Source organism: Bombina bombina, chromosome 2, assembly GCF_027579735.1.
Source record: "Bombina bombina isolate aBomBom1 chromosome 2, aBomBom1.pri, whole genome shotgun sequence".
Taxonomy (NCBI): Eukaryota; Metazoa; Chordata; class Amphibia; order Anura; family Bombinatoridae; genus Bombina; species Bombina bombina.
In genome coordinates this window covers 1002296869-1002441047 of record NC_069500.1, presented here as the reverse complement: position 1 = coordinate 1002441047, position 144179 = coordinate 1002296869, and the positions used below count along the sequence as shown (strand labels likewise).

Here is a 144179-nt window from a genome sequence, read left to right as displayed (position 1 = left end):
TGCACTACTGGTGTGGAGCTGAACACAGCTGCTGAGCCAATAAAGGGAGGCATATATGTGTAGCTTACAATCATTGGCCGTATACAGATCAGTGTGTTGCTAGTCCAGAACTGACTTTATATCTGTCTCCACAAAGTACAAGCAAACCCTGCCCCTAAAACCCCACAGATCCCACGCACAGGTTTTTCAAATCAGGCTTGGGTTGCAAGTATATCTCTCTTAAAACCCACGTCACTTTTTATTTTTATTTTTAAAATGCCGGCGGTCATGAATAAATAATGTAGTTTTCTATAAAATATATCAGAGATTCAGAAAATAAGCAATAACTTATATTTAATATTTTCATGCAGGTCAGACCACAACGCCCTAAGAAAGGCAAAAAAAGATCTTATTCTGTCACCAAGGAGCACAGCTATGCTATGAGTCTCATAAAAAAGAGGTGTCCGCCTAACAAATAAGCGTAAGTAGTACATACATGTATAGAAAATATTTGTACGGTTGAGAATTGTTTGAATTTTGCTATATACTGTATATAATATTATTCAAAGGTAACTGGAAAATTAGAGATTTGTCTTTTCGCAAGTGTGTTGAGATAGACAGACCGACAGATATATAGATAGACAGACCGACAGATATATAGATAGACAGACCGACAGATATATAGATAAGACAGACCGACAGATATATAGATAGACAGGCAGGAAAATAGGTAGAAACAAAAGCAGTGCAATAAAGTACTAAAAATGCAAGTTTGGGGTTTTATCCATCTTGTATTTTGAATAATTTGCTATATTCACATTTTATTAGATTTATATCAGTATTCATGGGTAAAAAAATTCACTGTATCAATATAAATGTAGATAAAAAAATATATATTTATTATCTATCTATCTATCTATCTATCTATCTATCTATCTATCTATCTATCTATTATTCTATTAATTTATCTATCTATCTATCTATCTATCTATCTATCTATCTATCTATCTATCTATCTATCTCTCTATCTATCTATCTATCTATCTATCTATCTATCTATCTATCTATTATTCTATTAATTTATCTATCTCTCTATCTATCTATCTATCTATCTCTCTATCTATCTATCTATCTATCTATCTATCTAATTAATTACGCTTTGCTGTAGCTCCACCACTATAGTAGTCTGTATCGGTTCTATTCTTTAGTTTCCTTTTCAGATTCTCCTTTATATTTACTTAAAGGGATATGAAACTCAAATGTTTCCTTATATGGCAGCAGTTTTGAAAGAATGTGTTCCATTTGCAAGCACACTAGATGCAGCACTATTTCCTGTCATGTAGTGCTCCAGATGCCTACCTAGGTATCTCTTCAATGCAGAATATCATGGGAACTGAGCAAATTTGATAATAGAAGTAAATTGGAAACTTGTTTAAATAGTATGCTCTGTATGAATCACAAAAGAAAATGTTTGGGTTTCATATCCCTTCCCTTTAACTATTTTGCTTCTCACACCCCTTGTCTCTTTTTTTGCTGGTCCCAGTGGCTTCCAAATGTGCCTAAAAAGCCAGTTACTTCCCTAGTTTACTACTTTAGATAAGTTTATGTGTTATGAGTTTAGTAAAACGTGTCCCATTTAACATATTCAACAAAGGACACTCTAAAGCAAGATTAAATGTCCTTATTCCTTAGAGCATTTTTTTGCATTATCCCGCCTGAGAGCCACACACATTAAAATTTCCAAGCACAACACAACTGGTGAGCCAATCAGGATAGTCGCTCATAGCTGTCAGTCACAGGCCATGTCTTACTCATGAGCTCTAATGCTTGTGACTTGCAAGTGAGACATAGGGGCCGATTTATTAAGTGCCGAACGGCCCCTGATGCCCCTGTTTCCGCGCGAGCCTTCAGGCTTGCCAGAAACAACAGTTATGAAGCAGTGGTATTAAGACCGCTGCTCCTCAATGGTCCGCCTGCTCTGAGGCTGCGAACATCAATCCACCCGATCCTATACGATCGGGTTGATTGACACCCCCTGCTAGCGACTGATTGGCCACAAATCTGGCATTGCACAAGCAGTTCACTAGAATTGCTTGTGCAATGTTAAATGCCGTCAGCTTTGGCTGTCGGCATTCAGCAATGTCTGGCAGTAATGATACGCTACAGCGTATCATGTCCGCCAGACAATAATAATATTGTAGGAGTTAAACAATTATCACTTGCTAGTTTTTATAACTAGACACATGAAAATGTGTGAAAATAAAATATTTAAGTTTTATTTAGACTTAATAAACAAAGGTTTAATAGTGAAAAAAAGGTTTTGTGGCAAAATTAAAGGGATATGGTATATTAAAGTACAGGACTGAGAAGGGGTCAAAAGTGTATGTGTGTATGTGTTTATGTTTATGTTTATGCGTGTGTATGTGTGTATGTGTTTATGTTTATGCGTGTGTATGTGTTTATGTTTATGCGTGTGTATGTGTGTATGTATTTATGTTTATGCGTGTGTATGTGTGTATGTGTTTATGTTTATGCGTGTGTATGTGTGTATGTGTTTATGTTTATGCGTGTGTATGTGTGTATGTATTTATGTTTATGCGTGTGTATGTGTGTATGTGTTTATGTTTATGCGTGTGTATGTGTGTATGTATTTATGTTTATGCGTGTGTATGTGTGTATGTGTTTATGTTTATGCGTGTGTATGTGTGTATGTATTTATGTTTATGCGTGTGTATGTGTGTATGTATTTATGTTTATGCATGTGTATGTGTGTATGTGTTTATGTTTATGCGTGTGTATGTGTGTATGTATTTATGTTTATGCGTGTGTATGTGTGTATGTGTGTATGTGTTTATGTTTATGCGTGTGTATGTGTGTATGTATTTATGTTTATGCGTGTGTATGTGTGTATGTGTTTATGTTTATGCGTGTGTATGTGTGTATGTGTTTATGTTTATGCGTGTGTATGTGTGTATGTATTTATGTTTATGCGTGTGAATGTGTGTATGTGTTTATGTTTATGCGTGTGTATGTGTGTATGTATTTATGTTTATGCGTGTGTATGTGTGTATGTGTTTATGTTTATGCGTGTGTATGTGTGTATGTATTTATGTTTATGCGTGTGTATGTGTGTATGTGTTTATGTTTATGTTTGTGTATATGTGTGTGTGTTTATGTGAGAAAGAGAGATTTTTTTTTGCTTAGATTTCTTTGAAATTGTATAGAAAACAACTAAATGAATAACTCTGTCAGTTAGCACTAGAGAATTATCCAACATTAATTTTACTGTGTGGCCCCATAAAAGTATTTTATACCAGGGAATAAATACACACAAGTTATCCGATATGAAGATATTAACGCACAGTAGACTAAAACTTAAATAATAATAAAAAATATGAGCAGAAGTGGTATGGATTGTGCTACAGTTATGTTATTGCGCAATAGCATTAACATTGAACTTCACTTGTAATGTAGGCTATAGTAAGCTTAAATCAGTAATGTAAAAATGTGTATGATCTAAAGATTTGGGGCGAGATTAAAAGTGCCACAGTAAGTGTAGTGCGAGTCGTGATCTCAAAATACTAAGTATAGTGCAGTGTTACAAGTTGAAAGTAAATGCGACCATGTGAGCGCAATCGCATTTTATGCCTGTCAGGTTAGCACAACTAATGACCTTGAGTAAAGGGTAGGGAGTTTCAAAAACGTTGCATTAAATACAACATTAATACATTAAAATATACAGTTACAGTCATTTATACACTATTGGATAAAAATGATTCATGTAAATATTTTTAAAAAAGTTATAAGGGTTAAAAGGTATATGAAAAGGTGTTTGAATGGAAAGGGCTATATGGTTATATATTAAAAAAGTGTGGGGTGTTAGCACACAGATTCAGGTATCTATAAATTATTTCAAAATGTATCCATTAAATATTTCAAAGTAAAACAGTGTCCCTGGTAATCAGTGTAGATCCTATTTATTGTATAATTTTCTACTTAACATGAGAGAGGATTTCTCTATCACACACGCGGCACTTACCTCATAACGATTGAGGTAACCTTGCGTAAGTAGAAAATTCTACATTAAATAGGATCTACACTGATTAACAGGGGCACTATTTTTCTTTAAAATACCTGATTAAAACTCTATAGCAAATAGCAGTTGTGTAATGTTAATATATTATATATTATTCAAAGTTACTTCTTTTATTTATTTAATTATTATTCATTTTTTCTTTTGCAGAACCAGCTAATGGAGGGCAATCATCTTTTGCGTATGCGCAACTTCTCTTTTTTATAAAAAAATATTTATAAATACAGCATCTCTTTCTTAATAAACAATTGTTTAAAATTTCTGTTTCAGCATTTTTATTTCTTTATTTTTTTTTTCTGGTATAATTTCTGTTTTCTTTCAATAATTCCAAAAGTAACAAAGGTAGAAAATAGCTTTTATTAATCCTACTTATTATCCTTTATTCATTTCCCACACATTAAAGAAACATACAAGCTCAAAAAAATGGTCTAATACATGAGAGTATTTATTATTATTATTTATTTGTATAGCACCACAAAATTCTGTAGCATTTTATTATTACACTATTGTTGTAAATAACAATGCATTTAACCACTACAAAGTGGGTTAACCACATAGTTAAAGTAAATTCTAGAGCAGCCATGCACTACTGGGACTAGCTGAACACATCTGGTGAGTCAACGACAAGAGGCAGGTGTGCGTAGCTACCAATCAGCAACTAGCTCTCAGAAGTTCATTGCTGCTCCTCAGCTTACCTACTATGTATGAATTTTAACAAACTATACTGAATACATTTCATAATCGAAGAGAATTGAAAAGTCTTTTCAGGTGTCATGTTCTATCTGATTCATAAAAGTATAATATTGACACTCATGTCCTTTATGCACAGCTATGGAATGAAAGACAATGTTCCTCAGTTAAGTGAACGTCTTCCACTGCACTTGGCACTCAAAAAGTTTAACAAGAACAACATATCTGTGCATGTTCAAAACTTATTTCCTTTGGCATAAAAAATGAAAGGGTCTATTCACAAAGCTCTAGCATTGCCTGATTTGATGTAGGCTAAGATTTATTGATAGGCCAAGGTGCACTATCTATATCACAACCCTGCACAATGGTGCACAATCGGATATTATAAGTCAATGATTAAAGATATTAACTAGAGATTTTTTTTTTTAGCCCTGTACTTTCAATGGATAGTGCGGGCTACACTAACGTCACTCACAGAGCGCCTATAGAAGTCTATAAGGTGAGCGATTTAGCGCGGCAATGCTATCCAACCTGCAGGTGCAAGAGTGCCTGAGGCTTTTACTTTCCACTTGTAATATGAAAGTAAAAACAGGAGAGCTATTGATTGTAATCTAGTGATGTTAGCACACCATAGGGCTAATATTTTTTATGCTCCACTTGTAAACTAGGCCAAAGTCGGTTAAAATCACAGATTTGAAGTCAAATTCACTAAAAGAAAGTTGATTTTAGCCTGTTCTTGTTGACTTTGCTAGAACAGTTGACTAGTTAGTTGACATGTGCGTTTTGTTTTGGACAAATTAGGCCGAATTTTAGCCGATTCAGAGATTCGGATGCATCCAAATTTGCAAATCGGCACATCCTGAAAAATTCCGAAAATTAATAAATTAGTTTCCAAATTTTCGGATCCATCATTCATATTTGGAATTTTTCATTGTTCCTAAACCGCAGTTCCCCGACACTAACTCTAAGTCTATAATAAAGCTATTAACCCCTAAACCACCGTTCCCTGACGTTGCCGACACTAACTAAACATATTAACCCCTAAACCGCCCTCCCGAAACATCGCCAACTTGAACTAAACATATTAACCCCTAAACCACCATTCCTAAACATCGCCGCCACTAAATAAAGCTATTAGCCCCTAAACTGCACCCCCCCACATCGCCAACACTACTTAAACCTATTAACCCCTAAACCACAGTTCCCTGACATCGCCGACAATAATTAAATCACTAAATAAACCTATTAACCTCTAAATCGCCATCGAGAAACATCGCCGACACAAAGTAAACCTAGTAACCCCTAAACTGCCGTTCCCAAACATCACCAACACAAACTAAACCTATTAACCCCTAAACCGCACCCCCCAAATTGCCAACACTAACTAAACCTATTAACCCCTAAACCGCCGGCCCCCACATCGCAACAACCTAAATTAAACTATATTAACCCCTAAACCTAAAAACCCCTAGCTTTAAACCTAACCCTAACTTTAAACCTAACCCTAATCCTAACACCCCCTAACTTTAACATAATTAAAAATAGACCTAAATAAAAGTTACAATTATTAACTAAATAAATAGTATACCTATTTAAAACTAAATACAAACGGCTAGATTTAGAGTTTTGTTGGTAAAGACCCGCGTAGCTAACGCAGCTTTTTTTCCCAACGCACCCTTAAGACAACGCTGGTATTTAGAGTTGTCTGAAGGGCTGCGTTAGGCTCCAAAAAGGGTGCGTTGAGCCGAATTTACCGCCACTTCAACCCTCAATACCAGCGTTGCTAATGGTAATGGTAAGCTGGGAAAACGTGCTCGTGCATGATTCCCCCGTAGGAAACAATGGGGCAGTTTTGGCTGGAAAAAAAACTAACACATGCAAAAAAGCAGCGTTCAGCTCCTAATGCAGCCCCATTGTTTCCTATGGGGAAACACTCTCTAAGTCTGCACCTAACACCCTAACATGTACCCCGAGTCTAAACACCCCTAACCTTATACTTATTAACCCCTAATCGGCCGCCCCCGCTATCGCTGACACCTGCATTATATTATTAACCCCTAATCTGCCGCTCCGTACACCGCCACAACCTACATTATCCCTATGAACCCCTAATCTGCTGCCCCTAACACCGCCGACACCTACATATTATTTATTAACCCCTAATCTGCCCCCCCCAACGTCGCCGTTACCTAACTACACTTATTAACCCCTAATCTGCTGACCGGACCTCGCCGCCACTATAATAAATGTATTAACCCCTAAACCGCCGCACTCCCGTCTCACAAACACTATAATAAATAGTATTAACCCCTAATCTGCCCTCCCTAACATCGCTGCCACCTAACTTCAAGTATTAACCCCTAATCTGCCGACCGGACCTCGCCGCTACTATAATAAATGTATTAACCCCTAAAGCTAAGTCTAACCCTAACCCTAACACCCCCTAAATTAAATATAATTTTAATCTAACGAAATAAATTAAATCTTATTAACTAAAGTATTCCTATTTAAAACTAAATACTTACCTGTAAAATAAACCCTAAACTAGCTACAATATAACAAATAATTATATTGTAGCTATTTTAGGATTTATATTTATTTTACAGGCAACTTTGTATTAATTTTAACTAGGTACAATAGCTATTAAATAGTTATTTACTATTTAATAGCTACCTAGTTAAAATAATTACAAAATTACCTGTAAAATAAATCCTAACCTAAGTTACAATTAAACCTAACACTACACTATCAATAAATTAATTAAATAAATTACCTACAATTACATACAATTAAATAAACTAAACTAAATTACAAAAAAAAAAAAACACTAAATTACAAAAAATAAAAAAAGAATATTAGGCTAATTACACCTACTCTAAGCCCCCTAATAAAATAAAAAAGCCCCCCAAAATAATAAAGGTCCCTACCCTATTCTAAATTAAAAAAGTAATCAGCTCTTTTGCCTGCAAAAAAAAATGCAACCCCCCCAACATTAAAACCCACCACCCACATACCCCTACTCTAACCCAAACCCCCCTTAAATAAACCTAACACTACCCCCCTGAAGATCTCCCTACCTTGAGTCATCTTCACCCAGCCGGGCCGAAGTCTTCATCCGATGGGGCAGAAGAGGACATCCAGACAGGCAGAAGTCTTCATCCTATCCGGGCAGAAGAGGACATCCGGACCGGCAGACATCTTCATCCAAGCAGCATCTTCTATCTTCATCCATCCGACAAGGAGCGGCTCCATCTTCAAGACCTCCGGCGCGGAACATCCTTCTTTCCCGCCGACTACCCGACGAATGAAGGTTCCTTTAAGTGACGTCATCCAAGATGGCGTCCCTCGAATTCCGATTGGCTGATAGGATTCTATCAGCCAATCGGAATTAAGGTAGGAAAAATCTGATTGGCTGATTGAATCAGCCAATCAGATTCAAGTTCAATCCGATTGGCTGATCCAATCATCAAAACTTTATGGGCTTTATAAATAGATCATCTACAAAACATTTATGCAAAGAAAAAATGAGTGTATAATGGCCCTTTAATTAATAGGTTGAATCACATATATGGCACCGGCAGATCATATACTGCTGTAAATTTGGATAAACTGGCGACGTTCAGAAATGTGCGGAAATTGACATTTCTGGAGTCGTTAGTGACTTATGGCAGTTTATGAACTGCCGGTGCCTAAGAAAAAAAAAGTTTAATCGCCCTTAAAAGTCTTACCCGCCTCCAAAAAATTTACCCGACATGTCAAAACCCCTATACCCACCATCCCCACATTGCAACTAATAATAAAATGTATTAAACCCTAATTCGCCATCCCCCCACAACGCAAAGTACCTATCAACACTATTACCCTCTAATCAACCAACCCCCCCACAATGCTATCCACCTATTAACACTATTAACCCCTAATCTCCTAACCCCCCACAATGCAAACTACTTAATTAACCTATTAACCCCTAAACCACCAACCCCCCCCACAACGCAAAGTATTAATCTAATCACTAAGCCCCCTAACCTAACACCCCCTAAAATAACCCCAATTAACTACAATTACATAAAATAAAAAAAGACTACCTTTAAAAATGTATAAAAATATGCAAAAATAAAAAATCCTATCTTTACATGAAAAAAAAAAAATTAACACCTAAATTAAAAGTTTTGCGGTATGGTGTGGTACGGCTATACCATTGAAAAATTTACCTTTACGCGCGGAATATGCAGGTCTCCCGTATTACAAGTCGCTGCGCTACAGCTATACCGCAAGCATTTTAGCCTTTATGCAACTCTCTATTCCACACTCAAAAAATGATTTTTGAGTGCAGGATTTACATTGCGCCTGTATTACAGGTTGTGTGGTTCGGCTATTACACTAGCGTTATTGTCTATACCGCCGCAATCCATTCCGCTGTCTGAGACCAGCAGTTATGGATTTAGCAAAACAAAAATGTTTCACAAAACTCATAACTAAAATGTTACAAAGTACACTAACTCCCATAAACTACCTATTAACCCCTAAACCGCCATCCCCCCACATCGCTTCTACTATAATAAACCTATTAACCCCTAAACCACCATCCCCCCACATCGCTACTACTAAAATAAATCTATTAACCCCTAAACCACTGGCCCCCCACATTGCAAAGACAAAACTAAACCTATTAACCCCTAAACCGCCGGCCCCCACATTGCCAACACTAAAATAAAGTATTAACCCCTAAACCGCTGGCCTCCCACATCGAAAAGACTAAACTAAACCTATTGACCCCTAAACCGCCGCCCCCACATCACAGACACTAAATAAAATTATTAACCCCTAAACCTAACTATCCCCTATACTTTAAATTAAAATTACAATATAACTATCTTTTTTTTTTTTTAAACTCTTTTTAATAAAAAAAAACAGCCTGCTTTCACATTTTAGTTTCATCTCGCAGGGTGTTTTAGGTAAATAGGAGCAAATATATTAAAACACATACATAGTAGTACAACTTCAGACCAACCCTACTTAAACAATCCTTGTAACTAGGATATATAACACTACAAAAAGTTTAAAAAATCTTACATTACTAAAAAGAAAAAAAAAAAAAAACACTAACATTACGAAAAATTAAAAAAAATGTAAGATTACAAAATAAACAAAATTATCCAAAATAATAAAAATTAAACCTAATCTAATAGCCCTATAAAAGCAAAAAACTACCAATAGCCCTTAAAAGGGCCTTTTGTATGGCATTGCCCTAAGTTAAACAGCTCTTTTACCTAAAATAATTACAAAGTACCCTCTAAAAGTAAACCCCCTGACCCAATCAACCCCCCAAAATAAAAAACTTAAGTCTAAAAAAAAAAAACTAAGCTACCGATTGTTACCCTAACTACCCCCTATACTTAATTTAAAGTATAGGGGATAGTTAGGTTTAGGGGTTAATAGTTTAATGTTATGATTTGCGATGTGGGGGGCTGCGGTTTAGGGGTTAATAGGTTTATTTAGTAAAAAAGAGAGAAAAGTCCAACGAAGCCAGATGAAAGTAAAAAATAGATCACTTTATTCCATTAAAAGTAGAGGATAGTAGTACAAAACCATGTGGTTAGGCAGTTAGCAAGGTAAAATCTGACCGGTTTCGGTCATATTGACCGTAATCATAGAATAGCACCTGTAAAAAGGTGCTCCCTTTTATGCTGAACACACAATGATTTGATTGGTTAAAAACAAATGCCAACAGTTAACCCTTTAGAAGCTTACTCTAATTAACATATATATATACTATACATGATATTTACATTTAAATCATACAATATTGATGATAGACTTTAGAAAGTTACCCAGATTTATATTTACAATGAAAAATAGAAAAAAAGTTATACAAAATATATCAAAGCATATAGAAAGAAATGCATGTATATGAATATACAAAAAACAACAAATGCCAAAATAAGTACTCCCATATACAGATGAAATTGTACATCAATATATGTGTGCTGGCCAATACAAATGTACAAAAATGTTGTTAAGTAAAAACATGCACATGTATTTATGAAAATAAAAAAATGAAATGAAAACATAAAAAGATATCAGAATATAATAGACCAGAATCAGTAATGGGGGCAAAGGTACAGGAACAAAGATAGGTCTCTATGCAGGTATAAAACAAGGCACACATATATACACATTCATATATATAAAAGAACATGTAAATGCATATTCATATCCACATTTAAATATTACAGGTTATATGGATGTCACTAAAAATTGATGCAACAAGCATCAACTTTTAGGCACCTGTTTGTGTATAGTAAGAGCACCCGAACAGAGAGAACACAATGGAGAAAATAAATAATAATAATAACTATTATTGATAATTACACATGAAAACGGTATAGTTAGTATTAATCTATATAGGAAGAAGTTTGGTTAGTTAAATCTACTTTTAAAAACACTATCGAAACGTACATTAAGATTAAAGTGTTAAGTAGGCCTATATAGAGAATCTAAAAGGTATACCTTAAATAAATGATGTATATAGTATATATAATGTGTTTACTAGAATATCTCGCTAAAAAGAGGAATATCAAATTTGAGGAGACAGTAAAATAATAATTATATTTGTGATTATTTTAATATTCATGATAATTTTAATAGTTATTATTAAATGAGGTTTAAAGGACATTCATCACTTCTGCCAGAAGTTTATAATGTCATTCTCTGAGTTAAAACCCAGTGGTACCAAACATCTGGTTTTGAAAATCTAGTATATTTCTTGTTTACAGAGTATAGACAACTTGTCTCCACCTCTAGGCGGTATTTTTATTTGTTCAATAGCCTGCCATTTAAAATGGTGCAAGAATGTTGCCCAAGGTAATATTCCTTTTTGGAACGAACATACAGCCTTGTTCAATAGTCTGTCTAAGACCTTTATCTCCCATCAAAATGGGAAGATTCTTCTTTACTATTTTACATACATCATCATATTGATTCGAATAAGATGTTATAAATTTCGGTTTAGACAAATTCTGATTGGATCTATTTTCCTCGGGTCTGCCCCTGCTGTTAAGCAGTTTCGATCTGTCAATGTCTTTGCTAGAAAAATAAGCTTTGTTGATAGTACTTTTTGGATAGCCTCTCTTAAACATACGTGTTCTCAGATCTCTGCTTTCAGACTGAAAGGTATTTTGCTGAGAACAGTTTTGTTTGGCTCGTAAAAACTGGCCTTTTGCAATGCCTTTAAACACATGCTGTGGGTGACAGCTACGTGCATGTAAAAGGCTATTGCCAGAGATGGGCTTGCGGTAAAGAGCAGAGTTCACTTTGCTGTGTTTGGCATCACCTGAAAGGGTGATATCCAAGAAATTAATCTCAGTTTTATGCCATTCATACGTGAATTGCAGTCCCACATTATTAGTGTTTAAGGTAGTAACAAAGTCACTGACCTTCTGAATATCAGATGACCAGACAAACAGTAGGTCATCTATAAATCTGACATATTGGACAATATGTTCAGAGGGGGCATTACTACCTCCATAGATGTGGCACCTCTCCCACCAACCCATAAAAAGGTTGGCGTAGGAGGGGGCAAACTTTGCCCCCATAGCAGTGCCACATCTCTGGAGGTAGTAGCGACCCTGGAACATAAAGAAATTATGCTCCAGTAGAAATTGTACGATTCTCACAATCAATTTCTTGGACGCAGATGACAAATCAGTAAACAAGTCAAGGAAAAATTCAACTGCATGTAGACCATGGATATGTGGAATCGAGGAGTACAGGGACACCACATCAATGGTGAGCCAACTGTACTCCTCCCTCCATGCCAAAGGCTCCATGATCTGTAGAACATGCGATGTGTCTCTAACATAACTAGGTAGTAAGTGAACTAGTGGCTGTAGGTAATCATCGACCCACTTAGATAAAGGCTCCAATAAGGAACCTATACCAGCCACTATAGGTCTTCCCTTAATGTTAATTAGACTTTTGTGTACCTTTGGGAGGTGGTGGAAGATGGGTATCACTGGATCTGAAACTAAGCAAAGCCTAGCAGTATCCTGATCCTTGAGACCCTCCTCCACCACCTCATCCAAAAGGTAAGACAATTCACATGTAAATGCTGTAGTAGGATTAGAGGAAAGGACAGAATAGGTGTTTGTATCACCAAGTTGTCTTAAAGCTTCCTGATTATAGTCCACTGTGTCCATAACCACCACACTCCCACCTTTGTCAGACTGCCTGATCACTATTTTATCATTCTTTTGTAGATTTAAAAGGGCTTCTCTCTGTTTAAACGAGAGATTTGATGGGCAAGAGTCCAATGAGTTTGAAAGATCAGTAAGATCTTCAACTACCCTTTCGTGAAATAATTCGAGTAGTTTGCCCCTGGCTTGTGTCGGATAAAATTTTGACTTGTCTTTTAGCTTAGGTTTAATTCTTGAGATCTTGGATTGTTCAGTGTCCAAGTTCTCACTGTCTAGATCTTCAAGTGTGACTATAGCACATGAGTCAGCAAATGAGACATTTTTAGCGACACTTGAGTCCATAGATGGATTATCCCTATCTTCAGTTGTTAATTGATCAGAATTTTGAAAAAACTTTCTAAGCGTTAGATTTCTGATAAGTTTATTAAGGTCAAGGATAGTTTGAAACAAATTAAACTTCCTAGAGGGTACAAAACCCAAACCCAAATTCAGTAAGCTGGTTTCCTCTTCAGTTAGATTGTACGAGGAAATATTAATTACCATGTTTACTGATATTTCCTTGGTTTGGTCCTTTTCCCCCTCAGGGTATACCTCGTCTTCTGTGTATTTGTCTGTATGTTTGTCTCCTCTGTGGGTCCTCCTCCCCCCTGAAATTGTTTTGGGACCTCCTGAAAAACCTGTGTGTTAGTATTAGCCTTAACTGCTGGTAAATGAATTACTGTAGGGCCATTGGTTTTTGGTCTAGTTGCCTGGCTAGTGTGTCCCTTGAGGATGCCCTTTTGAGTATTAGTACTCACTATTGGTTTAGGCATAGTAACATTTATGTCTGATTCAGAATTGGAGTCATCTCCCCCTGAGGTGCCTTCAAAACTAGATGCGAATCTATCCTCATCGGTCAAATCATTATCAGAATCTGAAAAAGTGACCTTTTTTAAATTACTGGCTGAGTCTAGACCCGCATCTTGGTTTGACTGTTGTCTACGTCTATGATACCTCCTTTTGTTCTTATTTTTGTTACTTTTGTTTGGCTTATTGCTATACTGTAGTTGCTCACTATCATCTTGGTTATACCAAACCTTACTGCGTTGTTTGCGTCTCCAGATATAAACAATATCCAGTGAGTAATCCTTTTGATCTCTTAGAAACTTGGTGTGTTTTGTTTGTATCACCAGTTTCTTGGATTCCTCCATGGTTTGTTTAAAAATCTGGTCAAACTTAGCATAAATTTCGCAACTACTAAATTTAGACATTTCTGTTTCAATATTTACAATCTTTTGTTTAACATCACACAGCAATGTTTCTTTGTATTCAATAAGAAGTGCAATAAGCTTAAGTGAGCAATCAGTCAGGGCTTGGTTCCACCTATCAATAAATGTTTGATCTTTAATATCATAGGTGGGAAATTTATTAAGTCTCAATCCCCTAGGGATCATCTTTAAAGCTAAATACTTCGTCAATATCCATTTGTCCCATTTTAATCTTTAATGCAAACAGACAGCTCGGGCTGTGCAATTCAATACAAGGATCAAAAGCAAAAAATAATGTTAAATGAGCAGCACATTGTATTCGTGTGTGCTAGCTGAGACAATTTATCGCTTTGTCCAATTATGAAACAATTGTAGTAAACCTGTGTTGATTGTTGCAATTGATTACCAAAACCGTTAACCCCTTACATTCGCAAGACTCATCTTTGTAAATGAAACATAAGCTAGACCGTTCTAGCAATAACAAACTCACTTGATTCTGAGAATGATATCCAATGTCAGATGAGATCCAGGAAAACGGAACTGTTATATTCACTACTAGTAGCGCAATTTGTAGCAACAGTCACAGATACTGCCTGTGTTCATAGCAGCATCACGGCTCGTTACACAGGTGTTGAGAAGGGCTCCCCTGCTAAGCCCTCGTTTGTAATGATAAGTAAACAGAAATTAGTTCAACACCTCTGAGTGTAACAAAGATAGAACCCAATAATCGAAAAAACAGAAAGGCTGATGAAATAAGTGTTAAAACTTCACCTTTAATTGAAATTCCGTGAGTAAAAAACAAAGGCACAGCACACAGACCTGACTACCGCTGACGCGTTTCCTGCCCTATTGGGCACTTCATCAGAGCTACCTAACAGGTGTGTAAGGACTCCTTAAAAACAGGATGTAAGCCCTGCACACCTGCTGCATAATTAATTATAACAAAAAATGTGAATTTTTGTGTATATTGTGAAATAAACATCCAATCCAACGTGTAAAACAATAATAAACATTATGCATAATAAATAAACTTGAAAATATCGATCATAAACAAAAAAATATATACATTATTATACACTAAGACTATGCTTTCATATAAAATTGTATCATTCAATAGGCACATTAAAAACGATAGTACAATTCTATGTGTGGGGGATAACAATTCTTACTGTAACTAAATACATGAATATTCGTCAATTAATGAATTCCCAGTATACTGAAGTTGATTTAAACATGTTAAAAACATATAATATGGAAATACAAAGAGGGAACTGATATTCTAATAAACCTTAGTGAATGAACGATGTAAAATGTACATTGTATATACATGTATTAGGTAACACACAGAGAGCATAAGCAGTTAAGTATACCAATGTGTATTACATCATATAAAAGTCAAATGCTATAGAGTATAAACACATTCAAAAGACATATACTGCCTGCTCTCCGGGTGACCAAACTTGGATGGTTTATCACTAAGATTTTATATAATCTGGGCGATATCAGAATTTATATCTATTATAAGATCCAGATCCCAGGTCTATGTATTATCAATGAACAATTTGATGTCACTTATTTTATTAATACCAAAAGGAGCACCGGTTTTTAAAGTGTGAATCCAGTAAACTTCTCGTTTACTCAGTGCTGCATATCTATTACCACCTCTGGGTCCTAGTTTAACTACCTCAATCCCTTGGAATGTAAAACCAGCTGAACTATTTCCATGTAAAGCAAAGTGCTTAGCCACAGGGGTTTTGGGAATTTCTGCTTCCAGGGAAAGTAAATGCTCTCTTATGCGATCTTTGAGCATTCTAGATGTTAACCCTGTATATTGATAATTACAAGACTTGCAGGTCAAAAGATATATGACAAAAGTGGAAGTGCAAGTAATATGCTCTTTAATCTTAAATGTTTGGCCTGTACAAGTCGAGGTAAAAGTATCGCCACATGTGACATAGCTACAACTCTTACAAGGTCTGACATTGCATTTATAAAAGCCTGGTTTAGATGTTAACCAATTAGTTGACTGTGTGGTGTGTAAGCTCTTCTTGCTAAAATCCTTTCTAGCCATATCACCAATGGTTTTAGCTTTACGAGAGATAAAATTACATTTACTAGAGATGTGTTTTAGATCTGAATCCCTATCTAGGATTGGTAATCTATTCCTAATAATTCTACTGATGTCATCAAATTGTCTGCTGTAAGATGTAATAAAATTCACACCATCTTTTAATCCAATATCTTTAACCTTATCTTTCAGTAGACTATTTCTATCAAAATTACTCACTTGTTCCGATATCTTCAACAAACTTTGTTCATCATAGCCTCTCTCTTTCAGTCTAATAGTTAGATCTTCTGCATGTTTCTTATAACTCTCTATGTTGCTACAATTCCTCCGTAATCTGATATATTGACCTTTTGGTATCCCCTTTTTTAAGTGAAATGGGTGGCAAGAATCTGCTCTAAGAATAGTATTACCAGAGATCTCTTTCCTAAAGACCTCAGTAACAATGCCCTCTGCACTGTGACTAAGTTTAACATCTAAATATGGTATGGCATCCTTAGAGTGACTAAATGTAAAACTTAAGTTAGCATCATTCTGATTTAGATATTGCACAAATTCATCTAAGATTTTATCGTCTCCACTCCATAATAAAAGCATATCATCTATAAAGCGTGTGTAATAGGTGATATGCTTCTTAAATGGATTTGCAACATTGAACAATTTTTTGTCCTCAAATTCAGCTAGATAGAGATTAGCATACGAGGGGGCAAATTTAGCCCCCATCGCAGTGCCTCTCTGCTGTAGAAAATACATGCCATCAAAAATAAAATAATTATGATGTAGCAAAAAGCTGGTTACTTGCAACATAAATTCTATTAGGCCTGAATCATAGTTCGAGTATTTAGACAGCATAGCTTTCATAGCCAATAAACCTTGATCGTGTGGTATACAAGAATATAAGGACACAGCATCTATTGTTACAAAGTTACAATCTGTATCACATTTGCATTCTTGCAAAGACCTGATCAGGTGTTTGGTGTCACGTAAGAAACCTGGTAAAGATTGGACAACTGGCTGTAATTGTGCATCCAACCATTCCCCCAACCTCTCCCCCAGAGAGCCAATAGCAGATATAATAGGTCTCCCTGGGGGATTGGTTAAGCTTTTATGTACTTTAGGCAAGAACTTGAAAATTGGGATTCTAGGGTGTTCTACATATAATGTATCACATATACTGTTAGTGAAAATGTTTTTTTCTATACCATCATCTAACAAAGAAGAAAGTTCCCTTTGAAATTTGACTGTGGGATTAAAGGTTAATTTTTTATAAGTATCGGTGTCACTCAGCTGTCTCATAGCTTCCTTAAGATATTGTTCTTTATTTAAAACTACAATTGAACCTCCCTTATCAGAATCCACTATCACCAGATCTTTATTGTTAGTTATTTTTTTTAGAGCATTCCATTCCCTCTTATTTAAGTTTCTATGTTTGTTTGAACTACTTTTTAAATTCTTCTCAGCTAGTTCTGTTAAATCTTGTTCCACTATGGCATGAAAAACCTCTATGAGGTCTGTACGAGAATTTACTGGATAAAAGGTACTTTTTTTTAAATTTTTAACTACCTGTTGTTTAGTTTTATTTGTCTCATTCTCATTATCCATATTAAGATCACATAATGAAGCAATGTCACATAACTCTGAGAAATTACATTTTTCATTCAAAGACATAGTTACAGGAGGATCTAGTGGACTCTCATCATTACCCAATGTTGGGTCCTTGCTGAAGTGTTTCTTTAGTGTTATCTTACGGACAAATTTGTTTAAAAAAATTTCCGGCATTTCATAAAGAGTTTCCTCTATTCATGATGGAATGGAACCAAGCTCTTTCAGATTGTTCTATCATCTTAATGGAAAAACTAGTTACCTTTAAAAGAGAACAAAGGGACACAATACTGGGAGAACTGGATCAGCTGCAATTACAGCTAGATGTATTTAAGGAGGATTCGAAATATACTCCATTTGAAGAACAACTGAAAGAAACTGTGGACAAGACTGCAGAAGAATTATCTACTAATAAATATAAGAAGTATGGCAGAGATTGCAAAGATTATGATTTGGAAGTTGTTTATAATTGGAACACCACAAACAGAAATTCTAACAATAAATCCAGTAATAATGGCAAAAAGAAGAATGGCAAAAAGGATAAAGGAAAGAACAAAAAGGTCACTTTTACAAGTCTGGATACCATGGACTCACATAGTGAAAGCACAAATAGTGTGGCTCCTAGTACACCTAAGCTGACATCTACACCCATTAAAACAAAATCGAGATCTGAAGAAGAGATGGGAGCACGGCCAAAAAACGGGGAGGTGATATCACTATCAACAGAAGACAAGAGCAAAGTGCCTATCCCTTCGCAGGCACCAAGGTATCCAAGCCGTCAGAAATTCAAGAAGAACAAAAATTACAAGAACTAAAGATCATTAACCTTTCGGACCATCCATTAAATGAGTTTGAGAAAGTAGTGTTATCTAAAGGTCTGGGCTTTTCACCTACACAAGACTTTAATCTTTTTGACACCATTATGGATTTGAACAAATTTGTCCGTAAGATAACACTAAAGAAACACTTCAGCAAGGACCCAACATTGGGTAATGATGAGAGTCCACTAGATCCTCCTGTAACTATGTCTTTGAATGAAAAATGTAATTTCTCAGAGTTATGTGACATTGCTTCATTATGTGATCTTAATATGGATAATGAGAATGAGACAAATAAAACTAAACAACAGGTAGTTAAAAATTTAAAAAAAGTACCTTTTATCCAGTAAATTCTCGTACAGACCTCATAGAGGTTTTTCATGCCATAGTGGAACAAGATTTAACAGAACTAGCTGAGAAGAATTTAAAAAGTAGTTCAAACAAACATAGAAACTTAAATAAGAGGGAATGGAATGCTCTAAAAAAATAACTAACAATAAAGATCTGGTGATAGTGGATTCTGATAAGGGAGGTTCAATTGTAGTTTTAAATAAAGAACAATATCTTAAGGAAGCTATGAGACAGCTGAGTGACACCGATACTTATAAAAAATTAACCTTTAATCCCACAGTCAAATTTCAAAGGGAACTTTCTTCTTTGTTAGATGATGGTATAGAAAAAAACATTTTCACTAACAGTATATGTGATACATTATATGTAGAACACCCTAGAATCCCAATTTTCAAGTTCTTGCCTAAAGTACATAAAAGCTTAACCAATCCCCCAGGGAGACCTATTATATCTGCTATTGGCTCTCTGGGGGAGAGGTTGGGGGAATGGTTGGATGCACAATTACAGCCAGTTGTCCAATCTTTACCAGGTTTCTTACGTGACACCAAACACCTGATCAGGTCTTTGCAAGAATGCAAATGTGATACAGATTGTAACTTTGTAACAATAGATGCTGTGTCCTTATATTCTTGTATACCACACGATCAAGGTTTATTGGCTATGAAAGCTATGCTGTCTAAATACTCGAACTATGATTCAGGCCTAATAGAATTTATGTTGCAAGTAACCAGCTTTTTGCTACATCATAATTATTTTATTTTTGATGGCATGTATTTTCTACAGCAGAGAGGCACTGCGATGGGGGCTAAATTTGCCCCCTCGTATGCTAATCTCTATCTAGCTGAATTTGAGGACAAAAAATTGTTCAATGTTGCAAATCCATTTAAGAAGCATATCACCTATTACACACGCTTTATAGATGATATGCTTTTATTATGGAGTGGAGACGATAAAATCTTAGATGAATTTGTGCAATATCTAAATCAGAATGATGCTAACTTAAGTTTTACATTTAGTCACTCTAAGGATGCCATACCATATTTAGATGTTAAACTTAGTCACAGTGCAGAGGGCATTGTTACTGAGGTCTTTAGGAAAGAGATCTCTGGTAATACTATTCTTAGAGCAGATTCTTGCCACCCATTTCACTTAAAAAAGGGGATACCAAAAGGTCAATATATCAGATTACGGAGGAATTGTAGCAACATAGAGAGTTATAAGAAACATGCAGAAGATCTAACTATTAGACTGAAAGAGAGAGGCTATGATGAACAAAGTTTGTTGAAGATATCGGAACAAGTGAGTAATTTTGATAGAAATAGTCTACTGAAAGATAAGGTTAAAGATATTGGATTAAAAGATGGTGTGAATTTTATTACATCTTACAGCAGACAATTTGATGACATCAGTAGAATTATTAGGAATAGATTACCAATCCTAGATAGGGATTCAGATCTAAAACACATCTCTAGTAAATGTAATTTTATCTCTCGTAAAGCTAAAACCATTGGTGATATGGCTAGAAAGGATTTTAGCAAGAAGAGCTTACACACCACACAGTCAACTAATTGGTTAACATCTAAACCAGGCTTTTATAAATGCAATGTCAGACCTTGTAAGAGTTGCAGCTATGTCACATGTGGCGATACTTTTACCTCGACTTGTACAGGCCAAACATTTAAGATTAAAGAGCATATTACTTGCACTTCCACTTTTGTCATATATCTTTTGACCTGCAAGTCTTGTAATTATCAATATACAGGGTTAACATCTAGAATGCTCAAAGATCGCATAAGAGAGCATTTACTTTCCCTGGAAGCAGAAATTCCCAAAACCCCTGTGGCTAAGCACTTTGCTTTACATGGAAATAGTTCAGCTGGTTTTACATTCCAAGGGATTGAGGTAGTTAAACTAGGACCCAGAGGTGGTAATAGATATGCAGCACTGAGTAAACGAGAAGTTTACTGGATTCACACTTTAAAAACCGGTGCTCCTTTTGGTATTAATAAAATAAGTGACATCAAATTGTTCATTGATAATACATAGACCTGGGATCTGGATCTTATAATAGATATAAATTCTGATATCGCCCAGATTATATAAAATCTTAGTGATAAACCATCCAAGTTTGGTCACCCGGAGAGCAGGCAGTATATGTCTTTTGAATGTGTTTATACTCTATAGCATTTGACTTTTATATGATGTAATACACATTGGTATACTTAACTGCTTATGCTCTCTGTGTGTTACCTAATACATGTATATACAATGTACATTTTACATCGTTCATTCACTAAGGTTTATTAGAATATCAGTTCCCTCTTTGTATTTCCATATTATATGTTTTTAACATGTTTAAATCAACTTCAGTATACTGGGAATTCATTAATTGACGAATATTCATGTATTTAGTTACAGTAAGAATTGTTATCCCCCACACATAGAATTGTACTATCGTTTTTAATGTGCCTATTGAATGATACAATTTTATATGAAAGCATAGTCTTAGTGTATAATAATGTATATATTTTTTTGTTTATGATCGATATTTTCAAGTTTATTTATTATGCATAATGTTTATTATTGTTTTACACGTTGGATTGGATGTTTATTTCACAATATACACAAAAATTCACATTTTTTGTTATAATTAATTATGCAGCAGGTGTGCAGGGCTTACATCCTGTTTTTAAGGAGTCCTTACACACCTGTTAGGTAGCTCTGATGAAGTGCCCAATAGGGCAGGAAACGCGTCAGCGGTAGTCAGGTCTGTGTGCTGTGCCTTTGTTTTTTACTCACGGAATTTCAATTAAAGGTGAAGTTTTAACACTTATTTCATCAGCCTTTCTGTTTTTTCGATTATTGGGTTCTATCTTTGTTACACTCAGAGGTGTTGAACTAATTTCTGTTTACTTACCATTTTAATCTTTGTTCTTTCTGTTTTAAGTATTCATAATCCTGATATAAATCTCCAAGCTTTACATTAGGTGCATCATAATTAAATACATCCTCCAAATCAAGGCTATCTAGATTGTCTTCATCTATGTCTTTGAATGAGTAAGTGTTATCATGGTTAGCTAAATCCTCCATGCTTAATGGAATCTAGGTAGCAATAATAAATAATACAAAGATAATACTAATAAGCTACCTAAGCAACAACGTAATAAGCATGCAATTTATGGGCATATAAATATTCAACATATAATCCGATAATTAAACAATTCATTAAATTATTAAGTATACACACTACTAGGTGGGGAAAGTGGGTAAAAAAAGAGAAGTAGGTTAGTAGTGTGAAGAGTCCATCCACAAAATAAATGTCTTTAATAGTCCCAGGTAAGTTAATTTGGGTATATGGGCAGGGAACACACTAAAAGTAAAAAATCTCTCTGAGCTTGTTTAAGATACATTCAAAAAGAACAGGCTGTCAGAGAAAAAAATAGTGTGTATAGAGACCAGTCCTTAGTATAGACACTAGATCATAGTCCATAGGTATAGGATAGATACCATAATCAGGAGGTCTCTAAAGCCCAAAGTTCAATACATAATAAATTACCTAAGTGTCACAGTGGCAAAAAAGTACTTGCAATCCTCGGTGGTTCTCTAAATAATTGATATCCGCACAATGAGAATGATAAAGTGTGCTTAAAGGAGCTTAAAGGGCCATGAAGATAGCAGCAGAGACTCCAACAGACACGGGGTATAGAGCAAAACAAAGAATAAATACAGCTTAAGACACTTCTCTAAATATAGCCGGAGTATTAAACTCACTCAATTCTTGAATAATGACTCCACTCTTTGTCAGCATGGAACTTCTTCACCGGCTGTATTGTGGCTCCGTGATATAGCTCCGTAGTTCCGTGTCACCTGGTCTCTGAAACAGCCAATCGCTAGTGAAATCTTGTTCCTCCTCTGCAATGTGACGTAGCAAACCATGTGACGGTGTGCCGACCAATCCGTAGGGATCCAATGTCGGCTTACACTGCAGGGCTGTGGTATCCGCTGTATGGTCCTCGCAATCGGCAAGGAAGGCAACCAGGTGCCGCCGGATCAACAGCCACTGCTCCTCTGTCAATGGAGAAGAACAGAGATCCTCCAGAGATCCCCGATGGGATTAGATGCAAGTCCTCAAGATAAACTCACAGTGAGTAGGGATGGCAATAAAGTAACTTCAGGATATATATGAGAAGCCCAGTACACAGGCTTATCATCAGCTTCGTAATAAAGGAGTGGATACCCCAAAGTCCACTGTAAATGTAATAAAAAAGAGAGAAAAGTCCAACGAAGCCAGATGAAAGTAAAAAATAGATCACTTTATTCCATTAAAAGTAGAGGATAGTAGTACAAAACCATGTGGTTAGGCAGTTAGCAAGGTAAAATCTGACCGGTTTCGGTCATATTGACCGTAATCATAGAATAGCACCTGTAAAAAGGTGCTCCCTTTTATGCTGAACACACAATGATTTGATTGGTTAAAAACAAATGCCAACAGTTAACCCTTAAGAAGCTTACTCTAATTAACATATATATATACTATACATGATATTTACATTTAAATCATACAATATTGATGATAGACTTTAGAAAGTTACCCAGATTTATATTTACAATGAAAAATAGAAAAAAGTTATACAAAATATATCAAAGCATATAGAAAGAAATGCATGTATATGAATATACAAAAAACAACAAATGCCAAAATAAGTACTCCCATATACAGATGAAATTGTACATCAATATATGTGTGCTGGCCAATACAAATGTACAAAAATGTTGTTAAGTAAAAACATGCACATGTATTTATGAAAATAAAAAAATGAAATGAAAACGTAAAAAGATATCAGAATATAATAGACCAGAATCAGTAATGGGGGCAAAGGTACAGGAACAAAGATAGGCCTCTATGCAGGTATAAAACAAGGCACACATATATACACATTCATATATATAAAAGAACATGTAAATGCATATTCATATCCACATTTATAGGTTTATTTAGTGTTGGCGATGTCAGGGGCGGTGGTTTAGGGGTTAAGAGATTTATTATAGTAGTAGCGATGTGGTAGGCCGGTGGTTTATGGGATAATAACTTAATTTAGTGTCGGCAGCAGCGGTTTAGGGGTATTTAGACTAGGGGTTTAAGTTAGGTTTTAACGTAACTTTCTTTTCTCCATAGACATCAATGGGGATTGCGTTATAGCGTTCTTCATTCCGCGATCGCAGGTGTTAGTTTTTTTCTAACACTTTCTCCCCATTGATGTCTATGGGGGGGGAAACGTGCATGAGCATGTCAAGTCAGGTCTTAGGTTTTGTGCGGTATGGAGCTCATCGCACCATATCGCACAACAAAAGAAGGTTTTTCAGTAACTTGTAATGGCAGCGCTATAGAGAGTGTGATACCGCTCATTTTTTTTGTTATTCATCCACCCAGTTAAGAGCATAACTTGTAATCTGGGTGTTTGTTTACATAAAAAAGATTACAGAAAAAAAATAAAATTATCCAAAATAAAAAACTTAAACCTAATCTAATACCCCTATAAAAACATAAAGCCAACCCAAAATAACACTAAACTATCAATAGCCCTTAAAATTGCCTTTTGTAGGTTATTGGTAAGTTTAACGGCTCTTTTAGATAAAAAAAATTACTATGCTACCCATTGCCCCTAAAGTGGCATTTGTATGGGCATTGCCCTTAAAAGGGCAATCCGCTCTTTAGGGCCCTTTAAAAAAAAAAAAAGCCCTAATCTAAAAAAAAAAAAACACCCCAAAAAAACCCCAAAAAAAACCCTAACACTAACCCCGACATAGGTACTCACCATTCCTGAAGTCCGTCGGTGAAGGTCTTCATCCAGGCGGCTCCATCTTCATCCAGTGCGGGGCCATCTTCTTTCTTGATCCCGGTGGCACGGAGCAAAGATGGAGCGGAGCAGAGTAGGAACAGCAGCGGCGGAGCAGATATCCAATGTGAAGGGTCCTCTTCATGCGATCGTCCGCCGCACACTGAAGATTGAATGCAAGGTACCCCTTTTATATTGGGGTACCTTGCATTCCTATTGGCTGAAAACTTCAAATCAGCCAATAGGATGAGAGCTACTTAAGAAATCCTACTAGCTGTTCCAATCAGAGATTGATACTTTGCATTGCGGGGGGTTGGCAGTATAGGGGTTAATAGGTTAATTAGGTAGTTTGCGTTGTGTGGGGTTGGCGGATTAGGGGTTAATAGTGTTAAAAGGAAGATTGCATTGTTGTTTGGGATATAGGGGTTGAATGTTGGTGTAATAACCTCTGAACTGATAGGCTCATTGAAGCAATATAAGCTGTTAACTAGTTCCTAACAAAATATCAGTGAACAAGTGCCCTAGAGGCATGAAACGCGCCTGCTGCTTTGGGGGCTTTGGTTCCCCTTCTCCCATGTTTGATTTCATACTGCCTGCTGTCCATTGCCTTTGGTTTTAACCTGTTTAAAATAAAGACATTCATCTTTTACTCCAGAGTGCTGGAAATCATTGTTTGGCTATTGATTTTACATGCCTAGACAGGGGCGTGTTCTTTCCATGTGCAGCTGTCTCACTACGTCACGTCTTAGCCTCCTCACAGAGGAGTAGCGCAGAAGGCTGCCACAGCTTTGTTGGTAGGAGCATCCCACCTCCTCTCTGTGCTTCGTGGACATATCTGTTTTGGGTGAGTGGCTCACTGGCGTTCTACCGATATATATATATGTCTAAATGACGATGTCTTTGTTTATATTTGCTGGTAGTTTAGTCGTGTGCACATTACATAGCACTAATATTTGAGACTTCTTAGACTTCTTTGAATAATACGGACAAACACTACGATTGAGGCTTTGACTGACAAATGTTTTGTTGCTCTTGAACATACGTATATACCTTTTGCTCAGTATATCCTTACTTTGAACTTTGCGTTAACTTTGTATGAAATGGAACACTCACATGAATCCGCTGACAGCTTTGCATTTGAAGATCTAACCAACACTTTGAACACATATGTGGATAAAGTGGAAGAATGGTTGAAAGAGGCAGAACACAATTTGGACAGTTTATTTATTCAAATGGACAATTTGATAAAAAAAAGATATTAGACTTGAATTGGACATTAATACATTCCTTATATACCAACAAAAACAGCATATACCCAGAGGTCTGCAAATTAAAAAGTTCCCTTCTATCCATGATGTGACGTGTTGAATTTCTTAACAAATTGAATACTGCTTTAACTAAATGTTTGGAAAAAAGATTAAACTTCTTGCGCTATAAATCCAACAGCAAGGACCAGCACCACAGATGGATACTAGTTCCCTACAAACTAGCAAAAGGAATATTGAAGTGAAAAAACAAGTACTGTGGGCGCCTTAAAGGGCAGGTCAAAAAAATATATGAGTTGATTATGTCCTAATACATATGAAAAAAATCTTTTAACAAATGATAGGTAAATGATCAAGAAAAAAAAAAAAATCTTTTAACAAATGATAGGTAAATGATCAAGAAAAAAACAACAGCCAATTGAGATGAATGTTAAAATATAATTTAATTAGACTTTACTAAATGTATTAAAAGAGTTGTAAGCAAAATAATTCATACAATGAGATAAATATAAAAAGGCAATACTAAATGTACATAAATACATGCATATAAACTTGTTTATATAAAATAAGTGATTCTCTGTAAGTGACCTATCTATGTAGAGAGAAGACCTCTAAAGACACTTCAAAATACTTAGCCTCTGCTGCAGACAGGGTTAAGGAAGCAAAAAAGCAGTACTAATGAGAGAAAACGAATCCTGGTGATTTAAGCAAAATAACAATGAGCTGCAACAATGATGCTCAATTCAATTTCAAAGTTTTAGGATTGGTGTAAAACGGCAATCCTGCGCAGGTTATAGCCGTGAAGAAACAGTACCTTAATTTGTTCAGGAGCTCCAAGTGTTTTTGTAATCCAATGTAGCAGTTATACCGCCAGCATGAAACAGCTCTGGGAACCCTCTGTGTGAGATGGGAAGAAAGCCGCCAAGCTCCTCTCCACAGAAAAACAGTAACAGACAGAGTCCGAGATACTTACAAAAAATGTGATAAATCTTTCTAGTCATATACTCACTGAGGAGGAAATTAGAGTTCTTTCTAGGCGTCTGGGTTTTTCTCCGTCATGCCACTTTAACCTGTTCCAAACCATCTTAGACGTGAACAATTTTGGGAGGTCTTTGACTCTTAAAAACATTTTCACTGTGATGCATTGGAACAGGATGACATAAAATATGATAATATCAGCATCTCTGCTAATGAAACTATAGGCCTTAACTTTCAGGATTACTGTTGTATAAAAGATATGGAGGACTTGATTTCCTCTAATGAAGGCAGTGTAAAACATGGCCCCTCAGAATCTGATATTAAACTGTCTAAATTTAAAAATAAGAGTACTTTTTACCTGGTTAATGCCAGGTGTAATGTCTTGGCGGTTTTCTAGCAAACTGTTGAGACACAGTTGGTTAAATTGGATAACCAAATTAAAAATCAAGACAAAACTATGGGTGAAGGCAACAATTTGGCAATATCAGAGAGAGCAGTGATTAAAAAATTAAAATCAGACGAAACCCTAGTAATACGTCACTTGCACAAGGGCGGTAACATTGTCATTTTAAATAGATGTGACTATATCGCAGAAGCTAAAGGTCAACTTTCACAAACACTTACTTATAGAACTCTTCCTTCTGATCCCACTCATGAGTTTAAACTCCTCCTCGGGGAAATAGTGGAATTTGCGTTTAAACCGGGCATTATTAATTCTGCAACAGCTGAATATTTGATACCTATGTGAACTGCTCCACATCTTTGGAGATACTAACCCATTCCGAGAATGTTGTGTTTTTTATGGCAGAAATATCGATGATCTGTTCCTGGTGTGGGACAGTGAGGTAAAAAATATTGACCAATTTTTTTTCCTATGTTCAGAATAACAATTTACAGCTATAATTCACCATGGAACATAGTCTGGATAGCCTTAGTTTCTTTGATGTAATGGTTATACTCAATAGGGATGAGAAAGTGATTGATGTAGAATTGTATCACAAACCCACAGCAGGAAACACAATTTTGAGTTACCAATCTTGCCATCCCACACATTTGAAAAAATCAATCCCTAAGAGCCTACTGATTAGGGTTAAACATTAGACTAGTGAGCGATCGAAAAATTTGGTTCGCTTTGTTTCGATTCGGGCCGTAAAAAAAAATTTGGCTCAAGACATTCGTAATAATTCGGTATGTGTCAGTAATTCAGTTTCGGGAAATTTATTGGTGTCGTTACGAATTTTGAAATTCGGATGCATTCAAAACCGTTACCGAATTATTATTAATGTCAGACCGAATCTTTAATACGGACCGAATCATTATTTCTAACTAATGTTCCTGCGATTGCCGAAACAAAATTATGTTAAACCGCCGCCGCCACCCACGGCAGCACTAAATAAAGCTATTAACCCCTAAATCACTGCCCCCCCCACATCACTAACACTACCTAAACCTATTAACCCCTAAACCACAACCCCCCCATTGCCAACACTAACTAAACCTATTAACCTATTGACTGTCTTGAAAAAAGGCCTAGCATAGGTCGAAACGCGTCGACATTTGGTAAGCATATTTTTAACAGAGCTTTGACTTTTTGTACATCTACACTATGTCTTTTTTATTTATTTTTTTCCTAGGATTTTTAACTATTGTTTTATCAAGGACACAGAGCACCATAGGACCACGTTGGAGGATTATTCACTTCTTTGTATATATATCTTTTTTTATATATATACTCATTATATATTTTTGGGTACACATTTTATTATCTTTTTCCACCAAGACATTCACCTTCATTTTTATTTTTATTTTTACTTTTTATCTTTGTTGTTGTTCTTTTCATTTTTGTTTCACTTGTGTTGGACAATTATCACATGCATTGGACACTATTCCCCATTATGGATCCATGATTGGTATACCAATTTTAATTTAATTTTGACCATTTGTTGACCCACCATTTAGACCTATTGTTGGTTTAACGTTTATAATTCAGTGTTTTTAAGATTTTATGTATATTGTATAAGATTTTTTAATTGTGTATTTCCTCTCATTATTTTGTATATCCTTATACCCCTATGTAATACACTACATTCACTACATCTATATAACTTCAGGAGTTTTTTCCCACATCAACCACATATTTGTATCTTACTGCATCTGCCTTTATAGGCGCTGTATACACCCCATCATTTAAACCTATTAACCCCTAAACCACTGTACCAAAACCTCGCAGACACAAACTAAACCTATTAACCCCTAAACTGCACCCCTCCACATTGCCAACACTAGCTAAACCTATTAACCCCTAAACCGTCGTTCCAAAACATTGCCGCCACTAAATAAAGCTATTAACCCCTAAATCAGAAATATCAAAGATAAGAGAGGGAGCATATACTATATATACACTATACAAAAAAACAACAACATACACAGCTCATTCAATATATGGCACTTGTACCTATTAACATACAATTATATCAAAGTCCCATGTTGAAAGTCACTGTAATAGTGAAAAAATGCAGAAAATCAGATATGTCCTCAGTGTGAATGATGGCTGCACTCCTCTTCACAGAAGATACTGGATAAACTGTAAAATAGAAGAAAGAGAGGGGCGCCTCATGTGTAGAATCACCAAACCAAAAAAGCCAAAGCTTATGCACTCGAGCCAAATTGGTACTCACATTTAAAATAAGCACCCCAATGTGCTAATGGAAGCAGATTGATATAATATGGTGCGTCAGTACACTCACTCCAGGATATCCCCAGGTGTGTAATGTCCAATAGCACACCTATGTGCTGGTAGATGCAGACTAATAATTTTAGATTCGAGCGTATCAGCTCACCCACTCCAGGTGTTGCCAATGATATGGTCCAAAAACAGGATAAAAATACAAACAGCCCAATATTGGGCAATGAGAGGTAAGGTAAAAACCACTATACTTGTGTTATAGTAAAAAAACATTTTTATTAAAAAAAAAAAACTGAAAAAAAATATTGAAATTTAAAAATTAAAATAATAAAAGAATATAATAACAACAAGTAGTGGTCAAGGGGGTAATACCCTCTAATGCAATGCGTTTCTCGGCACTGAAGGGCCGTTTCCTCAGGCATGTATTCACCTTACCTCTATCCTGCTATTTAAACCTTTATGCTACCAATGCGCAATTGATTAAAGAACAATTTGTGGGTGTTGTTCAAATTTTTTTTTTCAGTTTTTTTAATAAAAATGTTAATAAAAACTTACCTGTTCAAATCAGCCAACAGAATTTAAGCAGCTCTCATTCTATTGGATAATGAATCATCCAATAGAAGGAGAGCTGCTTAAATCATATTGGCTGATTTGAACAGCCAATAGGATTTAAGCAGCTCTCATTCTATTGGATAATGAATCATCCAATAGAATGAGAGCTGCTTAAATCCTATTGGCTGATTTGAACAGCCAATAGGATTTTAGCAGCCCTAATTCCTATTGGCTGATTCAAATATTTCAGCCAATAGGAATGCAATGGTACCCCCAGTATAAAAGGGGTACCTTGCATTTCAATCCTCAGTGTGCGGCAGACGATCGCATGAAGAGGACCTCAACGTCGGATTGATGGACCTCCACCTGGACCTCTGCCTTGGACCTTCGCCTGGACCTCCGCCTTGGACCTTCCCCTGGACCTCCGCCTCCGCGCATTGCCACTCCACCTCCGCAGGGATGAAGATGCTGGTCCCGCAATGGATGAAGATGGAGCCACCTGGATGAAGATGCCACCTGGATGAAGATGGAGCTGCTGGGATGAAGATCGTTCAAGCGGGACTTCAACGACTGTGAGTAACTAAAGAGGGGTTAGTGTTAGGTTTTTTTAAAGTTTTTTGGGGTGGTTTTTTTTTAGATTAGGGTGGGCACTCTTAAAAGAGCTGAATGCCCTTTTAAGGGCAGCAAAAGAGCTGTATGCCCTTTTCAGGGCAATGCCCATACAAATGCCCTTTTCTGGGCAATGGGTAGATTAGGTTTTTTAGATAGTTTTTTTGGGGGGTTTGGGGGTTTGTAATGTTAGTGGGTCTTTGTATTTATTTCTGAGCAAAAGAGCTGTTTAACATAGGGCAGTGCCCTACAAAAGGCCCCTTTAAGGGATATTGGTAGCTTATTCTAGATTAGGTTTTTTTATTTTGGGGTGTTGTTTTTTTTTTAAAATGGGTATTAGAATAGGAATAATTTTTATTATTTTTATTATTTATAATTTTTTATAATTTGTGTAATGTATTTTTTTCATTTTGGGGTGGGTATTTATTCATAAGTTGATGAAATTCAAATGACCGACAACATACTGAATTAACTTCTGTGATGAGGATCTATCTGAATCAGAAGATCCCATCCTTCCTCAGATATTGACACTGACAAATCTACTTATTTATTTAAAATGGAGTATATTCGTTCTTTGTTAAAAGAAGTGTTGATTACATTGGATATTAAGGAAACTAGTCCTCTTGATATTAAAAGTAGTAAACGTTTAAATTATGTTTATAAACCTCCTGTGGTTACTCCAGAGGTTTTTCCAGTTCTGATGCTAATTTTGATATGATTTCTAAGGAATGGAATAGGCCTGGTACTTCTTTTATTCCTTCTTCAAGGTTTAAAAAATTGTATCTTTTGCCAGCAGTAACATTGGAGTTTTGGGAAAAGATCCCCAAAGTTGATGGGGCTATCTCTACTCTTGCTAAACGTACTACTATTCCTATAGAAGATAGTACTTCTTTTAAAGATCATTTAGATAGGAAACTTGAATCTTATCTAAGGAAAGCCTATTTATATTCAGGTCATCTTATCAGGCCTGCAATTTCTTTGGCTGATGTTGCAGCTGCATCAACTTTTTGGTTGGAAAATTTAGCGCAACAAGAATTGGATTCTGATTTGTCTAGCATTGTTCGCTTGCTTCAACATGCTAATCATTTTATTTGTGATGCCATTTTTGATATCATAAAAATTGATGTTAAATCTATGTCTTTAGCTATTTTAGCTAGAAGAGCTTTGTGGCTTAAATCTTGGAATGCTGACATGACTTCTAAGTCCAGATTGCTATCTCTTTCTTTCCAAGGTAATAAGTTATTTGGTTCTCAGTTGGATTCAATTATTTCAACTGTCACTGGGGGGAAGGGAGTTTTTTGCCTCAGGATAAAAGACCTAAGGGTAAATCTAAAGCTTCTAACCATTTTCGTTCCTTTCGACAAAATAAGGAACAGAAACCTAATCCTTCCCCCAAGGAATCTGTTTCCAATTGGAAACCTTATTCAAATTGGAATAAATCCAAGCCATTTAAGAAACCAAAGCCAGCCCCCAAGTCTGCATGAAGGTGCGGCCCTCATTCCAGCTCAGCTGGTAGGGGGCAGATAAAGATTTTTCAAGGATATTTGTACAAATTCTGTCCAAAATCAATGGATTCTGAGTATTTGTCTCTCAGGGGTACCGAATAGGATTCAGAGTAAGACCTCCTGTGAGAAGATATTTTCTCTTATGCATCCCAACAAATCCAGTAAAGGCTCAGGCTTTCCTGAAGTGTGTTTCAGACCTGGAGTTTTAAGAGGTAATCATGCCAGTTCTGTTCAGGAACAGGGCCTGGGGTTTTATTCAAATCTATTCATTGTCCCAAAGAAAGAAAATTCATTCAGACCAGTTCTGGATCTGAAAATTTTGAATCGTTATGTAAGAGTGCCAACTTTCAAAATGGTGACTATAAGGACTATTCTGCCTTTTGTTCAGCAAGGGTATTATATGTCCACAATAGACTTACAGGATGCATATCTTCATATTCCGATTCATCCAGATCATTATCAGTTTCTGAGATTCTCTTTTCTAGACAAGCATTACCAATTTGTCGCTCTTCGTTTTGGCCTAGCAACAGCTCCGAGAATCTTTTCAAAGGTTCTCGGTGCCCTACTCTCTGTAATCAGAGAGCGGTGTATTGCGGTGTTTCCTTATTTGGACGATATCTTGGTACTAGCTCAGTCTTTATGTTCTGCAGAATCTCACATGAATCAACTAGTGTTGTTTCTTTGAAAACATGGTTGGAGGATCAATTTACCAAAAAGTTATTTGATTCCTCAGACAAGGGTCACCTTTTTAGGTTTCCAGATATATTCAGTGTCCATGACTCTGTCTCTAATAGACAAGAGACGTTTAAAATTGGTTTCAGCCTGTCGGAACCTTCAGTCTCAGTCATTCCCTTCAGTAGCTATGTGCATGGAAGTTTTAGGTCTCATGACTGCAGCATTGGACACAATCCCCTTTGTTCGTTTTCATATGAGACCTCTCCAGCTTTGTATGCTGAACCAATGGTGCAGGGATTATACAAGGATATCACAATTAATATCCTTAAATCCCAATGTTCGACTATCTCTGACTTGGTAGTTAGATCACCATCGTATAGTTCTAGGGGCCTCTTTTGTTCATCCAACCTGGACTGTGATCACAACAGATGTGAGTCTTTCAGGATGGGGAGCTGTTTGGGGATCTCTGACAGCACAAGGGGTTTGGAAATCTCAAGAGGCGAGATTACCAATCAATATTTTGGAACTCCGTGTGATTTTCAGGGCTCTTCAGATTTGGCCTCTGTTGAAGAGAGAACCATTCATTTGTTTTCAGACAGACAATATCACAACTATGGCATATGTCAATCATCAGGGTGGGACTCAAAGTCCCCAAGCTATGAAAGAAGTATCCCAGATACTTGCTTGGGTGGATTCCAGCTCCTGTCTAATTTCTGCAGTTCATATCCCAGGTATAGACAATTGGGAAGCGGATTAGCCATCTGACTTTACATCCGGGGGAGTGGTCCCTCCATCCAGATGTGTTTTCTCAGGTTGTTCAGATGTGGGGTCTTCCAGAAATAGATCTGATGGCTTCTCATCTAAACAAGAAACTTCCCAGGTACCTGTCCAGGTTCAGGGATCATCAGACGGAAGCAGTGGATGCGCTGACACTTCCTTGGTGTTATCAACCTGCTTATATTTTCCCGCCTTTAGTTCTTCTTCCAAGAGTGATCTCCAAAATCATCATGGAGCAATCATTTGTGTTGCTGGTGGCTCCAGCATGGCCTCACAGGTTTTGGTATGTGGATCTTGTTCGGATGTCCAGTTGCTAGCCTTGGCCACTTCCATTAAGGCCGAACCTTCTGTCTCAAGGTCCATTTTTCCATCAGGATCTCAAATCATTAAATTTTAAGGTATGGAAATTGAACGCTTAGTGCTTAGTCATAGAGGTTTCTCTGATTCTGTGATTAATACTATGTTGCAGGCTCGTAAATCTGTTTCTAGAAAGATTAATTATCGAGTTTGGAAAACTTACATTTCATGGTGTTCCTCTCATAAATTCTCTTGGCATTCTTTTAGAATTCCTAGAATTTTACAGTTGCTTCAGAATGGTTTGGATAAGGGTTTGTCTGCAAGTTCATTGAAGGGACAAATCTCAGCTTTTTCTGTTTTATTTCACAGAAAGATTGCTAAGCTTCCTGATATTCACTGTTTTGTTCAGGCTTTGGTTCGTATCACGCCTGTCATTAAATCATTCTCTCCTCCTTGGAGTCTTAATTTGGTTTTGAACGCTTTACAGGCTCCTCCATTTGAGCCTATGCATACTTTGGACATTAAACTACTTTCTTGGAAAGTGTTGTTTCTTTTGGCCATTTCTTCTGCTAGAGGAGTTTCTGAATTATCTGATCTCTCTTGTGAATCTCCTTTTCTGATTTTTCATCAGGATAAGGCAGTTTTGCGGACTTCATTTAAATTCTTACCTAAGGTTGTGAATTCTAACAATATTAATAAAGAAATTGTTGTCCCTTCCTTGTGTCCTAATCCTAAGAATTATTTGGAGAGATCTTTACATTCTTTGGATGTGGTGAGAGCTCTGAAATATTATTTTGAATCTACTAAAGATTTCAGGAAGACTTCTAGTCAATTTGTTATCTTTTCTGGTCCTAGGAAAGGTCAGAAGGCTTCTGCCGTTTCCTTGGCATCATTGTTAAAGCTTTTGATTCATCAAGCTTATTTGGAGTCGGGTCAAGCCCCGCCTCAGAGAATTACAGCTCATTCTACTAGATCAGTTTCCACTTCGTGGGCTTTTAGGAATGAAGCTTCGCAACAACTTGGTCTTTGCATACATTTACTAAATTCTACCGTTTTGATGTATTTGCTTCTTCGGAAGCAGTTTTTGGTAGAAAAGTTCTTCAGGCAGCTGTTTCAGTTTGATTCTTCTGCTTATGTTTTAAAGGGACAGTAAAGTCACAAAAAATCTTTTATGATTTAAATAGGGCATGTAATTTTAAACAACTTTCCAATTTACTTTTATTACCAATTTTGCTTTGTTCTTTTGGTATTCTTAGTTGAAAGCTAAATCTAGGAGGTTCATGTGCTAATTTCTTAGACCTTGAAGACTGCCTCTAATCGGAAAGCATTTTGACAGTTTTTCACCACTAGAGGGCATTAGTTCACGTGTTTCATATAGATAACATTGTGCTCCGGCACGTGAAGCTCCTAAGAGCAAGCACTGATTGGCTAAAAATGCATGTCTGTCAAAAGAGCTGAAATAAGGGGGCAGTTTGCAGAGGCTTAGATACAAGGTAATCACAGAGGTAAAAAGTATATTAATATAACTGTGTTGGTTATGCAAAATTGGGGAATGGGTAATAAAGGGATTATCTATCTTTTTAAACAACAAAAATTCTGGTGTTTACTGTCCCTTTAAGTTTTTTCCTTTTATTTATGAGAATAAACTTATATTTTGGGTTGTGGATTAATTTTCTTCAGCGAAAAATGGCTGTTTTTATTTTTATCCCTCCCTCTCTAGTGACTCTTGCATGGAGTTCCACATCTTGGGTATTGCTATCCCATACGTCACTAGCTCATGGACTCTTGCCAATACATGAAAGAAAACCTAATTTATGTAAGAACTTACCTGATAATTTCATTTCTTTCATATTGGCAAGAGTCCATGAGGCCCACCCTTTCTATGGTGGTTATGATTTTTTTTGTATAAAGCACAATTATTTCCAAATTCCTTTGTTGATGCTTTTTACTCCTTTCTTTATCACCCCACTACTTGGCTATTCATTAAACTGAATTGTGGGTGTGGTGAGGGGTGTATTTATAGGCATTTTGAGGTTTGGGAAACTTTGCCCCACCTGGTAGGAATGTATATCCCATACGTCACTAGCTCATGGACTCTTGCCAATATAAAAGAAATTAATTTATAAGGTAAGTTCTTACATAAATTATGTTTTTTTGTAATGGTAGGTTTTTTATTTTTTGTAATTTTAGTGTTTTATTTTTTTTAATGTTAGGTTTTAGTGTAAGGCAGCTTAGGTTTTATTTGACAGGTAAGTGTATTTATGGTAACTAGGTAGTTAGTAAATAGTTAATAACTATTTACTAACTAGTCTACCTAGTTAAAAGAAATACATACTTACCTGTGAAATAAAATAAAACCTAAGCTAGCTAAAATATAACTATTAGTTATATTGTAGCTAGCTTAGGTTTAATTTCACAGGTAAGTATGTGTTTAGTTTTAAATAGGTCTTTTTTAGTTAATAATTGTAACTTTAGTTTAGCTCTATTTTAATTATGTTAAAATTAGGGGGTGTTAGGGTCAGTTTTAGGGTTACGGTTAGGGTTACATTAGGGTTAGGTTTAGGGGTTAATATAGTTTAATTTAGGTTGTGATGTGGGGGGCTGGCGGTTTAGGGGTTAATAGGTTTATTTAGTGGTAGTGATGTGGAAGGCCAGAGGTTTAGGGGTTAATACCTTTATTTAGTGGAAGTGATGTCGGGGAGCGGTGGAATAGGGGGTAATAACTATAATATAGTGGCAGCAATATCGGGAACAGCAGATTAGGGGTTAATAACTTTATTTAGGTGGCAGCGATATCGGGAGCTGCAGATTAGGGGTTAATAACTGTAGGTAGGTGGTGGCAAAGTCGGGGCGACAGATTAGGGGTGTTTAGACTCAGGGTTTATGTTAGGGTGTTAAGTTTAAAAGTAACTTTTATTTTCCCCATAGACATCAATGGGGCTACATTACAGAGCTTTTCATTCCACGATCGCAGGTGTTAGGCTTTTTTCTGAGCCGCTCTCCCCATTGATGTCTATGGGGAAAGCGTGCACGAGCACGAGCACGTCAAAACAGCGCTTGTATTTTGTGCGGTATGGAGCTCAACGCTTCACAAAAAAATAAATGCCAAAACAAGGGGTCACAATCTAAAGTTAGAGGGTAGCAGATTCAGGAGAAATTTGAGGAAGCATTTTTTTACAGAAAGGGTGGTGGATTCATGGAATAAACTTCCACTTGAGGTGGTAAACACAAAGACTGTAAAGGAATATAAAAATGTCTGGGACATGCATAATATGGGTAGACTTGATGGGCCTTATTGGTTCTTATCTACCGTCAAATTCTATGTTTAACGCAACCATATCGCATGCACAAGCCGGCTGTTTGAAAACTTTTAATGGCAGCGATATAGGGGGTTAAATAACGCAACTTTTGTTGCGTTCGTTAATTTCCCTATAGTGCACATAACTCGTAATCTAGCTGTCAGTTAGGTATTCAAATTATACCTATAACATACTTGATATCTTTCCAATACCATGATTCACAAATATTCTTCCAATTAAGTCGCAATAAACAAATCAATAATTTAATTGTTAAAAGTACATTCTTGAATAATTATTTCTCATTGAATATCAAGCTCATCATTTTTATGTCTAACTAAACTAACTGCTAGATTACGAGTTCTGCGCTAGCCTTAAAAAGCAGCGTTAAGGGGTCCAAACGCTGCTTTTTATCTAACGCTGGTTTTACGAGTCAGGCAGGAAAGGGTCTACCGCTCACTTTCTTTCCGCGACTCGAGGCTACCGCAGATCCCCTTACATCAATTGCTTATCCTATGTTTTCAATGGGATTTGCCTAACGCTGGTATTACGAGTCTTGGAAGAAGTGAGCGGTAGAGCCTCTACCTCCAAGACTCCAACCGCAAAAAAAAGTCAGTAGTTAAGAGTTTTATGGGCTAACGCCGGAACATAAAGCTCTTAACTACTGTGCTATAAAGTACACTAACACCCATAAACTACCTATGAACCCCTAAACCGAGGCCCCCCCACATCGCAAACACTATAATACATTTTTTTAACCCATAATCTCCCGCTCCGGACACCGCCGCAACCTACATTATACCTATGAACCCCTAATCTGCTGCCCCTAACATCGCCGACACCTATATTATTTTTATTACCCCCTAATCTGCCCCCCCAATGTTGCCACCACCTACCTACACTTATTAACCCCTAATCTGCCGACCGGACCTCGCCGCCACTATAATAAATGTATTAACCCCTAAACCGCCGCACTCCCGCATCGCAAACACTATAATAAATTTTATTAACCCCTAATCTGCCCTCCCTAACATCACCGCCACCTACCTACAATTATTAACCATTAATCTCCTGCCCCCAAAGTCGCCGCTACTATAATAAAGTTATTAACCCTTAAACCTAAGTCATCAAAATCTTTGTTTCTAAGTGGTTTTCAAATGTATTAATAAAATGAAAATCACATGCTAAATTCCTTAGATCATTCATATTTTTCATTAATGACTCAAGCCTAGTATGTTTTTAACGCCATCAAATTAGTTAAACAGATTAAATCCCAATTGGCAGTTTCTAGCATTATAAGTCACAAGCAGATCATGGTTCCTCTTTGCAGGTGCACAACACATAGTGAGATTGAGTCAGTAACACAAAAGATAAATTCTCTAATAAATTAGAATGATTTTGTATTATAATGTCCCTTTCAAACACAGAATAAACTGTGTTTATAGTCCTATTTTGAGAGGTATTTGATAGTGTGGTTTATACATTATATTAGTTTGCCTATCTAGCCTATATTAAAAGGACATGAATAAGATAAGGCTCTATTGCATTAGAGTATTTTCTCATTGCATTATTGCTTCCCTATACTAATGTTTTTTGAATCTTGTAAAGGGATGAAACACATTTTCTCATTGCATTATTGCTTCCCTATACTAATGTTTTTTGAATCTTGTAAAGGGATGAAACACATAGGGCTAGATTACTAGAAGTGCTAATTTATCGTGCACTCATAAATAGCGAATTTACCACCATTAGAAGTGGCTGGTTAATGCTGCCGCGAGCTTGCGGTAGGAATTAGCGCTCTGAAAATTAACCAGAGGTCAGACCTCTGGTTACTTTTAAAAATATCCCCCAAAATAAACTGTAGTGTTGTTTTTTAAAATAAAAAAGTAGCAATTTTATTCTTTTAAATAATAACTGCATGAAGCAGTATTAAAGGGTTAAAGTGAGGGGATGTGGGGTGATAGAAAAAAAACGGCACTGAAAAGTACCTTTACATTGCGGTCTATGTGGACTGTGTAATTACTCAAAATATATATGTATATGTTTAAATACATGTATGTATATTTATGTGTTAATATGTGTACATACACAAATAAACACATAAATATATATGCATATATTCATATACTGTACATATATATTATATTTGCACTTTGCAGCCCATCGCTGCGTGACTTATTTATTTATTTATTTATTTAAACAACTGTAACATTCCCCTTAAAGGGACTGTAAACACCTTGTAATTACAATATTTACCCACAGTCATGCAATACACTGACTTGCTACTTTAGTAGATAAGACATAATTTTTTTAGCAAAATATCCATTGTGTTGCAGCTCCTTATCAGACCACCCCTACTGAGGTCAATTAGGGATAGATATCTGGCAGGGTTAGCTTATGAGGTCTCCGATTCTCTGAAACAGAAAACACTAATTTATTAAACTGAGATTCAAGAAAACGAGACAAAATAATAATGTATATCGCAAATGTTGTTTTTTACTACACATAAAGGAAGATTTTATATTACAATTTCAAAGTATTTGCTCCCTTTATTGTCCACAACCCTCTTAACTGTTAATTTAATTAAATTTAGTTTAGTTTTTGTCCTAGTTGTACTTGAATGCATCTTCAGATTGAACAAATGTATAACATAATTTCCATTAAGAGGGGACATAGACCCCAAAATGCCCTGGCTTTTTTATATTTGAGAGAGAACTTTGGCTTTAACATTTAATAGATTAGCCACAAGGTAATTACATAGATACAGTGGAGGCTCCTCCATAGGAGCACAGGCGCTCCCCCTGAGAGAAAAAAAAGAAGAAAAAAAAGAAGAAAAAAAACCTTTTTGGCTGAATAAATATGATTTTTCCAATAGGCTCCCTATTGCTGAAATTATATTTATTCAGCCATAAAGGTTCCAGTCCAGTTTTGCAAAAAAAAAAAAAAAAAAAAGGATGCACGTGCGATAGATAGAAGTATAGGCTTCAAGCCGCCCCCAGCCCAGCCCTATACCTTCCTAATCGCAAAGTTTTTGCTGTGCGGGTAAGACATAGACGTCACCACTCACCAGGTCACGTACTGGCTTAGTCTTTGAGCTGAGAGGACCTCATTTATTTAGCTGCAGGCAGTTTGTTTAAAAACTTAAAAAAAGACAGCAGTAAGTTATCCTTTTTGCAGATTATCAGACAGAAAATCATTGGTGGGAAGGATTATCTGCTCAGAGGAGTTTGTTTATTTTGCTGCTGCTTTATAACAAGACAGCAGTTAACTGCAGCCTTTTTGCATATTGTGTTATGAATATAAATATAGACATTCGCTGGTAATTAAATAGTACATAATAAATTCCCTCATAGCTGAGCTCAGTGTACTATTATGTGTGTGTTTTGCTCTCTGGTCATTGCGGTATGTAATTGCCTCACTGACACCTTTCGTAAGCAATGAATATACCTGTGTTATTATTGTTGTTTCTGCCTGTTACTCTCATGACGTTAACCGCCCAGCTGCTTAAAACACAGCCTCCCATTGGTCCTTTCCTCTTCATCGCTCAACCTATAGTATGGCGTGCCGGCCCGGAGTGCGATGTGACGTCATTCTGTTCCCATCTGCTTTATTTTGCTTTGATCTCTGGAGCCGCCATTACAGGAAGAATCAGAGCCGAGTCGAGCTGGAGGACACCAGATTCGGTCAGAGAGGGAAGGACCGGATGTGGCACCCATTGGTCGGGTCCCGGTGTTCTGTCGAAAACTCAAATTCGTCAAAAACTCCAATCTGACGTCATTTCCGGTGACTCTTTTATTTTAATATGTTTTGCCTCTGTCTGGGGGGCCACCGTAGACCCTTTGGCATACAGCCCAAGTAAACCTTGGGGAATGAAGTTTACAAGGGGGGCTTTGCCTTGAATCCCCCAGGTGGAGGCAAAATAGATAGTGAAGATAGGCGATTACAGGGCCTATCTGATTGGTTGTGAATCCTGTCACTCACAGATTTATGGAAATAGCTGAAGTGACGTCATATTGGAGTTTTTGACAGATTGGAGTTATCGACAGAACACCGGCAGCAATGAGCGAGGGAGGGAAGTCAGCCAAGGGATAAAGCCAGGTGAGATTGGATATCGGGATAACAACTCTGATAAGGTAAAGAGGTATATTACAGTGTCACTGTGGCAGATTTTGTGCGCTCAATTGTGCAGTCAGTGGACTGTAGGAGCGCTCTTAGTGAGCACTGTAGTGTGTTCCGTTATGGGTTGATGCCCTGTGATTGGAGCGGCGGATGGATCATGTGACACAGATTGTGCTGTAGCCGTGTGAAAGCTGTGTGGAGAGCAGATTCACTCTGCTGAGTGGGACGCTGCACAAAAGGATCCAGGGTCTAGACTAGCATTGAGCATTGTTATATACCGGCAGGCGGTAAGGGTGAGTGGATGTGGTGTCTTGAACCGCAAAGTTTATAAAGCTTCAAATCAGAGTGCTTGTCCTTCCCCTAATGGTCCGGTTTTGCATACCCCACTTACCCACTACTATTTTCAAATGCATATTTGAGCTACACGCTATATGCATGATGATCATCAGGTCATCTGTTTTGTTTATTGCTCACTGACTTGATCTGGCAGCAAACGGCACTTTGTGACATCGTACCAGTGATCCATACACTGTAGCACGAATTTGATGACCAGGGTAGGAAGATTAAGTACATGAATGGAAATGTCCCCACTTTTTAACTAAAATGGTAACTTGGTGAGCTTTCAAATTAATATCAATGTAAATATAAGACAGGGCAGGTGCAATTTTATTCAAACAAACGTAAAAAAAAATCCAAATTTCTTGTCTGACTGTAAACCCCTGCTAAGAGGGCATATGTCTGTCCATGTCTGTGTTTGCACTGCGGAACACTAAATGCAGTAGTAGAATTGAATAACTGGCAAGCACACAATAAAAGACAATACAATAGCACTTGCTTTGATTTTGAAATTAGCAGTAGAATTTTTTTTAGCACGTTTTTAAAGTTAAAGGTACTTTAACTGATTTAGAAAGAGCATACGACTTTAAACAACTTTCCAATTTATATATATATATATATATATATATATATATATATATATATATATATATATATATATGTATGTATATTTATATTTAGTATTGACGCATACTTATAGGATCATGCATCTCTTATTTAAAGGGACATTCCAGTCAAAACTGGAATGCACATGGGTGCATTTCACGTTTGAATAGAATAATTTTTGCAATATACATGTATATTCAAAAACTATTGTAATAGTTACTGCTGTTTCAAGAGTGTATTTAAGTATGCTCCTTGCACCAGCATTTTAAATACAACACTTGTTAAGAAAGCCTAAATTGCTTGTATCATCTGGTAATTACTCAATTTGTTAGTTGCTGACAACAGGGGCGTAACTAGAAACCACAGAGCCCAGGTGCAAGAATCTAAGAAGGACATCCCCCACCCCAAAAAAAATGTGAATTTGATAAATATATATATATATATATATAAAAAAAAAATTAACATTTAACACAGAAAAAAAAATGAGAATCAGATTACATGCCTGCAAAAGGAGGTACCATGTGCCCACAGTCTGTGAGATGATCTGACCCCCTATAACTGTATATAGTGACACTGTTTAATCCACCAGTACTGTATATAGTAAGTTAGTGACAGTCTGTAATCTGCCAGTGAAATGGCTGGCCTGACACTACCAGTCCCATTACTTTATAAAGTGACCACAGTAGTCTGTGACATTGTCCAGCCCCCCGTACTGTATATAGTGGTACTGTATAGTGACACTGTTTAACCCTGCCACCCCCCCATGCTGTAGTAACAAGGTCTGTAATTTGCTGGTTCCACAAACATACACACACACACAGACATACATGCATAAATACACACACAGTCACATACATACATACACACACACACACACACACATAAACACCAGTGGGTAAAACAGAAACACTAACCCCTGTAGTCAGAGACACTAGTGAAGCATCATGTCACACTCACATGATATCAGTGCAGGCAGTGGCAGGTCAACGTTTGTTATTGAAAAAAAATTAAAAACATTTTTTTAAGATGGGCCCCACCCTCGGGGGCCTGGTCGCAATTTCGACCTCTGCACTCCCTGTAGTTCCGTCCCTAGGTTGACAAGATAAAAGCCCTATTGGAGATTGGAGCAGCTGTTGTATTTAAAATGCATGTGCACTAAGAATATCTAGCTATGCTTCACATGTAGAGAAAAATGTTAACACTAAAATAGAGATGATTTTTACTAGAACCATTTTTGCTAATATATGTATATTGTAAATATGTTTCTGTCCAAAGATGTAGTTCATCTATATGCAATTCAGTTTTGACTGGAAAATCCATTTAAAGGAAATGTATTATCTTTAAAATGAAATTGTCAAATTTATATGAGACACGTGATACATAAAGGGACCATAAAACCAAAATTAAACTTAGACGCAATGGTATACAAATTCCCAATTTACTTCTCATATTAAAATTAGCTTTTCCCCATTTATATCTTTAAAATCATACCTAGGTAGGCTTAGGAGCATCAATACACTACTGAGAGCTAGCTGGCAATTGGTGGATACATATGCCTCTTGTCATTGGCCCACCCAATATGTTCAGCTAGCTCACAGTAGTGCATTACTGCCAGTGAGCCTACCAAGGGTTACTATTCAACAAAAGGATACCATTAAGCAAATTTGATAAAAGTAAATTGGCATATTGTATAAAATGACATGCAGTAGCTGTAGTTTAATTGTCACTTTCTGTCCGTTTAAAAGACCATATAACTCCCTTATTTAAAATTTTCTTTTCAAACAAGCATCACATGCCCTATGCTAAGTTAAAGGTGCTTTTTATTTTTAGCCTCAAACCAGACTCCAGCTGCCCTGCACCAATATGCTGGACAATCTGTGATGGGCACAGTTATAGTTGGGTAACACAATGTCCCACCTAACCGCAATACCTTAGCCCTAATGTTAATCCCATCATGTATTTTTTTGATAACTAATCAGTAATTTTACCCCTTGGTTGCCAGTAAAATACAAATTAATGATTGTACCTCTTTAGCTGCCAGTAACAAGTAAACAGAAGTTATTTTAACCCATTATCTACCCTCACTACTTTCTGCTCAATACTGTAGTGCATATAGGCATGGGGAATTCTTTTTTATTTTTATTTTTATTTTTTTGCACAAGCACTTGTTAATATTTAGTTCTTTTAAATACTTTATTTTTCAGTACCAGTTACAGCTTCATCATTGTGAGTTACATAACAAAACTTCTTGCATACAGTTTTTGTCATACATTATCACTGCAAAGGCACCTTAATTTTCATATTTCCCCCTCCCCATCTCCTCCCCCCCCTTTACATCTCTCATCCCCCGGGTGCCACTCCAGGGTCCACTGTGTTCCTATTTAACCCATGTTAAGGAGCGTTGTTACGTCTAGCTTTTAAGTGAATATGTTCCACTTCCCACGTAATTGGGCATTCAGTATGAATTCTGTGTCCTTGAACGGGTAGATAATCTGCTTTTGGTGTTCTAAGTCTAGAGTGTTTATAAGGGGTTCCCATTTATTCATAAATTTCCTGGTTCTGCATTTTATGTCTCCCTGCGTGTTAAGTTGTTCACATATCATTTGTTTTCTCACTGCCTCTTTAAGCTGTGTTAGGCTTGGTGGTCTCTGCAATATCCATTGTCTCAGAATGAGTTTTCGTGCTTGTAGTATCACATTGGATAGGAACTCTATGTGTTTTTGTGATTTTATTTATGGGTGTAGGAAAATCACAAGTTCGTCTGACCACTGGACCTCTTCCCCTATACTTTTATCTGCCCATCTCTGTGTCATCCCCCAGAATTTTATTAGTTTTGAGCAGTTCCACATCATGTGCAGTATGTTTGGGTTTGGGTGCGAGCATCTCGGGCAAATTCCCGATACGTCTGGCACCCATTTATGGTACATTTTGGGCGTGATGTATGCGTTGTGTACTAGCATGGTGTGAGATTCCCTTATGTCACTCGATAGAGATGCTCTCCTCACTGCCACAAAGCTCTGTTCTATACATTGATCAGAAAGGTTGTGTCCCATCAAAGCTCCCCAGACCGTTTTCAGATGTTCAGTATTGGACTTATTTGACTTGGATTGGAGTATATTGTATGTATGTGAAATGGATGTCATTCCTCCCTTTGTCAGTCTTAAGAGTTTGTAAATGTCACAGTCAGGCTCTAACATATTCCCAGATCTCAGTAGGTCTTGTACATAATGTTTTGCCTGTAGGTAAGCGAAATGATGTGAGTTGGGCAGTCCATAATCTCTCCTCAAATCTATGAAAGATCGGACAGTAGTCCCGTCATCTGACAATAGTTGCTTTAGAGTCTTGACCCCTCATTCCTCCCATTGCTTGAACGGTTTTGTAGTGAAGCCTGCCGGAAAGTCTGGATTCCCCCCCAGTGGCAAGTACACCGTGTGATTATGAGAAACCTTAAGAGCTCTACACAGTTGCCACCACGCCTTAATGGGGTGGAGGAGAAGACCTGCCCCCCCCCAGAATGGGCTCTAGCTGTGTACGATTCATGTGTTGTAGCATTTTTAGTGACCATGGTTTTATGATCTCTGATTCTAGTGAGTAGTTAGTGAAGCGCCCACCGTCTGTCAGCCAGTCCATGACGTATTTTGTCAAAGCTGCCCAGTTATAGTGTTCGATGTTTGGGAGACCCATTCCCCCCTGCTCTGGCTGACATGTCAATTTTTGGTAACTGATTCTGTGTTTTTTCCCTCTCCAAAGAAAGTGTAGAATGTCTCTATTTAGGGCCCCTAGGTCCTTCTTATGTAATAATTCGGGGAGCATCTGTAGGGTATAAAGGAGCTTAGGGAATAGGATCATTTTAATGAGCCCCACTCTCCCCGACAGTGTCAGTGGTAGGGGGGTCCAGCTCAGTAGCTTTTGTTTTAGATTTTGCAGTAGTGGTTTAAAGTTAACTGAGTACCATTGGGATGGATCTCTAGTTAGTGTAATACCTAGGTATTTAAATGTGTGTGAGACTACTTTAAAGTTGTCCTCCAATGGTGTGGTAGGGTCATTATTACGGAGCCAGAGCAGCTCAGACTTATCTTTATTTATTCGATATCCTGAAATGTCACTGAACTCAGCTATCACTTTTAATATTTTAGGAATGTTCTCTCTGGGGTCTCCTGTGTAGAGTACCATATCATCAGCGAAGAGTGACAAGTGAATTCTCTCTCTACCTATATGTAAACCTGCCGTTTCCTTTCTGATCTTAATCGCCAGGGGCTCCAATGCGAGATCAAACAGGAGGGGTGAGAGGGGGCAGCCCTGTCTAGTACCCCTTTTGAGAATGAATGTTTTCGATGGTGTTCCATTTATAAGGATCGCTGCCTGAGGGGTGCTATAGATGGTCTCAATTGCTTTCATATAAGGGCCTTTTATGCCAAATTGACCCAGGGTTGTAAACAGGTGGTCCCACAGTATCTTGTCAAAAGCCTTTTCGGCGTCCACTAGGACCAAGCCGGCTTCTCTCGCATTGATGTCCGCCCCCTTACCCCCATTCTCCCAAAAGTGTGTCAATATTAGTTGTAATTGTCTCATGTTTTTGACTGCTGATCTACCTTTAACGAACCCAGTTTGGTCCTCCCGAACCAAAAGGGGAAGCACCCCGCTAACCTGTTGGCCAGAATTTTGGTGAACAATTTATAGTCAGAATTTAGAAGGGAGATAGGTCTGTAGGATGTTGTGAGCAGGGGTTCTCTATCTGGCTTGGGGAGTACTGTGATATTTGCTTCAGTGAACCTGTTAGATAGTTTTGCTTTACCTTCTAGAATTTCATTATATAATAGGGCAAGGGTGTCTGCAGTCTCTACGTCTAGCAATTTATAGAATTCCCCTGGCAATCCGTCCGGTCCCGGAGTTTTTTCTAAAGGAAGTGATTTAATGGCCTTAATAATTTCCATAGGCTGGATTGGGGCATTGAGTGTTTGCACCTGGTCTTCATCTAGTTGTGGTAGTGTTAGGTCCCTCCAAAACTGTTCTTTTATCCATGGGTCAATGTCTTGAGAGACGTATAGGTTTGAATAATAGGAAGTAAATGCCTGTTGTATATCAGTATCACGAGTGAGAGTGGTGTCCCCATCCTTGATTGCTATGATGGTATTTGGTTTTCTATCTAACCTTGTGAGTCTTGCTAGTAATTTCCCAGTGCGGTTTCCATATCGATAGTATCTGGCTTGTGAGCGATTCTGAGCAGCAGTCGTTGTCTGAATGAGGTATGTGTCCCTAAGGCTTTTAACTTCTCGATATTTGAGTCTGTGCTGTTCAGTGGGGTTGCGCAAGCATTTATTCCTGGCATTAAGTAGCTGGTGCAGGAGTAGTTCTCCCCTCATTCTGCGTGTTTTTTTAACTTTGGCAGCGTATGCTGTCACCACGCCCCTCAGCACTGCCTTTGCTGATTCCCAGAAAAGTGAGATATCGTTTAGGTGTTGGGTATTTAATTCCGTATAAGCTAACCATTCTCCAATCAAGAAGTTGCGCAAGTTTAGATCATGGTATAAGTGTGTTGGGAATCTCCATCTGCGTGCGCTTCTGTGTGGTGCCCCTATGTCTATGTTCAATGAGACCGGTGCATGGTCAGAAATTGTTATAGGGTCAATCCTAGTGTCTACAATACGAGGGCATAGGGAGCTAGCAACCAGAAAGTAATCTATTCGAGACATAGTCGTCTTTGCTGGGTGTAAGCAGGTATAATCCCGGGCCTCTGGGTTCCTGTCTCTCCAGACATCCGAGAGGGCTAGGCTGTTCCTAAAATTCAGCAAGATACGGGTTTCTCTCTTTGAGCTCTTCCATATTATTTGCTGTTGTGAGGTGGTAGTTGGGTCGCGGAATCTGTCTGCTGGTGTGTGTGGTGCTATATTGAAGTCCCCCCCCACCACCAGAGGAAGGTCTGAGAACTGGATAAGTCTGGTCTGTAGTTGAGTCAGAAATTCTTTCTTTTCAGTGTGTGGGCCATACACACCGCAGAGCACCATGTGCATCGTCCCTATTTTTAATTTGACTATCAGGTATCTTCCTTCTGTGTCTGTTGTAGTTTGTGTGACTGTGTAGTTTAAACCTTTGCGGAAGAGTATCGCCACCCCCCTTGCTCTTTTACCCTCATAGGTGGTGTTCAGTACCTCGCCTACCCAGCCCTGTTTGAGTTTTTGATGTTCTTTCTGTGATAGGTGTGTTTCTTCTAGTATGGCTATATCTGTCCCCATGATGTTCAGCTGTCTGAGTATCGCTTTTCTCTTTATTGGGGATGTTATCCCTCCTACATTCCATGTGGTTATTTTCATTTTGCGCTCAGATATATGTCTATTAAGTGTGTCAGATTACAGTGGCAGAGGCCAAGATATCTGTTGTGAGGCAGGATTTTTGCAAAGTGTGTGTAGGCAGGTGGTACTCACTGTAATGTGGATCAGGTCAGATTCTCCTCTCTGCCCCCCAGAGTGGCACCCAAAGGTAGGACAATCAGCTCTCTCTTCCTTCCCTAAAGTGGAGTTAGTTATTTCTGGCAACAAACAGTTTAAACAACCATAAGGAATAGACAACAAAAATCAACAACAACAAATCAGCAAAGAGCAACAAAAATTGTAACCCCCTCCCCCAACCAACCCAGTGCATCAACCCTGAACTAATATTCTAGTCCAGCAATATCAGGAGGGATTTCCCCCCCCCCCTCCCTCACTTTGTAAGGATACATTTCTTGTGTGCCGTAACTTTACTAGTCCTTTATAAATGACAGTCTTCTGTCTAAACAGCCAATATCTCCGATTCTAAGCAGCAGAGTCATCTTCATTTTCACTTTGCTGTTCTTCATTCTCCCTTTGTAGGTGAAGCTTCAGCAGGTTTGGGGAGTCAAAGAACAAAGGACCCCTCGCAGTTTGGAGTCTCAATCCTGCTGGGAATAGTAGGGCTGCCGTTCTACCTTGTTCCAGTAATTGTTTGCAATATGGTGAAAATTCTCGTCGTCTGGCAGCCACTGCTGCAGAGTAGTCCTGGAACAGGTATATCCGTTTCCCATTGTATTCCAGTGTGGGGGCCTTTCGGTATGCTTGAAAGATAGATACTTTGTCCTTAAAATTGAGGTATTTCACCATGACTTGGCGTGGTGGTTGTTTTTTTTCCTTCTGTTTTCTCTGGTCACCCACTCTGTGCGCCCTTTCCACTATGTATGGCAGGGACTCATTAGGGATGTTAAGCAAACCCGGCAGGGTACTTTCTGCAAACTCTACTAGTTGTGGGCCTGGTAGTGCCTCCGCTATGCCCACTATCCTCAGGTTGTTTCAACGCGATCTGTTTTCCAGATCGTCAATTTTGGCCCACAGCCGCTCATTCTGTTGTTGTAGAGTGTGGACATGGGCTTCAGTTTCTCTATGTCGATTTTTCCCCTCTGCAATTTTCTGCTCTGCCTGTGTCAGCCTACCATTAAAGGTCTTAACTTCTGCTGTCAGAGAGTCCATGCCAGTCTGAAGCTGGTCAATCTTTGGCAAGAAGAGCGCTGAGATTTGAGACACAATTGGGTGAGTGTCCATGTGGCTGGCAGGTGCCATGTCCTCTGCTTGCCCTAGGGCTTGTTGGTGCTCAGCTTGATGTTTTTTCTTGTCCGCGTTCTTCAATCTGTTTGTCATTGTGTCTGTCTTTTTAGAGTATGAATCGTAGTACTTTTGCATACAGTTCCAAGAGTCTCACAGTTGCTATCCCAACTGCACGCTGCTAAGACCAGGTAGCAAGCAAGATCTAGAGAAGTGATGGAGCAATGGCAATCCAGCCTGAGTTTGTCTGGACTTTCAAGTTAATCAGCAACGTGTGGTGAGCGGTGGATGAGTGAGGGGGTGGAAGCCATTGAGTCTTAGCCGTGCATCCCGGCCCTCACACCCTGTTGTTAAGCTGTTATTTAGTTAATTAAAGCGCCAGTAAGGATTATGTAAGCGCCCCTTCAGGTGGGGGGAGGTCGGGCTAGTTTTAGTATTCACCGGTGAATAGATGGCTGTGCTACAAGGATCCTGTTAATCTGGATTTTTCTGCATCTTAGAGTGTGAGCAATATCAGGCTTCTTGCTTAAGGTGACCCTTTAACTGCCCCTGACACTTCTTATCTCAACTTAGTTGGTGCTGTGTGGCAACAGTTCCGCTCTGCACCTGTCCTGATGTCTTTAGACCAAAAGGAGACTTTTATTTATTATGTCTGGTGCTGGTGCTTAGTGTCTCTGTCCGAGTGTCCCTTGTAGTTAAGGTTCCAGGTGTGAGAGCAGGGATTTAATCTTGGGCCTGTTGTGTAATGTCAGCCTCCCAGTTGCTGCTTCCCTTTTTTTAATGTCTTTCCTCTGAGCTGTTGTCGGATGTGTAGCCAAGTTAGATTGGTATTGTGTAGCTCTTGGGCCTTAACTTGTGGTCTAATGCTGGGACGTATGTTATTAATTGGTGCGTCACACGCTTACACTTTCCCCTCTGGTAAAAATGGTGCTTAACCACCAAAACTTTGGTAAAATTTTGACTCACCCCTTGAACGGGTCGGTATCTCCTCAACTATCCCCGAAGACTCAGAGGGGGGTATCTGTGGATCTATAGCTGTCTTTCACTATGTGACTGGGCTTTAGCTATGTCTCTGCTATGTCCGCAGCTTAGCCCCTCCGCTCCGCTTCTTTCAAATGCCCCTTCTCGGTGAGGGAGTCAGATGTCGGACTCCTTGCCTTTGTCACTCCGGGTAGGGGAACGATTCTCCTACCAAGGATTGTGGCTTTATCGGGCTTTTTGGGTATATTTCAGCAGTCAGCAGTTGTTAAGAGACCGGAGATCCTCTCTCCTGCTTCCACTCACTACGCCCGCCCACCGGAAGTCCCCCCAATATTTGGTTCTTATTAAAAATATTTAAGGAAAAAAGTCTCTCTTTATATGGCAATTAAAAAACATGGTGGGGGAGGGGCATATGAGGTGGGAGGGACAAGGGAGGTGGGAGGGGACAGGAGACGGGCGGGGCAGAGGATGTAGGTAGGTGGAGCAAAGAGGAGGTGGGGGGCCCTCAGTCTGCCCCTGGCTATATAACAGCAAAACTAATTATCTAAAGAGCTATACTGTATATTTTATAGCAACAGCAAAATTGCTTACCTAAAGAGCTATATATTTTATAACAGCAAAACTGCTCACCTAAAAAGTTATATATTTTATAACAGCAAAACTGCTTACCTAAAGAGCTATATGTTTTATAACAGCAAAACTACTTACCTAAAGAGTTAACTTGCACTTGAGTAATCAACATTTAATTACATTTTCACAATTTATATATTGTGAACCCCCATTTGAAAAACCCATGAGCCGCCACTGCATAGATAAATATTAAAAATGTACAAAACTGGCTCGCTGCAGCTTATTCCTACAATATCAACCAGCTCGGTGACATTTCTCCCATTATTTTACTGAAAAATATACAAAATTCATAACTGAATGAAATGCTTGTCCTTTCAGAAACAAAAACCGCTGATAGCCAAAAGCAGTTCATATTGGTTTTCCTATCAGTTATTTCTTGGCTGCAGGTCCATATATGCTGCTTCTGAATATTTTGTAAGACCCTGGAATAGAAGAAACAATTTTTTGTTTAAATTATTTATTTTCCTTTTGGTATGTGCAGAACCTCCAACTATAGGAAGGAGTTATGGCTTAGAAAAAACAATATATACACCCTCCTAGATAGAGATGATAATCCGTATTTATGTGAGATCTTACTGCAGAGATCATTTATTTTTTATCTGCAGATTAAAAGAGCTTGATGCCCCTATTTCTCCACAAGTCTTCAGGCTTGCCGGAAACAGCGGTTATGAAGCAGCGGTCTAAAGACCACTGTTCCATAACTGGTCCGCTGCTTATGAGGCTGCGGTCTGCCACCCGCCCGATCCTATACGACTAGGCTGATTGACACCCCTGCTAGCGACCGATTGGCCACAAATCTGCAGGGGTAGCATTGCACAAGCACTTCTGGTGAACTGATTGTGCAATGTTAAATGTTGACAGTGTATGCTGTCGGCATTCAGCGACGTCTGTCGGACATGATACGCTACAGCGTATCATGTCGGACATACATTGATAAATTGGCCCCTGAGTTTTACTAATATAATTGAACACATTAGAGTTTTTTTTATGGTTGTTTAAAAATGGTACTTTGTGCACAAACATACATTTTCTGGATGCAAACAATAATATTTTTAAAAAAAATGTTTACACCGATGCAGAACAGCTATAGAAATATACTTGCCATGTAATGATTTTCCTCCTCTGAATTAGTATTCTGCAGAAAAATAATTTTAAGTAATAATTAATATTAAATACATTTTGGCATCTGTTATTAGCAATTCAAGATTTTTTTCCTAGCGAGTGAACATGTTTTAACCCCTTAATGACAACTGACGTACCAGGTACGTCATGCATTAACAAGCAGTTAATGACAATGGACGTACCTGGTACGTCAGTTGTCTAACAGAGTGCTGGAAGCGATCACAAATGCTTCCAGCAGCTCTGAGGGTATTGCAGTGATGCCTCGATATGCAGTGATGCCTTTACAAGCCCCCGATGCAGAGAGAGCCACTCTGTGGCCCTCTCTGCACCGGTAGCGATAGTGCCGGGTGTGAGGGTGCGCGCGCGAGTGCACGTGCACCCATTAGCCACACTGACACCAATGAATGAGGGCAGAAAGGGGAAAAAAAAGGGATTTTTTTAAAAAAAAAAATATAAAAGGATCCGGGAGGGGGTGGGGGTGGGGGTATTGTGGAGAACTGCTACACTACAGAAATAGTTTTTTAAGTAAAAATAAAATTAAAATACTTTTTGGGGGGTTTTTGGGGCCAAACTGGGTACTGGCAGACAGCTGCCAGTACCCAAGATGGTGGTAATTAGGTAGGGGAGAGGGTTAGAGAGCTGGAGGGGGGATCAGGGAGGTTGGGGCTAAGGCAGGGGTCCATCACAGCTAAAATACTTTATTATTTTTATTTAAAAAAAAAAAAAAACCTCTTTTATTTAGTACTGGCAGACTTTCTGCCAGTACTTAAGATGGCGGGAACAATTGTGGGGTGGGGGAGGGAAGAGAGCTGTTTGGGAGGGATCAGGGGGTGGGATGTGTCAGGTGGGAGGCTGATCTCTAAAATTAACCCTGCAAGCTCCCTACAAGCTACCTAATTTAACCCCTTCACTGCTGGGCATAATTAACGTGTGGTGCGCAGCAGCATTTAGCGGCCTTCTAATTACCAAAAAGCAACGCCAAAGCCATATAAGTCTGCTATTTCTGAACAAAGGGGATCCCAGAGAAGCTTTTACAACAATTTCTGCCATAATTGCACAAGCTGTTTGTAAATAATTTCAGTGAGAAACCTAAAATTGTGAAAAATGTTGTTTTTTTTTTTTATTTGCTCGCATTTGGCGGTGAAATGGTGGCATAAAATATACCAAATGGGCCTAGATCAATACTTGGGGTTGTCTACTACACTACACTAAAGCTAAAATTAACCCTACAAGCTCCCTAATTAACCCCTTCACTCCTGGGCATAAAACACGTGTGGTGCGCAGCGGCATTTAGCGGCCTTCTAATTACCAAAAAGCAACCCAAAAGCCATATAAGTCTGCTATTTCTGAAAAAAGGGGATCCCAGAGAAGCATTTACAACCATTTGTGCCATAATTGCAGAAGCTGTTTGTAAATAATTTCAGTGGGAAACCTAAAGTTTGTGACAAATTTTGTGAAAAAGTGAACTTTTTTTTTTTTTTATCGCATTTGGCGGTGAAATGGTGGCATGAAATATACCAAAATGGGCCTAGATCAATACTTTGGGTTGTCTTCTAAAAAAAAATATATACATGTCAAGGGATATTCAGGTATTCCTGACAGATATCAGGGTTCCAATGTAACTAGCGTTAATTTTGAAAAAAAGTGGTTTGGAAATAGCGAAGTGCTACTTGTATTTATTGCCCCATAAATTGCAAAAAAAGCAAAGAACATGTAAACATTGGGTATTTCTAAACTCAGGACAAAATTTAGAAACTATTTAGCATGGGTGTTTTTTGGTGATTGTAGATGTGTAACATATTTTGGGGGTCAAAGTTAGAAAAAGTGTGTTTTTTTTCAATTTTTTCCTCATATTTTTTTTTTTTTTTTTAGTAAATTATAAGACATGATGAAAATAATGGTATCTTTAGAAAGTCCATTTAATGGCGAGAAAAACGGTATATAATATGTGTGGGTACAGTAAATGAGTAAGAGGGAAATTACAGCTAAACACAAACACTGCAGAAATGTAAAAATAGCCATTGTCATTAAGGGTAAGAAAATTGAAAAATGGTCCGGTCATTAAGGGTTTAATCAATATTATTGTCTTTCCAGGTAATCCAGAAACATTATCTGTTGCTATAAGTCTCCAGAACAAGATAGTAGCTAATAAAATAAAAACATTTTCTATTCTCTAGAGATAAAACAGTTGTCTGTGGATCCACATCAGATCATCAAATACAGTTAAAGTGAAAACAATTGCCTCTGAAAAGGTGAAAAGTTACTATAATGATATTAAAGGGACATGATATTATGGGAGGAATCACCCTTATATGCATAATTTTTCCACATTACATCAAAACATTTGTTATTTCTACAAACCTGATAAGTAGGATAGGTGTTTGGGAGAGGAATGGAGGGCAAACTTCGTTGGTCAGTTGGTTTATACTCCGAATAAGGAGTTATTTCATCTGTAGAAAGAGACAGAGATTTATTGTCCCTTGAACTTTACAACATTGATTGACAACTTAATTGCCTGCATATCAATAGTTTAAACAACACAATAAATCCATTTTTGCAAAAGTTTATTATAATTCTCATACTTCAATAATAACTATTCTTTAGAGTACAAATGATACTAAAGGAATATGAAACCCAAAATTTTTCTTTTGTGATTCAGATAGAGCATGTGATTGTAAACAAATTTACTTCTATTGTCCAATTTGCTTTGTTCTCTTGGTATTCTTAGTGTAAAAGCATACATAGGTAAGCTCATGAGCAATGTATTACATGGAGCGAGCTGCTGATTGGTGGCTGCACATAAATGTCTCCTGTCATTGGCTCGCTACATGTGCTCATCTCATCTAGCTCTCAGTAGTGCATTGCTACTCCTTTAACAAAATATACCTAGAGATTTAAGCAAATTAGATAATAGGAGGCCTACTTGTCAAGCCATCAACTTAGTTGCATTCGACGGCACCAATATGCTCGCCTGACATCGCCTTACATACGCTCTCCATATTTAACAAAAAAGCTGTCAAAAAGCCGCGCACCAAGTACGTGGCGGTGAGCAGCGGACTGTTGATAACTAACAGTCATCAATCTCACTGCTATTCGGTTTCTTCTCAGCTTTATTTGTATCCTGTCACTAAACACCGCCACTATACTAAAATGTTTAACCCCTATCCTTCCACTCCCGGCCCCCGCCGCAACTAAATAAAGTTATTAACCCTTAAACCGCCGCTCCTGGAGCCCACCGCAACTCTAATAAAGTTATTAACCCCTATCCCGCCGCTCTCAGACACCGCCGCAACTAACTAAATGTATTAACCCCTAAAGCTCTGGCCTCCCACATCACTAGCACATACTAAACCTATTAACCCCTAAATCGCCAGCCCCCCACATCGTCATAAACTAAATTAACCTATTAACCCCTAAACCTAACAACCGCTAACTTTATATTAAATATTAACTCATCCCTATCTTATAATACATTTAAACTTACCTGTAGAATGAAATTAAACTATATTAAACCATTAATTAACCTACCCTAACTGTTATACTAAATTACATTAAACTATATTAAACTAATAATTAATCTACCCTAACTGTTATACTAAATTACATTAAACTATATTAAACTAATAATTAATCTACCCTAACTGTTATACTAAATTACATTAAACTTTATTAAACTAATAATTAATCTTCCATAACTGTTATACTGAAATTACAATTACTGAAAGCCTTTGCTGCTTTCAGACTCCCATTGATTCCTATGGCATCCGCCTCCTTCAGGGTGACGGATTGAAAACCAGGTACGCTGGGCCGGAATAGTGGCGAGCGTACCTGGTAGGAGTTTGATAACTAGCAAAAGTAGTCAGATTGTGCCGAATTTGTATTCGGAACATCTGTAATGACGTAAGCATCGATCTGTGTCGGACTGAGACCGGCGGATCGTATGTTACGTCACAAATTTCTTCTTTTGCCGGTCTGTAGGCTTTGATAAATAGGGGAATCAGGCTCTCCACAATTACGCTGCAGAATTCCAGCATATTTGCGGTTGACGGCTTGATAAATATCCCTCTAGGAGTAAACTGGAATCATGAAAGAAAAAATGTATTTGGGTTTCATGTCTCTTTAAAGATATGTAGCCATCTCAGGCTGTGTTTAAATGAAATGAACAGAAGCCAATAGATTTTTCAACAGGCCAACAAACTATTACAACTTTTGACTCCTAACAAAGGTGTCAGGTTTATTTTTGCATTACAGTAGTTGAGAGTTATATGTAGCAAGAGTGTACCCTTAGGTAGAATTAGCAACTCACTAGTGTGACAATCCCAAAATTCACACTGTTAATCTATAAGCAATAAATACACAATATGTGAGTGCGCACAAAGGCTCTACCTGAACAAATAATTAAATGACCTGTTAATAATTATTAGCAGACTAAAAACATTGCTAGTCTTAATTTAATATGGCATTTATTCATAACACAATCTAATGCAATGTTTTTAGTCTGCTAATAATTATTAACAGGTCATTTAATTATTTGTTATAATATATAAAACCAACTGGGGTACAGAACAAATGGCTAATATAAATGTGTGTGTGCCTAATAACAAATAAATAGCTGAATGAAAAGTTTAATGGTGCAGACCCTATAACAAATTAATATTTCCAACAAACTGTAAGAAAAGAACATGGGCCAAATAAATTAATGGACCAAAACAGATAGGGAATCAAGCACTCTTCTAAAAATTGAAATTGTGTAATCAATCTAGCTCTAAATTTTATTTGTAAGAAATAAGTCTCTGACCAGCATAATCACAATAAGCAAAAAATGGTTTAATTGTGAAATACCTACTTACCAAAATTAGCAAATAGCTGCATAAATGTATACTGTCATATCAGAAAAATAGCAAATAGCTGCATAGGTGTATATTATCATAACATCAGGGGGTCCATCCGATAAAAATCGTCGCCCGCAAAAGCCGGCGACGCCAATATTTGCGCGGGTTTGGTATCACATATACGGCGTAACCTAGAAGTTACGCGCGTATATTTCTGCCGTCGCCCGTAGTTTTTTGGGCTATAGGCAGGTATACCAAACCCGCGCAGTTTGGTATCCAATATGCAGCGTAAGGACTTACGTGGTGAAAATGGAGAAAACTTACTCCATTTTCACCTCGCCACAAAAAGCAGCCGTAAGAAGCCTTACGCTGACTATTGGAGCCCCGTAACTCCCTAAACTGGCTGCTAAAATAAACCTAACACCTAACGCATGCACAATGTCTATCTCCCTGTCAACCGCGATCTTCTAAAATAAACCTAACACCTAACGCATGCGCAATGTCTATCTCCCTGTCAACCGCGATCTGCTAAAATAAACCTAACACCTAACGCATGCGCAATGTCTATCTACCTGTCAACCGCGATCCCCCCCCCCCCCCCGAAATCCCTAATAAAGTTATTAACCCCTAAACCGCCGCTCCCGGACCCCGCCGCCATCTACATAAACTAACCCCCTACTGTGAGCCCCTAAAACCGCCGCCATCTACCTTATCTATCCCCTAATTAGAACCCCTTACACCGCTGTCATCTACCTTATCTATCCCCTAATCTGACCCCTTACACCGCCGCCACCTATATAAAAATTATTAACCCCTAATCTAATCCCCCTATACCGCCGCCAGCTATATTAATATTATTAACCCCTAATGTAAGCCACTTACACCGCCGCCATCTCTATTAAAATGATTAACCCCTTATTTAATCTACCTACCCCGCCGCCAGCTATATTATCTATATTAACCCTAAGTATATTATAGTTAATATAGGTATTACATTATATATATTAACTATATTAACCCTAATTATATTAGGGTTAATATAGTTAATATAGTTACTATAGTATTTATATTAACTATATTAACTCTATCTAACCCTAACACCCCTAACTAAATTTATATTAAATTAATCTAATTCATTTATAAACTAAAATATTCCTATTTAAATCTAAATACTTACCTATAAAATAAACCCTAAGATAGCTACAATAGAATTAATAATTACATTGTAGCTATGTTAGGGTTATTATTTATTTTACAGGTAAATTGTTAATTATTTTAACTAGGTATAATAGCTATTAAATAGTTATTAACTATTTAATATCTACCTAGTTAAAATAATTACCCAATTACCTGTAAAATAAATCCTAACCTAAGTTACAAATACACCTACACTAGCAATAAATTAAATAAACTACAAACATCTATCTAAAAATACAATTAAATTAACAAAACTAAATTACAAAAAAAAACCCACTAAATTACAAAAAATAAAAAAAAGATTACAAGATTTTTAAGCTAATTACACCTATTCTAAGCCCCCTAATAAAATAATAAACCCCCAAAATAACAAAAATTCCCTGCCCTATTCTAAATTAAACAAATTTCAAAGCTCTTTACCTTACCAGCCCTTAAAAGGGCCTTTTGTGGGGCATGCCCCAAAGAATTCAGCTCTTTTGCATACAAATACAATACCCCCCCCCCATTACAACCCACCACCCACATACCCCATTCTAAAACCACCCAAACCCCCCTTAAAAAGCCTAACACTACCCCCCTGAAGATCTCCCTACCTTGTCTTCACCACACCGGGCCGAACTCCTGATCCGATCCGGACGATGTCTTCCTCCAAGCGGCAAAGAAGAATTCTTCCTCCGGCGATGTCTTCCTCCAAGCGGCAAAGAAGAATTCTTCCTCCGGCGACGTCTTCCTCCAAGTGGCAGCAAAGTCTTCATTCTTCCGGCGGCATGTTCAATCTTCTTTCTTCGCTCCGCCGCCGCGGAGCATCCATCCCGGACGACTACTGAACTACGAATGATGTACCTTTAAATGACGTCATCCAAGATGGCGTCCGCCGAATTCCGATTGGCTGATAGGATTCTATCAGCCAATCGGAATTAAGTTAGAAAAATCTGATTGGCTGATTGAATCAGCCAATCAGATTCAAGTTCAATCCGATTGGCTGATCCAATCAGCCAATCAGATTGAGCTCGCATTCTATTGGCTGTTCCGATCAGCCAATAGAATGCGAGCTCAATCTGATTGGCTGATTGGATCAGCCAATCGGATTGAACTTGAATCTGATTGGCTGATTCAATCAGCCAATCAGATTTTTCTAACTTAATTCCGATTGGCTGATAGAATCCTATCAGCCAATCGGAATTCGGCGGACGCCATCTTGGATGACGTCATTTAAAGGTACATCATTCGTAGTTCAGTAGTCGTCCGGGATGGATGCTCCGCGGCGGCGGAGCGAAGAAAGAAGATTGAAGATGCCGCCGGAAGAATGAAGACTTTGCTGCCGCTTGGAGGAAGACGTCGCCGGAGGAAGAATTCTTCTTTGCCGCTTGGAGGAAGACATCGCCGGAGGAAGAATTCTTCTTTGCCGCTTGGAGGAAGACATCGCCCGGATCGGATCAGGAGTTCGGCCCGGTGTGGTGAAGACAAGGTAGGGAGATCTTCAGGGGGGTAGTGTTAGGCTTTTTTAAGGGGGGTTTGGGTGGTTTTAGAATAGGGGTATGTGGGTGGTGGGTTGTAATGGGGGGGGGGGTATTGTATTTGTATGCAAAAGAGCTGAATTCTTTGGGGCATGCCCCACAAAAGGCCCTTTTAAGGGCTGGTAAGTTAAAGAGCTTTGAAATTTGTTTAATTTAGAATAGGGCAGGGAATTTTTTTTATTTTGGGGGTTTATTATTTTATTAGGGGGCTTAGAATAGGTGTAATTAGCTTAAAAATCTTGTAATCTTTTTTTTATTTTTTGTAATTTAGTATTTGTTTTTTTTTGTAATTTAGTTTAGTTAATTTAATTGTATTTTTAGATAGATGTTTGTAGTTTATTTAATTTATTGCTAGTGTAGGTGTATTTGTAACTTAGGTTAGGATTTATTTTACAGGTAATTGGGTAATTATTTTAACTAGGTAGATATTAAATAGTTAATAACTATTTAATAGCTATTATACCTAGTTAAAATAATTAACAATTTACCTGTAAAATAAATATTAACCCTAACATAGCTACAATGTAATTATTAATTATATTGTAGCTATCTTAGGGTTTATTTTATAGGTAAGTATTTAGATTTAAATAGGAATATTTTAGTTTATAAATGAATTAGATTAATTTAATATAAATTTAGTTAGGGGTGTTAGGGTTAGATAGAGTTAATATAGTTAATATAAATACTATAGTAACTATATTAACTATATTAACCCTAATATAATTAGGGTTAATATAGTTAATATATATAATGTAATACCTATATTAACTATAATATACTTAGGGTTAATATAGATAATATAGCTGGCGGCGGGGTAGGTAGATTAAATTAGGGGTTAATCATTTTAATAGAGATGGCGGCGGTGTAAGGGGCTTACATTAGGGGTTAATAATTTTAATATAGATGGCGGCGGTGTTAGGGGCTCACTTTAGGGGGTTATAGATATAATATAGCTGGCGGCGGGGTACGGGAGCGACGGTTTAGGGGTTAATAACTTTATTAGGTTGTGGCGGGGTACGGGAGCGGCGGTTTAGGGGTTAATAGCTTTTTTATTGTTAGGATAGTGAGGGGGGATAGCGGATAGAGGGTTAGACGTGTCGGGCTATGTTAGGGAGGCGTGTTAGACTTGTCGGGCTATGTTAGGGAGGCGTGTTAGACAGTGCGGGTGTTTTAGACTTTAGTCAGGTTTTATAGGCGCCGGCAGTTTCTAACGTGCCGCAAGTCACTGGCGACGCCAGAAATTTGTACTTGCGCAGATTTCTGGACATCGCTGGTTTGTCAGACTTACGGCACGTTAGCATCTGACGGCGACTTATATAGGATAGCTCGAGTTACGAGCTGAAACTGCGGGCGACGCCGGTTCCCTCGCTTGCGCCGCAAACTGCGATCTATATCGGATCACGCCCCAAATTTTAGAAATTAGCTCAAGTACATGAGACAATATTATACCCTGGAGATGTGCACATCTTGGAATGCAAAATAACATGTATGCCGTTCAAAGCTACCTAATATATTCAACACTGTGTGCCAGACATGCCATTATAGCAGACTTATATGGCTTTGGCGTTGCTTTTTGATAATTAGAAGGCTGCTAAATGCCACTGCGCACCATACGTGTTTTATGTCCAGCAGTGAAGGGGTTAATTAGGGAGCATGTAGGGAGCTTGTAGAGTTAATTTTAGCTTAAGTGTAGTGTAGTAGACAACCCAAAGTATTGATCTAGGCCCATTTTGGTATATTTAATGCCACCATTTCACCGCCAAATGCGATCAAATAAAAAAAAATTGTTCACTTTTTCACAAACTTTAGGTTTCTCACAGAAATTATTTACAAACAACGTATGCAATTATGGCATAAATGGTTGTAAATGCTTCTCTGGGATCCCCTTTGTTCAGAAATAGCAGACATATGGCTTTGGCGTTTCTTTTTGGTAATTAGAAGCCTGCTAAATGACACTGCGCACCACACGTGTTTTATGCCCAGCAGTGAAGGGGTTAATTAGGGAGCATGTAGGCAGCTTGTAGAGTTAATTTTAGCTTAAGTGTAGTGTAGTAGACAACCCAAAGTATTGATCTAGGCCCATTTTGGTATATTTAATGCCACCATTTCACCGCCAAATGTGATCAAATAAAAAAAATTGTTCACTTTTTCACAAACTTTAGGATTCTCACAGAAATTATTTACAAACAACTTATGCAATTATGGCATAAATGGTTGTAAATGCTTCTCTGGGATCACCTTTGTTCAGAAATAGCAGACTTATATGGCTTTGGCGTTGCTTTTTGGTAATTAGAAGGCTGCTAAATGCCACTGCGCACCACAAGTGTTTTATGCCCAGCAGTGAAGGGGTTAATTAGGGAGCATGTAGGCAGCTTCTAGAGTTAATTTTAGCTTTAGTGTAGTGTAGTAGACAACCCAAAGTATTGATCTAGGCCCATTTTGGTATATTTAATGCCACCATTTCACCGCCAAATGCGATCAAATAAAAAAAAATTGTTCACTTTTTCACAAACTTTAGGTTTCTCACAGAAATTATTTACAAACAACTTTTGCAATTATGGCATAAATGGTTGTAAATGCTTCTCTGGGATCCCCTTTGTTCAGAAATAGCAGACTTATATGGCTTTGGCGTTGCTTTTTGGTAATTAGAAGGCTGCTAAATGCCACTGCGCACCACACGTGTTTATGCCCAGCAGTGAAGGGGTTAATTAGGGAGCATGTAGGGATCTTGTAGAGTTAATTTTAGCTTAAGTGTAGTGTAGTATACAACCCAAAGTATTGATCTAGGCCCATTTTGGTATATTTCATGCCACCATTTCACCGCCAAATGCGATCAAATTTAAAAAAAACTTACATTTTTTCGCAATTTTAGGTTTCTCACTGAAATTATTTACAAACAGCTTGTGCAATTATGGCACAAATGGTTGTAAATGCTTAACTGGGATACCCTTTGTTCAGAAATAGCAGACATATATGACTTTGGCGTTGCTTTCTGGTAATTAGAAGGCCAGTAAATGCTGCTGCGCATCACACGTGTATTATGGCTAGCAGTGAAGGGGTTAATTAGGTAGTTTGTAGGGAGCTTGCAGGGTTAATTTTAGCTTTAGTGTAGAGATCAGCCTCCCACCTGACACATCAGACCCCCTGATCCCTACCAAACAGCTCCCTTCCCTCCCCCACCCCACAATTGTCCCCGCCATCTAAAGTACTGGCAGAAAGTCTGCCAGTACTAAAATAAGAGGTTTTTAAATTTTTTGTATTTCTTTTTTTAGCATATTTCCATATGCTGTGGTGTAGCATCCCCCCCCCAAAACAGCTCTCTAACCCTCCCCATCTGCCTTATTGGCGGCCATCTTGGGTACTGGCAGCTGTCTGCTATTATTTCACAGTCAAAAAAGTGTTGTTGTTTTTAAATGTACACTACTGTTACACCAGATATGAGTGGTGGCACTGGGCAAGTGGGCACAGTATACGCTGTGAGCCTGACACATACGCTGGCAGACAGGCAACTGCAATTAGATTACACAGGAAAAAAAAAAAAAGCAGACTGATGTTCTAGCCCTAAAAAGGGCTTTTTGGGGTGCTGTCCTTACAGCAGAGATCAGATGAGTCCTTCAGGACTGTAGTGGACACTGAATACACTAGCCTAGCTATCGATTTCCCTATTAAATCAGCAGCAGCTACACTGTCCATCCTCTCACTAAGAATGCAGCTTCCGAATGAATCTAAAATGGATGCTGTCCAGGAGGTGGGAGGGTCTGGGAGGGAGGTTCTGCTGCTGATTGGCTGGAATGTGTCTTCTGACTGTGAGGTACAGGGTCAAAGTTTACTCAATGATGAGGAATAGGGGGCGGACCGAACATCGCATATGTTCGCCGTCCGCGACGAACGCCAACATGCTATGTTCGCCGGGAACTTTTCGCCGGCGAACTATTCGCGACATCACTAATAATTGTCCTTATCTCATATTTATCTGGAAAATTGGAGCTCAATGCTTAGACAGAGCAATGGAAAACTGTAATTTTTTTACTTAACTATCCTGTACCTCACGGAGAGTGTAATTTCCTCTTCTGACTGTGGTTATTTAGATTATTCAATAGATGAGGCTCCAGTATACAAACTTTTACTAAAAGTGGGTATACCACAGGATGAATCAGCTATTTCAAATGCCAAAATAGGGGGGAAGGAGCTACTTGTAAACAATTAAATACACTCCATCAGGTAAGATGGGTCATTGGGAAGAATTTAAAGGGGAGACATTTTTTTTGGTTAAACTGTCCTTTTAATCTATTAGTATAAATTATTATTCTTTTCAGAAATGTTATTTTATTATATTTAGTCAGAGAGCTGCAGAAATGTTGAATATCAAATTATATATAAAAAAATCAAATCAAATAATTGTGTATTTACTAGAATCCTGATTATATTAAAGTATAGCATAGCATGTAACGGCTACGTGGCTGGTTATTGCCGCCAATAGACTGGGTTCTGAAGCTTTTTCCCAAATTATTTGTAAAAACATGATTTTATAGTATTGTGCAGGGTAAAATTTACAAAACCATAGCTAAATGTTGTTATAGGATTTTAATTATTTGTAGTGTTTTGTTAGAGTGCTGTGTTTCAGTGAGTGTAAGTATATGTGCTTGTTTTCAGGTTGACTGCATTTGTTAAAAGTTTGTGCCGGCTGTTCAGGTTTTTTTTGCGTAGTGGACGGTTATTTTTAAATGATTTCTTAGAGAATGGTTTTTATGTTTTCATTTTTTAGAGAATGTGTGTGGAAGGGTGCTGTATGAATGGAATATTGAATATTGGGATGTATATGATTTTGCCTGATTTGAAGAATACTACTTCTTTTAGGAGTGCATGGATTGTCTTTTAGTTTGCTGTCATATTGTGTTTGCGTGACACATAGAGGCCTATTTATTAAAGGTCTTGCGGACTTGATCCGACAGTGCAGATCAGGTCCGCAAGACCTCGCTGAATGCGGAGAGCAATATGCTCTCTGTATTCAGCATTGCACCAGCAGTTCTTGTGAGCTGCTGGTGCAACGCCACCCCTTGCAGACTCACGGCCAATCAGCCGCCAGCAGGGGGGTGTCCATTCAACCCGATTGAACTCGAGCGGGTTGAATTCCGGCGATTCTTGTCCGCCTCATCAGAGCAGGCGGACAGGGTTATGGAGCAGCAGTCTTTAGACCGCTGCTTCATAACTGCTGTTTCTGGCGAGTCTGAAGACTCACCAGAAGCACGGGCCCTCAAGTTCCATTCGGAGCTTGATAAATGGGCCTCATAGGGTGTTTCACGCAAACTAAAGGGGGGAGTATTGATGAGTATCTTTATGTATGTGATTTGGGTGATTGTTTTTTAAGTAAGAAAATGAACCTAAAATATTTAGACAAGTTGTTAACAAAATATTTGTATTTGCAGGATGAGATCATGGAGCTGTATCCAGAAAACAAACTAACTAAATTATTTTTGAGTTTTTCATATTTAGGTGAATTTGTACAGATACAATTCCATAGTGCACTCTCCAAAAGATTGAAGATTGAATGCAAGTAAACCTTTTAAATAAAGAGATGCCTGGTGCCTAGGTGAAGGAAAGAAAAAAGAAGATAAAACGACTTTTGTCAAGATTGTTTTAACCACCATACTGCAGTAAAAGTTGCTGCACTATCTTTTGGATCCATTCTTTGCATTGCAAGCTGCTACCCACCCCGGAACTGGACTGGGTAATCTATGACTGCTTCCTATGATGTGTGTCTTCAGAACATAAAGAATATCCTTCTCTGGACTGTGCCTTGACTGTTGGAGTTGAGGACGTGTTACGCTGTTACAGATTCATCCACAGCTACAGTAAATTAGGGGAGTATTGTTTTAACTTGTTTACTTATATTGCTTGTTTTGTATTCTCTTGTAATTGTATTTTTTTTTTAATCATATTAGATACAAGAAGTCATATAGATTTGTCTGCAGAATAGTATGCCTTATTTGTATTAGTACACATTATAGTTTATATACTTAAACAAAGTAATCCTCCAGATAAGTGTAATTCTAAACATTGCAGTATTGTAACCTATTGTATTGCCCACTGAGTATAGAGAATATATTTGCACCTTTATAGTTTAAAGAAAATGTTGCAGTATCTCAGAATATTCTCATACCTTTCACCATTGTAGAACACAGAAGGTTCCCATATGTTTCTATACCGCCCCTTAATATCTAAGAGAAGAAGGGATATATGTGTCTTGCAGTGGTGGAGAAAGGTATGCGAATAGGAAGTTTTTGTAGGAATTTTCCATTGAAATCATTCTTTAGTGTATAATCAAACTACTCGAAATAAAAGATTGAGGAGATGTCTCAGCTAGAAATTTATATCAATTATACAGAGAAATATGAGTTTTGGGAGTAGTATAATTATAATGGTATTGGTGGTATATTTTCTACTTACAATGGCTCTTATTGGATCTGTGTTATGAAAGCAAATGTATTTTTCCCTTTATTAACTAGTATGGTATCTGCTATTGGAGTTTTGTAATTCCAGGTGCTTGTCAGCGAAAGGAATTATCTTACCATAAAGATGTGTTTACCTTTAAAAAAGATTGTGTAGTTTTAATAATGTTATAATTGTAGTCTTTCCTCATACAGGAGTGCGAGAGAATTTAGGTTGCATAAAATAATTAGTAAATTAGTAGTGCTTATATCAGATGAGACAGCAGATTCTACTAAGATCATATTTGGCGAATTGTAAACATTACATATAGTAACTTTGCAGAATAAAACAACACTGGGTTATTTTTTTTAGTAGTTCAAAGAGAAAGTGTGAAGAAATTAATTTTAAAGAAATTTTGTTGCAGGGCAAGCCTTAGCACAAATTACTTAGCATAGCCATACAGCCTCTTGATGAAGTCTAGCAGTTTATACTTGCTTAGTATTCATGTTTAAGGTATCATTTAAATTGTATATAGTAGCTGTGAGTTATTCTCTGTATAAGTATAATAAATGTATTTATCTTGTATTATATATAGTGATGTCCCGAACCTAAAAATTTGGGTTCGCGAACGTCGAACGCGAACTTCTGCAAAAGTTTGCGAACGGACGAACCGGGCGAACCCCCATAGACTTCAATAGGCAGGCGAATTTTAAAACCCACAGGGACTCTTTCTGGCCACAATAGTGAGGGAAAAGTTGTTTCAAGGGGACTAACACCTGGACTGTGGCATGCCGGAGGGGGATCCATGGCAAAACTCCCATGGAAAATTACATAGTTGATGCAGAGTCTGGTTTTAATCCATAAAGGGCATAAATCACCTAACATTCCTAAATTGTTTGGAATAACATGCTTTAAAACATCAGGTATGATGTTGTATCGATCAGGTAGTGTAAGGGTTACGCCCGCTTCACAGTGCGCAGTGTAGGTGATCATGCTTTGCAGACCAGGTATCAGTGGTCAGATGGACCCTTGCCCCAACACTGTGTGCCAGACATGCCATTATAGAAGACTTATATGGCTTTGGCGTTGCTTTTTGGTAATTAGAAGGCTGCTAAATAATTAGGGAGCATGTAGGCAGCTTGTAGAGTTAATTTTAGCTTAAGTGTAGTGTAGTAGACAACCCAAAGTATTGATCTAGGCCCATTTTGGTATATTTCATGCCACCATTTCACCGCCAAATGCGATCAAATTTTAAAAAAACTTACATTTTTTCGCAATTTTAGGTTTCTCACTGAAATTATTTACAAACAGCTTGTGCAATTATGGCACAAATGGTTGTAAATGCTTCTCTGGGATCCCCTTTGTTCAGAAATAGCAGACATATATGACTTTGGTGTTGCTTTCTGGTAATTAGAAGGCCGCTAAATGCTGCTGCGCATCACACGTGTATTATGGCTAGCAGTGAAGGGGTTAATTAGGTAGTTTGTAGGGAGCTTGCAGGGTTAATTTTAGCTTTAGTGTAGAGATCAGCCTCCCACCTGACATATCAGACCCCCTGATCCCTCCCAAACAGCTCCCTTCCCTCCCCCACCCCACAATTGTCCCCGCCATCTTAAGTACTGGCAGAAAGTCTGCCAGTACTAAAATAAAAGGTTTTTAATTTTTTTGTATTTTTTTTTAGCATATTTACATATGCTGTGGTGTAGCATCCTCCTTAGCCCCCAACCTCCCTGATCCCCCCCAAAACAGCTCTCTAACTCTCCCCATCTGCCTTATTGGCGGCCATCTTGGGTACTGGTAGCTGTCTGCTATTATTTCACAGTCAAAAAAGTGTTGTTTTTTTTAAATGTACACTACTGTTACACCAGATATGAGTGGTGGCACTGGGCAAGTGGGCACAGTATACGCTGTGAGTCTGACACACACGCTGGCAGGCAGGCAGGCAACTGCAATTAGATTACACAGGAAAAAAAAAAAAAAAAGCAGACTGATGTTCTTGCACTAAAAAGGGCTTTTTGGGGTGCTGTCCTTACAGCAGAGATCAGATGAGTCCTTCAGGACTGTAGTGGACACTGAATACACTAGCCTAGCTATCGATTTCCCTATTAAATCAGCAGCAGCTACACTGTCCCTCCTCTCACTAAGAATGCAGCTTCCAAATGAATCTAAAATGGATGCTGTCCAGGAGGTGGGAGGGTCTGGGAGGGAGGGTCTGCTGCTGATTGGCTGTAATGTGTCTTCTGACTGTGAGGTACAGGGTCAAAGTTTACTCAATGATGACTAATAGGGGGCGGATCGAACATCACATATGTTCGCCCGCCGCGGCGAACGCGAACATGCTATGTTTGCCGGAAACTATTCGCCGGCTAACTATTCGCGACAGGAAAAAATGTTTTCCTGGTTTTAAATGACATAGGATAAGTTAAGCTTTTAAAGGAAATTGTGATGCTTACAAAAAAGTGCAGAAGTTCTGTTGGACATAATTGTTATTGTATCATGGTGTATGCTCATCTTGTGCTGCTTTGTTTCCTTCTTAGACTCCTTCTGACTCGAGTGTCTGTTGCTATGAGGATCCACCTGTTTCACTTGTCTACCCCATGAACAAACCATTGTAATTCCAGCATGTATCTGCAGATGGACACTTTCTCATATGCAAAACACCCCTACTGCAAATGGACTATGATATTGAAGCAGACTGTCTGAGGGAGGTGGAGTGCTAAGTAGACAAAAACTGTTCTTAAAGTGATCAGAGGCCACCCAGAGATACTTGTGCTGTTCCCATGTTATGCTTCACTGTGGAGAGTGTACAGAGCAGGGAAATGTTGATGCTATTTGGGGATGCTAGTTATGCAGGTTGAGAAATAAAGATGCACTGTTGTTTGGGGGTAGATAGGGGGCTGGTCGGGTCTTTGTGCAGACTAGTAGTTTGGGGATGCTGGGAGGTAGACAGAGAGTATTTGAGTGACCGTACTCATGTGCAGTGACATATTGTGCCCTATTGGCCTATTCAGCGTTTTATTATTAGTTAACTATTATAGTAGTAAACATCAATTAATTTCTCTACAGTATTCTCACATAGATTCATGTTATACCGTAGTATTAGGCTTACATTGTTATTAGTAGATATACTAATTTTCTGTGCCTTTTATATAGTTGTTTAATTTTCATATTATGTTATTCTGTTAGAATAAAAGGGTGGAATGTAAGAATATATAATTAACCATACTGACTCCATTTTGTTTCAGCATTATATTTCATTATAATGTGGTTATTATGCTGTGAGAACATTTGCTGACATTGCTATGTCCTTGGCGACGCGTCCAGATACACGGTTATCTAAAAATGTTAGTTTCACAGTAAACTCCTTATTCCTATTATTTTTACCTTGCTTCTTTGTTCTAAACTATTATGTGTAATATGGTCTGATTATGATACGTCATTTGTTTAACCGCATATACTGTAACCATTGTCTATAAAAGTATGTTATGCCTTATAATAAAAAGAATAGTGATTAGACTTTACTTGCTGCCTGTCTAAATGTTGTTTCCCGAGATCTTGCCAAGTAACCCATTCAGTTCCAGGTGAAGGTGTAGAATACTGCTAAGTGTCAAGTGATACCCCTGGTTATAAGATAACGCCTAACACCAATGTAAACATGTCCAGTGTATTTCCCCGTATTCTATAATATACTGAAGATTTAATGTAGATAAATGAGTTAAATACAGCAAGAACAAAACTTACCATCAAATTCTATTAAGTGGTTTTTAGGAATGTGAAACAGCAAGCAATGACTAAAATAGACCTTTAATGAAATACACATAAATATATATATTGAAAATAATAATTCATACTTACTTACTGTGTCCGCAAGATATACATCTTGATAAACTTGTTCCACGCAGCCTTTTCTTTTATATTTTTTTAAGTAAATAACAAGTCCAGTAATAAACAAACTGATTGCAACTACTGACCCAACTGTAATTCCCACGACGATGTTATTTTTTTCTGTAAACCGGAAAGCAAAGTTGACAACAAAATATAAAGGTTCCCTGTTTAACTGAATTTAATCATTGTGCCATTTGAGCACAACATTCATTTCACATTGTAGAATTATGATCAAAAAGAAAACGGAGGAAGGAAAAAAAACTAAATTTTTTAACTTTATTTTAATCTTCAGCAAGTAAAACTCCTGTATCCATGGGGGTTAGTTTCTGTAAATTGTAAGAGGTGTTATATATTTTTAATGTGAAATAAACAAAGTCTCTGTCACATAGGTTTTGCATGCCAATATTTAAGGCTAGATTACGAGTGGAGCGCAAGCATTTGCGCCCGAGCAATAAGGGGTATATCGCAAGGGCTTGCGCTCATCGGGCTTACCTCTCGTATTATGAGTTTAAAGTAAATGCAATCATGTAAGCGCAATTGCAGTTTATGCTAGAATGATTACCACAATTTCAGAGGTCTGGTTAACTGTTTTGCGAAACATAAAAGTTGCACAAAACACATCATAAATACATTATACTCATAATAACACCATCTAATAAAAATTAATCCAAAAAATGATTGCACACAAAAGTTATAAAGGCTCAAAGAAAGGCAGGCAAAGGGCTTTAACATTGAGATACATACCTGTGTACATATGTATTTATGTATTTATATGTGTATATATGTTTTTGTAGAAAGAGGTGCTGGTTCACTCAGTAATCCCACTTGTTTACTGAAGTATGGTCTGAAACCTTTTCAGAAATTTGTCTGTGGATTTTGATTAAAGAGATTGGGCTGAAGTGTTGCATCCATACACCATGTATAAAAGTGTAGACACTCACAGCATATATTGGAATACATGGCTCCTTATTTGTTCAAAGAAAACTTCAACAGCTCTTATGTATAAAAGCAGTTTTATTTTCCCAACGCGTTTCAATGGTCCAGGCCGTCTTTTTCAAGAGCATTCAAAGATAAAAAAGTGCTTTACAAACCAAGCTAACTTTCCGCAACACATGCGGTCTTAAATATACAATCAAAGACACTACCCGATACCTCATTGGCTGAGGTCAGGTTTACACTCTTTACAATTAAAATCTAACATAAAAATAAACCAGGCTTTTGTAAAATCTATTCAACATAATAAAAAGTTACCAACATCTTATTTAACATTGTAAAACATATACATAGTATTCTACTGATTGTTAAGGATCAAAAACAATGTATTAACTCTAATTACATATGAGCGACCAATTGCCTTCCATATATTTAAACCGGTCTTAGCCAATCCTTAGCAATGGGCTGTTGTAGTTCCCTTTCGAGCTGTTCTTTCTATGTCAGTTTCCAAACAGGTCCACGTTTGTTTGCAGTGATCACATGTTGATTTTGTCCAAACAGAAAACATCCCATTCAAAACATTTAGATTTAAAAAAAAAAGAGAGAATACTTTTGATAATTTTCCTAAATTATTAACTCCCTTCAATATAGAACATCGAGCAATTAAAAAAATCCCAGAAAGACACTGGCATATTCTTAAAGAGGATGAATGTTTGGGTCCTATGATCCCCCAGAAACCACTAATTATCTTTAAAAAAGGGGAAAAAAAATCAAACAAAAATTAGCACCCTCAATGATTAAAGGGCAGCTCCAAAAACAGGTTTCTATACATGTGGAAAATGTAAGGATTGCAACTACACAAAAAGAACTCACAAAACATTTAGTTCCACTGTTACTGGGAAAAACTTGAAATAAAATATTTCATTACATGTAAAACTAAGAATGTAACGTCCAGATTTTTAAAGACTAGGATCATGGAACATCTTAACAAAATAGAAAAAGAATGATGACCATGGAATACCTCTACACTGTAATAACTGTAAATTTTTCAAAAAGGAAACGTTTATGTGGATAGGAATAGAAAGAGTTAAAGTTCATTGGAGAGGTGGCGATATAGCCAGACAACTGGATCAAAGAGAACTAAAATGGATACATACCATTAAAACATATGCCCATTGGGGTCCTAATAAAGATACTAAGATTGCTGCCTTTGTATAAAATTAATGTTCCTTTTATATACAGATATGATGTAAAATTAAATATACACAGGATTCTTGGTGATAAAGAAAGATGGGTATTCATAGTTGTTGTACTCTTAATTTGTGATACCTTACGATATAATGTGAAATATGCATCTAGTTATATGCCCAAGAAAACTTAAACATTAGTATGCTATTTTCTTACAAATGTTCTTTTACAAAAGTGGATGTGTTATGGAGTAATCACTCTCAAATATAAATTATAATCTAACCATGTTTTATCATATACCGTAGAAGGATAATTGAGACTCTAATAATGTGGATGTTAGACCTCCGTTATTGTTTATATTGTAAGGGCAATTTTCAGAACTTATTCACACTATAAGGCTATGGTTATTATATTGTTCATCAGAACCATATTAATCACACTTTTCTTTTCTTTTCTTCATCTGTTACCCAGTTCATATCGGCATACAAAGCATATAATAAATCTAAATGTTTTAAATGGGATGTTTTCTGATTGGACAAAATCAACATGTGATCACTGCAAACAAAACGCGGACGTGTTTGGAAACTGACATAGAAAGAACTGCTCGAAAGGGAACTACAACAGCCCATTTCTAAGGATTTGCTAAGACCGGATTAAATATATGGAAGGCATTTGGTCGCTTACATGTAATTAGAGTTAATACATTGTTTTTGATCCTTAACAATAAGTGGAAAACTATCTATATGTTTTACAATGTTGAATAAGATATTAGTAACTTTTTTATTATGTTACATAGATTTTACAAAAGCTTGGTATATTTTTATTTTATGGCGAGAAAAAGAGACAGCGCAACCCCACATCAAGGTAGCAGTTTCCACAAATTTATTAGATATACAAAAATATTGCACTTACAAACAGGTTAAAAGTTAGCGCATTGATCCCTTTACAGGGAAAGAAGAGAAGCGAGTCCCAGTTCCTCCAGGAAATAACTATTTTACCACCGCTTCAATGCTTCTTACGGACAGTCTTAGTGTATTGGAGCAGGCCGTAGCTCCACCCCCAACGCGTTTCATCTGCGCTCTCCAGACATCATCATTTCCTCTTGAAAAAGTCTGGAGAGCGCAGACGAAATGCGTTGGGGGTGGAGCTACGGACTGCTCCAATACACTAAGACTGTCCATAAGAAGCATTGAAGCGGCGGTAAAATAGTTATTTCCTGGAGGATTTCTAAGTGAACTGGGACTCGCTTCTCTTCTTTCCCTGTAAAGGGATCAATGCGCTAACTTTTAACCTGTTTGTAAGTGCAATATTTTTGTATATCTAATAAATTTGTGGAAACTGCTACCTTGATGTGGGGTTGCGCTGTCTCTTTTTCTCGCCATAGGATCTACAAGTAAAGAGAGCGTTTGGGAACACGCCTCTGGAAGTAGCTGCACCTCATTTTCTAAGGACGGTTATTAGGAGCTGGCATTATAAACTACCTCAGCAAGCACTATTCTATTTGAATGCTCCTAAGGACTCTCCCCAGTATTGGGTAATATCTATTCAGCCAGATCAACTGTTTTTTAAACATTTGGATTTTATTTATGTTTATATGTATGAATGTATGCTAATTTGTATGTGTATCTCTCACTTTTAATTTCACATTGATTTTTAGTGGTTGCATTATCAATTTAATTTTTTAGTTGTTTTAATTTATTTTTAATAACCCTCTTGTTTTAACTCTACCACTACATATCCACTTCTCTACCAAGTTGCGCTGTTAATACTTCCAGTGTGTCTTATATTTTTATTTTAGATTTTAATTGTAACGAGTGTAAACCTGACCTCAGCGAATGAGGTATCGGGTAGGGTCTCTGATTGTATATATAAGATCACCTGTGTTGTGGAAAGTTATGCTTGGTTTGTAAAGCACATTTTTATTTTTGAATGCTCTTGAAAAAGATGGCCTGGACCATTGAAATGCGTTGGGCCGGATTGGGCCGCCGAGATACCAGGAAAAATCCCGGTGGGCCAGCAGAGGCTGGGCAGGGGCAGCTGCAGAAGTGTGTGAAGAGCAGCAAAGTTGTGATTAACAAGCGCAGCAGCAGCACTTGCAAGCAGAGCCCAGACGCCGGTCATGCAGCAAAGCACTGTCGCCCAGCAAACCCTGGCAACCAACCATACTAAGCTGCATGGACACCGCTATCTTGGCCACTACTGCTGACTTATTGGTCAGATACTGTAGAAGAGGCGTGGTTTAGGTAAAAATCGATGCCAAGCTGATCATACTGTGCCAGCCCAGTATAGTAAACTGCATACCTACTATACCTTACAATGTAAGCCTTCCGGCCCACAGAGGACTCTAGGTATGAGCATTACTGTTATATCAGCTATTAGTGTTATAGCCGGAGATCTATAAAAAAAAACTGCAGCCAATCCGCTGCAATGTTTCTGACGTTGCCCCTTCCTTCAACTTAGTCCCTCACTTGCGTTGCTAAAGGCGGGTGGATTGTCTAGAGCAGATTCATCATCATCCTCCCGATAGTCTCTATAATCTCAAGTGGCTGCTAGGTAGGAACGGTTGTTGTACAAGTGGCACTGTGGAAGTGCCCAGTGAACCAAGGGGACAAATACAAATATACCTAGAGCAGAAGCACGTGAGCAGTGGTGGTGCAAGATCTATTGGGGAGTGCTGAGGTTTTAGTACAACAGTTTCATAGTATAGACTGTGTAAATAGTAAACAGTTTATTCTCATAGAGCAGTTTTAAAAAATTTCAGGCTTATGTGGTTCTGAATAGGAGGAAAACATTAAATTATTGGAGGATAGCACTTCATGGTCAACTTGCAAGGGATTACATTTTTTTGGCAACTGTTCAGGAATTTTGTTTGTTCATCTAAACCTAGAAAGATTCCAGAGCTCAGATAATTGATCTAAACATTTACCATCCATGATGTATGATATGTATGAAATTGGTAAACCTGTAATAATTTAGTAAATATTGCATCTTCCTATGTTTTTTACTTTTTGTTTGAATTAGTTGACCAGTATCTTTCGAGTGACCCAGGACCCCCTGGTAGTTTTTATCCTTATTTGTACCTAGAGTGAAAGTGCCTAATTACAATTTATGGGAGAAGGGGGAGTGTAGTTTGATAAAGTAGAGAGAATGTAATATATATTTTTTATAGCATGAGTGTAGTCTAATCTGATAGGCACTCATTGGAGTGTGTTTCAGTGGAAATGTATAGTCATTCTCTGCAGACATACATTGTAATGTAGTTTTAGTGAAACAGTATAGTGTGATGTTTAATATACCATGTTGTTATGTGGGTAGTGCAGGGTGTAGTACCGCTGTTAGAGATTGGTGGGGAGATCGACTGCTGCGTTTCCTGTATTTGATTTATGACGGTTTAATATGTGGGATAAAACCAGGAGGCATAGTTGGCAGGGCTGGGCCGGTCTATACAAATTCCCAGGGCCGGTCTGATTTGCCAGTCCGGCTCTGCATAAGAGCTGTTGAAGTTTTCTTTGAACAAATAAGGAGCGGTTTATTCCAATATATGCTGTGAGTATCTACACTTTTATACATGGTGTATGGATGCAACACTTCAGCACAATCTCTTTAATCAAAATCCACAGACGAATTTCTGAAAAGGTTTCAGACCGTACTTCAGTGAACATGTGGGATCCCTGGGTGAACCAGCGCCTCCTTCTACAAAAGCATATCAATTCAACAGGCTTTGGGAGAGTCCATGGGAAGGCAGTGGTTCTGAAACCAAAGGAAAGTAAAAATCCATATTGTATATATTTTGTTTGTGTCTAATATGTATATATATGTATTTACAGACATGTATACACATATAAACACATAAATAAATATGTAGCCCTTTGCCGTTATGTAGATAAAAACATATAAAAGCATATTTATGCAATATTCATATTTAATAAAGGTTTTAACTATGTATTTACTGTAAATATATGCTATGATTACAGTGTTCAGCGGAAATGCGTAAGCAAGCCTACCAACCAGTGGATTTTAAATGGATTTTCCTGTTTACGCTGATTTTACTATGCTTTTCAATAAAAGCTAAGTTTTACTTTATTACAAGCTGCCGCTTACTTCACTCATTTGGTTTGTTGGTTTTACTGTAAATATTTCACATTCCAATGTTCTGCACACTGCACAATATGTCCCATGTATGCATGTATGTCTAAATAGACTTTCATATATATATATATATATATATATATATATATATATATATATATATATATATACAAAAGACAGAATGACGGACTGCATCGTCAGGATAGGGGGAGTCAAACTAAGCTTCCCACCCCTAGGCTGTGTAGTCCAGTATACCCATATCTAGCACAAACCATAAAGGAATTAATAGTAAAATCAGGACAATAGCAGTAATATACAGCTAAATCAACATTTATTTATCCTTATAACAGGTTGCCACAAGCAGTAAACATTATAATAGGTTCACTAGACATAAGTGAAGGGTATCCATTCAAATTACAGGGTGCTCCCTATCTGTATCCCAAAGCCACTTGGATTAATATTTATATTCCACAAGTATGGCCTGTTAGTGAGTTTTCAATGTGGACCCAACGGCTGTAATAATGGTCACTTGCGACTGTATACGTTATTTAAGTACAGCTCTGTCCAGCAAGTTTAAGCCTCTTGAAATAGGGTTAGTAAAGCAAAAAAGGTAGTACTTTGTCAAAATCCTCCAAGTAGCACCCACAGTAACGGAATATTCTTCACAAAGGAGCAACGCTTTTCTCAGCGTGGTTAGTTTAGCAGTGTCTGCCATTCAATCTTACCCTCCTTCCGAGTTTCCATGACTTGTACAGTCTCCGTTACAGACTTACGTGGGGTCCCTGGTGCCACATCTCTTTTCTTCACCGGTCTTACCACATTCTGGCCTTTCGGTATGGGAAATTCATCCAGTTGAACTTTTCAATATAGTTGCGTCTGCAAACTTTTCAATAAAGTTGCGTTTGCTACGCTCGTTTCACCCCTAACTCAGCACTGGACTGGACTAAGAGGCAGTATGTTCTACGATAATGAAGGAAATCTGCACAGAGTAAAAGGCCATATAACATGTAGATCAGAAGGGGTAATGTAATTGTCCCAAGGTCTACGTGGGGAAAACCTATTGTGAACTTAAGGAGCATAAGCGGGACAAAACAATTGCATAAAATATAGCAGTGTAGCAAGGCATTTCTTTTGGACCCATGATAGTAATGAGGAGTAATTGAGATTTAGAGGTCAAGAATTTGTAGATCTTGGAGAGAGGAAAGGGAACCTTGATAAAATCCTCCTTCAAAAGGAAGGGAGGTGGATTTTTAACCTGGGATCCCTAAAACCAAGAGGTATGAATGAAGAGTTAAATTTAACCCCTTTCCTAGGTAGTGTTTCCCCTAAGTAGCATTTTTATAAGCATAGGGAAACATTTTTATAAACTTTAAAGATGAGAATGAGCATTAGTAAAATATGAAATATATTGTCAAATGTCTAAATCCGTATTGCCATTCATTGTAAATTATCTCTACAAAGTAACTGGATTAAATTGCCACATTACTATGCCACAAGCAGCTAATTGATAACAGAGTTTCAAATTCACCCCATAGGTTGAAGGGAGAGGAATTCCCCTTTAAAGGAATAACGAGAGGAAATTACGTAATTGAATCAAGCCGGATGAAGCCCCGTGCTGAGTTAGCTGTGAAACGCGCGTAGCAGAAGCAACTATATAGAAAAGTTTGCAGACGCAACTATATTGAAAAGTTCCACTGGACAGATTTCCTATACCGAAAAGGATAGAACGTGGTAAGACCGGTGAAGAAAAGAGATGTGGCACCAGGGACCCCACGTAAGTCTGTAACGGAGACTGTACAAGTCACGGATACTCAGAAGGAGGGTAAGATTGAATGGCAGACGCTGCTAAACTAACCACACTGAGAAAAGCGTTGCTCTTTTGCAAAGTATATTCCTTTACTGTGGGTGCTACTTGGATGGTTTTGACAAAGGACTGTACTACCTTGTTTTGCTTTACTAGCCCTATTTCAAGAGGCTTAAACTTGCTGGACAGAGCTGTACTTAAATAACGTATACAGTCGCAAGTGACCATTATTACAGCCGTGGAGGTGCACATTGAAAACTCACTGACAGGCCATACTTGTGGAATATAAATATTAATCCAAGTGGTTTTGGGATACAGAGATACAATTGGATGAAACATTCAACTCTGGACAAACAACAGATAGGGAGCTCCCTGTAATTTGAATGGATACCCTTCACTTATGTCTAGTTATTATAATGTTTACTGCTTGTGGCAACCTGTTATAAGGATAAATAAATGTTGATTTAGCTGTATATCACTGCTATTGTCCTGATTTTACTATTAATTCCTTTATGGTTTGTGCTAGATAAGGGTATACTGGACTACACAGCCTAGGGGTGGGAAGCTTAGTGTATCTCCCCCTATACTGATGATGTAGTCCGTCTTTATGTCTTCTGTATTTAATAAATTTATACCTCTAAGCACTGTCCACCTGTTACTATTAAGAAATCACAGGTGAACATTAACCAGGATTTTGCATTAATTCTGGTGCCAGTCTTGCACATAATATATATATATATATATATATATATATTTAATTTGTATTATTATTTTTTTACCTATATATAATCATGTATATATAGTTATAGATATATATTGTACCAAAAAAAATCAGATTTATGTAGAAATATTTATTTATGAATAAATAGAACATAATCTTCTATGTGCAGAACTTTGGAATGGGAAATATTCATATTTTCATGTTGGGCTAGCACAAATAGGGTTTGCTAGAGAGTGGGGGGGTCCAAATTTTTTTCTCCATTTACCTCTATGTGCAAATACATGAACTCAAATGCAATATTCTAACTTTTTGCACTCGTCGGGTTACAGCTCAAGTAAAAAAAGTTTACTTTTAACTCATAATACGAGTGCGACCCGATGAGTGCAAAAATCTTACTTCTAGTGCAATCAACGCTCAAGCGGTAGCATTAATTTGCGCTCCATTCGTTATGTGGCCCTTCATTTTTACTAATTCATAAAATTAAATAATATAACGCTTTAAATATTTTAACATTATTATTTTTAATAATCTCAGTACCTGATGCAGTGATATATGTTGTAGTAAATTCATTGAATGATTTGGTGCGAAATAGTACAATAGACCTAGGAGTCAAAGTCTTGCTGTTTATTAACTGGGTAGTTGGTACAGCAGTGGATAGCATATTGTTTCTGTTTCCAGAAGCAGCTAAAAATAAAATAAAGAATAAATACTGTGACAAGTATTATATACCATATATAAAAATTATAATTACTGGGCTGACATAAATCATAAACTATGACTTCTATGCACAGGTTACTTATATACATCTTTACTTTCTACCTATAGTTGGTCACGGAAACATGATTAAGAAATTTACAGCATTTTTGGACCCATGAGTTAAAATAGAAGTAATATTTTGTTATTACGGAGTGGCTGTGCATTAACATTCCAATAGTGTCTACATTTGAAGATAAAGATATGGGCCCAGAATGTCGCTCAAATTATTATCATTATTGTGCACTTTAGCGCAATCAAAAGCCGTTTTATATTTGCAGTCATAAGATGACAGTAATATATTAGCTCCCAAGCAAAAGTCTACGGTGCACTAATATCTGTATATCGGCTACTGTTGGTGCGTTAAATCACTTACATAATATACTTCTATGGTAGTAAACTGAAAAAACATAATGTTGGATGTTGCTCGCGTGCTAAGCCAATGGTATCCTAAGCTTTTCTTTTAAAATATGGTTTAGTATTAAAGTATACATTTAAAACACTGCACATATGCATACATACATATGTACTGTATACATACATACACATATATACATACACACACACATAAATATATACACACATTATTACACACACACATACATATTTACACACATAGATAAATACACACACACATACCCACACACATATAAATATATAAACACACATACATATATACACAAATGCATACACACACAAACGTAAACATATAAACACACATACATATATACACACAAATACATACTCACACATACATATATACACAAATACATATATACACACACATACATACACATAAAATTATAAACACACATACATATACACACACAAAAAGACATAAATATATACACACACATACATATACACACACATACATATACACCTTTGAGTCCTTCCCAGTCCAGCACCTGATCATAGACTGTATACCTTTACAGTACTAATAAACATGTTTTCTTTCAATACTAATTCTTGAAATTACATTTAATATGTATAAATATAAGAAAACAATTTTGAATATATTTCACGTGTTTTGTTATGCATATTTTTAAGTGTTAATACTTTACTTCAGAAGGCCTATTTATCAAGCCGTCAACCGCAAATACGCTGGAATTCTGCAGCTTAATTGTGGAGAGCCTGATTCCCCTTAGTTATCAAAGCCTACAGACCGGCAAAAGTAACATAACATATGATCCGCCGGTCACAGTCCAACACAGATCGATGTTTACGTCATTACAGATGTTCCGAATGCAAATGCGGCACTATCTGACAACTTTTGCTAGTAAACAAATATCTATCAGGTACGCTCGCTACTATTGCGGCCCAGCGTACCTGCTTTTCAATCCACCGCCCTGGAGGCGGCAGATGCCATAGGAATCAATGGGAGTCTGAAAGCAGCGAAAGCTTATGTTCGCTGCTGCCCGATATCCTATTGATTGCTATGGAAGAATAAAAGTTATGTTTACACCTAACACCCTAACATGTACACCGAGTCTAAACACCCCTAATCTGCCGCTCCCTACACCGCCGCACCTACATAATGTTATTAACCCCTAATATGCCGCCCCTACATTATGTTTAGAGATAAGGGGTTGGGGGGAGAAGAGTTATAAAAATAGTACCAGATTTTACCAGAATTTACATATTACAAATAATATTCAAATATTAGAATCTTGGATTCTGCAAAGAAGCAAAAACCTGGAGTGGATTACTCATTGAGAGAACTGACAACAACTAGACAAACTAGTTGTAACTGAGAGTACAACAAAGTTTTAAAGAGAGAGTAAATCCACTTATGTATTTATCAAACTTTCTTTTGTTGCCTCTGTACTGTGTATTGGTCTGATTGGTCTGTGTGACTGGTTGCGTTGTGTTCTGTGGTGTGGTGGACAAAAAAGAAACAGAGGAGGAGGTGGAGGAAGTTAGAGATTGTGCAGAACTATAGCTTCTAGGTCTGGTACTAGATGTACTAGGTGTTGTGTCATTTGGTTCATCCCCAACCATGTGGTCTGAATCTACATCAGAATTGTCAGTTTCGCTCTCAGCACTACTTTCAGGTTGCTGTACTAAGTACCTACTGGTTCTCTGTCTGAATGTGGTGTTGGTGTTATTACGCCACCGATAAACTCTGTGGTTTCAGAAATCCTCTATATCCCTTTGAAGTTTCTGTTTTTTAGTAGCTATTATTTCTAGCTCTAGTTTGTCCAATTCTTTCTGATATCTGTCATATTGTGTTTTATAGTCAATTTTATCATTGAATTGGGACAACTGAGCATTATATTCTTCAATCTCTGTATCCAGTTTAGTTAATTCCAATTTATCATGTTTAATTAATATTTGAATTAATTTGAGAGAGCATTCTGACAACGCTGTTTCCCACTCTTTAACTAAAATTTCATTGTTCAAATTGAAAGCGGGGAATACCTTCATTCTCAGACCTCTAGGTATGAAATTTTTCTCTGCTTACTTCTCAAAGAAGTGCCAGTTCCACCACCTTTTAGATTGTTTATGTAATGTTTGGTGCAATTTACATAATATATTATTTAGTTCCTCCTCATTAATCACTATATTGTCCTTAGTTGAAACGTTAAAAATAGAATTTAATTCTTGTAATCTCTTTTGGTGGCGATTCACCATATCATTTTGAATATTCATTATCAGGCTAATGATTTACACCCCCAAAAGAAAAGGGCTAAACTCAGTAAAGATATCTGAGTATATTCTCTCAAAATGCAAACTGTTTAGAGATAAGGGGTTGGGGGGAGTAGAGTTATAAAAATAGTACCAGATTTTACCAGAATTTACATATTACAAATAATATTCAAATATTAGAATCTTGGATTCTGCAAAGAAGCAAAAACCTGGAGTGGATTACTCACTGAGAGAACTGACAACAACTAGACAAACTAGTTGTAACTGAGAGTGCAACAAAGTTTTAAAGAGAGAGTAAATCCACTTATGTATTTATCAAACTCTTTACTCTACTAGCTTCATAAAGTGTTCAGAAATAATAAAATCGTTCCCAATCATTCATACATTATAGTTTATTTATTCAACTAAGGAACTCACACTCATACAGTAGCAAAAGCTGTGAATTAAAACCACTTAAACTCTGTGGTTAGCATAATAGCCATTAAGTCAATATATCACTATTAAATATCCTCAATCCAAGAGAGTTAAAGTTAACTAAGCCCTTACAATCCGAGGGCTGTATTAATTTTTACATATGCAATAAAGGATAAGAGGATATAGTATTAGCTACTTAGTAAATTGATTTTCCACATGAGTAAGCAAAATTAAAAACGGACGATAGGAGAGACAAAACTGCCCCTATCGGACCCCTGACGCGCGTTTCACGAACGCTTCCTCAGAGGGGGTGTGGGCCGCTGCTACTCGGCGTCTTTTATTCAGTCTGAATGCCCACCACTAACAACGGATTGGATACCCGATTGGGAGTTGTCTCCTTGCGATTGGCTGATTATCTTGTCAGTCTTGGTATTATCCTACGTAGGAGGAACTCAGAAAAAGGGTGTGTATTTGATTATCGATTCGTCACAGAGGCAACACCTATCTACAACACGCTTGTCATACTTATAGTGGGTGTGTAGATTTGGAATACTGTGATTGGGCGATCAGATGGCTGAGCGTTTTTTGTAAACATCACAGTGGACAGATTGTAACTCGATTGATGTACAATTCTATTGATTTGAATTGGCGACCTCCTAGGTTACTGACTCTGGTTATATCAGGAACCGGTCAATAATATAGTATATGATTGTGAAGTGTAATTTAACGCATGCAAGAGATTCCAATCCATATTATACATTAATGGATCAATTTATCCTTAATGGGATTTATGTAATATACATGGTAAATATTCACAAACTCACAAGGTATATCATTGCTTGTTCTTACATTACCTAACAACAGATAATCGCTGTTACATTCTTATTGGTCTGCATGACAATTGTAAGAATTGTACTAAGACGTATATATACTATAAGTGTCATATATTATTACTGACTACTTATTTTTATTATATTACTGACCACAGTTTTCACGGTTCATATCCGTATATGCTGTCAACTAGTTGTTTACTTTTATGCAAATAATATTAACTTATATTAAGTGCTAAATAGACGTTATTATTGTAATAATCCTGATATCATATTAAGCCCCAAAAAAATCCTGACAGCAAATCCTTTATGCTTGAATGGAAAAAAGCATAATGTGAGTCTAGAATTTTTAAGATTAAACAGAGTCTATGGGGCCCATTTATCAAAGGGCTTGCGGACCTGATCCGACACTGCGGATCAGGTCCGCAAGACCTCGCTAAATGCGGAGAGCAATACGCTCTCCACATTTAACATTGCACCAGCAGCTCACAAGAGCTGCTGGTGCAACGCCGCCCCCTGCTGACTCGCGGCCAATCTGCCGCCAGCAGGGAGCTGTCAATCAACCCGATCGTATTCGATCGGGTTGATTTCCGGCGGTTCCTGTCCGCCTGCTCAGAGCAGGCGGACAGTGTTATGAAGCAGCGGTCTTTAGACCGCTGCTTCATAACTTGTGTTTCTGGCGAGTCTGAAGACTCGCCAGAAACACGGCCCTTCAAGCTCCATACAGAGCTTGATAAATGGGCCTGTATGTCTTGGAAACTATTGAGATTATAAGGACATTTAACATACAACAGAGAATCAAATGAGTATAGAAAATTCTAATATAAAAATAAAAAGTATACATTTAACAATGTGAATTTATTAACGTGCAACTACTCTAATACTATTAGAGTGTAAGTGAGTGTGCCCAACCTGACACCTATTTATTATATTGGAAGAACTTAATCACTCTAACAAAAATGTGCTATCCTGAAAAACAAACATAGTACTCTTTTGCTGGAATCTGGCTTATTGTGGCTTATTCTTAAAGTCACAGTTTAACATCACTTCTATAAAAGTGTGGTGAATAGATACTTATTATAAAAGTGAAACTTTGAAAGTGGTGTATGTGTGAATAAATATTATGAGGGATATCGATTCCAAATATCCCAATCTAGTGATTATTACACTATACACAGACCCACGTGTGAAGTGCTTGATAGATATAATTTAATACCATTGTTGATCCTTAGTGCAGTAAAGTGTCGATTCAATTATTTAGTTGCATTAAAGCATTTAAAGGGCCACTAAACCCAAAATCTTTCTTTCATGATTCAGATAGAGAATAGAAATTTAAACAACATTATAATTTACTTCCATAATTTATTTTGCTTCATTTTTTAAATATCCTTATTTGAAGAAAAAGCAATGCACATGGTGAGCCAATCACATGATGCTTCTATGTGCAGCAACCAATCAGCAGCTAGTGAGCATATCTAGATATGCTTTTCATCAAAGAATATCAAGAGAATAAAACAAATTAGATAATATAAGTAAATTAGAAAGATGTTTAAAATTGCATTCTCTTTCGAAATCATAAAAGAAAAAATGTGGCTGGAATGTCCCTTTAAGCCTATGTTTATGATAACTGACAATGTCATATTCCAATTTTTGACATGGTTCAAATGGGACTTGACCAGTTATATTGGCTATTACAACTGATGACATGTAGCAAAGGGTTTACAAGTAAACAAAATAATTATTGTAGTCATTCATCCCATTTGGTTTAACAGTATTCAATAAATAAATCCACCTGCATTCCATTTATAACAGAACTTTTTCGATGTTGCCACCTCGAATGCCAAGGGATGCTTTCTGAATTACTGTGAATTTCAAATCTCTAGGAGAGCTCTCATGGTGCAGTAAGAAATGTTTGGCAACTGAGGTTATTTTTTTGCCCTTGCTCAGATCACGCTGAGCTGTTTTAATGTTATAGCAGTGTTCCAGAATTCTTGTTTTTACCTCTCTGGTAGTCATGCCAACATAGAACATTTGGCATGAACAGTGGAGTGCATAGACTACTTCAATTGTAGTGCATGAAAAATGATAGGGTATTTTGTGAACCCTACCAGTTTTATCAGTCAGAGTTTTGATTTTCCACACATATTGGCATGCAGAGCACGTGCCACAAGGGTACATGCCTGGGTCCTTATGTTGCTTTTTTGCAGATCTTACAAAATGTCTGGATACCAATTTATCTCTTAAATTGTTTGGTCTCTTGTATCCAAGGGATACTCTCTCTCCAATGAGGGGTTTTAGGGTTTCATCATTCTGTAGTATTTGCCAATGGTCGTTTAAAATTTTTGTCACATGTCTCATCTGGGGATTATATGTGGTTATTAGCCTTGGACAGGATTCAGCTTTTGTTTTTTCCTTGGGAACCAATAGGTCATCCCTGCATACTTTTAGTGCCTTGTATTTGGCTCTCTTTACAGACTTCTTACTATATCCTCGTGATATTAACCTTTGTGATAGTGCATCACTCTCTGTTATGTAGATCTCTTTGCTTGTACAATTACGGTGGAGCCTTAAGAACTCCCCATATGGAATCGCTTTCAGGGTGCTTGGTGAATGGGCACTCGAGTGATGCAAGAGAGTGTTGGTTGCTGTTTCCTTTCTGTAGATTGTGGTGTTAATGATACCATCATTGTTTTTAAATAATTTCAAATCTAGAAAGCATATCTCCTGTTGGCTAGCAGAGTATGTCAATTTTATATTTAATTCATTCTCATTGAGTTTTGACATGAAAAGTTGTAAATCATCAAATGTACCCTCCCAGATGAAAAGGACATCATCTATGAACCGTACCCACAGGGGTATATGTTCAGTATAGGTTTGTAATTGGTCCGAAAATACACAGAAACGTTCCCAAAAACCAAGGAATAAATTAGCATACGTAGGTGCACAGGCAGTACCCATTGCGGTACCCTGTGTTTGAAGATAGTACCTATCATTAAATGTAAAGAAATTGTGTGTTAGAATGAAATATAACAACTGGATTATGAAAGCATTGTGTGCTTCATTCTCTAGACTGTTTGAAGCTAGGAAATATTTGATGGCTTCTATGCCGTCACTATGCCTAATGTTGGTATATAGGGACTCCACGTCCGCTTTAACTAACCACATGTTGTCTGTTAGTTCAATATCTTTTACCATTTGTAATACCTCCATCGTGTCACGAACGAATGAGGGTAATGTTGTTAAATATTCCCTCAATCTTAAGTCTATGAATTTGCTTGCATTCTCAGTTAAGTTATCATTTCCAGACATGATAGGTTTACCTGGTGGTATTAGTGGATTTTTGTGTACTTTCGGTAGAAAGTACAGTGTGGCAATCTTAGGGTTCTCTTTTATCAAAAACTTATTTTCTGAATTGGAGAGTATATTATTCTCCCATGCTTCTTTGATCATTCGATTGTATTGTATGAGGTAAGAACTTTGGGGATTGAATATTAGTAATTTATAGCAGGAATTGTTAGACAGTTGTTTTGTAGCTTCATCTAAGTACATCTGTCGTGGCCATAAGACCACGTTACCACCCTTGTCTGATGGCTTAATCAAGATATCTTGTCATGATTCAATCTCCCTCAAAGCTTGTATTTCAGGACTGCTCAAATTGTTATTAACATTATATATAGGTATCTGTTCAATTTTCTGGCAAACCACTTTACAAAACACTTGTATCTCAGGTGACAAGGATAAGGATGGGGCATATGTCGACTTACGTTTAACATTTGACTTCCAAACTTGATGTATCGGTGTCAAGTTGGCATTATCAGTATCCGTACTACTTTCTGACAATTCACATAATATATCAGCTGTGGCTAAATCTTCTGCTTTAAGGATATTTGGATTATATGCATACATTTTCTTAAGTAACATTTTTCTAGAAAATAAATGTATGTCCTTAATCAATTCAAATTTATTAAGAGAGTTAACAGGGCAGAACGATAGTCCTTTAGATAGTACTGATTTATGTGTTGCACTTAGTATATGGTCTGATAAATTGATCACTCTCATTTGTTCATCCTTATTTTGCTGAATGGACTCAATTCCCTTCTCCTTGTTGATTGCCTTACTGGACCTGAGAACTTTCTTTTGTTGCCTCTGTTCTGTGTATTGGTCTGATTGGTCTGTGTGACTGGTTGCGTTGTGTTCTATGGTGTGGTGGACAAAAAAGAAACAGAGGAGGAGGTGGAGGAAGTTAGAGATTGTGCAGAACTATAGCTTCTAGGTCTGGTACTAGATGTACTAGGTGTTGTGTCATTAGGTTCATCCCCAACCATGTGGTCTGAATCTACATCAGAATTGTCAGTTTCGCTCTCAGCACTACTTTCAGGTTGCTGTACTAAGCACCTACTGGTTCTCTGTCTGAATGTGGTGTTGGTGTTATTACGCCACAGATAAACTCTGTGGTTTCAGAAATCCTCTATATCCCTTTGAAGTTTCTGTTTTTTAGTAGCTATTATTTCTAGCTCTAGTTTGTCCAATTCTTTCTGATATCTGTCATATTGTGTTTTATAGTCAATTTTATCATTGTATTGGGACAACTGAGCATTATATTCTTCAATCTCTGTATCCAGTTTAGTTAATTCCAATTTATCATGTTTAATTAATATTTGAATTAATTTGAGAGAGCATTCTGACAACGCTGTTTCCCACTCTTTAACTAAAATTTCATTGTTCAAATTGAAAGCGGGGAATACCTTCATTCTCAGACCTCTAGGTATGATATTTTTCTCTGCATACTTCTCAAAGAAGTGCCAGTTCCACCACCTTTTAGATTGTTTATGTAATGTTTGGTGCAATTTACATAATATATTATTTAGTTCCTCCTCATTAATCACTATATTGTCCTTAGTTGAAACGTTAAAAATAGAATGTAATTCTTGTAATCTCTTTTGGTGGCGATTCGTCATATCATTTTGAATATTCATTATCAGGCTAATGATTTACACCCCCAGAAGAAAAGGGCTAAACTCAGTAAAGATATCTGAGTATAGTCTCCCAAAATGCAAACTGTTTAGAGATAAGGGGTTGGGGGGAGTAGAGTTATAAAAATAGTACCAGATTTTACCAGAATTTACATATTACAAATAATATTCAAATATTAGAATCTTGGATTCTGCAAAGAAGCAAAAACCTGGAGTGGATTACTCACTGAGAGAACTGACAACAACTAGACAAACTAGTTGTAACTGAGAGTACAACAAAGTTTTAAAGAGGGAGTAAATCCACTTATGTATTTATCAAACTCTTTACTCTACTAGTCTCATAAAGTGTTCAGAAATAATAAAATCGTTCCCAATCATTCATACATTATAGTTTATTAATTCAACTAAGGAACTCACACTCATACAGTAGCAAAAGCTTTGAATTAAAACCACTTAAACTCTGTGGTTAGCATAATATCCATTAAGTCAATATATCACTATTAAATATCCTCAATCCAAGAGAGTTAAAGTTAACTAAGCCCTTACAATCCGAGGGCTGTATTAATTTTTACATATGCAATAAAGGATAAGAGGATATAGTATTAGCTACTTAGTAGATTGATTTTCCACAAGAGTAAGCAAAATTAAAAACGGACGATAGGAGAGACAAAACTGCCCCTATCGGACCCCTGACGCGCGTTTCACAAACGCTTCCTCAGAGGGGGTGCGGGCCGCTGCTATTCGGCGTCTTTTATTCCGTCTGAATGCCCACCACTAACAACGGATTGGATACCCAATTGGGAGTTGTCTCCTTGCGATTGGCTGATTATCTTGTCAGTCTTGGTATTATCCTACATAGGAGGAACTCAGAAAAAGGGTGTGTATTTGATTATCGATTCGTCACAGAGGCAACACCTATCTACAAAACGCTTGTCATACTTATAGTGGGTGTGTAGATTTGGAATACTGTGATTGTGCGATCAGATGGCTGAGCGTTTTTTGTAAACATCACAGTGGACAGATTGTAACTCGATTGATGTACAATTCTATTGATTTGAATTGGCGATCTCCTAGGTTACTGACTCTGGTTATATCAGGAACCGGTCAATAATATAGTATATGATTGTGAAGTGTAATTTAACGCATGCAAGAGATTCCAATCCATATTATACATTAATGGATCAATTTATCCTTAATGGGATTTATGTAATATACATGGTAAATATTCACAAACTCACAAGGTATATCATTGCTTGTTCTTACATTACCTAACAACAGATAATCGCTGTTACATTCTTATTGGTCTGCATGACAATTGTAAGAATTGTACTAAGACGTATATATACAATAAGTGTCATATATTATTACTGACTACTTATTTTTATTATATTACGGACCACAGTTTTCACGGTTCATATCCGTATATGCTGTCAACTAGTTGTTTACTTTTATGCAAATAATATTAACTTATATTAAGTGCTAAATAGACGTTATTATTGTAATAATCCTGATATCATATTAAGCCCCAAAAAAATCCTGACAGCAAATCCTTTATGCTTGAATGGAAAAAAGCATAATGTGAGTCTAGAATTTTTAAGATTAAACAGAGTCCATGTCTTGGAAACTATTGAGATTATAAGGACATTTAACATACAACAGAGAATCAAATGAGTATAGAAAATTCTAATATAAAAATAAAAAGTATACATTTAACAATGTGAATTTATTAACGTGCAACTACTCTAATACTATTAGAGTGTAAGTGAGTGTGCCCAACCTGACACCTATTTATTATATTGGAAGAACTTAATCACTCTAACAAAAATGTGCTATCCTGAAAAACAAACATAGTACTCTTTTGCTGGAATCTAACATAGAATGTGGCTTATTCTTAAAGTCACAGTTTAACATCACTTCTATAAAAGTGTGGTGAATAGATACTTATTATAAAAGTGAAACTTTGAAAGTGGTGTATGTGTGAATAAATATTATGAGGGATATCGATTCCAAATATCCCAATCTAGTGATTATTACACTATACACAGACCCACGTGTGAAGTGCTTGATAGATATAATTTAATACCATTGTTGATCCTTAGTGCAGTAAAGTGTCAATTCAATTATTTAGTTGCATTAAAGCATTTAAGCCTATGTTTATGATAACTGACAATGTCATATTCCAATTTTTGACATGGTTCAAATGGGACTTGACCAGTTATATTGGCTATTACAACTGATGACTTGTAGCAAAGGGTTTACAAGTAAACAAAATAATTATTGTAGTCATTCATCCCATTTGGTTTAACAGTATTCAATAAATAAATCCACCTGCATTCCATTTATAACAGAACTTTTTCTATGTTGCCACCTCGAATGCCAAGGGATGCTTTCTGAAATACTGTGAATTTCAAATCTCTAGGAGAGCTCTCATGGTGCAGTAAGAAATGTTTGGCAACTGAGGTTATTTTTTTGCCCTTGCTCAGATCACGCTGAGCTGTTTTAATGTTATAGCAGTGTTCCAGAATTCTTGTTTTTACCTCTCTGGTAGTCATGCCAACATAGAACATTTGGCATGAACAGTGGAGTGCATAGACTACTCCAATTGTAGTGCATGAAAAATTATAGGGTATTTTGTGAACCCTACCAGTTTTATCAGTCAGAGTTTTGATTTTCCACACATATTGGCATGCAGAGCACGTGCCACAAGGGTACATGCCTGGGTCCTTATGTTGTTTTTTTGCAGATCTTACAAAATGGCTGGATACCAATTTATCTCTTAAATTGTTTGGTCTCTTGTATCCAAGGGATACTCTCTCTCCAATGAGGGGTTTTAGGGTTTCATCATTCTGTAGTATTTGCCAATGGTCGTTTAAAATTTTTGTCACATGTCTCATCTGGGGATTATATGTGGTTATTAGCCTTGGACAGGATTCAGCTTTTGTTTTTTCCTTGGGAACCAATAGGTCATCCCTGCATACTTTTAGTGCCTTGTATTTGGCTCTCTTTACAGACTTCTTACTATATCCTCGTGATATTAACCTTTGTGATAGTGCATCACTCTCTGTTATGTAGATCTCTTTGCTTGTACAATTACGGCGGAGCCTTAAGAACTCCCCATATGGAATCGCTTTCAGGGTGCTTGGTGAATGGGCACTCGAGTGATGCAAGAGAGTGTTGGTTGCTGTTTCCTTTCTGTAGATTGTGGTGTTAATGATACCATCATTGTTTTTAAATAATTTCAAATCTAAAAAGCATATCTCCTGTTGGCTAGCAGAGTATGTCAATTTTATATTTAATTCATTCTCATTGAGTTTTGACATGAAAAGTTGTAAATCATCAAATGTACCCTCCCAGATGAAAAGGACATCATCTATGAACCGTACCCACAGGGGTATATGTTCAGTATAGGTTTGTAATTGGTCCGAAAATACACAGAAACGTTCCCAAAAACCAAGGAATAAATTAGCATACGTAGGTGCACAGGCAGTACACATTGCGGTACCCTGTGTTTGAAGATAGTACCTATCATTAAATGTAAAGAAATTGTGTGTTAGAATGAAATATAACAACTGGATTATGAAAGCATTGTGTGCTTCATTCTCTAGACTGTTTGAAGCTAGGAAATATTTGATGGCTTCTATGCCGTCACTATGCCTAATGTTGGTATATAGGGACTCCACGTCCGCTGTAACTAACCACATGTTGTCTGTTAGTTCAATATCTTTTACCATTCGTAATACCTCCATCGTGTCACGAACGAATGAGGGTAATGTTGTTAAATATTCCCTCAATCTTAAGTCTATGAATTTGCTTGCATTCTCAGTTAAGTTATCATTTCCAGACATGATAGGTTTACCTGGTGGTATTAGTGGATTTTTGTGTACTTTCGGTAGAAAGTACAGTGTGGCAATCTTAGGGTTCTCTTTTATCAAAAACTTATTTTCTGAATTGGAGAGTATATTATTCTCCCATGCTTCTTTGATCATTCGATTGTATTGTATGAGGTAAGAACTTTGGGGATTGAATATTAGTAATTTATAGCAGGAATTGTTAGACAGTTGTTTTGTAGCTTCATCTAAGTACATCTGTCGTGGCCATAAGACCACGTTACCACCCTTGTCTGATGGCTTAATCAAGATATCTTGCCATGATTCAATCTCCCTCAAAGCTTGTATTTCAGGACTGCTCAAATTGTTATTAACATTATATATAGGTATCTGTTCAATTTTCTGGCAAACCATTTTACAAAACACTTGTATCTCAGGTGACAAGGATAAGGATGGGGCATATGTCGACTTAGGTTTAACATTTGACTTCCAAACTTGATGTATCGGTGTCAAGTTGGCATTATCAGTATCCGTACTACTTTCTGACAATTCACATAATATATCAGCTGTGGCTAAATCTTCTGCATTAAGGATATTTGGATTATATGCATACATGTTCTTAAGTAACATTTATACTTATTAACCCCTAATCTACCTCCCCGACACCGCCGACACCTACATTATACTTATTAACCACTAATCTACCACCCCGACACCGCCGACACCTACATTATACTTATTAACCCCTATCCCACCGCTCCCGGACCCTGCCGCCACTTACATAAAGTTATTAACCCCTATTCCGCCTCTCCCGGACCCCGCCACCAACTACATAAAGTTATTAACCCCTATCCCGCTGCTCCCGGAGCCCACAGCAACTAAATAAATGTATTAACCCCTAAACCCCTGGCCTCCCACATCACTAGCACTGTTGCAATCAGCCAATAGGATTGAGCTTTCATCCTATTGGCTGATCCAATCAGCCAATAGGATTGAGCTCACATTCTATTGGCTGATTGGAATAGCCCATAGAATGCAAGCTCAACAGCCAATAGGATTTATTCAACCTTAATTCCAATTGGCTGATAGAATTCTATCAGCCAATTGGGATCTAAGGGACGCCATCTTGGATGACATAATTTAAAGAAACCTTCATTCTGAAGAAGATGTCATAAGAAGAGGATGCTCTGCGTCGGAGGTCTTGAAGATGGAGCCGCTCCGCGCTGGATGAATGAAGATAGAAGATGCCGTCTGGGTGAAGACTTCTGCAGGCTTGGATGAAGACTTCGGCCTCTTGGATGAAGACTTCAGCCTCTTGGATGAAGACTTCTGCCGGCTTTGATGAGGACTTCTCCTGGCTTCTTTGAGGATGGATGTTGGCTCTTCAAAACTGTAAGTGGATCTTCAGGGGTTAGGGTTTGGTTTTTTTAAGGGTTTATTGGGCGGGTTTTAGTTTTAGATTAGGGTTTGGGCAGCAATAGAGCTAAATGCCCTTTTAAGGGCAGTGCCCATCCAAATGCCCTTTTCAGGGCAATGGAGAACTTAGGTTTTTTTAGTTAGGCTTTTATTTGGGGGGGTTGGTTGTGTGGGTGGTGGGTATTACTGTTGGGGGGTATTTGTATTTTTTTTTTACAGGAAAAAGAGCTGATTTCTTTGGGGCAATGCCCTGCAAAAAGGCCCTTTTAAGGGCCATTGGTAGTTTATTGTAGGTTAGGGGTTTTTATTTGGGGGGGGGCTTTTTTATTTTCATAGGGCTCTTAGATTAGGTGTAATTAGTTTAAACATTTGAAAATTAATTTTTTATTTTGTGTAACTTAGTGTTTATTTTTTTTTGTAACTTAGTGGTTGTTATTTTTTGTAACTTAGTTGTTAGTTTTGTAACTTTGTAATTTTTTATTGTAGATTTAAATTATTTGAGTATGGTTAGGGGTTTAAAAATATAATATAGTTAATTTAATTTGTAATTTAATGTAATTTTAGTATAATAGTTAGGATAGATTAATTATTAGTTTAATCTAGTTTAATGTAATTTTAGTATAATAGGGTAGATTAATTAATAGTTTAATATAGTTTAATGTAATTTTTGTATAATAGTTAGGGTAGGTTAATTAATAGTTTAATATAGTTTAATGTAATTTTAGTCTAATAGGGTAGATTAATTAATAGTTTAATATAGTTTAATTTAAATCTAAAGGTAAGTTTAAATTTATTATAAGATAGGGATGAGTTAATATTTAATATAAAGCTAGTGGGTTGTTAGGTTTAGGGGTTACTAGTTTAATTTAGTTTATGGTGATTTGGGGGGCTGGTGGTTTAGGGGTTAATAGGTTTAGTAAGTGGTAGTGATGTGGGAGGCCAGTGGTTTAGAGGTTAATACCTTTAGTTACTTGCGGCGGGGTCCGGGAGCGGCGGGATAGGGGTTAAACAGTTTCATATAGTAGCTGTGTTTAGTGACAGTATACAAATAAAGCTGTGAAAAAGCCGAAGAGCAGCGAGATTGATGACTGTTAGTTAACAACAGTCCGCTGCTCATCGCCCCGTACTTGGTGCGCGGCTTTTTGACAGCTTTTTATAAAAATATGGAGAGCGTATTCAGGTCCACGGCCGCAATGTTAGGCCATGTCAGGCGAACGTATTGGTGCCGTCGAATGCAAGTAAGTTGACGGCTTGATAAGTAGGCCTCCAGGTATCCAAAAGGATGCATTTTCTTGGACTATTTTGTGATGTGATCAAGCGGAAAACTTACCTCATTACATATATAATATGAGCAATAATAACACACATAAAGGGAAGGTTATAAATTGCAATGTGAGGTTTTTGGATATTCACATTAAAATGGCTTTAATCTTTAAAATGATGTGATTGGCTTCTGGAAATAAAATATAGTTTTACAGAATACCTGATATTTCTGCTTAGGCTATGAGCAGTTTTTTGTTTCCATGATTGGTGTTCGACTCTCCCATGTTTTACTCTGCTTGGATGTTCAAAGCAACCTGGTAATATCTGCATTGGGAACTTTCTTTTGCACTTGTCAGTTAAACTCCCCCACCACTATTTGGAGGGGATAATACAGACTTGTTAGTGAAGTAAACCAGGCTTGCCACTATCATTTTGTTAGCATCATGTTGGAGTGTATTATCACCTCTATTGAGGCCAGCTAGGAACATATATCTAGCAGGGTTAGGTTTGTAAAGTCTGCAGTCTACACTTCTAATTATCAGAACTGGAAAATCCGCAATTTTCAAAGTTAAATTACAGTAAAAGTGAGGGAAATACATAATTACTCCACATAATTAAACATTTTATATTAAAATCTTACAGCAAAATTAAAAGTTTTCGGGTACGGCTATACTGCTGAAAAATTGGCCATTGTGCGAGGAATGGCAGTTTTTCCGTGTTACAAGTTGCGGTGGTATAGCTATACCGAAAGCGTTTTAGCCTGTAAGGCAACTCTCCATTCCGCACTCAAAAAATGGCTTTTGAGTGTGGAATTTTGAGGTCTCCCGTATTACAGGTTGTGCGGTCTGGCTATTACACTAGCACTATAGCTTATACCGCTGTGATCCATTCCGCTATCTGAGACCATAAGTTATGGATTTTGCAAAACAAAAATGTTTCACAAAACTCATAATAAAAATGTTACAAAGTACACTAACACCCATAAACTACCTATTAACCTCTAAACCGCCATCTCCCCACATCGCAAATACTATAATAAACATATTAACCCCTAAACCGCCGACCCCCCACATCGCCAACACTAAATAAACCTATTAACCTCTAATTCGCCCCCCACCCACATCAACACTAAATAAATCTATTATCCCCTAAGGTGTCGTCCCCCACATCGCTACTGCTATAATAAACCTATAAACCTCTAAATCGCAGGGCCCCACATCGCTATTACTATAATAAACCTATAATAAACCGCCGGTTTAGGGGTTAATAGGTTTATTATAATCGTAACAATGTGGGGGGCCGGTGGTTTAGGGGATAATAGGCTTATTTAGGTGTTAGCGATGTGGGGGGCAGCGGTTTAAGGGTTAATAATATTATTTAGTGTCAGTGATGTCGGGGGGTGGTGGATTAGGGGTAATTTAGACTAGGGGGTTATGTTAGGGTGTTTTAATGTAACCTTTTCCCCATAGACATCAATGAGGTTGTGTTATAGTGATTGCTATTCCATGATCGCAGGTGTTAGCTTTTTCTAACACTTTCTTCCCATTGATGTCTATGGGGGAAAATATGCACGCGCAGGTCAAGTCAGGCCTTGGCTTTTGTGTGGTATGGAGCTTATCGCACCATATCGCACAACAAAAGAAGGTTTTTCTGTAACTTGTAATGGCAGCGATATAGAGTGCGATAAAGCTAATTTTTCTGCGTTATTTACGCATCAGGTGTAGCGCACGACTTGTAATCTTGGTGTTAGTGTTTCTTGTCCCTTAAAGTGAAGGAGAAAGAAACATTTTTAATATTTCTTTTTTTTTTTTGAGGAAACTAAAATATGATATAAGTATACAATGTACACATCCAATACATTGAGATCAGGTTAGACCAGCAAGTGTAGAGTAAAAATTAAATAAAAAAATAGGCAACATTTCAGTGATTGTGCAGGGTAGAGACACAGTTTGACAGAAACATTTAATTCATGCAAGCTTCAATGACAGCTTCCCAACCAATGCAATACTTCTGCTAACATCATCAACAATAGGAAATTATCCAAAGATGGCTGATTGAGTTTTAATACAATTATAGGGACAAGGCTTTTCATTACATGCTGGATAAAAAAAAATTGAATTAACATTCTCTAAATTTAAATCATTAGTTCCTCAAAAATTTTCAAATATAATAAACTAAATTTAAATAACACAATCTGAGCTAAATAAATCTGAAAAAAATGGAGCACGGTGAGGTTTATTAAATTGAATTAAAGCGGCACTCAATAAAGGGAATTATAAAGTATAATTATAGCCTGATACTAGACTGTGACTATAAATCCATTCAACTATAAGATGATAAGTAGCGGTCAAGCATTACTTCTCAAGCTGGACTGCCATGCAGATGTGTAGCAAGGCTAACGATGGCTTTCGATGTCTAAAAAAATAAATCAACACTAGTTAGAAAGCAATTGTAGGATACATCTGACCCAAATTATAATCATAACTCTAAACTGCTGCAGCTCAGTAATTGAAGCATTTAATAATAAGCAGCCTCTCCCACCATGTTACCACATGCATAATGATTTCCAGGGTAAAGTAGCATAATTAAACATCATACAGAACTTGAAAATAATAATGCCCTTATATGGCAACTATATGCAATGCAGGATACATTAATACATAGCATTAGTGACCAGTAATAGCATGTAAATTACTATTGGACTAACAGAGGTTGAACATAGTTTCAGTGAAATGCCATTTTAAAACAAACCTATCAAACATGCTAGGTCAGGGCAAATGGCAGATGAAATCAAAATATATTATGCTCGGTATAAAAAAAAGGTATAAATCTATGTCTTTAAGTTACATGTAGCATCCCAATGATATAATAATACAATATAAAAAGTCTCGCTCATAACTGCGTTAAAATCAGCCCAGGATGTAAACATCATGAAAGATAATGACCATGACAGTCACCACCGCAGTTTGAAACATTCCACATCCCCTCCAATCTTAGTTAACCAGTCTAACCGGCTAAATCCAAGATCTTCTAAAATAATGAACTACCCCACTCCTGTTCTGTAAGAATTTTTTGTGCAGTAATGGGAGCTGTCAGAAGCACAGATAATCAATAAAGGCACACTGACAGCCACAACTCCACTCCATCCAGAAATCCCTTCTACTGCCTCATTCACTGTGAGTACAGCTATGGTGGGCTTGTATCGCAGGACCATCAGTCCTAGTTCTGATGCAATAACTTACATAGTAGCAGATGCATCTGCAGCCATATGATAAAAGATCTCTGTCTCCACATTAACCGCAGAGCTGGCACCATGAAAGCTCTGGGAGGCAGACCTAGGCTATCAGCTGGCAGGGAAACTGTGAGAGATACCAGATTGATTTACAGGCAGCCATATTTTTTGCAATCACAAGCATCAGCCCATACTTGGTTTTTTTTTTTATTTACCTGAACCTCTTTATAAAGAGCTAATCAAGAGGTTTTTAAACCATCTAGGAGAGGCATAAACAGTGTGCCCAGCTCTTTAATGATAGTATCTGTTCCTTCTCTCATATCACAGTATTAGTTGAGCTATGAATTATACACAATGTCAGTCTTCATGTTCTGTAGCTTCCAGGGCTCAGGATAGATGGAAACCTAAATCCAACAAAGTTTCCGGGCATCCAATTTTCCAAGGAGAGCAAGGGTGGCTAGGTTCAATGGCCAAATATTCCACAAGGAGGAAAACTCTTTTCAGAACTTCAAACGGTTGCTGCCATATTCTTATGCCGACCACCAGAAGTCCCTCTACTATTTCAAAATATTGTATATCTTATTGATTGGGAATAATAGTACATAGGTAAAATAAATAGTTTTATATTGGCTGCTGTATGTGAAATAATGATTAATGCAGACGATACCAGCATTTGAACTACAAAGAATCCAAATCTATTTAGTGGTATTTATTGCCCTCATAAGAACAGCAGGGAAACAGTGTGTGTGTGTGTGTGTGTGCATGTATCTGTTTGTATTTGTGTGTATTTGCTTGTGTGTGTTGTGTCCATTCAAGTACAATATATGTTTTGGCCTTGTAACCTAATACATCAGATCATTTTTAATCAGCTTAGCACTAAATAGCGTGTTTGTGTGTGTGTGTGTGTGTATTTGTGTTTGTTTGTATGTGTTTGTGTGTGTGTTTATGTATGTGTTTTTATGTGTGTATTTGTCTGTAGGTCTATGTATGTACTGCTCATATGTGTGTGTGTTTGTTTATCACAGCACTCTAAAGAAAATAGTGTGTGTGTGTATGTATGATTGTGTATGTGTGTATTTGTGTGTGTATGTGTGTGTGTGCGTGTGGTACCCGTTTATCTATAGTAAAACGTATACTTACCGAATTGAAAATCCTCACTTATTCACTTTGAAAGAACTAAAATGTCCTGGCACACATTTCTCAGGCACTTTTCACTACTTTTGTAAATTACTGTGATATCAGCTCCAGCATAGCTGCAGATACTCAGAGCTGAAAAATTAATAAGACAAGCCATCATTGCCCTTTGCCACTTTCATAGAGAAGAGAGGATATTCCAGTGATGCAATTATGCTTTTATTCTTACAAATATATTGCATTTTATAGCAGCTGCCATTGAACACAGACTTTTATGGCTTTTATAGATTTTATTTATTTAAATTTTCCTAAATAATAAATCAGGTTAGAAGTTTGGTCATCCATGAAACCTAAAGGGACAGTCTACTCCCGAATTGTTATTGTTTAAAAAGATAGATAATCCATTTATTACCCATTCCCCAGTTTTGCATAAACAACATGGTTATATTATATAATATTTTATCTCTGTGATTACCTTCTATCTAAGCCTCTACAGACTGCCCCCTAATTTCAGTTCTTTTGACAGACTTTCATTTTAGCCAATCATTGCTGACTCTATAGTGCACACATGAACTAGCGCTGTCTAGCTGTGAAAAACTGTCAAAATTAACTGAGATAAGAGGCAGCCTTCAAGGGCTTAGAAATTAGCAAATGAGCATACCTTGGTTTAGCGTTCAACAAAGAATTACCAAAGGAACAAAGCAAATTTGACTATAAAAGTAAATTGGAAAGTTGTTTAAAATTGCATGTTCTATCTGAAACGTGAAAGCTTAGAGGAGAGAAGGGAAAGATGTGATATGATAGCAACTTTCAAGTATTTTTAAAGGGCTTAGTAAAGCTGAGGCTGTGAGTATTTTACATTAAAAAAAAATCAAGAACAAGGGGTCATGATCTTAAAGGGACACTGATCCCAAATTTTTTCTTTTGTGATTCAGATAGAGCATGCAATTTTAAACAACTTTCTAATTTACTCTTATTATCGAATTTTCTTCAATCTCTTGATATCTTTATTTGAAAAAGCAAGAATGTATGTTTAGATGTCGGCCCATTTTTGGTGAACAACCTGGGTTGTTGGTGGATAAATTCACCCATTAATAAACGAGTGCTGTCCAGGTAACTAAACCAAAAATTGTCTGGCTCCTTAGCTTAGATACCTTCTTTTTCAAATAAAGATAGCAAGAGAACGAAGAAAAATTGATAGTAGAAGTAAATTAGAAAGTTGCTTAAAAATTGCATGCTCTATCTGAATCGCAAAAGAAAAAATTTGGGTTCAGTGTCCCTTTAAGCTGAAGGGTAGTATATTCTGGAGTAATTTGAGGAAGCACTTCTTTACAGAAAGGTGATTGATTTATGGAATAAACTTCCTCAAGAGGTGGTAATGACAAACACTGTGGGGGACTTTAAGAATGCATGGAATAAGCATAAGGATAAGCATAAAACTATCCTACAAACTAGATTAGTTTATACTTTCAGGACATATTGGTCAGATTTGCTGGGCCTATGGTTCTTTTCTGTTGTCAAAATCTATGTTTCTATGTTAATTTTGACTAGATTGTCCCTTGTAAGAATAATTTTAATTACTTCCACTTTAAATCAATAAATGCTCTTGAAACAAAACATTCCACTTGTTTTTTCCTGTTTGGTGTGACGTTTCAAAGCAATAGACCACACTAGATGACTCAGTTTCCTTAATGCTATCTAATATTACAAAATCTTCTACACAAAAAGAGATCTAAGTTAAAATTATGCAAATGTTTGTAGAATTTTAGCAAATATTACTCAATTTTCTCTTTTTCTGGAGTCAATGTAGAGTTTCCACAAAACTAGTTGCATAATGCATTTAAAGCAGAAAAAAAGAAGAAATATTTAATATTTCAATATTGTGACTTAAGATAACTAAGACCTAAAGGGCAAAACCTGAAGTGTGTTACGCATATTTTACATTCCAATGTTCTTTAATAAATATATACTGTATATATCTATACTATAATCGCGTTTGTAATGTGTCCGTCGCCGTCGCCAGTTGCGCACGCTTCCTCAAATGAATGTTGGCTGTGCGCGCAGCCAGAAGAATCCACCTGGATACAGCGTAGGTAAACCCGAAGCCTAAAAAAAAGAAAATGCAACCGCCCACATGAAATAACTAAAAAACATGTAACCGCACAAAATTACAAAAAAACACTTAACCGCCTGCAAGAAATAAAAATAAAAAAACTTAACCACAAGCACGAAGTATAACAAAAAAAACTAACCTCCCGCACAAAGTATTAACAAACACCTCAACCGTCAAACCCCACATCGCAAAACAATAAAGTAATTAATTCCTAATCCGCAAATAACATAATTAAAATATTAACCCCTTAACCACCAACCACGCACATCGCAATAAACCTAATTAACCTATTAACCCATAAACAGCAAAACCCCCACATCACAAAAAAACAATTTAACTTATTAACTCTTAAACCGCCAACCCCCCACATTGCGATAAATCTAATTAACCTATTAACCACTAAACCGCCAAACAACCACATTGCAATAACCCTAATTAACCTATTAACCCCTAAACCACCAAACCCCCACATCGCAATAACCCTAATTAACCTATTAACCCCTAAACTGCCAAACCCCCACATCGCAATAACCCTAATTAATATATTAACCCCTATACCGCCAACCCCCCACAATGCAAATAACTAATTTAATTAATAAACCCCCTAACCTAACACGCCCTAAAGTAACCCCAATTACAACTAAATTACAATTAAAATAAAAAAAAACATTAAATTACAAAAAATAAAAAAGTCTAACATTACAGAAAAAATAAAACAAAATTATCAAAAATAAAATTTTATTATAACTAATCCCTATGAAAATAAAAAAGCCCCCCAAAATAAAAACACCCCCTAATCTAAACTACCAATAGCCCTTAAAAGTACTTTTGTAGGGCATTGACCTACGTTAAACTGCTCTTTTACCTCTAAAAAATACTAAGTCCCACCTAACCCCCCAAAATAAACAACCTAACACTAAAAAAAAACTAAATTACCCATAAAGGAACATTTGTTTGGGCATTGCCCTTAAAAGGGCATTCAGCTCTTTTACTGCCCTTAAAATGGCAATCAGCTCTTTTTCAAGCCCCAAAAAACCCTAATCTAAAGAAAAAACACCGCTCAACAAATTGAAATAAAAAAGCCTAAACCTAAACCCCAAATAGGTACTCACTGTTCATACGGAGTAAATGCGGCGCAGAGCGGAGGTGCGGAACTGTGTTCCCGATGCCTGGATCCTCTGCGGCGGTCCTCAGCGGCGGTGGTCCTCAGAAAACTCCACATACATTGTTACCAATGCACAAGAGGATTCTGGGTAAGATATGCAAATTAGATATGCAAAATCTTTTTTGCTTCAAATACTGTTTTAACACAGCGATCCCTTAACAGGATTATTGAAGCAATACAGACACCACTCACTAGACAGCCTGTTTCGTTCTTTTTAGAACTCAGTAGGAGATAGATTTCTGGTTGCTGCTTTGGTAAAGCTAATTTCAGGGTTAAATCAAAATTCAATAAAGTTATGTTGGAGATAAAAATCTGAGATTAAAATCCTCCATGTCTCAAAAGTAAATCAATACAATTTTTATTAGTGGAAGCAGTTATATGGGGCTGCAGATTGGATCAAAGGATCAAGGGAAGGTTTTTTGAGTATAGGAGTGACCTTTTCATGTTTGAAAGAAGATAGGAATTAACCGGTAAAGAGGGATAGGTTGAAGATGTGAGTAAGTGCAGGAGTGAGGGTAGAAGGCAGAGAAGGGTTTAGCTCGGAAGGGATAGGATCGAGTGTGCAGGTAGTGAGGCGTGAGAAAGATAGAAAAGAACAAACTTCATTCTTGGTGGCTGGAGGGAAGGTGCAGAGATTGACAGAGGGGTTGACAGGGGGTGGAGTTGGAAGATTGTAGGTTAGTGTTGGGATGTTGCTTTAGATAGCATGTGTTTTGCTTAAAAAGTAGTCTACCAGGTCTTGAGCACTAAAGACAAATGGAGGGTATGGTGCAGGTGGGTGGAGGAGAGAGTTGAACGTAGAGAAGAGTCATTTAGGGTTTGAGGAGAGAGTAGATATAAGAGAAGAGAAGTAGGTTTGCTTAGTTAAGTAAAGGTTGTATTATAATCCAAAAGTGTTGGGGAAATGACCAAGGCTAAAGAATTAAATTGCAATTTGTAATAGAGAAAAACAAGCAAGTATAGTGTTCACCATGTTTCTGGCTAGTTACTGTTTGATATGCAATGTGAAAGGGAGTAGAGAGTGGATTTTTTAAATGGGAATGCCTTATTCAAATTTACAGTTATACACATCTTGTATACATTTAGCAACACTCAATTTTTACTTGAGGAACAAGTAGAAGAGAAAATAGATCTTGGAAAAAGTAGATAAGATTAGAGAGTGTAATTTTGGATTTTATTTCTTTGTTATAAAAGCTAATATGTTAACAACAGAATATGTATGTATTATGATTACTAATATATTGATTGGAGGTGGAAATTATTTGTTTGATTGGATTGAATGTTAAGGGTTTTTTCTCTTTTCCTTTTTTTTTAAATATTGTAGAAGATAACCTATTGCTGTGTACGATGTAAATGGAAACTAAATAAAAATAAATATATGTTTTAAAAAATGCATTAAACGATCTTGCAAATATCTAGTGTCATGCTGCGCCGCTCTGGCTGTTGCCAGGGACGCGGCGGTTGTAGCTCTGGCTGTTGCCAGGGAATGCGGCTGTTCCTGTGAGCGTGCGGAGATGGCGTCATCACCACACGTCTCTCCCCTTCTGAAGGCGGCCCAGATCTCCTGTGGTGCGAATCCTGCAGCTATGTGTCTGTCTCTTACTATCTTCACTGCCCAAAGTATAGGTGTTGCTTAGTGTGCTCCTGGGTGTTGTATTGCTTTATGCTGGACTGTTATATTGTTACTGAACTCTGCTTGTGTGACCACTCTGTCTGCTTAACCTCTGAACTGCTGGATTGCTATACTGTTGCTGAACTCTGCCTGTCTGACCACTCTGTCTACTTAAAGGGACACTGAACCCAATTTTTTTCTTTTGTGATTCAGAAAGAGCATGCAATTTTAAGCTACTTTCTAATTTACTCCTATTATCAACTCCTCTTCATTCTCTTGCTATCTTTATTTATAAAAGAAGTCATCTAAGCTTTTTTCTGGGTTCAGAACTCTGGACAGCACTTTTTTATTGGCGGATGAATTTATCCACCAATCAGCAAGGACAACCCAAGTTGTTCACCAAAAATGGGCCGGCATCTGAACTTACATTCTTGCATTTCAAATAAAGATACCAAGAGAATGAAGACAATTTGATAATAGGAGTAAATTAGAAAGTTGATTAAAATGTCATGCTCTATCTGAATCACGAAAGAAAAAAATTGGGTTCAGTGTCCCTTTAACCCCTGAACTCTTGGATTGCTATACTGTTACTCAACTCTGCCTGTTCATCCTTCTATTGGTTTACCCCTGAACTGTTATACTGCTGGATTGCCTTTTGTTGCTGACACCTGCCTGTACCTGGTCCTTCTATTGGTTTACCCCTGAACTGCTATACTGCTGGATTGTCTTCCTGTTGCTGCCAAAGACTACCCTGCCTACTGTGAGTACTGCTTACCTCATTTTACAAACTCTCTCTGCTGTGGGATATTTCCTATCATTCCACTTGACGCCGGGATAAGAAGAATACTGGCCAAGTTTGGTCTGATACAGGAATATCCCACCAGCATTACATTTAGGAGTTCCTCTTACCCCAACCCCTGACTCGTTCTGTAACACAAAGTATGTGGAACTACTCTCAGCTATTACTAGGGATCTTTTTTATTGGCAAAACAAACCGATCTCATAGATAGGGAGAATAGGGGTGATCAAAATTAATGTTCTCCCCTGCATACGATATTATCTACAAACACTACCAATCCCATTGCCGAAATACTATCAACGTCGCCTTCAGGGTCTCTTGGAGGAATATATATGGATGGGTAAGAAACCGCGGATAGCTAAACATACATTATACTTGACGAAAGAAAAAGGTGGGCTTGGAGTCCCTAATCTTTTATTATACAGGAAAGCTATCAATCTTCAACATCAAGTAGAATGGAGCAATAATTCTCCAGAAAAATTAGTATTTTTTTAGGTGGGCAGAGCAATTCTACACATTTCAAATATGAGGCTATTAGGTTGGACAATCACTAAATTTTGACCCAACATAGTTAATAAATACCCCATTTTGCGCAAATTCCTTAATCAATGGGACAAACCCCTTGTAGAACACCCCTACATATCCTCAGCATCATCACCACTCAATCCTTTCATAGAAAACACAAGGATGCCCCCCACCGAGTTATACTAGAAATTAGAATAGGGACCTTCTAAACCCACCTAACGAGAAAGAATGGAGTAAAATCTTCCATCATCAAACAAAATCATCAGTATTGACAAGGGTACTACTGTGGAGACCAATTACAAGTTTCTCTCTAGAGGGTATCTTACTCCAGATAAAATAAAAAAAAATTGTATAAGAAAACAGAGGGAAGGTATTGGAGAGGATGTGGAGAACAGGATACACTCCTACACATTTGGTGGGATTGTAAACTGATAGAGCCGTTCTGGAGGGATGTCCTTGACAATATGGAAAGTAAGTTAAACAGAACCATTCCTAGATCACCTAATCTTTTACTTTTCTACACACTCCCTAAGCTAAAAGACAAACCTAAATAATACCTCTTATTCCTCTTGCTTAATAGCGCTAAATCCCCAAAAATTGGAAATCTCCCTCCTTTCTTTGTATAACAGATTGGAAACCGAATGATACCTACAATTGAAGAGGTATCACTACTAACGAGATAACAATATTGAAAAACATGAATATATGCTGGCCCTCTGGAACCCATACACCAACAACTAGAGATATAAATGTAACCCCTTAGCTACCAAACCCCCTTACCCTCTCCCCCTCCCAAGGACCGAACATTACACCCCTACTTTTTTCTCCTCTTCTTATCTCTTTCACTCTCTTTCCCTCTTTCTTTTCCTCTACTTAACTTACTTATAAATTACAACTCCCTCAACTTATATGAACCTTTGTTCGAAGTTTCACAAGTTAAGAATGTTACATACAAGTTAATACTATAATGAACATATGTTAATGTATCTTTTGATGAAAATACTTTTCAACTTTTCAAGTTACTAATACTCAGGATGATACAGATTGGACATTCAATAGCAGGATCGGACTGTCAATTTTCCAATGACTGATATGGAACTCACTATGAGGATTCATTTCCTCCAAAAAAGAGATGTATACCTTCAGCATCTGTTATGCTGATGTGATAAGCTGATGTAGCTTAATTTTTCATCTTTGTCATTGTACTGATTTATTATACTTCAATAAAGCTTTATTTGAAAAAAAAATACATTAAATCATGTTTGAATGGAAAAGGTTATTTCATTTTAGTTGGAAAATGTAAGAAATTAATGCTAATGTGTGTTAAAAGACATTCGGCTAGATTATGAGTTTTTGTCGGTTTGCGGGGCTAACGAGCAGTTTATTCTCACCGCTCACCTTCAAACAACGCTGGTATTACAGGTTTTTTAAACCCAACGTTAGCGGAGAGCAAAATTTAGCTCCACATCTCACTGTAATACCAGTGCTGCTTACGGTAGCAGTGAGCAGGCTAAAAAGAGCTGATTACTTTGGGGCAATGGGCTGCAAAAAGCCCTTTTAAGGGCTATTTGTAATTTAGTATAGGGTAGGGATTTTTATTATTTTGGGGGGCTTTTTTATTTTATTAGGGGGATTAGATTAGGTGTAATTAGTTTTAAAAATCAGCCAATAGGATTGAGCTCACATTCTATTGGTTGATTGGATCAGCCAATAGGATTGAACTTCTTCTTTTTTCTACCTTAATTCCGATTGGCTGATAGAATTCTATCAGCCAATCTGAATCTAAGGGACGCCATCTTGGATGACGTCACTTAAAGGTACCTTCATTCTGTGTTAGTCGTCGCCAGAAGAGGATGCTTCGGATGTCTTGAAGATGGACCCGCCACGCACCGGATGGATGAAGATAGAAGATGGATGAAGACTTCTGCCCATCTGGAGGACCACTTCTGCCTCCACTTCTGCCCGGCTTGGAAGAAGACTTCTGCCCGCCTGGAGGACCACTTTGCCCGTCTTGGATGAAGATGTCTCCCGGTAAGTCGATCTTCAGGGGGTTAGTGTTAGGTTTTTTTAAGGGTGAATTGGGTGGGTTTTATTTTTTAGATTAGGGTTTGGGCAGCAAAAGAGCTAACTGCCCTTTTAAGGGCAATGCCCATCCAAATGCATTTTTTTTTAGATAGTATTTTATTTGGGGGGTTGGTTGTGTGGGTGGTGGGTTTTACTGTTGGGGGGGTTGTTTGTATTTTTTTTTACAGGTAAAAGAGCTGATTACTTTGGGGCAATGCCCCGCAAAAGGCCCTTTTAAGGGCTATTGGTAGTTTAGTTTAGGCTAGGGTTTTTTTTTATTTTGCTGGGGAGGGCTTTTTTATTTTAATAGGGCTCTTAGATTAGGTGTAATTAGTTTAAATATCTGTAATTTGTTTATTATTTTCTGTAATTTAGTGTTTGTTTTTTTTTGTACTTTAGTTAATTTAATTTAATTTAGGTAAGTATTTAGTTTTAAATAGGAATTATTTAGGTAATAATATTAATTTTTATTTAGATTTATTGTAATTATATTTAAGTTAGGGGTGTTAGGGTTAGGGTTAGACTTAGATTTAGGGGTTAATAACTTTAATATAGTGGCGGCGACGTTGGGGGCGGCAGATTTGAGGTTAATAAATGTAGGTAGGTGGCGGCGATGTTAGGGACGGCCGATTAGGGGATAATAATATTTAACTAGTGTTTGCGAGGCAGGAGTGTGGCGGTTTAGGGGTTAATATATTTATTATAGTGGTGGCGATGTCCGGTTCTGCAGATTAGGGGTTAAAAAAAAATTTTTTAGTGTTTGCGATGTGGGAGTGCCTTGGTTTAGGGATTAATAGGTAGTTTATGGGTGTTAATGTACTTTTTAGCACTTTAGTTAAGAGCTTTATGCTACGGCTTTGTAGTGTAAAACTCTTAACTACTGACTTTAAAATGTGGTACCAGTCATGACAGGAGAGGGTCTACCGCTCACTTTTTGACAGACTCCTAATACCGGCGCTATGCAAGTCCCATTGAAAAAAGAGGATACGCAATTTACGTAAGTGGATTTGCGGTATTGCCAAGTCTGGCCAAAAAAGTGAGCGGTACACCTGTACTAGCAAGACTCGTAATACCAGCGGGCGTTAAAAAGCTGCGTTAGGACAGGCTAACGCTGCTTTTTAAGCTTACCGCAAAACTCGTAATCTAGGCGGAAGACTCTACTCACGAGCAAAGCCGATCACATTTTCTCCATTGCGCTAACCCAACATGAAAATATTAATATTTTACATTCCAATGGTCTTCAGATAGCAGAATATATTATATTTATTCATAAATACATATCTCTACATATATCTGATGGTATTTTGGTACAATACATATCCATACCAATATAAATACTGTGTATAGATATATATATAAAACACACATAAAGTCCAGTACTCACTCACAAGCTCTCAGCTAGGATTAAAAAGCAAAACTGGAAGAGTTAGTTACCGCATTTGGCCAAATGGGAAAAGCTCAGGCTCCACGTAAAGGACTTGCACCCTGGCAGGCCCGGGGTTAACTGCCTGTGACTCTGTAGATAGTGCAGCAGTTATGAAGCAGCGGTCTAAAGACTGCTGCTCCATAACCTGTCCGCCTGCTCTGAGCAGACGGACAGACATCGCCGCAATTCAACCCAATCGAGTATGATCGGGTTGATTGACACCCCCCTGCTGGTGGCTGATTGGCCGTGAGTCTGCAGGGGGCGGCGTTGCACCAGCAGCTCTTGTGAGCTGCTGGTGCAATGCTGAATACGGAGAGCGTATTGCTCTCCGTATTCAGCGAGGTCTGGCGGACCTGATCCGCACTGTCGGATCAGGTCCGCCAGACCTTGTTAAATAGGGGCCTATGTGTGTTGTATTGTCTGTTTTGTAATTCTCCCTAAAGGACTTGCACCGCAGGCCCGGGGTTAACTGCCTGTGACTCTGTAGATAGTGGAGCTTTATGTGAGTGCGATAGCAACCAAAGCTGGGCCTGTTTATGAGTCATGGGATGTTCCCAGTTTGTTAGATTATTAGCTTGCATTTGTGTGCATGGCTGCAGTTGTGTGGCTGTATTAGGGACTCAGGCACTTGGAAGAGACCTTGACGTGGTGCCTGAGCTTGTCCCATTTAGCCAAATGCGGTAACTAACTCTTCCAGTTTTGCTTTTTAATCCTAGCTTAGAGCTTGTGAGTGAGTACTGGACTTTATGTGTGTTGTATTGTATTGTCTGTTTTTGTAATTCTCCCTAAAGGACTTGCACCCTGGCAGGCCCGGGGTTAACTGCCTGTGACTCTGTAGATAGTGGAGCTTTATGTGAGTGCGATAGCAACCAAAGCTGGGCCTGTTTATGAGTCATGGGATGTGTACCTGGTCCAGTCTGGATGTGCATTCCTTTTTCCTGATTTTATATATATATATATATATATATATATATATATATATATATATATATATATATATATATATATATATATATATATAAAAAATTATAAATAGGTATATATACATACAGATTTATATATAGGAATATCTTTTTAAAAATACTTAGAACACATTCTGCTATGTGCAGAACATTGTATTGTGAAATATTTAAAGTAAATATACAGTATAACACTTTATTTAATGGGAATATTGCATAAATATGCTTTTTCATGTTTTTATCTACTTGACTGCAAAGGGTTCCAATGCACTTATATCTATATATGTATACATATGTATTTACTGTAGGTGTTTATATGTCAATAAAATACTTATACATATGTACATTTCTATCCCACCTACTATGCTATAGTGATGAATATAGGTTTAATGAATCTAGATCATATATTCGTATATACAGTACATCTAAAATGGCATCTATGGCCATTTCAAATTGTACTGCACATTTGCAATTGCAACATAAAATAATTATTCCAAAACCTCTTAGCATGCTTGCAAACATGTTAAAAAGTCCTTTTAGATGTTGAATTCAATAAGTGGTCCAGAAAAACTTTTGAAAATTATTTAGAAAATGGATTGTGATCGCCATAGCCAAAGATGCCTATGCATCATATGGGTAATTTGTCCAATATCCAATCTAATATTTTTCCAATTAATTAATTAATTCCATTAATATTGTGACCATTCTAATGTTGAAAAAATGTGTATCAGGAGATGAAACAAAGCAAAGAAACATTTGGCTATATTACGAGTTTTTGTGGTATGAGTGAAAAAGCAGTGTTAAGGCTCTTTTTCACTACCGCTGGTATTACGAGTCTTGCAGGTTTAGGGACACTTCACACTTTTTTGGCCGTAATGCAACGTAATTACCGCAGCTCTCAAAAAGTCCTTTTTCAATGGGACTTCCTTTGCGTCGGTATTACGAGTCTGCCTGGGAGGCCAAAAAGTGAGTGGTACACCCTATACCGCCAAGATCGATACCGTAAACTGAAAGTCACTAGTTATGAGTTTTGCGATACAAAGCTGTACCATAAAACTCATAACTAAAGTGCTAAAAAGTACACTAACACCCATAAACTACCTATTAACCCCTAAACCGAGGCCCTCCCGCATAGCAAACACTAAAATAAATGTATTAACCCCTAATCTGCTGCTCCGGACATCGCCGCCACTATAATAAACATATTAACCCCTAAACTGCCACACTCCCGCATCACAAACACTACTTAAATATTATTAACCCCTAATCTGATGCCCCTAACATTGCCGCCACCTACCGACATTTATTAACCCCTAATCTTCCGCCCCCAACGTCGGCGCCACTATACTAAAGTTATTAACCCCTAAACCTAACCCTAAACCTAACACCCACTAACTTTAATGTAATTAAAATAAATCTAAATAAAACCTACCATTAATAACTAAATAATTCCTATTTAAAACTAAATACTTACCTATAAAATAAACCCTAAGCTAGCTACAATATAACTAATAGTTACCTGTAAAATAAAACCTAACCTGTCTTACACTAACACCTAACCTTACACTACAATTAAATAAATGACATTAATTAAATCCAATTACCTAAATTACAAACAAAAAAACACTAAATTACACAAAATAAAAAATAAATTATCAGATATTTAAACTAATTACACCTAATCTAATAGCCCTACCAAAATAAAAAAGCCACCCCAAGATAAAAAAAAAAACCCTAGCCTAAACTAAACTACCAATAGCCCTTAAAAGGGCCTTTTGCGGGGCATTGCCCCAAAGAAATCAGCTCTTTTACCAGTAAAAAAAATACAAACAACCCCCCAACAGTAAAACCCACCACCCACACAACCAACCCCCCAAATAAAATCCTAACTAAAAACACCTAAGCTCCCCATTGCCCTGAAAAGGACATTTGGATGGGCATTGCCCTTAAAAGGCCTAATCTAAAAATAGAACCCACCCAATAAACCCTTAAAAAACCTAACACTAACCCCCAAAGATCCACTTACAGTTTTTGAAGACCCGACATCCATCCTCAAGAAAGCCGGCAGAAGTCCTCAACGAAGCAGCAGAAGTCTTCATCCAACCAGGCAGAAGTTTTCATCCATCTGGCACGGAGCAGGTCCATCTTCAAGACATCCAGCGCGGAGCATCCTCTTCTCTTGAAGAATGAAGGTTCCTTTAAGTGATGTCATCCAAGATGGTGTCCCTTGAATTCCGATAGGCTGATAGAATTCTATCAGCCAATCAAAATGAAAGGTGAAAAAAAATCATATTTCCTGATGCAGCTTCAATCCTATTGGCTGATCCAATCAGCCAATAGGATTGAGCTTGCATTCTATTGGCTGATTGGAACAGCCAATAGAATGCAAGCTCAATCCTATTGGCTGATTGGATCAGCCAATAGGATTGAAGCTCAATCCCATTGGCTGATTGCATCAGCCAATAGGATTTTTTCACCTTTAATTCCGATTGGCTAATAGAATTCTATCAGCCAATCGGAATTCAAGGGACGCCATCTTGGATGACGTCACTTAAAGAAACCTTCATTCTTCGTTAGACGTCAAGAGAAGAGGATGCTCTGCGCCGGATGTCTTGAAGATGAACCCGCTCTGCGCCGGATGGATGAAGATAGAAGATGCCGTCTGGATGAAGACTTCTGCCGGTTGGATAAAGACTTCTGCCGCTTTGTTGAGGACTTCTGCCGGCTTCGTTGAGGATGGATGTCAGGTCTTCAAAAACTGTAAGTAGATCTTCGGGGGTTAGGTTTTTTTTAGTGGTTTATTGGGTGGGTTTTATTTTTAGATTAGGGCTTTTGGGTGTAAAAAGAGCTAAATGCCCTTGTCCAGAGCAAATGTTCATTTTCTGAAACCTATGGCTAACAACACGCAATTGTCTAAATACAGATAATAACGATAATGAGAGGTTTTCAATGTTTATTTTATCAGGCTGTTAATGTCTCTCCCCCCCCCAAAAAAAATAACAAAATAAAATATGTTTAAATAAATAAATATATATATATATATATATATATATATATATATATATATATATATATATATATATATATATATATATATATATATATATATATATATATATATATAGTAGCGTGAGATCCCTCACAAAAACAAGTCAATTATGCTGTACCTTTCTAAGGGCCTGATGATCAAAATCTTCCTGGCATGGAAAGAAAATCTTGCAAAATATTTTTGATCATTATATTGCTATACATGTGTCTCTTCACATCCAGAGCCTCCATAGTATGATAAACAGCACTCAAGCTAAAAATCTGATTTTCTAAAAATCTTTGTGGGACAGTAGTGACAAGATGTATTAGATCAAGAGATATTTAGATTATCAGGCTCCAAGGGACATGTCCTGCATTTCTGGATGTGAAGGAGAGACAAGCAAAGTACATTACAACTTTTGTTACATTTACACTTTCTGCATTGTATTTTGAATTATGTTATACCAGCAAATATTTTTCTGTTTTATCTCACTAATTACATTTAGGCTAAGTTTGCTCAAAATTCACAACACACTTAACTGAATGAAAATTAATGTTTACTAAACTAGTAGCAAATACAAATTAAAATAAAACATGTTTACTACAGTTTAATTTGTTTTTCCTGCAAACTGAGAATTTATATGAATGTTAATTTCACTCTCTCCATTAAGAGTCTGCATTCCAGATTGCTTCATTACTTTCCTAAGTAGTCATAACATATCTCTGGGACTTCTAGCCCTGCCCTTTTTCTTAGTGAGATATGTGTTCTGTAATTTCCGAATCCACTCTTTAAAGGGACAGTTTACTGAAAAATGTTCTCCCCTTTAATTTGTTCCCAATGATCCACTTTACCTGCTGAAGAGTATTACATTGTTTACAAGTATTTCCATTACACTTATATTGGCTTTTGAAATGGTTTATTTAGCCTGTGATATCCTCACCTATTCTGAAAGTTTTTTTCCTCAATGCCAAGCTGTGTGAACACAGCCAGTAGAAGAAATTACACTCTCAGTGGGTTATAGAAGAGATAAGATAAATATAAAATGTTAATTTTACATTGTTCTCTCCAAAGTATTGATGATTGGTTTAGGGACAGATATAAGATAAAGAAGCATGTATCTGTACACAATGTGATGCAGTAATGGGATCTGATTATACCTACAAGCGCAACCCTTTTTATTAGGTTGTGGCTTTAAAACACAGAATCATCTAATTCATATACACAAATAAGTCTTAAAAAAGCAAATCTCATACATTTTATACTCTGCAGCTGGTAAAAAAAAGTAATTGGAGGGGGCGTATTCGAGTAGCGATCCGGAGTGGTCGCATTTTCCAAGAGCTCCTGATGATTTCTCAATAATCTGCCGGTTACCAGAGAAATAACACAGCGATAAAAATATATGTGCTACCTACACTGCTATAGAGTTCAGAAGAGCCTTATAGATCAAAATAATTTGCTGTATTTATGAAGCTAGAGTTCGGCATCAAACAGTAGAAGCCTAGAGTGGTAGCTTGTAAATAGGCAGTGCCACCCCCCTCGGCCTGCCGAGGGTTTTAATCTACATTGATCATAATACTATCTTTAAATTGCCTTATAAATAGCAAACAAGATCAAGTGGCATCTAAACAGACAAAGACTGGAGCACTGAAAACTTTGGAATCAAGCACTACTGAAAGAAAATGGTGGCTATGGAGAGCGTAGCTATAACGGACCAGCATCACTCGCTGTTTATGAAAATTGAGAAGCTTATGCTGTCCCTATATGAGAGAGCTCCATTTGATGCCCTGATGCATCAGCTAAGCACATGCAGAATACCATCCATGCCTTTGGAGGAAGTGCTAAAATCCGACATCCAAATTGGCTCCAAAATACACGATTCAAAGATAGTGTGCATAAATCCGCAACAAGGGCTCATATCACCTAAACTTGACAAAATGAAGATAACAGAGCTATACTACAAAGAGAACCTACTTGGCTCAGCCACCTTCCCAGGACACTGGACTGGCCCTTCCATGGATCGCTCACATGGAGGTGGCCATCTTGCGGATCTGGAGTTGAGAGCTGCCATTGGAGTATGGCATCTACCTTTACAAGCAGCTCAGTGTTTGGTGCAAGATGCCCTTTCGGGGGAGCTAGGTGGGGACCCCCGGATGAATGTGATAGCTAAACCACCAAACAATCTGCATAAAACCACTCTTATGTCCGGCAATCGTGCCACATTTATGGTGAGGCCCTCTGACCCAGAAGGGTTCCGTGACATTATAGCCTTTGCGGACATGCAACAGATTGACACGGTCAGTTGCTCTTTGATTCCAGTGTCTTGGATTACCCAGCCTTTTCAGGACCCAGATGAACTTCATGGCATAACACGGTCCAAGGATATCACAGACTCGCAGAAAATGAATAATTACAGAGAACCTGCAGTCCAAGTGACTGAGCCTGACATGTTCCCTCAAGAAGCATCACCACCCTTTCCTAATGACATTTGTTATGGACAAACATCAATGTCGGGCTGATTACTTAATCCAGAAGTGAGTAATTGGTAAAGGCCATTACATACCGGACAAAAACTGAGGGAAAAACTGTATTACTATAGCATAGTATGATGTGAAGCTTTTTTTTTTATGTTTTACATAGGTTACAGGCAGTATATGTGATATATCCTTTTTTTCCCAAAAGCTATAGCAGCTTGTGTTACACACTGAAAATATTAGACATAAATTAGGCAGAAAAGATACTACATGCATGGCATCTAGGTTTGCAAGCAAAATCAAATTCCTGACGTGGCTTTCGGCCGGAGCTGCAGATAAGGAGACAACAGGTCCTAATCCTTTATAACCCAGATGCAGTACAAGTAAACCAATATAGATGACATTACATAGCCATAATATGCATATTGTAAGTACATCATACATTATCTATCCTTACAAAGAGGTTGTCATTGTATTACTAACTAGCTGCTACCAAAGCAAAGTAACATAAGTTACATTTAATTAAAACCACCTATGAAGCCAAGATACATACCCTATAACTACAGATCAGCCACTCACGGCCCCCTTTAATTTATAGGTAAGCAGCTACTACACAAAAGCACTTTACAATGTTTAATGGTTTATTCAATGTAGGTCTTAGTGCTAATTGTTTCATGTTACATACTAGTTATAAACAAGTTAACGCTAACATTAGCATTTCTGGTTTACTTTTGTTGGGAGATCCAAGAGAGGTTTCTCCAGCTGGGGTATAGATAAAGCGTTCAGTAAGCACAGTCCACATATCCTGCTCATAGATCCCAACAATACCCTTTAACACAGGAATTTCCTTTCTCTACTTATAACGCAACCAACATTTTATCGGGTCTCCATCCATCATTTATTAAGCTTATTATATAAAATGATAAAAGTCATGATCAGTTGGATAAGTGGGTATACAGCAAAAGTACATGGTTTTATTACACAATCAGTAACATGCAGTAAATTCTGTAAAACATCACATTTTCCGATAAAGCTCTTTAAAAAAAAAAAAAAAAAGGAATTAGAAACACATTAAGGGAAAAACAATTGTATAGTATACTGCCCCTTTAAGCTGGAGAAATGTTTAAGATCAGGTCACTTATTTACAGTTTAAGGTAAAAATGCACCAGCACAGTGGACAATAAAACTACCTGTGACATAGTTCAATAATTAAACATCTGTAACTTGGATGTTACATCTATTTTAAACCAGAACAGATGACATAATCCATAATTTCTATGAATATAAATATGCATTAAAATTCTTAGTATAGAGTGCATAAACCTATATGACAACTATTTTTTCATAATCACAGATTTCTATAATAACAGAAACTAATAGACTACAAACCAAAAGATGAATGATATTTCAGTAAAAGTACAACATGCTATGTAAAGTCTAATTAAAGAGGTAACCTAAAATCTTGGGCATGATGTCAATAAGGTTAAGTGAATATTTATAAAAAAATATACAGTGACATTTATTTGGTTACGTACGTGATACTGTAAGATCAACATTTCTTTTTAAAATGTAATCTGGTGTAGTGAGCTCCAGAGTGTAGACCCCACTGTAATTTGTCAGCAGATCTCTTATATGCAATGATCCATCATCCAATACTGTTTCTCTCCCAGTGTAATTTGGCCCATGTGTGACATCTGAACCAGGACTATATGTCAGTATATTCATTGAATAAAATGTATTTGAGCCTCGGTACCAGTTGATGTTATAGATCTCTGATGAAAAGCTAACACGTAGCAAAACATTCTGCCCTTCAGTTGGATATAATGGTTGGGATATGACAGTGAGTTGGGACCAATTCATCTCAACTTGGTACATCAGAACTGCAATGAGAAAATTATATAAAGTAATATAATTTATAAATACAAAAAAATATGTATTATTTGTATATTATTTGTGTACTTTGGAATTTACAAACATATATAATACATTTAAAGTACGATCAGGTTGATTGACATCCCCCTGCTGGCGGCCGATTGACCGTGAGTCTGCAGGGGGCAGCGTTGCAACAGCAGCTCTTGTGAGCTGCTGGTGCAATGCTGAATACGGAGAGCGTATTGCTCTACGCATTCAGCGATGTCTGTCGGACCTGATCCATACTGTCGGATCAGGTCCGACAGACATTTGATAAATAGGCCTCAATGTGTCTTCCTTCCAAAGAAAGTAAATATATTAGACATGTGCACAGATTTGTTTGCAAGTTGGAAAAAAAAAAGTTTGTTTTGTGCCATATTTGTTTTCGGGGTCATTTGGAATTGTTTGTTAATGAAAATCCATTTGTCCTCTATTTTCTATGGTGAATGGTGCAGGGCAGCACAGGAGCTTAAAGGGTCACTAAAGTAAAAATGTAAGTTTTATGATTCAGATAAAGGATGGAAGTTCCTTCGCATTTGTGACACAGCCCTCTCCTGGTTCTCTTCCTACCTGTCTAACCATACCTTTAGTGTAGCCTTCTCTGGGGCTTCCTTTGCTCGTCACCACTTTCTGTTGGGGTACCGCAAAGGCTCTGTTCTTGGTCCCCTTCTCTTCTCAATCTACACATCATCATTAGGTTCCCTAATAAAGTCCCATGGGTTCCAATATCATTTGTATGCTGACAACACCCAAATCTGCTTCTCTGCACCAGACCGCCTTCCTTGCTAAGCCGTGTCACTAATTGTCTTTCTCACATCTCTTCATGAATGTCCTCTCACTACCTTAAGCTAAATCTCTCCAAAACTGAGCACCTTATTTTCCCCCCTTCTTCCGAAATCTCCACCCCAATCTCTCTATAACTGTCAACAACTCCATCATTACCCCTACCCCACATGCCCCATGTATTGGGTCACATTTGACTCAGATCTTTCTTTTACTCCTCACATTCAGTCCTTGGCTAAATTCTGCTGCTTCCTCTTTAAAAACATCTCTAAAATTAGACATTTCCTTACACAAGACACAACTAAGATTTTAATCCACTCTCTCATCCTTTCCCACCTCAACTATTGCAATTCTGTCATCTCTGGTCTCCCTAGCTGCCGCCTAGCTCCTTTACAATCCATAATGAATGCCTCTGCCAGGCTCATCTTCCTTACATGTCACTCTTCATCTGCTGCACCTCTCTGTCAATCCCTTCACTGGCTTCCTCTTGCCTCCAGGATTAAACACAAAATTCTGACTCTGACATACAAGGCCCTCAAATGCACTGCTCCCCCCTATATCTCAGACCTTGTCTCCAGATACTCTCCCTCCCATCCCCTTCGCTCTGTTCATGACCTCCTACTCTCCTCCTCTCTTGTTATCTCCTCACATTCCATTTATAAGACTTCTCCAGACTGGTTCCCATCTTGTGAAACTCTCTGCCTCACTCCACAAGACTCTCCCCTGGCTTTGAAAGCTTCAAGCACTCCATAAAGACTCTACTGTTTAGGAAAAATACAACCTACACCAACCTTTCTTATACCAGTTCCTCTTCTCCATTGCTATCTCCCCAAACCCCCTTAGCATGTAAGCCTAAGAGCTGACTACAATAGTGCGACTCTTGGCAGGGCCATTATTAAAATGTGCACATTATTTTTATATGCACACTTTCTAAAGCTCCAGCTCCTACTAAGCATGTGCAAAAGTGCACAGTGTATATGTATATACATTTTGTGATTGGCTGATAGATGTCACATGATACGGGGAGTGAAATGGATTTGCCAGAAAATATTCTACTGTTCATTTCAAATTTAAAGTAAGTGCTATTGCATTGTCTTTTTTATTGCCTATTTGTAAATTATTAAATTCTACTGTATTTAGTTCAATTATTCAATTCTACTGTATTTAGTGGTTCTATAAACTTAAAGTTAAAGCAGTTGCTAGGGCTACTGCTAAAAGCCAGCAGCTGCCAAAAAAAATAGTTTGTTTATTTAAATGTAAAGAATATGAAAAATGTATTGCTTTCTTTACATCCATCTAAAAAGAAATGCCCATATCTTAAAGGGACATTATACACTAGATTTTTCTTTGCATAAATAATTTGTAGATGATCCATTTATATAGCCTATACAGCTTATTTTTTTTTTTTTTTTTTTTAAATGTATAGTTTTGGCTTATTTTTAAATAATTGCACTGATTTTCAAAATCCCTAAACAAGCCTCAAAGTTTAAGGAGAATACTGATGTATACCTACTCCAGCTTGTTCCTGTTTGTTTTAATAGTCTATTCATATGCAGAGGAAGGGAGGGGGGGTCTGCTTGCAGCAGCTGTTCCAGTTAACCTTTTCAACAGTGCTAAACTGGGAGCTTCTAAATTTTAAATGGTTTAATACTGTATTTTTAGATCAGTATCTGTGCATATTATTCTTTATAGTAGTTTCTATTACATGCAGTTAAATGAAAATTGATATATACTGTCCCTTTAAGGATATGTAAGGCTTAAAAAAAAAACTAGAAAAATTAAAAACAAAAGAGAAAAAAGAGAGAGAGAAAAAAAAGAAAACAAGGGGGCGTGTCTAAGCAGCGATCCTGAGCGGTCGCACTCTCCAGAGCTCCGGCTGAGATCTCCAATAATCCACCAATTACCAGAGACACTTTACAGCAAACATACTCATCTTGTCTACTACAGTGCTCTCTTACATAGTGGTTCACTATATAACATACATCAGGCTACATCTTTGAACCTAGAGCCCGGGATAAGACAATAAAGGCCTAGAGCAGCGGCTCCCAGTAGGCGAGGCTACCCCCCTCTGGACACCGAGGTAATTTGCCACTCCTGGACCTATTGGCAAGCCTGCACCCTATAGATCTCATTCTCCGGTAAAAGGGGACACTAGTGTCTAAAAGAGAACAACAAATCTACGGAAGGCCCTTTAAACATATCGTACTGAAAATGTCTACCGCAAGGGCAGTCTATCTATCTGACAGCTTCAATGTACACATGGTTAAAATAGAGGCCAGGATTGAGGAACTCTTTCAACAAATCCTCGACAAAGCCCCAATAGATCATCTGATGAAATACTACGCTACCACGAGCTTAACAGCTATAGACAGAGCACCAGACTTACAAGCTCCCGCCATTATCAGCGACCTGCAGGGGTCTCAGCCCTTAAAGAATATCCTCTTGCCAACAATCAAGTTTATAAATGGAGGAGAGCTACCTGAGCAACTGCACAACTCTAATATAACTAACCGAGAGGAAAAAAGTATATTGCACACTCCTTCTAACAAAGCGAAGTCAACTGGCACGCTGTGCAAATTCCTGCAGTCTAAAGAATATTTTCCACCTAGCAAGGCCTTGAGGGAGTTTGTGGGGGCTCCTGGGAGGCCGCAAATGCCACACAGACAAGCTTCTTGCCTACTGCCAATACTCGAGCTGGCTTCATCACGGGAAATTACTTTTACAAAACACGCAAATATGGTCAAGCTTCAAACTATCTACCAGAGACATCAGCTACAGTTCAATCAGAATAAACATTGCGTAAGAACTGTCTAACTAACCTCTTGCAAACAAAATCTAGCATTTACAATGAGACGTTGCCTAGTTTGCATGGGGCTGACTAAATGTAAAAAAAAAAAAACTGTCTTTGTTTCTACCTGATCTCTAGAATTATTGTTGCTGTTCTCAGGACGTTCATTTGTATTTTGAAATTTTAAGTTTAGTTTTTATAAGTATATAATATGTTCTTGAATGAGAGAAGAACTGGCTAACAAGCCCAGCACTTAGTATCTAAACTGCATAGGCACCCCATAATTACAGTGCATATAAAAAGAAGTCACTGAAAACATATTATAAAAAGTCCAATAAAACAACAAGTGATATGCTCGTCAATCAAACTTGGGTGAAAAAGTTCTTAGTGATATCCGTGCGTGATAGTTGGAAGATGAAGTACGAAATCCCTTTTCGGAGATCTACTTACAGATGAAGAACTCAATCCTATGAGGTAAGTGACACATGGAGATTAATCCTATCCCTTCGGATATATCACTGGAACTCTCAGTATGATCCTCCGGTTGCGACCCCTCTCCGCTCAGTCATGTGATGATACAGTGTGTAAATAGAAGAAAGTATACAACAGGGTAATAGCGCACCGTTTATTAAAAATTAATATACAGGCAAAAAGATAAAATTCACACTCACAATAGTTTCCCTCAATGTTATGAGGTAACAGATAAGCCTGGCAAGTGTATTGGTGATACGTCCAAGTGGAGCTGCACTGGCTTACGCTGTCCTAATAAGCCGCGGGCATTTCAATGGAAGAGTTTGGATGCGGCAATGGTGTGTACAATATGTACACTTCGTTTTTCATAATCTTACGTGTTTCAAAGGACGATAAAGATGCGTCTTTTTAATCAGAGGTAGTATAACCAGTTGTTTGAATCACTGTGCCATTTATAGCCCAATGGTGACACTCCCCCTTGTTTCTGGGGCTTCCATGATTGGAGAGTGAGTTCATTTCCCTCAGATACGTCATCAAAGGCCCATTATGTGGCGTGTGATACAAAATATACTAACTCTTTTCCTTAAAAGTAGGTGAATAAAGCTAACAAAATAGTATTGGCTGCGTTTAAAACTGCTTGACTTTACCTATGGTTTACTTAGATCATTCTTCATTGCTTACTATACTCTTCTGTTGAACCTCACACTTCCCTTTTCATCTATGCGATTGCTGATACTTATGATTGATACAGCTCTTTACGCTCCACTGGATGATTGCACTACAATTACACACCTTAACTAAATAATGTTCTTTAACGGCTAAAAATCTACCAATTTTAAAACACCAAATAAAATACAAAATAAAACAGAACAAAATATCCCTAATGCGATAGCTACAAATTCTATACTTTGTTTACTGCAGTACAAATCATTTGAATTATCTTATAAATGACTATCTGAGAACATATCCAGAATAGGTGGTTAAAAGAGAGAGAGAGAGAGAGAGAGAGAGAGAGAGAGAGAGAGAGAGAGAGAGAAATGGATTTCTGAGAGTACATTTGAAAACAATCCAACAGATCAAATAATTCCCAGTATTTAGTGTCCCCAATTATGTCATATTATACTATATTAGAGACCTAATTGAATATGTATGATTTTTCATAGTTATATTTTCCAATACTTATGATAGTTTATAGACTCCTAATATTTAGACTGCTGTTTCATATGTTGTGAATATATCTACTGAGTTAGGTTCTATATTAAAAAGCTGCTAGATCTATATCTTTGTTGAGACCATATGGAACCAATGTCCCCATTTTATGAATCCATTAGGTCTCTTTTTGTCTCAAATCAATGGTTCTGCCCCCCCCCCCCCCCCCCTTCTTGTGTTTCATGCTTTCTAATAGCGTTCCTCTTAAACATTGTGGATCCTTATTGTGAAAAGAAATTATATATATATTTTTTTTTTTTTTATTGAGGTATAGTTTTGGCAAATAAATATAGTATAACAACAGTATATAGGTACATTCCAAATAAGAGTTACAAATTAAAATTACATATGCAGTAAACAATGTCTGCTGTGTCCATGACATGGAGCCAAAAATATTCACAGTTGCTGTAAGAAGAAACATACATATTGAGACTAGACTCATGGGTATACCCATTAGATAGTTAAGTTTTGGTGAACAAGCATAGTATTACAGCTTTATACAGGTACATTCCAAGGTACCATGGTTTATCATAAGAGTGACATATTAGAACTGCACATGCAATAAACAGTAACTGTTATTTCCATGACATGGAGCCAATAAAATTTATAGTTGCTTCAACAGTATGCCAATACCAATTTTAAACCTTCTTATCTACCTGAAAAGGCCACTCTTGGGCCCTACACCGTATATAATAAATGGCACTTACAGAAGGTTACCTTAACTAGAAGAGACCACTTGTGGATCTCATTATCTAAACCTCATATTTTAATTTTATATTGCTATATGTTTATAACGAAGGGGGAATAAGGAATTTTCCATCTGGGAACATTGGTTAACTTGGGGGATTTAGCACATAGGAGCCCCTCGCGGGTTTTACTGTAAGTACCATTTCTTTATACACATATACAGGCTAGGCTCGCTGGTATACCTAATAAGTAGTTGGAGAGTTCAGTATGATAGATAAAAATTTGTGTTAAATATGTACAATGTATTTTGTGAGCGTAGATGGACCAGTGATAAAATTGATAACCTTAACTACTAATTATACCATTGGGGCAGCTCATAACGTCTAAATGAGAATTGTTAGTAAACCAGCCATCTCAATAGTAAGGTTAGGTGCAAACTACCGTCCTATAATTAGATGGCTTTAGGATCACGCCATCCCGGCCGCTGACAACGAAACCCCAAGACATCATTACAACAAGGAATAAATGATTTGCACTACTAAAATAGCTGGAAACATCAAAATAGGGTAGTAATGAAGCAAAATTATTGCTTCTGAACAGGTAAAATTTTACATGGTTATCGTGTGAATAACATGCGAATAAGTGGGAGTTAAGTACTCATCTCCTAAATTAAACAAATAGCTAGTATAAATGGAAATAATAGCAACAAGAACCAGGGGATTACATAGGTATAGGAAACCTGCAGTTCTATACTTTAGCTCTTGTCATAATCTAATAGCTAGAAAAAACAATGTAAATCTGGTTAAGTACATTCAATTATATGCATAACTGGTTATGAATACATATTATTTTTTGCCTTGTGCTGTCAAGTAGATATTAGCAAAAAAACAAAGAACTAGATCAAGCTAAATTTCCAGGTATATGGTAAAAAGTCTAAATGGCTATGAGTGTTTAAAAAGGCAGGGAATTTGCGAGGAGTTCACTGCTCGCCTCCTTAGTCCATATCAACACAGTGTCCTAGCCCACACCAGTCCTTAGTATCAGAATATGAACCTTGGGGTGTAAAGGGCCGTAATATAAGTATGAGCAAACCTGCCTGCATGTCTGGACATCTCTCCTCACACCGAGCAATCCCACACTGAAGTTCTCCAGCCAGTTAGTTTCCATGCTGCACAGCTCTGCAGCTAAATTGCGATCTGCGATAGACACCGGCCATGCTCCTGGCGATACCTGTTTAGTTATCTGAAAGACTCTCAGTGGGTTATTATGCCGAACCTCTTGCTCCTTCTGGTCATATCAACTCATGCGTGGTGAACATGAGTCGGTAACTTGGTGAGTTGAAGCAGTGATGTTTGTTGCGGCTAGTTTTTCAGGGCTCTCGATGTCAGCCAGCACCAACTCTCTCACCCGGAGGTGTCCACCAGTTAGAGGTATATCAGTCTGCTTCATCTCATGGTAGGTTACTTTCCATGGTAGGCTCCTTACTTGACGTCACCATACTCACAATAGCCATGTTGTTCTGTTGAACCGTATCACCATCATTTCTCCAAGCTGTATCTTCCTCTCTCCCAAGCCGTGTAAAATGAATATTTAAGATTTGTGTAATCTGTTCAAGTAGGGCAGCTCCCCCAAGCTCCATCAGGAATAATTGGTTAATGAATCCCCGCTAAAAGTGGGTAGGAGTAGTATTCTTATTGCAGTGACTAGTGAGGCAGCACTGCTCCTTAACGACAGGCCCACAGAGGGTACCCGCAGGGGGGTCTAAATGATGGCAACTTGGGAGCCCGGGTAGATTTGTAAAAATCTGCAGCCACGAGGTTGGAAAGATGGCCGCCGCTTATGCTGAATCAGAGAAGGGCCCCGGTCCAAATTCAAAGGAGTAGCACCTGAGGTTAAATTTGGCTTTCGCCAACTGTTAGATAGGAGTCCAAGGTTTGCTCAAAGGATTTCTCAGGGTTCAATTCTGTGATAATCAATATATAAAGTAGTATATAGTATAATCAGGATCAGAGCAGCAAGGTTATGCGACCATTCTCATGGGCTCCGGACGCCCCCAAATTATATATTTTTTATACGTTCTACAAATGTATATCTGAAACTTATGTGCCTGACTGCACTGTGGCTGCTGACACTTTATTTTAGTCAGCCCTGTTATACACAAGTTCATTTCTATAATATGTACTACAAACAGGTATTTGATTCACAGTATTTGCCTACATTGTAGTCACTAACATAATATTAAGGATTGCCTTGTTCTATATAAGTTAATTTATATCACATATTCTACTAAAAAGTATTTGACTCATATGCATTAGCCTGCATTATAGCTACTGACATCATATTATGGTTAGTTTTGTCTCTCTCAAGTTAAATTATACAACAAGCCTGACAAACATATATCTGCTCACTACACTTCTGTTAGTAGTTTAGCCTCTAATCCCTGACTAACACAGAAGACATAACAATGTCTCTAATGTGTTCTAGAAGACACCAGCAGTCTCATACGTCATGCAGCCCACGATATCCAAGAGACATGTATCAATATTAAAGGGACAGTCTACCATCGAATTGTTATTGTTTTAAAAGATAGATAATCCCTTTATTACCCATTCCCCAGTTTTGCATAACCAACACAGTTATATTAATATACTTTTTACCTCTGTGATTACCTTGTATGTAGGAACCTTCTTCCAGCCCCCTGATCACATGACTGTGACTGTTTATTATCTATTGTCTTGCATTTAGCATTGTTTTGTGCTAAATCTTAAATAACCCCCTGTGCCTGAACACAGTTAGCTATATGGCCCACGTGTACTTTCTGTCTCTTTGTGTTGAAAAGAGATTTAAAAAGCATGTGATAAGAGGCAGCCTTCAAAGGCTTAGAAATTAGCATATGAGTCTACCTATGTTTAGTTTAAACTAAGAATATTAAGAGAAAAAAGCAAATTTGATGATAAAAGTAAATTGGAAAGTTGATTAAAATTAAAAGTCCTATTTGAATAATGAAAGTTTAATTTATACTAGACTGTCCCTTTAATCTATCACTGTCGCCACCTCGTGGCTTGCAGCCGGAGCCATAGGTGAGGCAAAAGAGATAACACCTGAGGTCACACCAATTTTCTCCTAGGTAGAACATTAAATAATCCTGACCTACTAATACATAATTTTATTGTTTGGGCTGTTGGAATTCCATAAAACACACGGAATTCTAGGGGAAGAAACCCCCAAAATTTAGTATGACACACATTCCCACTACGCAATTCTTGATATAGTTTATTTTCAATGTATTTTCAATGTCTATAAATACGCACATTCCATCTTTAATTGCAAGTAAGTCCCTTTATCATGTCCTAATTATACCTGTGCAGGAGGTAATTTGTTTTTATTTTTAAGACAGCACTAAAAAAAAAAAAAAAAAGTTCAGAATTGGCTTAACCTTGTTTATGTTTATTTTATGATATTTTGTTTATATAATTTGACCCAATCCCATAAAATCCCAATATCTTCTGGATGTATACTAATCAAAGGCCCATGAGTGGCCTAGAAAGTTGTTATATGGGACAAAAATGAGGATTGACTGTACTTTTACCACTTGGATTCTTATTCATGTCACTATTGTGTGTGTTATGTGCAACTCCAGTCCTCAATAAAATATAAAATATAAAAAACAAAAATTAAAAAGATTATGTACGTAGCTACTCAATGCACTAAAATTAGGCTGCAGTGAATTAGATTATTAATAACCCTATTGTTTGAACTACAGAAGCATTTATCATTTATCATCCCGGTCCATTGATTATTGTGAGAGGAAATGTTTAGTGAGAGATGGAACATGATTTTGGAAAACAATAAATAGGAGTCATTTTAAAGGGGGATAGGAATAAAAGTGTTACAATGGAATATCAAACAAGAGTAACAATTAGGGGTGGTATCTAATCTGATTATTGGATTTAAATACAAAATATTATAATTTAAAATCATAAAGTAGAATAGTGAGAAGCAGAGGCCGAAAGAAGAGCAAGGTATGATTGAAGAAAGTAAAATAGAATTTAAAAAAAATACAAAAATAGTTTTAATCAAAAAATGGACCAATGATAAGTTTTATGGCATGAATAAGCTCTTTTGGAAGATAAGTAGTGGTGAAAGAGGGAAAAAGTAGCAAAAATAAAATGAGTAATGGGATTGTGAAACAGTGCTCAGCCCCTCCTGTGCTTCTCAAGATGATGATTCAACTGGTGATTTGAGCATATGTGCATATGCCACATCTTTATAAGCTCACCTGCTATAGTCCTATTTTAAATGGCTCTAGAGCATGATAGGTGAGCTTTTTGATTATGTGATTGGCACTTCTGTAGGAATTAAAGGGACAGTCTACTCCAGACTTTCTATTGTTTAAAAAGATAGATAAATCCCTTTATTACCCATTCCCCAGTTTTGCATATGCAACATGGCAGGGGCGTATTAACGCATAGGCCAACAAGGCCGGTGCCTAGGGTGACAGATTTTGGGGGCGACACTTGCCCCCGCCGCTGCACGAATATATGTGGCTTTAAAAAATATATATTTTGACAGGCGGCTTACTTCCGAGCGGTCACGTGACCGGCTTTTCGCAGAGGTCACATGACGTTTTCAACTAGCCACCTTTCTGTCTGTTGGGGAACACATGGCTTCAGGGAGTCACGCAAGTGCGCACATGATCTCCCATGCCAGGCGTCGGTTAGGTGAGTTTGTGACAGGGAGACAAGACTCACTGATCGATGCGGTCATGGTAGAGACAACGGAGTGGATTCAGCTGAGTGGAATGTGCAGTTTGGGACTTCAACCTCACGACTCAACTTAGTTAGGGGCCAGGCCAGGGCACTGACATAGCCGCCAGCGGTTGCCACTGAAGTATTGCTGAATGTCAGAGTCAGACTCAGTACTGTAGAGCTAGCCGCAGCAAAGATTAAACACTTTTTTAATAATTAACAGCTAGATTAAGAGTTTTGCTTTATGAGTAAAAAAGCAGCATTATGGGTTATAACACTGCTTTTTCACTACTGCTGCTATTACGAGTCTTGTAGGTACAGCTGTACCGCACACTTTTTTGACCTTAACGCAAATTAACTTACGCAATTTGCGTAAAGTCTTTTTTCAATGGGACTTCCATAGCGCCGATATTACAAGTTTTTTCTGGGAGGCCAAAAAGTGAGCGGTACAGCCTATCCCGCAAGATTCGTAACGCAATCTAAAGTCATTAGTTATGAGTTTTACACTACAAAGCCGCCACTATAATAAACATATTAACCCCTAAACCACCGCACTCCCACATCACAAAAACTACTTAAAGATTATTAACCCCTAATATGCCGCCCCTAACATCGCCGCAACCTACATTACAGTTATTAACCCCTAATCTGCTGCCCCAACGTCGCCACCACTATACTAAAGTTATTAACCCCAAAACCTAAGTCTAACCCTAACACCCCCTAACTTAAATATAATTAAAATAAATCTAAATAAAACCTACTATTAATAACTAAATAATTCCTATTTAAAACTAAATACTGTACTTACCTGTAAAATAAACCCTAAGCTAGCTACAATATAACTAATAGTTACATTATATCTAGCTTAGGGTTTATTTTTATTTTACAGCTAAGTTTGTATTTATTTTAACTAGGTAGAATAGTTACTAAATAGTTATTAACTATTTACTAACTACCTAGCTAAAATAAATACAATTTTACCTGTAAAATAAAACCTAACCTGAGTTACACTAACACCTAACCTTACACTACAATTAAATAAATTACCTAAATTAAATACAATTACCTAAATTACAAAAAAAACCCCACTAAATTACACAAAATAAAAAAAGAAATGATCAGATATTTAAACTTATTACACCTAATCTAATAGCCCTATCAAAATAAAAAAGCCCCCCCAAAATAAAAAAAAACCCATAGCCTACAATAACCTACCAATAGCCCTTAAAAGTGCCTTTTGCAGGGCATTGCCCTAAAGAAATCAGCTCTTTTACCTGTAAAAAAAAGTACAAACACCCCCCAACAGTAAAACCCACCACCCACACAACCAAACCCCCCAAATAAAGACCTAACTAAAAAAAACCTAAGCTCCCCATTTCCCTGAAAAAGGCATTTGGATGGGCATTGCCCTTAAAAGGGCATTTAGCTCTTTTTCAATTGCCCAAAGCCTAATCTAAAACTAAAACCCACTCAATAAACCCTTAAAAAAAACCTAACACTAACCCCTGAAGATCCACTTACAGTTTTGAAGAGCCGACATCTATCCTCAACGAAGCCGGGAGAAGTCCTCATCGAAGCGGCAAGAAGTCCTCAACGAAGCCGGGAGAAGTGTTCATCCAAGCCGGCAGAAGTGGTCCTCCAGACGGGCAGAAGGCTTCATCCAGATGGCATCTTCTATCTTCATCCATCCGGCGCGGAGCGGGTCCATCTTCAAGACATCCGGCGCGGAGCATCCTCTTCTTCCGACGACTAAAGACGAATGAAGGTTCCTTTAAATGATGTCATTCAATATGTCGTCCCTTGAATTCCGATTGGCTGATAGAATTCTATCAGCCAATTCGAATTAAAGGTGAAAAAATCCTATTGGCTGATGCAATCAGAAAATAGGATTAAACTTCAATCCTATTGGCTGATTCAATCAGTCAATAGGATTGAGCTCACATTTTATTGGCTGTTGGAACAGTAAGAAAAAAAAAAAAAATCTAACATTACAAAAAATAATAAACACTAAAAATATGAAAAATAAAAAACTCTAAGATTACTATAAAATAATAAACAAAATTATCAAAAATAAAAACAATTACATATAATCTAATAGCCCTATACAAATAAAAAAGCCCCTCAAAAATAAAAACACCCCCTAACCTAACAATAAACTACCAATAGCCCTTAAAAGGGCCTTTTGTAGGGCATTGCCCTAAGTTAAACAGCTCTTTTACGTGTTTTAGCCGGACCACACAACCTGTAATACGGCGCTATGGAAAATCCCGCACTCAAACATAATTTTTTAAAATGCGGAACGGACGTTGCGTTACAGGCTAAAATGCTAGCGGTATAGCTATACTGCCGCGACTCGTAATATGCGTTACCGGCCATTCCAATGGCCAATTTTTCAGCGGTATAGCTGTACCGCAAAACTCGTAATTTAACCGATTGTTTTTTTTATATGGCACACATGAACTAACGCCCACTAGCTGTGAAAACTGTCAAATGCACTGAGAGAAGAGGTTACCTTCATCAAGGGCTTAGAAATTAGCATATGAGCCTACCTAAGTTTTAAAATGACATGCCCCATCTGAGTCATGAAAGTTTAATTTTGACTAGATAGTCCCTTTAAACAAATTAAGCTCTGGAAAAAATAAAACATTTATTTTTTAAGGCTAAAAAAAAACAGATCATGTATTTAAAATGTAACGTACATATGGCAGTAGATATCAATAAAAGTATATTTTTCCAAAATTTTAGATATAGAAATAAAGTAATAAAAACACTAACCCTATAATTAAAACATAAAATAAGAATATAATAGGACCAATTAAATAAATATATATTTGTATTATACATATATTTCTTACCTATATCCTATTATATAAAAGGCCAAGTGTGTTTTTCCGAAGCTGTCATGCGCAGTAGGGACAGCATGAGGACAAACACAAGATACACTATCAGACACGCACCTACACGAGGAAATATGTGTAAGGAATGTAGTCAATCTCTCACAGTATGATCTATCCAGAACAGAGATAGAAGTGTTAGGTCTGGGTTTGGGATTTGTCCCTACTGCACATTTCAACCTGTTCAGCACCATCCACGATGTCAATAAATTTGTAAGAAAAATTACTCTGAAAAAACATTTTGAAGGCTCGGTGGATGGTGCTGCACAGGAAGAAATTGTATCGGTTACACCTGTGAAACAAATGGAGACGGGGACACTCAGTTTTGGTGAACAATGTCTGGTAATTGAACTCACAACTCTATTAAATGAAAGTGAAAAGGGTGAGTCCACTGCCATAACCCCAGATTTTAAGCCTAGTATGAAACAAAGTAACTACTATCCGGTGCAGAGTAGGAGTAAGTCTATTGACATATTCCAGCGCACGGTAGAACGTCAATTAAAATTATTATCAGAACAAATACAGGAAGGAGAGAAATCCAAGAGACATTTCACACATAATCTCACCATTGAGCAGAGCAGGGCAATAAACAATCTAAAATCCAATCCAGATATTGTTATAAAAAATTCGGACAAAGGTGGAAATGTTGTAATCATGGACAGAGAATACTATGTAGCAGAGGCAAACCGACAATTAAGGGATGAAACAGTATATTCAAAACTTAGCTTCAATCCAACCAAAAAATTCCAAGGAAAACTGAAAGACATACTTGAATTAGGCAAACAAGTGGGAGCCTTTAAAGAAATATTGTTTGATACTCTCCTTCCTCCTAAGCCATATACCCCCATTTTTTACTTCTTACCCAAACTTCACAAGGATAGTACTCACCCTCCAGGTAGGCCCATTATTTCGGGGGTGGGTTCCCTTTTGGAGCCCCTCTCTGAACTAGTGGATTCCTACCTGCAACCTTTGGTATTGGAACTCATGAGTTATATTAGAGATTCGACCCAGGTTCTAAACACTGTTAAAAATTTAACTTGGAAAAAGGGATATAGATTTATGACAATTGATGTCGTCTCTCTGTATACCTCAATCCCACACCATCAGGGGTTAACCGCTATTTCTTATTTTTTGGAGAATTTTTCTAATTATGGGATTGATTTAAAACATTTCTTGATAACAGCAATAGAATTCTTGCTGACACATAATTTTTTTCTTTTTGAGGGTTGTTGCTACCTCCAGAGACGTGGGACAGCTATGGGGGCTAAATTTGCCCCCTCCTATGCCAACCTCTTTATGGGTTGGTGGGAGCTGTCCCACGTCTATGGAGATAGCAACCCCTTTAAATCTAATATAGTTTATTTCGGTCGGTACATCGATGACCTCCTGGTGGTGTGGGATGGAAATGCAGAATCTGCTCAGAGTTTTCTAGATAGCCTTAACACTAACTTAGTGGGGCTAAAATTTACTGCAGAACAGCATGACACTACAATTAAATTCCTGGATGTAGAGTTAAAAGTTGAGGACGATACTGGTTATGTTCATTCCAGTGTATTCAGGAAACCATCAGGGGGGAACACAATCCTAAATTATAAGTCCTGCCATCCGGGGCATGTGAAAAAGGCAATCCCGAAGGGACAATACATTCGAACAAAGCGAATCTGCTCGGATGATAGGACTTATAAAGAGCAATGTGACATACTCGATCAGAGATTACAGAGTAGAGGCTATCCGGAGAAACTACTTGGTAGTGTTAAAAAAGAGGTAGACAAACTACAGAGAGATGAACTTTTACAGTATAAAAACACAAAAAAGACATCAACAAATATGGGGAATAAAATTATTTTTAGTACTCCATATAGCCTGGAATTTTACAAAATTTGCAACATTATTAAAAGAAATCTCCCTATTTTGAGTGGTGAACCATGCCTGGAAGGTCTGGCTTCAGGAGGCCTAAAATGTGTAGCCAAAAAAGGAAAGACATTGGGGAATTTAGTAGCTCCTTCAGACCTAAGGAGCAAAAAGATTACAACATGGCTACCTAAAAGATTAGGTTTTTATAAATGCAGGGCCACACGCTGTAAGGCGTGCAGTTTTGTGAATGAGGGGACGCATTTTCTTTCTACCGTAACAAACAAATCCTATGAAATCAGGTTTAATTTGAATTGTAAATCAACACATGTAGTATATTTATTGACCTGTAGGGGGTGCCAAATCCAGTACGTTGGTAAAACCAAACGTTTTTTGAAAGATAGAGTCCTTGAACATGTCAGAGATATAGAGGACCCGGAGGTATTCACCCCTGTTGCTAGGCATTTTAAGAGTATGCATGCAGGAGATGCTTCATTGCTCTCTGTGCAGGCCATTGATCAGGTGCCAGTTAATAAGAGAGGAGGGGACAGGGAATACCGTTTAAACTACAATGAAGCTAAATGGATATTCTACCTGAACACCAGACACCCATGGGGAATAAATATGGAAAGTGACGTTAATTTATTTATCTGATGTGATATATACTTATTTCAGAGGAATTGTCAACATTGTCTTTCTATGATATTATAATTGTTCTGCATCTATCCATCTGTTCATATAGAGGTATTTATTAAATATGTGCCTTTAGGTGAAACCTTGGGACATATATGTATATAATAAATTACTTATATTCAGAGTAGGCAAGGTAGTAAACTCAATTGTAACCCCACACTATTATTTTTGCAGTTTTTATCCATGTTCATATGTGTAATTCTGGTATTCATATACTTACATGAATCTGTCTTAAAATTTGAATAGAAAATATGGCTAACTGCAATATAATGGTATTATACATTTAGCTGCCTGTCACCTTAGTACACATTAATTGTAGCGACATTCTTTTGGTAGGTAAAAATAAGGGTTAAGCAATTTAATCTAAAGTGTATGAGGTTTATGCACAACTAATTAATTAATTAATTTACTGTCTCTTTAAATAGAGCTCATAGTGAAGATACTGGTAAGCAGTGAGCAAGTCTGGTAGCCCCACACGAAACATGTCTGCTCGTTTGTATCTTCACTAGAACCCTTTTATGTACCGCTGGGGCAGTGAGCCCTAATTTGTTTTTATCTGTCTCACTCAATAAAGAAGAACTATATATTTTTAAGGAACAACACCCGTATCCATCATTTTTTGTCACCTTACCTCTTTCTAAGTGATGCCCGGCTTGTTTTTGTATTCCTATACCTTTGAGTCCCTACCTGATCTGTGGCAGAAGTGGGCGTGGCTGGACGTGAAGGGGGCGTGAAGGCCCATGAAAGGGGCATGGCCGGGCATACAGGGGGTGTGGTCGGGCGCGGTCGCTCACGCAAGATAGAGGGGATAGAGAGAGGGAGATAGAGAGAGGGGGGAGAGAGAGAGCACAAGAGAGAGGGGGGAGAGAGCACAAAAGAGAGGGGGGAGAGAGCACAAAAGAGAGGGGGGAGAGAGCACAAAAGAGAGAGGGGGAGAGAGCACAAAAGAGAGGGGGGAGAGAGAACAAAAGAGAGGGGGGAGAGAGCACAAAAGAGAGAGGGGGAGAGAGCACAAAAGAGAGGGGGGAGAGAGAGCGCAAAAGAGGGGGGAGAGAGAGCGCAAAAGAGAGGGGGAGAGAGCACAAAAGAGAGGGGGAGAGAGCACAAAAGAGGGGGGAGAGAGCCAGTGGTGTCGCTACAGGGGGGCGAGGGGGGGCAGATGCCCCCCTTGAAAATGGCTTGCCCCCCTTGCTTGCCCCCCCGCCAGCCCCGGCACTGAATCATAATGCTGGACTCTGGAGGGAGGTGGAATGTGAGTACATGCAATGCTGGTGTTATTTGCATGCTCGGCTCCTCCTCCAGATAGTTCCAGTGCAGTCACGTTCCTTCACAGCATGAAGGATTGAAGGAACCTGACCGCCCGGTGATGAGTCTGGAGACTGGAATAGGGAGGAGGAGTCAGCAGGTGCTGTCATCGTGTCTCGTGTGGTGTGCTGCAGAAGCGCGGGGGATTGGGAAGGAGCAGGTACTGTCTGTAGGCCTGTAGCTGAGCGCCCGCTGTCTCTATCGAGTGGACACTGACTGGATAGTCAGCGGCACCTGGGCTGGCACACAAGAAGAAAGACCTGTCCTGGGCGGTCCGTGACTTCGAAGAGAAGATTCTGAATCTGGGGTAAGGCGTCCCGCCCTACCCAATTGGTTTTTAAATTTAAATTTTTCTGAAGCCTAACCAATTACTCACTGTGTTCTTTAAAACTTACTTAAACTACATTTATGTTAGTCTTTGTCAGCGTCCTAAAAAAATGTTAAGCAATAATGTCTTTGGAACACTAAAGATTTCCCTCTAATATTAATGTGTGCATTTATTTTATGGTGCTAAATATGTGATTTAGCTGTATTGGCAAACTAGCTAAGAAGCATAAAATATTATGCTTTTCATGTCTTTGAATTTATCATAGTAAATTAAACCATACATAGCTGCAGTTGGCTTAGGGTTAAGCCACAAAGTGAGTTATGTGCCAGGTTCTTGCTCTGTCTTCCAAACAAAAGGTACAGAGTGCTCTTTTTCCAGCTGCAAATCAAGTACATTAAAACTTCCAGCCCATGGCAAAGACTCACAAGGAGCTTGTATGCTGGGGCTGACATGCACCACAAATGTGTGTTAAACAAAACAATTACTACAAGAACTAAAGTGTGGAAGCTGTTTATCTGAAATGTGTGATAGGCTGGAGGAGGGGAAAGAGGAGGATCTGGTTAGAAAGGACTTTAGCTTTATTTAGGACCTGCAGTGAGAGTAGATGCTGTCCTGCACTCAAGAATCAGGATCATATCATGGTGAAAAAATAATTCACTGTCTGTGTTGAGTGTAAACTTAAAAAAAAAAATCCCCAAATCTGTGTGTTACATTACCATATACGGTTTAAACTTGATGATATACCTCCAACTTTATCTACTATTCTACTTAGTTAGTTACTTATGTTCTTGGTAATTTGGGTGAGAGTGAGGTCTGTAAGTTGACTGTCTGATGTCAATTCATTAAAAAAGCCATGCATAAAACCAGATGGGGTAATAACGGTAAGAACAAGAAGAGAAAATAGGATTGATGCCATGCTGCCATAAACACCGTGTGCACTGTGCAGTCATCAACTTTTTTCCTGGCTGGTTATATATCTAGTGTGCAGTGGTTGTTGTTGCTTTCTCCATTTTTTTGCTAATGGTGATAAGGAAGACAGACAAAAAAATAATATGTTGCAATAAAAATCTGTCAGTGCAGATCTCACAGCAGGTTAACTTCCGGAGTTCCAGAGAGAGCAGCAAAACATTACTGTGCACCACTCTCTCTAGCAGTCAAGAGGTTAAGGTTTTTCAGATAGTGTAAATGGTAAATGTTTTTTTTTTTTTTTAAATCTCCCCAAATTTACTGTTACCACCTTCTTGTTAATATTTTTGTGTTCAAGTGGACCTTAGAGTTCAGGAGGGAAACGTTTTTCACTAAGAAGAAAAAAATAAACATAGAAAAAAAACAGATCATATAATGAATGTCAATGTTAGAATAGTTCATCTTTAAGGAATCCTTTAGTAAATCTATATACTTTAAAGGGACATGTAACCAACATTTTTCTTCCATGATTTAGAAAGATCATGCAATTATTTTAAACAACTTTCCAATTTACTTTAATTATCTAATTTGCTTCATTCTCTTGATATCCTCTATTGAAATGCATATCTAGATAGGCTCAGTAGCTGTTGATTGGTGGCTGCACATGGAAACCTCATGTGCATTGTTATTTCTTCAACAAGGGATATCTAAAGAATGAAGCAAATTAGATAATAAAAGTAAATTGGAAAGTTGTTTAAAATTGTATTCTCTATCTAAAATCATGAAAGAAAAATTTGGGTTTCATGTCCCTTTAACATAAGATCATATATTTCCTTTATAATATAACACAATCCAAATCACAAATTGGCAATTTTTTAGCAGTAAACAGTATTTATTTTTAAATAATATTAATTATCAAGGATGGATTGTCTTGTTACTCTGGTATTTTGGAATCTTATTTATATATATATTTAGTTAGTTTATTTTCAGTGGTATGATTTAGTGGTAAAAATTATTAGTGCCCCCCCAGTTTGACTGTTGTATATTATATGCCCCCCCTATATATTTTTCCTAGAGTCGACAGTGGAGAGAGCACAAAAGAGAGGGGGGGGAGAGCGCAAAAGAAAGGGAGGAGAGAGAGAGCGCAAAAGAGAGGGGGGAGAGAGAGAGCGCAAAAGAGAGGGGGAGAGAGAGAGCTCAAAAGAGAGGGGGAGAGAGCGCAAAAGAGAGGGCGAGAGAGAGAGCTCAAAAGAGAGGGGAAGAGAGTGCAAAAGAGAGGGGGAGAAAGAGAGCAGAAGAGGGGGGATAAAGAGAGGGAAATAGACAGCAAAAGAGAGGGGGGAGAGTGCACAAAAGAGAGGAGGGAGAGCACAAAAGAGAGGGGGGAGAGAGAGCGCAAAAGAGAGGTGGGGAAGAGCGCAAAAGAGAGAGGGAGAGAGAGCGCAAAAGAGAGGGGGGAGAGAGCACAAAAGAGAGGGGGAAGAGTGCAAAAGAGAGGGGGGAAGAGCGCAAAAGAGAGGGGGAGAGAAAGCACAAAATAGAGGGGGGAGAGAGCACAAAAGACAGGGGGGGGAGAGAGAGAGCGTAAAAGAGAGGGGGTAGAGAGAGAGCGCAAAAGAGAGAGGGAGAGAGAGTGCAAAAGAGAGGGGGGAGAGAGAGCTCAAAAGAGAGGGGGAGAGAGCGCAAAAGAGAGGGGGAGAGAGACAGCAGAAGAGGGGGGATAAAGAGAGGGAGAGAGACAGCAAAAGAGAGGGGGAGAGAGAGTGCAAAAGAGAGGGGGGAGAAAGAGAGCGCAAAAGAGAGGGGGGAGAAAGAGAGCGCAAAAGAGAGGTGGAAGAGCGCAAAAGAGAGGGGGAGAGAGAGCGCAAAAGAGAGGGGGGAGAGAGAGCGCAAAAGAGAGAGGAGATAGAGCGCAAAAGAGAGGGGAGAGAGAGAGCACAAAAGAGAGGGGAAGAGAGAGAGCAGAAGAGGGGGATAAAGAGAGGGAGAGAGACAGCAAAAGAGAGGGGGGAGAGCACAAAAGAGAGGGGGGAGAGAGAGTGCAAAAGAAGGGGGGAGAAAGAGAGCGCAAAAGAGGGGGGAAAAGCGCAAAAAGAGAGGGGGAGAGAGAGCGCAAAAGAGAGGGGGGAGAGAGAGAGCGCAAAAGAGAGGGGGAGAGAGAGCACAAAAAAGAGGGGGAGAGAGAGTGCAAAACAGAGGGGGAGAGAGAGTGCAAAACAGAGGGGGAGAGAGAGCGCAAAAGAGAGGGGAGAGAGAGAGCGCAAAAGAGAGGGGAGAGAGAGGGAGGAGAGAGAGCAAAAGAGAGGGGGAGAGAGCGCAAAAGAGAGGGGGAGAGAGAGAGCGCAAAAGAGAGGGGGAGAGAGAGAGCGCAAAACAGAGGGGGAGAGAGAGAGCGCAAAAGAGAGGAGAGAGAGTGCAAAAGAGAGGGGGGAGAGAGAGCTCAAAAGAGAGGGGGAGAGAGGGCAAAAGAGAGGGGGAGAGAGCGCAAAAGAGAGGGGGAGAGAGAGAGAGAACAAAAGAGAGGGGGGAGAGAGAGAGAGAGAGCAAAAGTTAGGGGGAGGGAGAGAGCGCAAGGGGTGGGACCGATGTACTTCAAAAAATGGCCCGTGTGAACGGGCTTTAGGACTAGTTTACATATATTTGTAATACATATATTTCCTACCTGCGAGCAGAAACCACCATTTTGATTGCGATAAGTCACCACAGGGCATCTTGAAATAAAATTATGCCCAACAGTCTCAAAACAGTTCCTTCTTAGAGGCAGAGACAATTAGTGATAACTAGGTATTATGAAACTTTATATTACAGTTATCAAAAGAGAAGGAAGTTTACAGGAAATCTGGTATTGCGTAGCTGGGTTTTTTCCATACTTTTTTTTCTTGTTGTTCTTTAATGCAATGAGGCATATTTATGATTGTGCGAGCGGACATGATCCGATATAGTGGATCAGAGGCGTAACTAGAAAACACCTTTTTTTTTACATTTAACACAGAAAAAAAAGTGAATCAGATTATCCTTTGCCCACAGTCTGTGAGATTGTCTGACCCCCTATTACTGTATATAGTGACACTGTTTAACCCACCAGTACTGTATATATGGTGAGTCAGTGACACAGTCTGTAATCTGCCGGTGAGATGGCTGGCCTGACCCTACCCGTCCCAGTACTTTATAAAGTGACCACAGTAGTCTGTGACATGGTCCAGCCCCGCTGTACTGTATATAGTGGTACTGTATAGTGACACTGTTTACCCCCCATGCTATAGTAACAAGGTCTGTAATTTGCTGGTTCCACAAAGATACACACACACACACATACATGCATAAATACACCCACAGTCACATACATACACACACACATAAACACCAATGGGTAAAACAGAAAGACTAACCCCTGTAGTCAGAGACACTAGTGAAGCATCATGTCACACTCACATGATATCAGTGCAGGCAGTGGCAGGTCAACGTTTTTTAAGCTGGGCCCCCACCCTTGGGGGCTAAGTCGCAATTGCGACCTCTGCACCCCCTGTAGTTTCACCCCTGTAGCGGATCATGTCCGCTGCACATCGATAAATGGCGACAGTATACACTCTCTGCATTTATCATTGCACCAGCAGTTTTTGAGAACTGCTGGTGCAATGCCGGCCGCTAGCAGGGGTTGTAAATCAACCCGATCGCATTAGATCGGGTTGATTTCTGACGATTTCTGTCCGCGGCCCTATGTGTCAACCTCAGAAATAAAAGGGATACTACAATATTATTTATGATTATCTCTCATTGGTCATAGCAACAGAGATATGTCTCCCTATACATTTCATTTACTGTGGTGTAATTTACAAATCAGTATATGTCTGAATATTTCAAAATGATATGACCTACAACATATGTTTAATAGAAATATTAACAACTCATATGTGTAACAGTAAAAATGGCACTAATATACTACAAATTATTAAGTGCAGGTGGTTTAACCATAACCATTGCTAACAGATGCATACAATCCAGCACATTTAGCAATTAAATCTCCATAGACAAACATTTCCAGTACAATGGGTCATACTGAAGAGTTCAGTGACTTTAAATGTTACACTGTCATAGGACGCCACCTTTAGCCACAAGTCAGTTTGTAAAATATCTGTCCCACTAGATATGCTCTAGTCAACAAAAAATTGCTATTATTTTTAAGTGGAAGCATCAGGGGGCAACAACAGTTCAGTCATGAAGTGGTAGACCATGCAAACTCACAGAGATTGGCCGCTGAGTGCTGAAGTGCCTAGCACATGAACAATGACTATCATCGGTTGCAACACCCTCTACAGAGTTCCAAATTGACTCTGAAAGAAACTTCAGTGCAATAATTGTGCGTAGGGAGCTTCATGAAATGGCTTTCCATCACTGAGCAGCTGTACACAAGCCTAACACTAAATTGTGCAATGGCAAATTTAGTTGGAGTGGTGTAAAGCACACAGCCACTGGACTCTGGAGCAGTGGAAATGTGTTGTCTGTAGTGATGAATCATGCTTCACTGTCTGGCAGTCTGAGGTAAAAATATGAGCAGATGCCAGGAGAATGCTACCTACCAGAATGCATACTGTACACTTTGATAGAGCAGGATTAATTGTCTGGGCTGTTTTTCAGGGTTTGGCCTAGGTCATCTTAATGCTAAAGGATACAAATACATTTTAGACAACTGGGTGCTTCCAACTTTGTGGCAACAGTTTAGGGTGGGCCAATCCTGTTTAATCTTGATGTTTCCCCTGTGTAAAACTATGATTTGATGAGTTTGGTGTGGAGGAACTCCAGTGGCCTGCACAGAGCCATGTAATGAAGACTTTTGGGATGAATTGGAACACTAATTGCAAGCCAGACCTTCTCTTCTGACCTCACAAATGCTCTTTTAGCTAAAGGGGCACAAATGTCCCACAGACATACTCCAAATTCTTGTTATAGACACAACGAAGGAGCAAACTCCATATTAATGCCCATGGTTTTGGAATGGGAAGTTTAACAAACTCATGTAAAAAAGAAGAGAGCATTCCTTAACCCTAAGAATGCATTGTCACCTACTGTACCCTGGAGTAGTCTCATATAAATCAGGGATATTAATATATAGATAAGATATACAATGCCCTGTAAAGGCCATTTCTCATACAAATTAAAAAAAAAAAAAAAAAAAAAAAAATTCAAAATATTTTGTAGTGCCATGACATTGGGGGTCTGAGGGGAGAATAAAAAGACAATTATATGAATGATAAAGGGCACATGAGAAACTATCCATGAGTTACCATGTGATGTATACCAATTTGAACAGCCAATGATTTGAACAGCCAATAGGATTTTAGCAGCTCTAATTCCTATTGGCCAATTCAAATTTTTCAGCCAATAGGAATGTAAGGGACGCCATCTTGAATCGCGTACCTTACATTGAAGATTCAGTGTACGGCGGCGAACATATGAAGAGGATGCTCTGCACCGGATGAAGATTGAAGAGGCCACCTGGATGAAGACTTCTCTCCGCTTGGATGAGGACTTCGCAGCCTGGATGAAGATCGTTCAAGCGGGACTTCAAAAACTGTAAGTGGTTCATTGGGGGTCAGTGTAAGGCTTTTTAAAGGTTTTTTTTGGGTGTGTTTTTATTTTAGATTAGGGTTTGGGCATGTAAAAGAGCTAAATGCCCCTTTAAGGGCAATGCCCATCAAAATGCCCTTTTCAGGGTAATGGGTAGTTTAGGTTTTTTATTTTGGGGGGTTGGTTGGGTGGTGGGTTTTACTATATAAAACAATGGGTGTAGTAGGCGCTGGGTTTTACTGTTGGGGGGGTCTTTGTATTTTTTTAAAAAGGTAAAAGTGCTGTTTAACTTAGGGCAATGCCCTACAAAAGGCCCTTTTAAGGGCTATTGGTAGTTTATTGTTTGCTAGTTTTTTTTTTAATTTTGGGTGGGCTTTTTATTTTGATAGGGCTATTAGACTAGGTGTAATTCTTTTTTTATTTTTGATCATTTCGTTTCTTATTTTTCGTAATTTAGTGTTTGTTATTTTTTTAAATTTAGCCTTTTTTATTTTTTGTATTTAGATACTTTTTAGAGTAGTGTTAGGATTTTTTTAATTTGTAGTTTTATTTAATTGGTAGTTAGTTTAATTTTAGTTTAATAATTATATAAGTTTGATTGTTAGTTTAAATTTATTTTTTTAATTTGACAGGTAACTTTTAATTTAAGATAGGGAAATTGTAATTTACTCTAAAGTTAGGGGTCGTTAAGTTTAGCGGTTACTAGTTTAATTTAGTTTATTGCGATGTGGGGGCTTTCAGTTTAGGGGTTAACAGTTTACTTTAGTATATTTTGTTGTGGAGGGCTTGCGGTTTAGGGGTTAATAGGTTTATTATAGTGGTGGCGGTGTAGAGTTAATAACTTTAGTATAGTGTAGGCCAATGGCAGATTAGGGGCTAATTATATTTAAATAGTGTTTGCGATGCGGGAGGGTGGCGGTTTAGGGGTTAATATGTTTATTATAGTGGTGACGATGTCGGGGAGCGGTGGAATAGGGGTTAATATTTTTTTTATTTTTTTTTTAGTGAGGACAAACAAGTTTACTGCTTTTTCTTCTGCATTTGTATACATTCATTTTCATATTCTTTTTTTTTTTTTTTTGAAAAATAAATTTTTATTAACAATGAATGTACCAAACCAAAACACATCACAGTTTACATTTGACATATTTGTGAATGCTAATACACGCGATTTTTCTGAGGGCAAAAGACATTCAAGATATAGTCATTAGAGCAGAAGGGGAGGACCAATTTGCCCTGTGATCATACTTCGGCTGTGTATTTACATTTTCCCGTGGATGTGCGATGGCCTGTCAGTGTGTAGGTTTCCTTTTTTATAGTTTAGTTTTGTGAGCTTTCTGTAATTTAGGTAGTGCATGAAGTCATACGTCATACCTGATAATCCTGACATCTAAGTGAGGTGGGATAGTAGGGGGAGGTGGTATATATTGTTGGGGAAGCTATTGATAAAAGTCGGTCTCTCTCCAAGGGAAGAGGGGGGATATTAGGGAAAGAGGTAGTGATGGCAAATGGGGAGGGGGAGGAGGGGAGGGGTCGGGGAAGCGAAGTACACCTCAAGTCACACATAGTGAGGTGTATCTTCTAGGGGGGGGAAGAGCAAGACGGTCAAGAGGAGGTCTCCAATTTTTGAGAGAGTAGGGCATTATGGATTTGGTTTTAGGTAGGCCTCCCAGGGTTCCCATATAAGGGAGAAGAGATCTGACTGTTTCCTTGTTCTAAAGACATAGTCCTCCATTACTTTGAGGTATTGCAAGTAGTCAAGGACTGCCTGCCATCTCGGGGGCTGCAGCTTTTTCCAATTTCTAGCAATCAACATCTTAAATGATGTCAACAGATAGATTAGGAGGTATCTCTTGTGTTTTGGGAGCTTTTTTACTCCAAGATGTAAAAGGGCAAGGCACGGAGCATCCGGGATCGGGAGCTCCAGGGCC

The 144179-nt window shown here is 37.7% G+C and overlaps 1 protein-coding gene across 1 annotated transcript; it reads right to left on the bottom strand.

Moving 5' to 3' along the window:
- Positions 1 to 50405: 50405 nt before the first annotated feature.
- LOC128649975 (uncharacterized) lies at positions 50406 to 139433 on the bottom strand. Its single transcript, XM_053703564.1, has 7 exons — positions 139346 to 139433; positions 117645 to 117989; positions 79994 to 80140; positions 70692 to 70841; positions 55223 to 55311; positions 52842 to 52874; positions 50406 to 52161 (listed from the first exon to the last, which is right to left on the bottom strand). The coding sequence occupies exons 1-7, from the start codon at positions 139392 to 139394 to the stop codon at positions 52105 to 52107; spliced, it is 870 nt and encodes a 289-aa protein (XP_053559539.1). The 5' UTR covers positions 139395 to 139433; the 3' UTR covers positions 50406 to 52104.
- Positions 139434 to 144179: the final 4746 nt, after the last annotated feature.

Excerpts from the sequence above, each read along its gene's own strand:
- LOC128649975 (XM_053703564.1), bottom strand. The coding sequence starts at position 139,394 with ATGCCCTGTGGTGACTTATCGCAATCAAAATGGTGGTTTCTGCTCGCA. Across the intron at positions 55,312-70,691 it reads ATATCTTGCGGACACAGTAA|ATGAAATAACTCCTTATTCG; the intron begins GTAAGTATGAAT and ends CTCTTTCTACAG. Across the intron at positions 52,875-55,222 it reads ACACCTATCCTACTTATCAG|AATACTAATTCAGAGGAGGA; the intron begins GTTTGTAGAAAT and ends ATTTTTCTGCAG.